General features: G+C 38.7%; 5 protein-coding genes across 5 annotated transcripts; 2 read left to right on the forward strand and 3 right to left on the reverse strand.

Annotated features, from left to right (window-relative positions):
* Positions 1-6,360: 6,360 nt before the first annotated feature.
* On the forward strand, positions 6,361-15,540 carry LOC139718487 (monocarboxylate transporter 5-like). Its single transcript, XM_071629960.1, has 5 exons — positions 6,361-6,583; positions 7,054-7,197; positions 12,004-13,073; positions 14,722-14,812; positions 15,374-15,540. Exons 1-5 carry the CDS (start codon positions 6,361-6,363, stop codon positions 15,538-15,540), a joined length of 1,695 nt encoding a protein of 564 aa, XP_071486061.1.
* A 4,581-nt stretch (positions 15,541-20,121) lies between these two features.
* On the reverse strand, positions 20,122-42,840 carry LOC139718462 (uncharacterized). The gene is made up of 16 exons (XM_071629934.1): positions 42,808-42,840; positions 32,994-33,121; positions 32,548-32,610; positions 31,219-31,274; positions 29,909-30,113; positions 28,407-28,601; positions 27,510-27,710; positions 26,949-27,155; positions 26,518-26,615; positions 25,907-25,931; positions 24,704-24,789; positions 24,043-24,210; positions 23,242-23,458; positions 22,343-22,528; positions 21,951-22,060; positions 20,122-21,398 (listed from the first exon to the last, which is right to left on the reverse strand). Exons 2-16 carry the CDS (start codon positions 33,046-33,048, stop codon positions 21,225-21,227), a joined length of 2,046 nt encoding a protein of 681 aa, XP_071486035.1. The 5' UTR covers positions 33,049-33,121; positions 42,808-42,840; the 3' UTR covers positions 20,122-21,224.
* A 14,305-nt stretch (positions 42,841-57,145) lies between these two features.
* Positions 57,146-91,033, reverse strand: LOC139718488 (cell division cycle protein 27 homolog). The gene is made up of 20 exons (XM_071629961.1): positions 90,865-91,033; positions 78,213-78,288; positions 76,273-76,420; positions 74,248-74,373; positions 73,568-73,665; positions 72,906-73,069; positions 72,199-72,410; positions 71,609-71,711; positions 70,567-70,685; positions 69,315-69,396; positions 68,750-68,987; positions 67,911-68,083; positions 66,635-66,787; positions 65,361-65,441; positions 64,316-64,443; positions 61,517-61,634; positions 60,448-60,576; positions 58,649-58,723; positions 58,029-58,203; positions 57,146-57,249 (listed from the first exon to the last, which is right to left on the reverse strand). Exons 1-20 carry the CDS (start codon positions 90,886-90,888, stop codon positions 57,146-57,148), a joined length of 2,526 nt encoding a protein of 841 aa, XP_071486062.1. The 5' UTR covers positions 90,889-91,033.
* Positions 91,034-96,679: 5,646 nt separating this feature from the next.
* Positions 96,680-101,071, forward strand: LOC139718489 (ribosome biogenesis protein SLX9 homolog). Its single transcript, XM_071629962.1, has 3 exons — positions 96,680-96,770; positions 97,561-97,723; positions 100,945-101,071. Exons 1-3 carry the CDS (start codon positions 96,680-96,682, stop codon positions 101,069-101,071), a joined length of 381 nt encoding a protein of 126 aa, XP_071486063.1.
* A 4,121-nt stretch (positions 101,072-105,192) lies between these two features.
* On the reverse strand, positions 105,193-121,624 carry LOC139718490 (NACHT domain- and WD repeat-containing protein 1-like). Its single transcript, XM_071629964.1, has 13 exons — positions 121,513-121,624; positions 120,218-120,420; positions 119,691-120,054; positions 118,901-119,048; positions 117,638-117,958; positions 116,682-116,919; positions 113,733-115,923; positions 112,596-112,858; positions 111,267-111,660; positions 109,702-109,875; positions 107,891-108,107; positions 106,218-106,487; positions 105,193-105,358 (listed from the first exon to the last, which is right to left on the reverse strand). The coding sequence occupies exons 1-13, from the start codon at positions 121,622-121,624 to the stop codon at positions 105,193-105,195; spliced, it is 5,061 nt and encodes a 1,686-aa protein (XP_071486065.1).
* Between the last annotated feature and the right edge of the window lie 4,486 nt (positions 121,625-126,110).

Raw genomic sequence — 126,110 nt, forward strand, 5'->3', positions numbered from 1 at the left:
TGCTTAATTATTCCACTTTTTCCTGCAATTCTGCCAAATTTAAGGAACATAATTATGTAGTTGCCTTGCGGTGATCACAAAAAAGGTCTATATAAGGGCGCAGTTTTAGCTGTGGCGTATCTAGGAAAAACGTGATTCACAACCAAATACATATACTGAAGAAAACTCCAGCGTTTCCTTTGCAATGATATACAAGAATTTTGACTCTCTACATCTTATATATACCTCTCTTCAACTTATATATGCCTTTTATCAACTAGTCACCATATCATTATTGAGAATTATACGATATAGCTATTTGCCAACCTACGTGAAAAATAAAAGGAGAGCTCACTCGCTGCGCTCGCTTGCACTAACTCTTATGCTTTGTGATTTTTTTTTCAGTTTGTCAGTATATATCACCGTTCATAAATCCAGCCGGACCAGCCATCGTATCATAATATTGATAATTACTTGAACTATCAACCATATATTGAACAGAATCCCGTACTTCCTATATACGAACATGTTCAGAAAGTGCTCACACTAATTTGTAAGTTTTAGCAAGCTTTTGGGATTCAATTGTCGCATGATCTATTATTTCACATACAGGGCAAGCCACCATATAACAGTGTGCCATGCAGCATTGTATGATTTACAAGTACAACGAACTATGAGATAAGAGCAATGTTTCCTACACAGAATTATACAAATTTCGGCTCACTCACTCGCACTAATTTAAAGTATTTTTTCAAGTCCTCAGTTTGTTGGTACAAATCGTTATCTATAAGGCCGTCACTATATCTTGATTAAAATTGTAATATTTAATATCCAGAAAATGACCAAAATTTCATGTTTTGTAAGCTGAAATACGAAATTTCGGTTCGCTCGCTGCGCTCGCTCGCCAAAAATTTCTCAAATTTATTACATTTAAATCACCTTCAAAAGACCCCTTTTGAGTGGTTGAAAAAGCATGTCAAGTGGACATTTTTTATAGTCCCTACCGGGATGGCGTTGGGTTTGAACACTTTTTTTCAGAAATTAGGGGCGCAATTTTCGCGCTTGCCCCGGGCGCTGTTTTCCCTAGATACGCCACTGCGAAATTACGATTCTTAGGAACTAGGAACTCCATATTTGATTTTCACATTTGCTAACAAACCTTAAGAAGAAAGAAGATCATGCGGGATTGTAAAACCGATGACCTCATGACTGCTTTAGCAGGCGCTATATTCACTCAACTTCCGAGATTCCGCCTACAAGCAAGATATGGTTCTTATTTCTCATACCATCTGGTATTTCTAATTACGCATATTTATGATTCTAGCGTCGAAATGTTTTCTTTTTTATTGATAAATTGCCCATCATCAGGGTAAGTCAATACTGATTATTCAGTGTTTGTATGAGCAAGAACCATGATTAAAAAGAATATGCACGTATAAACTCATGACTATGTTTCCTTAAATGTATTGAAGAGTAGATAAAAGTCACCGTTCATAGTGTAAAGCATTTGGTATCTTGAATCTTTGAAGCATTTCAGATAGCTTTGATATGGGATATCTTAACTTGCTTTATTACTGAATTAATTGCAGTTTTTACAAGCTTGAATGCATCACTAAAATCGTTATTGAGACATTCACCGATATACAAATGACATGAATAAGTCAAACCTACGTTACCGAGGATGAAACACACGTTACATATTAATATGGATGAATATAAAGTAGCTTATTGCTAAGAGGGTATCTGCTTCAGATGTTCACTTTTTATTGCAACATTATGCGATATAAAGAAAAAAAACAACAACTTGACAACTTGCTCAAAGATACAAATCTGTCATTATGTGACAATGAATGGAGCGAAATCATATCCCTGCGGGCCACCTGTTTTTACCCTGCCCGGCAGAAGTCATATCCGTTTGATATGTGAGTACTTACAGAAATTATCGAGATAGAAACAATATTTTCTTTGAAGAATTCGAGTCTCTTTTGCCCAGGTAATCTTCGGTTTGAACGCCAAACTCATCTAGACGGAGTATGATAAGGATGCGCGCGAGAGTGACTTCTACGCAAAGTAGTATGCAACACGGACGGAAGCTCGAAAAGGACCGTGCCTATTTGTTGGTATATTTGAGTTTAAAATATTTATAAATTCATATTACAATTCCATTTTACGTTAATTATATGTAAATAAGCTTGAATTACTTTGTTTGAAATAATAAAACGACATATTGTAACGTTTCATGATAATCATATAAGATAATTTTGAACACTTTAATTGGTTTTCTGAGGCACGGCTGTCAACTTCGTGAGTTGGGCATCACTGACGTTGCACCTTTTTGCAGGCTGTTGAGACACGATCGCTTGCAGGATTTTTTTTTCAAAAATCACGTACGGAGACAGTTTTTGTTGAGCCCACCGGAGGTGAGGGGAGACTAAGGAATCGCCTGCGGCGTCTGTCCGTCCGTCGTCCGTCCGTTCATCCGTCGTCTGTCCGTAACGCTATAAAAACTTGAATAACTCTGTACTCTGGGCTTCAATTTGTATCAAACTTGGAGGAAGAGTGGTCATACAAAGTTTAACCTTTTACCAAGTATGAAGGTCACCTCAAGGTTAAATGTCACAGGCAGGGGTCAATGAACTTTTAGGACCCAATGTTAAGTTTTTAGGGCGCGTTTCGATTGTGAGCCATAACTTTTGTTCCGTAAGTGTATTTGTGATCAAACTTGGATGGTAGATTAACCTTGGGGAGTTGATGGTCACCACAAGGTCAAAGGTCACAGGCAGGGGTCAATGAACTTTTAGGGCCAAATGTTAAGTTTTTAGGGCGCGTTTTGATTATGGGTCATAACTTTTGATCCGTAAATCTATTTGTGACCAAACTTGGATGGTAGTTGTACCTTGGAGAGTTGATGGTCACCACAAGGTCAAAGGTCACAGGCAGGGGTCAATGAACTTTTAGGGCCCAATGTACTGTGCATTTAATTATGACTCCTAACCTTTGATCCATAGGTCCATTTGTGAACAAATTTTTTTTTAAAAAGGTGTTGTACGTTTGTGGGCGAGACACATTACGGCACTTGCCTTGTTTATTTCCACGAGTATAAATTGATGAAAGGTCATATTCTTTACTCTTCTTAATTATCAGTACAGTAAAAATTCTCAGGACTGCCTCCCTTTAGATACTTAATTGGACGCCACGGCCCGAATTCACGAAGGTGGTACAAATGAAAGCATGGTTTAAACCATGGACAAAAACCATGGAGCGCCAAGTGTCACACGGAATATTTCGTTACGAAATTGGTCATTTCGTCGACAAAATGACCGTTTCGTTAACGAAATTGTAATTTCGTGGACGAAATGCTCATTTAGTTACAAAATGCTGTCATTTCGTTACGAAATGATAAATTCATCGACAAAAAGACTGATTTCGTTACGAAATATTCCGCGCGATACTTGGCGCTCCATGTTTTTTTTTGTTTTTTTTTTGTCCATGGTTTAAACCATGGTTTGATTTGTACCACCTTCGTGAATTCGGGCCCATATATGTCGTTACCGCGAGTATTACGCGTTAGCGGGTTAGCGTATAGCTCAGACGTAACAATATGACCCAGCCAAATAAAATGTAGTGAACAATGGGCACTGCATGGGTATGAGCGCACTTTGGAAACGACATGGCTCCACGAAGATCATGGGACCAGTTTTGACCAATCACAGGCTTCAAAACTCATGCGCCGTAAAGCAAGTTGACCAGACTGTCTATGTATACGACACTGAAAGTAGCCAGTTTTATACAATACCTAATTAGAATGTAGCTAGCCGATGGTCGATTGCCCATGGCGTGACATAAGGCGTTTTCACATCAGCCCGATGTTTCGAAATAGCGCGCTATTTTCTAACTTGGGAAATTAACCCGATCACGAAATAGCGCTCTATTTGATAATGTGAGTACAAATTAGCGCGCTAATTGATCGCGAAAATTTCTCAAGTCCAGCTCGGGAAATTTCCGAAATAGCAGGATAATCAATGCGAACTAGCACGCTATTTGATAATGTTCGGGCTGATGTGAATAAGAAATGAAATAGCGCGCTAATTTGCCATCGCGAAAAATATCTCGAGCTTGGATTTTTATCGGGCTTATGTGAAAACGCCTATAGTTAAAAGTTCCATCGCACGCTGTGGACACTCCTAGGAATGTCCGCAGTCAGTCCGCGGACATTCCGCGGACATTCCTAGGAATGTCCCATGACAAGCCGATTCGCACACTTTTTCCGCGTCCGACGCGGACAGGATGACGAAACGACAGAATTTGCTTCCGCAACCCTTCCTACGCTTGTCCGCGCCCTAGTGGACGTCCGCCCTAATGGGGAAAAAGTGAACGATTGCAGGAAAAATGAAATAACCAGGAAATCACAGCACAAAAGATATGAGATAAATTTGAAGGAGAATTATTAATTATTGTCAAAAGATGAGATTGCTTTGGCTGCTATGTTTGCAACGAGTGTGAAGGACGAATTTAAATTGTAAAAGACGGGAAATGGCTAAATTGAGTAAACTTTGCTCGAAAACGATCGAAAAAAGACGAATTTGAAGCTGGGATTGGCATATTCCAGATTTTTTGAGACGGCCTTGCACTATCTATAAATCTGTTAAAAACTTAAAATCCCTGATCTTCTAAAACAATATACCTTAGTTTCTTTTGTTTTTTTCACTGTTTATGTATATCAGTCTATCAATCACATAATTTGTCGAATGACGTCTAAGGGGAATGCCGCCTACAACACTGCTTTTTAGAATTCCTCCCCATTTCCAGCATTTCCGTATACTTACAATATTTTATAAACTTTTCCTTTATTATGTATTATGACCAAATTTATGTATTCAATTTCTGTAAAATAGTTATATGTTTCTGTTGGAAATGGGAAAATAAATGAAACAATGAATGAAATACCTGCTTGTCCAATCACCTCAATTACGGATCGAAATTATAAGGGCCATCAAAGTTATTGTCCGGTCTTGACAGATGTCAGATTTAGTCTTCATTTATTTTTATGTGTATTTTTTCTTTGTACGATACTGATAACGGTTAACCATATACAGCATATTCATGTCACGAGAAGTATAATAACCCCACGCAAAGTAATTTTTGATGCAAGTGTATTTGGATGATGAACCAACAATATTTTGATCAAGTTTTATTACCATTGACTGGTTTTCCCCCTTTTATCTACGTGTGTATACTGCATCGATGATATATTTTTGTATATATAATGATTTGGGGTTTATATTACATTTCATTTGTAGCTTTTGATTTGCAATGAGTAAATTTTTATATGCCGTTGCGTGTATGTTACAATCAATACTTCTATTTCCCCTTCTCTCTTTAACCTCTCTGGCTTCTCTCATATTCGGCTCACTCAGATTGTCATCATATAATTCCTTTCTCCTTTTTTTTTATCTTCCCCACGTTCCTTCGTTTATCCGGCTTTTGCTCTCTACCCAATGTCTATCATTTTTTTTTACATCTCAATTCATAATACCATTATGAGCAGTGTTTTTAGTACTGTATTACTGTAATATTTTTAATGCAATGATAATCACATTTAACTGTATATATATTTCACGAGAAGAACTAGTTTACCCAATATTATGATACTATATTACGTTACTTTGATCAACTCTTATATGTTCATTAATTTGATCCCTCTTATTCCTTCCTATTCACACCACAATGATGATATATTTTGTATAAAGAGGTATGATGTACGCGTGTAGAGTCTGTGGCTTACACTTATGAATTGAGTATTACATTGACGATTTCGTTAGTACTATACTGAACCAAGTGACTATAGTATATGGGATATGACACAAGGCCATTAAGACGTTAACTCCGATCCATTAGAAAAATCTTCCGAAGCATATCTGTATGTTTGAGAGTGGTCCGAGATTATTGAATGTTGATGACCTGTTAACGGAAGATTACACCATTCGTGTATTTATTCTTGTGTTTTGTCTTTTTCCCGTGGCTACAAAGGTCAGAAGATTTAAAAGTTCCAAAGGTTGTTAGAGATAATAGATTGATGTTGCACGTAGAATGCTGTCGTACTCAAAATGGGTTCATAATGTCCATACACTGACATAATGAAGTCCGTTTGCCTTCCCGTAAGTTCATGACAAATTATATCGACATAAAAGAGGCCATCTAGATAACATGAGTAGCTACTACGTTACTGTCTCTTGGACTGACTAGTCTTGTATAAAGACCGTTTCACTTTCTTGTATCTTTACTTTCTTCGATTACGTCAGATCCCACGGAGAGATAATTCTTCCTAAAAACGCCCACCTCGGAGAGAGTAATTTTGAGCTGTTGTCCAAGATTTCTATCATGGCGACAGAGCGCGCGTCCGAGGGCGCAACAGCGTCGATCACCAAGTTGGGAGGACGTGCCTGGGTGGTTATTGTCGCCTATTTCTTCCTCTGCCTGATCGAGATGGGCATCATCAAAAGCTTCGGCGTGCTCGTCGACGACATCACTCTACAGCTAGACAAGGATTCGGGCATGATCGGACTCAGCATAGGACTCTACCATGGCATCGCCTACGCACTTGGTATATAGACGTTTCATTATATAAGTGAAACATCATTTCAAAATTGTATTTAATTATGTAAATGTATTATCGGATAATTTTAATGAGGTTTTTCAAGATGGTTTTAGATGCTAGTCTCTCAAAATTGTGGATTGTAGTTTAGAATAAACAACCAGACATATAAAATGTGCTTGCTGCGAATAATACCAAAATAAACATAAAGTTTGTCAACTAGAAGTGAGTATCAAGTTACTTCCGTGAGAAGGTAAGAAATATTTCCCACAGGGTTCAGATTTAGCTTGTCTCATTGTGGTATTTGGTGTATGCCATTTGTCAGAGGTAACTTGAAAGACTTTGAGCCGATACTTCCACGAATCTCTTTGTAGTTGTCTCGTCTTTCTATATATCTATTATTTTTTCCGCTTTGCTTTACCTTCTTGTCACATTTTCATTATGAAATCCTGATACCTGCCCTCTCTGTTACGTAACAGCTCCTTTCATTGCACCTCTGGCAAAGAAAAAATCGCTCTCCCGTCCGATCATGCTATGTGGCAGCTTTGTCATGGGCGTTGGTATATCGACCGCGTCGGTATCGTCGTCATTCGCTGGTTTCACCATTGCCTTGATGATCGCGGGTGAGTCCACAGTACATTGTATATCTTTGCATCAGCCGGTTTTCTATTGTAATTCACAGATACATCTCTTTTCCCGAAAATTTGGCTAAAGAGCCATGCAACATTTCAACTCACAGCACATTCCAATCAAACACCCTTTAAAATCTGAAATCCAAATTTCTCTCATTAGTCATTAGTGTGCTGGACAATCCCATATCAAGCTTTTCTAATTGTCAATACATTGTAACAATTTGGTAATAAAGATATGAGTACAATTTTGAATGAGTTAATTATCACGGGTTAGACTACTGGCCAGAGAGAAATTGTTCAATATAACAAGCACTTCCATTAATAGGACCAGTAGATTAGGAAGACTTTCCTCCGAAAGATATCTATGGATGTTTAGCGTAAAGTGGATGCTACATGCATGAACTTATTATCATATACAAATGTAAGATTAATGATAATGATGAATAAAAAGTCCATCCCGCCAGGGAGCATGAGCGTAGAATCATTAGTATAGCAAGTTTATTTGTCTTACATTTTTACCCATGATGCCGCTCTTGACCAAATAAAGAGGTACCTGGGAACTCTTGGGTGATAACAATTGCAGGGTCCTCTGGTCATGTCTGAGGCATTATAGCCATCTGGTAGGCCTGTCTGCGTGGGGAAGCCCTTAGGTATCATCAAGATGAGTTTCAGAGACAAACACAATGTCAGCATCTTCAGATCTAATCAGAGATTGAAATTCTGCCTGTTTTGTGTCACTTCGCAGATTACGACAATTCACAATCGGAATTTTGAATTTTTTATTATCCTTTGTACGAGTTTGGGTTTTCTTCTTCTTTGTTGCTACAGAATGTGAATTACCACGAGGAGAATTATGTCCATGAATGCCTTGGGTATCATTTGAGCTTTCATCTGGAAAATCACGAAATAGAGAAAAAGAGTTGTTGTTCGAAACCGATCCAGAGTTGTTCAGCAAAGAGTCTGACAGATTAGGGAGATCACATGCTGAACAGATCCATGTTACACTGGCACCGTCATTTTGCATGTTTGCATATTGACTAAGTGGAATGTTACTGCAGCTGGAATGATACCATTTGGTTACAGTGATCACAACAGATGTCTGCATGGTTGTTCAAGACTAGTTGATCACACAGGAGGCATCCATTTTGAATGTTACAGTTATCACAATACCAAGGACTTTCATCAGGTTGGGCCTGTAAGATCTTGTATTGCTCGCCAGATATATTGGCACATTTGATATGATGCCATAGATTACAGAGTTCACTGAAGATTGCCCTATGAGATTTAGCAACAGCTTTCTTGCATTTGCCACATGGGTACATAACAGGTCCTGGGTTTGGTTGGCAGTCGCCTGATAGTAAAATGGCGAGAATTATGACCGAGTTTTCCTTCTTTTTTTTTCGTACATTGGTCTAAGTCTCTGTAGGCCAGCTCTATACTTTGACCATGTTGAGCACATGAAGATAGAATTGGGTCTGAAGTGTATATCTACATTGGTGATATAAGTAGGGCAATGCAGTACAGTAGTTTGCGTTTCATTGGTTCGATGGAGGCTGCTTATCATTCTCACAACAGATATCAATGTGAGGAGAATGATGAGTTTTCTCACTACAAACACGAAGAAGGGTGATTTAGCACCATTTGAAATAGAGTTTCTTCTTGGAATCATGTTTGCTGATGACCAATCCCAATCACAGAGACTCAATCACAATCTGATCAGGCACTCCTACTCCAAGCTGGTAGAAAGGAAATTGAACAGTTCTGTTTACAGTTTGACAGCACTTAAGGATCTGCTCTGATTAAAGGTTTCAGATTCGGTCTTGCGGGATGCTGCATATCTTCTGAAGGCTATAAGCAGTGCCAGTGACAAGATGTAAGATGTAAGAAGTCTGGCAAGATGTAAGATGTAAGAAGACTTCAAGGCACAAAAATATATATATATATATTTCCGCTTCAAAAAAGAAATAAATTTAAACAGAAACCACAATATAAGTCCTGTTTTAAAAGGATTTGATGATCGCTGGGTAAAAACATTAGAAATAAATCAGGTAGATCAGTAGTTAAAAAGCATTCCACGAGTAAATCCAAAATGGCGGCGGTGTGGCGGGAGAATCCAATTTTGTATATTCCAAGAAATGTTCCCACGCCGATAGATATGTCAAAACGTCGATAAAAGGTACATCATAAAAGAAATCCACCAGTTCTGATCAATAGGCCTATGTAAGAAAGCTGGTGTCCCGAGGCTTCCAATAAAACGGTGGATTAACTTCGACGCTGAATATTCGGTAAGACAAAATGGCGACCAGTGCTCGATTCGCCGCCGGGCCTTTGGCATAGAAATAGCATTATCCAGGGGGTAGGCGGGGTGCTCGTAGAATATCCGCCGGGCTGTAGGTCTAGATGTATGGAGGCTTCCGTGTGCTAGTTGCACTGGCTTGCATGAATGGGAAGCTATAATTTGACTCCGTTCAATTTTAGTCGAAAATACGTTAAAAATGTCCAAAAATATTTCTAAATATAATTTGATATAATATTGGTTGAGTTTCAACTTGTTGACGCAAGATTGAGGCAGGATGTCAAAGATAAAAGTCGATAAAAGTTGATTAAAAAACGCGAGTAAATAAAACACATCCGCACGGCAGCGCGCCATTAAACCAAATATTTATGTCAAATTCGAGCGTTTGAACAGTATGAACATATTAGTGAGGTTCACACCTAGATCCCTTTACCTTAAGGTTTTCAAAACCTCGAGGTTTTGTAAACTACGAGGCACTAAACTCAAAGTTAGCGTAGATGTAGACGCATGTAGTTTTGAAAACCACGACAAAACCTTAAGGCGAAGACACCACGACAACACCATAAGATTTCTTAGGGTGTTGTCGTGGTTTCGTCGTGGTTTTGGCAAGGCCCCTCACAGCGCGCTTTAACTATGACAGATGTGAACGGAGTTTTGTTAACCACGACGCTCAATTTTTTCCACAATAGCGCGCAACCCTATGTGCGAACTACGCGCCCTTTATTTTCTATCGTAGTTAGCTTTACCTCGAGGTTTTGCTAACTGCATGTAGGTGCGAACGGCATCGAAGTTTTGTCGTGGTTAGGGGAAGGAATTTTTGCGCTCGTAGTTAGTATAACTACAAGTTTTTGGATAGGTGTAGACATGGCTATTGTGTTCACATCGTGTATACACTGTTAAAACAGTGTGAAATTAATAATATATTTCCAGTGTGATTCACATTGTGATTCACCCTGTGTTCAACTATGACTCTCATGTAGATCCGTAAATCACAATGTAAATCAATAATTCACAAAGTACGGCTAAATCAAAATGTTTCACACTGTGAACACATTGTGAACGCAGTGTGATTCACTCTGTGTGCACGCTGTGATTCACACAGTGATTCACCGTGATGACACTGTGTTCTTTCAAGCAGTGTTGTAGAGGTGAAAATACAAATCTTCGGGTAATAACGAAGGATCGTCTCTGTCACTCTTGTACAAGTGGTAACCATGCAGAGCCAGTTGCGAGGACATATTTTGTATATCATATGAATCCAAAACTCTAAAACAAAAAAAGAAATTTTTAATATGAGCAACTTACCTATCATTCTGAATGTACTTCACTTGATACTACAGTAACTTGAAGCTTGATAAGTCCTCCAATTTCTATTTAAGAATCGCGACGCGTTTACGCGCGCTGGCGTACACACGCATACACGCACACATAGTCACTCAGACACGCAGGCGTTATGACCATGACTCCATTCTATGGTCGAGGTTTGGGAACGTGCTACTATGATTGAGGGTAACACCTATCGTCACCCTACGGATTTGCAACTGGTTTATTCCAAAAGCACAAAAACAAATTCGCCAAAGTTTATTTTTCCTCAAATATGCCATAAAACTGCAGTTTCAAATCTCGTGACCATCCTGTTGATTCTGAATCTTCGTTGTAATATAACGCAATTTTAGTGCATGCGATGCATTTTTTTCGATCGGCACCCCCTCCCTCCATAGGTAATCACGTAAATTTCGCAGTCATGCGTCGTTACTGAGTGGATGTAATTGAAACGTGTTCGATTTGTTTTGTTAGTTTATTTATGAGTTTGATTTTCATTTCTTCGTTTTTATTGTTTTCATAGCTAATGGCACTTAATCCCACGCGTACCTTTTCGTTCTTAACGCTAACAGCCATGATACGCAGGGTGCCAATGTCAAGGTACCCTGTCGATAGGTGATACCCTTACCATACATCTTGTGGAGGTAGAAGATGGAAGGCATCATGACTTCCTCAATGCTCCTGATAGCCCTATTTCCCATCTAAACAAATAGAGACGCATCTGAATCTGCTCTAAGAGATGACGGTTGTGTTGGGTTTTCTTTTCTTTTTGTACAAGTATTGTATTTTATGTTATTGTCTGATTTCCTGATGAGCAGATTTTCTTTGATAATTTGCTTACAGTCGTCCAAATAGTCGACGTAGGTATTGCTCCTTTTAAATTGGTACAACGTGCTTCGGAGCATCCTATCATCTAAGGATCGGTCATTTGGTTATGCAAGATTACGAGATAGTAATAACGTAAGAATACCCTGATCTGTTCATCAAAAGTATGCTGTGGAGCCAGCAGGTTTATGTTATGGCTATACGTATCTGATTTGGGATTCCCGTTTTAATGCCTCGAACGGTGCCGGAGTCCATTCGTTCGTCCGCCCGTCCGTCTTTCCGTCCACCCCGCATTTCGTTTTATTGTTATTAACTGTCATTGTCATGTCGTTTTTGTTTATTTTTCTCTGTAGGTGTCGGATTTTCGGTTGTCTCCTTGCTCAGTGTCGTTGCATTCAGCCAACACTTCGACAAGCACTTCGCGCTGGCATTTGGCATTGGTGACATGGGAAGTGCCATGAGCATGCTGTTGCCCCTGGTAACGGAGGTCCTCTTAGAGGCTTACGGCTGGAGAGGAGCTATCCTCCTTCTTGGGGGTATAGCCCTAAACACCGTCATGCTATGTGCCCTACTGAGGCATCCAAAAACTATACAGAAATTTAGGAGGGCAGCTACTGTCCTATACGCACCGATTGGCGACAAATGCGAAGTGGTTACAGCAAACTATTCGGAAGCTCCTCTGCGGAAAGAGAATGTCCTGCATTCGTCGACCATTGGAGTGGGATCAGATAACGTCGAGTATCTCGACGTCCAAAGACGCTTCGCATCTTGGCCTAATCTTCTCCTTGCAAGAGATGTAAGCGATCTCTCGGGCGGAGGCAGTGCCGCCAATATAGCGAGTCTTCAATTTCGTCAACCGAAAGACGAAAAAGTTTATCTACTTGAGGGAACAGAGAGTGAGGGAGATGGGAAAACGCAGGAACGTCCTGCTGCCAGTGATGACTATACTGAAGCGCCCTCTGTGGTTCATGGGAGCCGCAGCGATTTCACAAGGCGCAAATTGTTCTGTACTTTTCTGCGTCCACTCCGCTGGCTGTGGTCATCGCTGGACTTGTCGCTCTGTCGCGACGAACCGTACATGAACTTCATTTTCCTAATCACCTTTCTGTTCGGCATGATCTCTACGGCCTGGTTCGTCTTCCTCGTTCCGCACACGGTGGCCAAGGACATCGACCTCTCCCGTGCCGTTCTACTCTCGCTGTTCGCCGGCAGTGGCGACACCATCGGTCGCTTCGGCCAGGGACCGTTGGTACACCGCGGCTACGTAACCTCAATCGGTCTGTTCATGATTTTGGCTTTTCTCAACGGCGTGGTTTTGTTTGTGGATCCCCTTCTCTCAACATTCGAGATCCTAGCCGCAGCAGCTTTCGTGAATGGGATCTTTTTCGGTATGCAGACTGTTCTCACCACGGTAATGCTGAAAGTGAGTGGCTCCCTGAGGTTTTGCTTTCTCTGTGTGAAAGGAGTCCATTTATCAGAAATGCAGCAGACCAGATTCCCTTCGATATATCAGTGGAAGAATGTGTGTGTATGTATATATATATATACATATATATATATATATATATACATATATATATATATATATATATATATATATATATATATATATATATGTATATATAAATGGCGAAAACTTTGAGCAAAGAAAATGGGTTTTCATCGGGATTCGAACCCGAGACCTCCGGATTACTAGACCGGTGCTCTACCGACTGAGCTATTGAAAGCCCTAGATCGGTGTTCGTCCCAAACTCTTTACTCTCTTTGCTCGTGTGGTCAGAAGCTATAGTGTGTGTATGTGTGCCACACACACACACATTAACCTGACATAAACCCAAATGATGTAAATCAACTTTGGAATAAATGTTCGATTCCCGATGAAAACCCATTTTCTTTTGCTCAAAGTTTTCACCATTTATTATTACAATTGTTTCTGGTCAGTTTTTCCTTCCTTGTTTCAAAACATATTACAAAAAGTTGCATCGCTTCGGCGATCCCTCACATTTATTCCAAAGTTGATTTACATCATTTGGGTTTATGTCAGGTTAATGTGTGTGTGTGTGGCACACATACACACACTATAGCTTCTGACCACACGAGCAAAGAGAGTTAAGGGTTTGGGACGAACACCGATCTAGGGCTTTCAATAGCTCAGTCGGTAGAGCACCGGTCTAGTAATCCGGAGGTCTCGGGTTCGAATCCCGATGAAAACCCATTTTCTTTGCTCAAAGTTTTCACCATTTATTATTACAATTGTTTCTGGTCAGTTTTTCCTACCTTGTTTCAAAATATATATGTATATATATATATATATATATATATATATATATATATATAGAGAGAGAGAGAGAGAGAGAGAGAGAGATTTTATGTATATATACATATATACACATATTATATATATATATACATTACATATATAATTATATATGTATAGATGTCCCGTCCAGAGATTATAAAGGTCCCTATGTGAAGAAAATTATTCAAATCTTAATTGTCAATCAGTTACGACGGAAAGATATATGGTTTTCTATCAAAATACGTGTAGCACTAATTCTTACCCTGACAAGCTTACTGAATCCCCTCTGATTTCGGTGTGTGGATGTTTTACAGTAATGTTGCGAGATTAGCGAGAACAAAATTAATTTGTGTACACACTGTGAAAACGATATATCATACCCTCAAAGTTTCTTATTGAGACGAGCAAATATTAATCAGTTTGTAACAAAATCGATAAAATGCATGAGCTTCTCCAATCACAATGTATCGGATCATTTTGAGTCATTCCATATAAATATTATTTCACTCCCACACTGGTCATGTCATTATTTGTACGGTTCAATCTCTTCTTTTTTTTTCTTTAACACCGAAGAATCTCCAGCGACTTTGTGAACCTATAGGCTCCAAGCAATCTTTCAAATTATACGACGTAGTTTTCGGTAGATGTCAGTCATTTGTCTTCATGGACTAAAGCCATACGTCACTGTTTTGCCTCCAGTTTTTTTTTTTAACGTAAACCTGAAAGTTCTGATTTGAGTATATTTCTTCATCTGTTATCGCCTCTTCCACAGGACAACGTCCACCTCGCACGTTTTCCGACCGCCTACGGGCTAAGCAGCCTGGCCTACGGTTGCTCCGAACCCATTGGATGTTTCACCGCAGGTTAGCCAAGCGAAGTAGCAGCCAATGAAAGAAAATACTAGTACACAAACTTGAAGCATAAAGTATCAATTTTAACCTACGTAGAAAAGACAGTGATTTTTTTTTTTTTTTTTTGGGGGGGGGATTTGAGCTTCAGTTTGCTATACTGAATAATGTTTATGTTTCCTGTAATTTGAACACTCAAAAAGAAGAGTGGTGATCGGCTCTTTTTCAGAATTAGATATGACCGCCTTATTCATTGTGGAAATCATGGGTGTTACAAGATTTATTGTCTTCATTTTCGTCATTTTCATTGTCTTCATTATCATCAATACAAAACAAGCACTTTTGCTTTCGCGGTATTTCCAATGATATTATCTTTCAAGTAAAGTAGAGATATTTGCCGTTGAGATAAGACTCATTGATGTAGATGCCAGCCAAAGTACATGTGTAAATTAAGACTGAGACTATTTTCCTTTTATATATAAAAGAAGGGTGACTTCACATTCCCATTTGACTTCACAGAAACGCGCAGAAACGTCCTCATGATTGCACGCAAATACATCCATTTTCTTTGAATAGGATACATTGCGTCAAAGTTCGGGTACGACATCACGTTTGTGTTTCTCGGTGGACTGTCGGTCGCCACTTCGCTGCTGCTGGCTCCTTCCTACTGGCACGACTACAGAAGACGCAAAAATAATAAAGGGACAATCGAAGCAACTTCTCAAGCCCAGGACTCAAGTTGATTTTTCTCCACAGTTTGTAATTCATGTACATTTACCGCAAATCGGGGTTCTTGGAGAGTGGAATTGAGTATTTCCATAACAGTATAAGAATTTTTGTCCCCGCCGAACGAGTTCGAGCAGGGGACTATGAAACGGGCTCCGTACGTGTGTGTGTCCGTGTGTCCGTCCGTCCGTGAGTCCGTCCGTCCGTCCGTGTGTCCGTGTGTCCGTGTGTGCGTCCGTGTGTGATCAAAATCTTCAATTTGCTACTTCTCTGTCATTTATGAGCCAATTTTGATTCTGTTTGCTTTATATGATAGCACTACATGGGAGCTTTGAAACTTCTACACAGAATTTCAGTCGTGACCTTTGACCTTGACCTTTGACCTATATTGTACATTTTGCTACAAAATGCTACTCCTTCGCCATTTCTAACCCGATTTCGATTCCGTTTGCTTTATGTGATGGCACTAGGTGAGGGCTTCAAAACTTCTACACAGAATTTTGACCTTTGACTTCTTTGACCTTTGACCTTGATTTTTTGACCTATATTGTACATTTTGCTACAAAATGCTACTCCTTCGCCATTTCTAACCCGATTTCGATTCCGTTTGCTTTATGTGATGGCACTAGGTGAGGGCTTCAAAACTTCTACACAGAATTTTGACCTTTGACTTCTTTGACCTTTGACCTTGATTTTTGACCTATATTGTACATTTTGCTACGAAATGCTACTCCTTCGCCATTTTTAACCCGATTTCGATTCCATTTGCTTTATATGATGGCACTAGTTGAGGGCTTCAAAACTTCTACACAGAATTTTGACCTTTGACTTCTTTGACCTTTGACCTTGATTTTTGACCTATATTGTGCATTTTGCTACAGAATGCTACTCCTGCGCCATTTCTAACCCGATTTCGATTCCGTTTGCTTTATGTGATAGCACTAAGTGAGGGCTTCAAAACTTCTACACAGAATTTTGACCTTTGTCTTCTTTGACCTTTGACCTTGATTTTTGACCTATATTGTACATTGGCTACAAAATGCTACTCCTTCGCCATTTCTAACCCAATTTCGATTCCATTTGCTTTATGTGATGGCACTAGGTGAGGGCTTCAAAACTTCTACACAGAATTTTGACCTTTGACTTCTTTGACCTTTGACCTTGATTTTTTACCTATATTGCACATTTTGTTACAAAATGCTACTTCCGGCGGGGACATATGTTACGCACCGCGTAATTTCTACTTTTCCTTGTTTTTTTTTTTGCTTCAAAGTCAAGACGTGATACGTAAAATGATGTGACAACGCCATGTTTTCTGTAAAATGCGTAGCTCCGTGAACGAAGAAATAAAATGATGCTAGACGTATGTGTTTCGATTCTTGTTTAATATTCAGAAGAATATATTCGAACAGGGGCTTTTGCGGTCTGAAATATACGTTCGTGATAGGTCTGATTACGTTTTCTTGCCAAAAGTATAGTACTCTTTAATTTTTCTTTGTGATGCAACCGTAGCCTGCTTGTGACGTAATGACGCTACCGCTCCTCGACGGATTGGCAGTACTGTCTCTGCATGTTTCTACCATTGCTGGTGCTATTTTCGTAGTGGTTCTTTATCACAGAAGACTAAAGAAAAGAGTAGCAGGGAAAGAGATCATACCTTTACGCCTGTGCTAGACCTCGAGCGAATTATGTGATTTTTAAAGGTAATTTAAAGGTGGAGGTGTTAGGCCGAGTGGATAAGGGCGCACGTTTCTGAATCGCGTGAGCGTGATTTTGGTTCGTGGGTTCGAGCCCCACAAAGCCCGACACGTTTGTTCTTCAGCAAGGCACTTTATCCACATTGCTGCTCTCCACCCAGGAGTATAAATGGGTGTCCGGTAGGATGAGAATGTTTATGTTGGTTGATCAGCATGTGCGCATCTTTAAAATGGCGACTGGCTGGAATGCTCCCCAGAGAGTGGAGAGTGAGCACTGTCAGTGCTGGCGAGAAATAAGGAATAAGGTATCCAGACACCGGGGTAATAATAGTATGTATGCGCTTTGAGCACTCTACAGAGTGGATTTAGCGCAATGTAAATTCATATCATTATTATTATTATTATTATCATTATTATTATTATTATTATTATTATTCAAAAGTTGAATTATATCTTGTAATGTTATCGGAAACGAGGGAATAGAAACCATACTGAATTCAGGTGTGGTAACTGTCGCCCATACTCAAATGGTCGATTTGAAAACATACCCAGAGCAAACATACTCTACGACTACATTTTTTTTGTTGTTGTTGGTGGTGGTGGTGGTGGTGTTGTTGCCATTTCGGTGCTATTGTAGACAATTAAATGTATCGTTATATTGTTTGATGTCATGTTTTCTCACTGGAAAAGCTGAAATTAGTTTATCACAACAGCATGCGGTAGTACTTTGAAGATGTTATTGTAACCCTAACAGTACCCTGTCTACCCTTGCCAAGTTCTCCAAGATGATTTTGTCACAGTTTAAAACATTATCATTGACATCATTAAGCATGTTGTTTACCACCCTTTGGGTAGCCGCAGTATCCTACACAGTGCAGAATGTGCAGTGCACCGTATTACGAATTTTAATATCGTATTTCATTTATATCTTGTAGTTTTATACTCCTCTCGTATTTCGCATACTCCGTAAAGCATTTACAAAACTGGTTTACTTATATCTTATATATTTGATATGACGTTTTCTCATATCTTGTAGTTATTATACTCTCGCTGTATTGCAGCATCTTTCATATTAAACACAAATTAGATCAAAGTTAAGAAATTACAAAAATCAAAGACTTTTTTCTTTTTAGTATACAACATTCCGATTGAGAGGGCACATTCGTTACAATGGCGCATAAAATGGCAATTCTGAAATCCGCAATATATATGGATAAAAGAAGACAAATAAGATCCTACATGGTGTCCAGCGTAGTAACTCAAGTGAATTGTAAAAGCACCACATGTTCGTTAATTCGTGGATTCAGAGCACAACAAATATTAAATGAATGCGGGGATAGCGTAATTTTTCTCATTTCTCTTAGTTCCTGACCGTTTCGGGATAAGACAATGATAACAGGGAACCTCCACGAACCGAGAAGACCTTTTCATTTGTCACAGAAGTATTATACAAGATAAGTGTTCCATGTCATTGCTAAGGTCTTACATTAGAGGAAACGCATGTTTATGTTTATACTGCCAATAATGAAAATGCACGGTATCGTGTGACCAAGGCACAAGTAAAGTCGCATTATCGAATATCCACGTTTGCTGTGTAGTCTACGTTTGCCGCGAAAAAGAAATTAAAAATGGGCAGATGTGTGATACATTGATTCGTTCAATGTCGTTTTTAATTAAGGACACAAAACCCAACTATAGATGTGGATTGAGTGAAAGCAGCAATATTAGCTGAACACATCAGTGAAAGTTTCAGAAAAATGGGACAATCCTTTCAAAAGTTATGAATTTTTAAAATCTTCCGTCATTGCTGGATAAGGAGATTACTACACTTCATGACATCATTATGGACAATAATATAAAAAAAATAAAGGGTAATTCCACAAAATCTCATTTTTCATGCAAAGTACACAATCTATCGTCTTATTACTGACATATTAAGTAATGTTATTCCTCCTGCTTTTCGAAAGAGGTAAGTCAAGTGCTTTTTTACTACGCTAGAAAAGTTAAAATGATATTCATAACATTATACATTATAGGAGAAACGATGAAATATAACAAAAAATAACTAATTACTGTTACATGTATTTCTCCATTTATTACCAAGTGTTATTATCATGTTTGTTTGAAAAACAAGCAAAGGCACTTGACAAGGAGCTCAGCTGGTCTTGCGCATTTTAGATTCCCGTACATTGTTACGATTGACTTAGTGATAATTCTCCAAACACGGCAACATTAATTGGTGGCAACGCATACACATTAACAGTATGTATAAATTGAATTGTCATTAAGAATCAAAAGCATTAGGGCAAAAATCCCAAGACATTCATCCCAAATCAGTCAATGTACAGGACAGGTGACTGCCGTCGATTATTTACAATATTTTGGTAAAAACAGAAACCTTTAACCACCACCAACAGAACAGAGAAGAATTACTTTTACACCATTGCATACCAATTCCTTTAAAATGGTTTTCTTTCGTTTTGTTTGTAAGATGCAAATTATGAGTATAGAATATGCATCGAAAGTTACACTTTCGTAGACTTAAGACTTTTCTCAACAAGAAAGGCATGAAATAAACTCTTCTCTCATTATTCTTTCATATTCATAATGTTTCTCTTTATCAGTATCTCGTTCGTTCAACTTCCTGTTCTTAACATCACATTTCCAAACATACACGTATTTATGATAATAATGATATAGAATAATATAAAATCTACAGTACTGGTCTAAATTCATCTTTCCCCTCGTGATGTGTGATTTATGTGAACACTTCTTCACACACAAACATACATATGATGGAAGATATATATATTTTACAGGGCCTACATATACATATAATCGTATATATTCATATATTTAATATATATTTATGTAATTATATAGGCAGAAGCTTTGGGTTCTTCTAAACTGCTCACCATGAAACCGTTGAACGATTCCTTTTGAAATCTCTATTTTCTGCATATTTGCATATTTGGTAACTGTCAAGGTAAAGTGTAGGGAGAAGATTTTGTCACGGGAAATTGATGATGAATATATCTGGCTGACCTTAGTTTGACACAACCATTGTCAACAAAAGGATGTAAATCAGTTCGTCTTAAAATATTTGATATCGCATAACTAGATGCGCACCAAATACGAGAAAATATCGCTAAGACCAAGAACACTGAAGAATGAGATACAAGCTAGTAGTGACATATGCAGGAATTTCTTTCGTATCCCGTTCGGTTAGCTATTCACATGTATACCCTGGACCCATATTACGCACACTCACACTCACATACACATACACACAGGATACACAATAAACACACATACATACCCATGGCTACAACCAAAATACAGGCATATATATCCATGAACAGGAATCCTGAACCCAAGGATTTCCTAATAGGAGCACCCCATTCCTAGATAAAAGGGAAAAATATTAAAAAGTTCCATGAACTTGCCCTGTTAGGTGTCAATAGCACTTTGTTATATGTACTCACTCTCGCACAAGCAACATAACAGCTTAAGTTCCCAGAAAACTAAACTCATAGAATTGAAATTTCATTTATCAAAAATATCCTACATTTAAAAATTATTATTAAGCTAATCTTATACGAGTGCAAATAACTTTTTCATGACTTTTCTGTGTTCAAGGAAATATGAAAACATTTTTTTTCACCAGTTCCAGCTGAAATATGCTTTCACAGTGTTAAGCAATAGTACTCTTTTTCATTCTAATAAGTTAAGTTTGACTTTCTAACGTGACGTCTGCATGTAGAAAATCTGTTTGACTTCATTTACAAATTTCTAGTGAAGTGTACATCGACTTCAGTATCATCTCCTTCGAGATATTTGCCCCTCGAGTTTTAGAAATGCCATCGACCAGTATTCTTTTCCTGACCAAAATCCACTATTTTGGCCAGGAAATGCAGAAAGCTGTAGGTTATAACGAAGAATTGTTAGTGGTGAGGAAATGAGCTCGCAGCTCGAGGAGCTAGCTAGCCTCGCTTCAAGACGTCTCAAACTTGGATGAGTAACTCGTCATCATCTTCGCAAAGCTGAAGACTATCCTCGAGAGGGCGCTCTTCACATTTGGGCATGAAGTAGATGTGTCGGCAAATGCCCTGCTTGATGATCTGTGGCGGTTGTACAAAGTTGAGCGTGCGCACATCTTTGGCCACGCGCCTTGTAACCTGGAGGTCGGAAGGGAGGGAAAACGGGACTTTAAGAGAAGTTACGATACCAAAGTATTCAAATAATCTAATGTGTAAAGTACACCTTTCACTGTTATTGTCTTTCTTTTTGGTCATATTTTACACTAATTAATAAAAAAATACATAAATGCCATTGCATGAAGAAAGACAAAATAAACTTCTCAACAAGTCTTGTGATCGACAAATGATTTATTGATCTGAATTCTCAATGTCCCATCTATCGCACATGGTATCCTAGGATACTAGATATGAAATCAAAGGAAGCTACTTATTTCAATGAAAAGATGATACATGAGAAGGGCGTTAAGTTGCCGTGAACACTATTGGCAACTTAGTGACAACTAAACGCCCTTCTCATTATCATCAGACGATACGCTAATACTTGAATAATGATCACGAGAAAACTTAAGGGTATAATCTTTACAACAGACATCTTGAATCAGTCAATACATGCAATAATGTTTGTTGATTTTGCCAGCACTCGCCCAGTCAACTGATGAAATTAGTCACGATATATCATTACTCTCATACCCCAGTCATGATGGCGTCCAGGTCATCGGAGTGCGCCCTCAGGAGAATTTCCTCGGACAGGACTTGGACGAACCAAGAACCATTCACCCCAGGCCTCATCGAGAAATACTCTGTCATAGAGTGAGAATTAGCATCAAAGTAGGTCGAGAGGCAGAATTTCGAAATCAGAGCGGACAAATTTGAAATACCTATAGAATCTGGAACATGAACACTTAAATAGCTGATTATAGAGATTAATCCGAACGATATCATTAAATGATTTGTTTAGTCTAAGAGTTTTCTTTCAATTATCATTAGCGTTTTGTTTGTACATTGTGGTAATGACAGCTTGATATGCAACCGCTGAGAGAGACAGAAAAAAAAAAACGGTTTAAAAGTCACGTGGTACTCACTCTCCAGGTCGGCGTGCACGATGTAGTTGTCTCCACCCTCACGTAGGAACCCGTCCGTCTCGCACAGATTGCCGGCGGACTCGCGGAGAGCCAGGTCCTCTCCGGAGGGTTTTTCTCCCGAAGCAGCTGCCTGATTGAGCGAGTTCTGGAGCATAGCGCCGCCTACGATTTCTTGTTGGCTTATATCTGAAACAAAGAAATAATGAGATATTCGGTCAGCTACGGTAGGAATAAGTATTAATCATAGATTATCATTTTTTTTTTTTTCATTACTTATCGTTGTCTTACTTAGTATAATTATATCACCATCATTATTGTTACCATTACTGGGAAAATCGACGTCATGATCGCTTTGGCCCGAGGTTGGCCCTCCTAGTGCCCATCTCAATACATCTGAGCCCCAAAGCGATGAAGTATAACAGTAGCAATAATCATCTTCCCAAAACAGGTTCAGTGAGTGACTATAGGCCTACATGCAGAACTGGTAGTCAGACTGATATACAACTATAATATAACCGGCTGATCATAAATCAATCCACCTTAACCTGACGATCCAAAATTATTATGATCGACATTGATATAATTTCGACATTATCGAACATCAGTAACTTAATCTACTCTGGGTTTTCATGTCAGTTCGTTGAGCAAACAACAACAACAACAACAACAGAAAAAAAGACTGGTTGCATGATAATTATGTCGAATACCTTACTACTATCAATGTCTGGCTGTTAAGGCTTTCTAAATTACTTTTGATTAAAAGTTTTCAAATACCAAATTTTTCAATTACAAGTACCCTTACAAAGATCTTAACTTTTGTCTCTGTTTTGTTGTTTGATTGCGTGGCGTCTGCTGCTAGATTTTTTTTTTACTGCTTTTATTTGAATTTTCTTATTTACCCCAAGGGACTGTCTGGAGAAAGATGATTTTCGGTTTGTTCTGGAGTACGGCGCAGTTCTCCGCCGAGAAATTGTCCTTGATATCGTCGATGCTGACGAAGTTGCCGTCGGTTCCGACCACTCCCTGATCGTTGCCCGTCGTCATCAGGTACAGCACCAAGGAAGTGTGGCTCGCTTCGATACGGAGGATGAGTTCGCTTAACGCCGTTTTCAGTTGCTACACGTCAGGAAAAAGGGTTGATGTTTACTATCAGTTTTGAAATTGATGTTAACTGTGATCATTGTTCATCATGGCAAACACGCACCGTGTGGTTATTTTTCCCACGTTCGAAAAAAACCCAGCAAATTACAGAAACAAAAATCACAAAGTACCACATGAAAGCGTAAAAGCGTCTAGAATAATTAACAAATAGAAATCGTAAAAAGAACAAATTATTTATGTATGTGTGTTTACATTATTATGATGAATGTGGAAAACAGGTACATAGTATAGCAAAGTGAGCCTAGCAGACTCAAAAAGATAAACAAATTACACAACACATACAGACAAACAAACAAACCTGCGATGGACTTTATGAAATTACCGCAAGTTTGTACGGCGTATGCATTACGACACGAGTAACCTGGAAACTGTTTTGTTACTTATCGACTGTGGATTTGCATGAAACGAACTGTAAACAAGCGCTTTGAAGTACGAATCCCATCCAGAGCTCACTTACATGTTAGGAGACAGAGAAGGGATTGCAAGTTAATACAGAGGTTTTATGCCATATAGGACAGCCTATAGAGAACTTTACTTACTTCCGATGTTAGACTCTCGCAAACTTCAGGTTGGTAGCCCAGCTCCCGAAACACGTGACGCACGTTCGTGACGTCAATATAAGAGCCCGCCCTCAGATTCCCTCCGGGAAAGTTGTTATTGTTTAGGATGAACGCAATACCTTTCTTGGGATGGGACATGTCATAACTCTAAAAGGGGAGAATAGGGTGAAGAAATCAAATCGCTTTTCAGAATGCCATTTCAATTACTGTAAACGAGTTCAAAGGGAGGGGGTTAAATGTAACTTGCAAAACCTCATTGAAAACTTAGAAAAACAACATTTCAGTAAAACCAAGTTCTCTTTTCATCAGGTAAACGTGCAACATGTCAATTCCATATGCAAATAAGACGTTGCCCCGAGGCGAGTATCTCTTCGGGGAATAGACTGAGGCACAAGAGGCGCTGACGTCATCATCGCCACTAATTTGCATATGCAAATTGTACCTAATGAGAAGTTCGACGCTTCTACCACTACACCTGGGGGGGGGGGGGTTAATGATGTTACTCAGTTTATTCAAAGTTGTTGACTTGAGCAAGGAGAGGCCATTACTGAAGAGATTCTCGCAGCCTTTGCCTTTCTAAATTGGTATTTTACTTTATATCATAACTGAATAAAACGGATGGTGAGTTATATCTCTTTACCTCTAGTGTGTTCAGCTGCCCCGGGCATGGGTCCGTTTTTCGCACCTTGTGATGCATGTAGTAGCCGTCATTATCGGGACACACGCCTTGTGAAATGAAAAGAAAAATTGATGTAAGAAGAAGACAGTACGCTCGTAAATTTATCGATCTGTTAACAGGAATATTGCTCTTACAACTTTAGCACTTTCACAGGGAGTGTATAACAATAAAAGCATGTTACTTTTTGAGGAGTATCTTACGTACATTTAGATATGTAATGGAACATTTTTTTTAGTACTTTGCACGGCAGATCATTAGCATCCTAGACTAGAGTCTGTCAAAATGGTTTTATCAATACTTGAGCGAAGATGTCTTCTGAGAAATGAACACAGTCAAAACATCTAAATAAACATGATAACAGGGCAGTGAAATATACTCTCAAACGTGCTAAACAAAATGTATAATGACAACTGCATTGCGGAGTAATGGCAACATCGAAAATGGATGCATTCGTTGTTACGGAGATTCTTTTTTTTTTAAGATTTTACTTAAATATTCTCAATATTGTTGTTTTGCTAGCAACTTCACCTACACCTATATCAAAAAACAGAACCGGTCAAAGAGTTTTAACCAGGAAATGTGACTATATGGCAACTGTGTGGAAACCACTGATCGCTGGAGTACGAAAACAGAACTAAAACAGTCAGGACATTCACACCTTTTAGAGTCCATTTACATCTTCTCCAAAGTTGAGATTTTCCTTACAATGATGAGATAAATTACTGATATATCATGTTGCGTCTGCAAAGAAGAACACTTTTTTAAAGAGAAACTGGGGAAAAAAAAGGTGTGACATGTCGCTTCCGCTGCTCTTCCCAGATTAAAAGGGAACATTGTCTAATCGAGGAAGATTTGCGACTATGTTCCTCATGATAATGAAACAATGACATTTTTTCACTTTTTATCAGCAAAACATCGGTGTAACTACGTGACATAAATTTATTTGTCGTCATGGTCAAAGGATACCACGCTTTATGAACTTGCTAAATACTCCATCACAGCATTATCATATTTTGCGAGGAATCTACATATTCCATATTGCATTGATCTGGTTCTAGACATCACTTTAATTCAAACACTTTGTAACTACAATGTACTAAGGATTGGGTATTCTGTGACACATGACATTCTAAAGAGTTTTATATTTATGAACGTTGTTCTTACCTTTGTACATGTCTTTATTGCCACTCTGTTGAGTTGAATCAGAATGAGATGTTATGGAAATTAATTGCACTGTTTGCTATTTTCTGTTGTTCCTAAGAACTTCTTCGCATGCCTTTTGACATAAATTTGTTATCCAGCGCAAAAAAGGTGTTAATACATCTACACTTGGTGGTTTTTATTCGTCCTTATTTGCAGTGAAAGAGGATATTAGGCCCCACACAAACATGGTAGTAATAACATTGGCAACATGATTATCGAGATTCTTTTGCAGCATATATATAGATGTATATATATATATATATATATATATATATATATACTTTTCGCCCGAATTTAGGTAATATAACGTTTACCTAATCACAAGTTCGCTCTAAAGCGTGTAAGCGTTTAAATATAATGTTGTATTTGATGCAATATCAAAGCATATAAAGAAAAAGTAGTCAATTAGAATTGAGCTCTTGCTTCCATAACACCATACTTTCTACTGGTAAGACATAGAAGATGACATTACACGATGCCTCTTTTCACCGTAAGTAATCAGAAACTAAACAAATTAAACAAATAATCAGAAAGATAGGAAAGTTAAACTCCCTGCATCAAGGTCATCGTACCTTACTTTTCTTCCTCCAGTGTCTTCCGGCGACAAATAGAATAAATGAAAATACAACAGCGATGACTGGTGCAATGATGTACAATGGATGAATTTTGCCTGCAGAGGATGAAAATACGATAGTTAGGAAATAACATGCAATTAGGAGACTGCAACAGTGAGTGAGATGTCTATTTTCATAATACTAATTTCGAGAAGACCTCATGAAATAACAAGGACTAAATAATGAATGAGGCTTCCGCAGTTTGACATGTTTTCTCGTTTATATTGTTTCATTCGGATTTCAAGAGTCGACGTGAAAGATGTTTTCATTACACTTCTACTTTCTTTTAACCCTTACCGTTCCGCAAAGATTTGAAAACCTGCGAAACTTGTCATTGATGCGAAAATGCACATCACGCTTTGGATTGAGTTTACCATGAATGTACCGACCTTTTGCAGTATCTCCTTGAGAGTGGTGTTTTATCTCCGTCGCTCGTTTAGAGGATGCCTCAAGGGTCGTAACCATGACAACGGAGGAAGAAGGCGTTGGAGAAGGCGGGGAAGTGACTGCATCTGTGAATGGCTTTGATCCTGTGACGGGCTTCAGTTGCGTTGTTTTTCCCGCTGCTGCAGATGTTGGTGTGGTTGGAGCTTTGTCTAACATATGGATTATGGGAGAAAAATGGACAGTTGCTGTGTTCATCATGGAGGAAATATCTAGAGTTGCAACAATTCGCAACAAGTGAGTTTGATACCAGTTTCTTGACTCAACTTATTATTGATCTAGTGCTCTGCATGCATATTATCTTGTCTTTGCCTTTATTGTGTCTGCAACGCAGCTGTGACGGGAATTTTCGCAAAAGTGCAAAGTGGTCTCTCTCTAGAGCTACATTATGGGCAGCTATGCTTGAATGATGACATTTAATGATGTTATTACCATCGTTTACAGAAATTATTATCATAACAGTCATTTTATATTCACTATCGTTTATATAAGAAACTTTATCATACCTTGTCGTTGGCAGTAAGGCAGTTGCCACGAAAGGCGCCCGTCGCTGCGGCACGTGATCTGTGCTCGGCCAATCAGCGTGTAGCCGGGATCGCATTTGAAATTGCACGTGGCGCCCGCGTCGATCCAGTCATCTGGAAGACAGAGGCCGTCGGTGGTCCCGAGACCCTCTGTGAAATCCGGTGGGAGCTTGCATCGCCTCGCTGGGAGATTACCGAGAAAACAGTCAAAGTGAATTTCCTACGTAACTGCGAATATACTGCGGTAATATACTTCCTGGTAAGAAGTGCGAGTTTTTGTCAAACACAGGTTAGATTGAAGTTGATACTAATACTATATGAGCGATATTTCTGATATCATTCATTCCATTAGAACAAGAAAGCGTAAACATTTATTAAAATCAGTTACGAATTAAATGTCCTTTTGAGGCTTTTTATTTGAAAAAAAGATATCTTTCAAATGTCTTTAGGTTCATATACACAAAATCACAATGTCACACTTACGCACACAAAAAAAGAGAAATCTTGGTTTTCCTTGCAGTTGCCATAGACTCGGGTCTTCTTTTTTTTTCTGATCATGAACTTGTTCTACATGCTATGGGTAAAAGTCTACACACATAGATTTACCTGTACAGACACACACTCCTACGCCCAATATCAATTAGGCCTTGCGTTCCTCAGCGTTATTTACCAAGTTAAGAAATCTTACTTTCATGAAGCATACTTGTTTATCTTTTCAATCTAGAGGATTGCATTAGATTATGTTCGTTATTTTGGATAGCCTTTCATTTCATTACGTTTGCGAATATAAGCCATTTTTCTTCTTCCTTTTTTTTTAGGAGAGGGTGGTGTCTAAGTTGTTTGATTTCGTCATACATATAGACTAATCAGTCGCCATACCTTGGCAAGTTGGAATGCTTGAGACGAAAGTCTCGTTGTCACAGCACTTTACGGAAGACTCGCCCACTAGCTGATCGGAAGGACTAACGCAGGTGAAGTGACACGTGCTTCCACACGGTACGCTCCCGCCAGGCATGCAGCTTGGGTCCGTGGAAGAGATAGTGGATGGGAGGTGGTCGACGGAGCATGAAGTACCTTGCAGCGAGAAAAGTGCGAGATAGGTAGATGGGTAAAAGGGCTTTTGCTAAACAGTCGGGTCGCGGGCGCGGCAGAACTGAAAGAGTTTCGTTAAACTTGGAAATGTAGAAAATTACAGAATTTGAGGAAGTTTTTCTCAGAAGTTTCAAGCAAAATCCATATTTGTCGCAATCTCATTATGAAAATGACTTCAGGTTCTGATGACATCGCTGGAGAACTCTCTCAGAAGTTTGCAAAGAAAGCAAGCATTGTGAAAAAAAAAACACGAACTAGTCACTCAGATAAAATTCCCCTTTAAAGTTGTCATTAAATTGTTACCTTGTTACAACACGAAAATAAGTGAATACCATTGTCACTGCTTGTTTTGTTTCATTTCTCTGCAAAAGGGTAAATATTTGTTTACAGGGGATGTGAAAATTTACAAGCCGATTACTTCCTTACCTTCTCATGTTTGCATACGCGCGTATTAAAGGGACATGGACCCATGATCTCAAGAGGGCGTTGTTGAATGCCGTGATTTATTTATTTATCACAAAGATTGACGATGTTAATTCACAGTACATAACTTTCGGTTGAAATAAGCGTCCCGGAAGAGTACTGCGTGTGTTTTCATTCATACAGGTTCAATAGTCGTTCATGATTCGCTGTATATACGTACGCGTACGTGTTGGACTGGACCGATCATTTCGATATTTTGAAGATCCAGTCCAGATCTAGTCTCAAAGTTGACTACTATGCACCAATCATACACTACAAGCAAGTTTCTGTGGCTAGCTAGCAGGCAAACCTTGTCTCTCATGAATACATATCTAGTATAGGGGAACAAGCCAGCTAAAACCACAGCCAAATGAAGACAGTAATTGAGATTTGCATTTTTTAGACCATTTTCGACATACCGTACGAATCCGTTTTATTAGGACTTCACGAGCACGGCAGAATGGGACGCGTGGTTTATGCAACAGCGTCCTCTGGAGTTGTGGGTCTGTTTCACTTTAATCTTTTTATTCTCCCCCCCCCCCCAAAGGAAATGTATTTCCTCTCAGATGTTAATGACATTGCCATAATTCTGTGTTTGTTTCATTAACATTATCTTTTTTTAATCTGTCATTTAGACATTAAGTGGAGTTTTAATTTATCCGACCGGACAACATTATAGCAAACCTACAAACTGTTACATGACCATCCTACAGTAATCGGGGAAAGACGGCGATTTCACTAGTGAAATGAAGAAAAAATGTGAAGACGAAAAAAAAAAGGCAAAATAATGTGATCTCGCAGACGTCACTTCCGGCTGCCTGTCCTACCTTTGATGTATCCAAGGTCATTCAGATGCTCTACCAAATAGTCGGCGCCCTTCTCTGCCGCTTCATGGATACTATCGGCATGCCTAGCGACGCACGCTATCCTTGTCAGTGTGTCTGTCACCTTAGCGTCGTACACCCATGGATCTTTGAAGCTGTGAACTCGACCGTGCGCAATATACCTTATCCGTCGACAACATCTGTATACCTGGGGAAAGATCATCATTAGTCGGCAAAACATACCCTTGCATTTAAATTTGTAGTAATCCACTTACCAAAGGAATGGTAATAAGTTTAACTCATCCGTATTGATGGTGATTAAAAGGGCAACAATATTTCACATTGGCTTTTCATCAAAATACGTCAATATTTCCTCACAAGATTTAACAACCCTAAGCAGGTAAATTTAAAAAAAGAGCAAATCTGAATGTCAGAAATTACAGCATCTCAGAAATCACTTCTTAACTGATCAATAACGGAGGTGAAATTGACCGCAATCACATATTCAAAGTAAATGGGGTGATCTTTTTTCTTTCTTTTTTTTTGTGAGGCATAGTGAATAAGACTCCCGACTCCCAAACGGAGGACCCGAGTTCCATTCTTGCCCAGTGCCTTGGAAAAGATGTTTTAACCAACAGTGTCCCTCTCGACCCAGGTGTATAAATGGATACCTGGCATCCCTATAGGATAATGACAATGGCAGGGCCCAGTCTGGTAGAACAGTGGCAACACTGAAGAAGCCACCTTTGACTAAGAAGACATTATTATCATTATCATTACTACTATTATTATGTCCTCTTATTCTCACTTCTCTCAAAGAAACTGAAAATAGACAGTAATAAAACTAACTGCTTGCGACAATAAATTTGGCAAATTGCAGGCCCTCCTATAAAAAAGGAAATATTATAGCTAAATCATTGCAGCTTTGGAAGAAGGTGATGCTGCAGTCATATCACTATGTATAGATCACGTACATGTTGTATACGAGATGGTAATTTTCAAGATGAGGGTAGAATTTATTCTACCTGAAGTCATTTTGAAGAATTTAGTAAATTTTGGTATCAAAGCCAGTGTGAAGATTTGTGGCGCGAGGACGTCATCATCTTATTTGATTTGCAAGAGTAATTTTGACCAGTATCTCTTTTATGAAAATGAATTAAACTGCCTTACCGAATGTGTATTATCTTTTAATGTTTAGCCCGGATAGCGTTTTAATATTGCTCTGTTTATTTCTGATTTTATTCCAAAGACATAGAACATTGACACGAATTCATCCCAAGAGGAAAGAAAATTCCATTCTTGATTTCTCTTACCTCTCCAACATGTGCAACATCCAGATATGTGCTCTCGTCAAATCTGTCGATTTCGGCTGGATAACAAAATTAATTGAACACACAGAATTCTACTTCAAATCGGCAATATTGACGTGTATCTAAACAAAAACAAATGTCGCTCCTCCTTGAGTAAATGCCAGTTTGTTGGGAACTGCCTCGACTTCAGATATGATTGGAAATTACTTTCACAATAATCAAAACAAAATAAGTGTTACATTCGATCGCTACAATCTGGACGAAATGCAGCGTTACAAAAATAACGAGTAGGCTTACTAACCAGATTTAAAAAGGAACAATGACAATATTTTGACTATACCTCTGTCATTGTGGATAACGTCAAACTTTGTGTGTTTTTTTTACATTGAAAAAAAGCTGCCTCTAGATGAAACAATGTGGTTGATTATCAGCGATACAAAAATGAAGGAAAATAACAAGAACACCCACCATGCCCACTTGCCCCAACTAAAAATGACCATCACAGAGTTATCTCAAAATTGGGGGATTTGATTAGATTTGGTTTGATTTGATTCATTTTCTGTATGGCATATCATCTACAATTCTATCCTTGTTTTTTTTTTCCAGTAATGTCATCAAACATAATATATACATTTGCTTTTACGCTTTTACGCTTGCTTTTACGCAGGCCCCATCATATTTCTTTTTTCGCATTAAGACCTTATAGTTTAACTCGCATGTATATAGAGCTTGTGTTTATACCAAGACAAACTTTTGAACATTCCGGTGAAGCTCCGTTTAAATTATGTTCTGTGTAATTTTCGTATTTATAAACTTTGTTGTGATATATGTGAGAAATATGAAAATAAATTGAAATTAAATGTAATATACATATGGTACTACACGCTGTCTGGTTGCTACAATTTCACTAATTTTTGTTACACTGCATACATCTGTGACATCGTTACGGGCGATACAAATTACCATTCAGAATGTAATTTGTATTCATAATGTTTCTATCAATCGTTAAAATCGAATGTTTCGGTAATGAAAATGGCAGGGGAGCAGTCCCGACACTATAGAGGCTATTCTGTTATCTTTACTGAGGTGTGAAATACCAAATTTGAACTATCAACTTTATTGTTTAAAGTGCCGTTATCACTATCATCATTATTAGCATCAGTTGATATTAGGGTCAACGTTATCATTATCAATATTGTGTCAAAGATAGTGACGATTGTTATTATATTCATCAGTGACGTTATCATCAATATCGTCATCATACGCCGAAATCTACAATTATATGGTAACAGTTCTTGAAACTGCAGCTGGAAAACTTATCTTCCGACTTACCTTCAGTGCAACGGGATTTGGCAACGGCGGATGATACCTCGGGTGAAGCTTCCACAATATAACCTTTACATGAAGATTTAGATAAAAGATTTTTTAAAAAATCATAGACATGATTACGCACCTTTATGTACGTCTTAGTCAAATGAATGTACATTTATTCTGTATTACAAATGTTTATCAGACTATATAGAAATATGATAGATATATCATATTACTACGTAACGTGAATTTGGCTTGGCCACGTACGTGGGCGATACTACATTGAAAACAAGAAGTCATAACCAGTTAAAAAAAAAGGTCGAAAGCTCGGCATCACTAAAGGCAATAAGTGGACTCCTGCAATGTCCGTGACTGTGTATATGTGGCAGTTTTGACTGGTATTAATCAGCGTGAAAGAATTTAGATATCTAACACATCTAATCTTTAATGACAAAAAAAAAACTTACCATTGTAGACACATGTCCACACCGTGAACATGGTGACGAAGGAACGTATTCTCATCTTGAGTGGGTAAAATACTGTCTTGGGCACGTACAGAGTGGAAGTTAACGAACTATGAACGTCAGTGTTTGTTCTAAAAGAGAGGAAAACAGAGAGAAAAGGATTGTTATCCATTACATGATGACGCTATGCATCTAAAAGAAAAGAGTGGCAAAAAGTAATGTGTTTACAGTGACTAATTTCCTGCTCTAAAAAGATAATATGTAATCTTTGAAGCAAACGGTTTTATGAACGATATCTAATTGTGATTATGACTGATAATATTAAAAGTTTGTGAAGCGCCTTTTCCAAGAAAAAAAAGAAACCTCGAATGTTTGGAATTTGCTTTCTCAATATAGTACCTATGACTGCTATCACGAAGAAACGTCGAAGGTCTCACTGAAATGAATGAGATCTGTCACTGAAACTGGTCAAAGAAACCGACCGGCCCACCAGCGCGACTGTAGGTTTGTGTTTATGGCAGCCTGTCCGATAACTTAGTCACTCCCACAATGGATTTTACTAGGTCCATGCTCCCACAAAGGCCAACCCACACAACAGATATGGAAAGTTGGTGTGAACTCAATGTCACAGCAGCGCATTTTTTCTTGTGCCAACTGAAATGATGACAATCAACCTATTTGGGTGAGAGATCAGTTCCGTTTTTAAAGGTGAACGTATATGCGCGGTTATGGATGATATTGCGGAGGATTCCATGTGGCAATGCCACATATATGTCATGTTAACACTTTAGTTTCTGTGCCAGGGACTTTGGACAGTATGTGCGACGCTTTGGGGTTTTCTGTGCCAATCGTCACTCAGAGCACACACAGGATATTATGCTAGAAAGCCTGACCAGGGAGCTTTAATCCATAATACTCATGGACACTTGAGGAAAGGAAGTCGAATAGAGTTTTAACGAACTCCGTGGTTCTGATATTATCTAATGTTTATTTGTTATATGCGGGGAAAAGATCTGTGTTTTAAAAGTGCTGCATGACCGTACCGAACGTGTGAATGCAGGGCAAATCACGAGTTCTGCAAGGTCCATGCATTGTGAAATTTCCCTTGTTTCGTTCTCGTTGATAGAGGAAATACCCGCGCGTCTGAGTTGGGACACAAAAGCGAAATGCTTCGTTCGGAGTAAGACGCGAATACTAAGTCCCACGTAGCGGCGTCCTCCGCACAAATTGCGGAAGTAGGCTCAAAATAAATGACTGAAGTTCACTCGGCCAGTCAACAACACTCAACCTCGCCTAAATCGGCATTAGTTTGCACGAGTCAAAAACCTGGATATCTAAAGTCCAAGGAAAATACTACCTCAGATGGATATTAACATTATTTTCATCAGACAAACTACAGCTCAGAAAGCGTATTTCTTGTTAAATCCAGTCTCCATTCAGCTCTGTAAAGATATTATTTTCGCCGACATAAACAGGTTGTGTGATATCCAAATCATAAACTGAAGCTTCCTGAAAATTGTTGTCATTTATTATAGTTTCAATTTGTGCAATTTTGCAAGTGCTCTGAACTTAATGGGAATATCTTAGTGAATATTCATATATTGTAGGCCTGTTGTGTACGTTTTTATTTTCTTATTCACGTAAGACAAAGGCTCTTCTCTGGATTTCAAATTTAAATTCAAATTCAGATGATTTTATTTCCATAAACAGAGTAGTATACTAGAGAACAAAATATTTCAGAGAATTTCGAATCACGCAAGTTTCAACAAAATGTGGACACATCTATAGTGATATCAACTTTGTATTTCGATAAATAAACAAGTAAGCAAATACAATTTTATTTTTTTAACTGTATATTGAAAAGAGGAATTCACAAGAGAAGTAAAGCTTGTAATTTTTGTGAATTACTCTGGGAGATCAGGTCATCTCAAGATCCGTCATGGATTCCATGTATGAAAATTTTGATATCATGACGTCAGCGAAACAGACGGAAAGAAAGGACTATAACAAGGACAAGAACAAAGCAAGGACGGAACAGGCAGGAAAACAAACTAAAGATAGGCATAACAAAGGAAGAAAGGGAAGCAAAAACAAATACAGGTTTTTACGAAAAGTCGCCATGGCATGGGTAGAAACTTGAAATTCCAAAGAAAAAAGCCAAATAATGAAACACAAACTCTTCATATTTAAAAAATACTTATTATTTGATAATTTATTTGTTTGTTTTAGTGAGGAAGACAAAATATTTTTTCAGCTTTGATTTAAAAGAAGGAAAAGTCAGAGCATCTTTAAGAGTGTTGTCAATGCTGTTCCAGAATCTCGGGCCAATGAAAACGAATGTGTTTTGGGCAAGAATTGTTCTTAATAATGGTAAATGATATTTACTGGAACGTCGAGTGGGATAATATTGTGAACCGTATTGTTGCGACGAAAAATTTGATCAAATATTTGTTGTAGACTGATATTATTGTATTCAAACATAAATTGTCCCAGCTGAAATAAATATAATTCAAATCATTTACCTTTAACAATTTATTATATCAAAACAAATTCTCTTTATGAGCACGAGGATTTAAGTTGAAAATTATTCTCAATGACTTTTTTTGAAGTAATATTTTTTTCCTAAAAGAAATTGAAGTGTGTTGCTCCACAATAACATTCCATAATTCAAATACGGGAAAATCAAAATAGAGTAAAGCATAATTAATGTGGAAGATGGTAACATAATATTCAAGTCTATCGATTACACCTACACTACGTGAAATTGTTTTACAGATAACATTAACATGAGCTTTCCATGCAAGTTTGTTATCCACATAAATACCAAGAAATGCTATTCTATTAACTTGCTCAAGAGAAATATTATCAATAAACATATTACCAGGCAATATTTCTAATGCATTACTAAAATATTATAAATCTAGATTTAGCGGTATTAAGAGAAAGTCTATTGGCCTTAATCCAATGTGAAACTTCTATTAATTCTGAGTTCAGGGTACGGAGGAGAATATGAAGATTAGGGTGAGCGAAAAACAGATCAGAATCATCAATCAAAAGATCTGTGAAAATCGTTATTAATCGTATAAATTATAAAAAGTAGTGGGCCAAGCAGACTTCCTTGTGGAAGACCGCAATCTATATCTAACGTTGGAGAGTTTATGTTTTTAAAAGCCACAAATTGTTTTCTGTTAGATAGGTAGCTCCTTAACCACTCCAAGGCCTTCCCACGAATTCCACAATGAAATAATTTCCTGAGTAGTATTTCAGTGTTGATGGTGTCAAAGGCCTTGGAGAAGTCCAGGAAGATACCTACCATATGACAAAACCTATCTAACGCTGGTGTTGCTTTTTCTATAACAAACGAAAGTAGAGCATGTGATGTGCTATGGTTTTCACGAAAACAAAATTGTGAATCAGTAAATACCTGATTTGCTTGACAAAATCTAATACATATAATTCTTTCTAGAACCTTTGACATACTTGTGAGTAATGAAATGGGCCGATATTTGTTAACATCACTTTTATATCCCTTTTTAAACACTAGAACAACTTTAGCTTTTTTCATATTGTCAGGTACAACACCAGTAGAGATAGATAAGTTAAAGATATGAACAAGGGGATCGACAACATATGCAATAATACTTTTCAGTAAATAGTTATCCATGCCATCAAAACCAGAACTTTTCTTATCATGAAGATCACATACAATCTCAAACACTTCTTCTCTATGAGTTGATACAAAAAAAAAAGATATTGAATTGCGGTTAGGCACACCTAAGAAGTCACTAAATATTTTTCGCGTCGGTTGAACATTCCGCGCTAAATTTTTACCAATTGAAGAGAAATACACATGAAAAATTTCAGCTATCAATTGACTTCTCACTGAAAACATTACCCCATCTTATTTCTGAAATCTTAGAAATATTTTCAGGTATATTCAATGCGTCTTTAATAACTCTCCATGTATTTTTCATGTCATCAAGTTGATTTGTGTAATATCTCCTCTTTTTTTATTCGAAGAGCTTTTGTAAGAATGTTCTTATAATTGAAGTATGTATGATTTCGAAGTTGACTGAACTAAATTTTGTAAAACGAATCATTGAAACATCAATCTGTTTTTAGATTGCACATAACATGCACGATGCATACATGTAAGTGTAATCCTTATCATAATCATCATAAAATTATCATACATTACAGTCACTTAAAAAGTGCACTGTCGCATTCGAATTTACGTCTTCGTATCCATAGGAGAAACGCCCACTGCAGTTGAAAGTTAATCCGAAAAGAAGTTTTCTTAGCACAACAATGAAATGAAATAAAATGAAAAATATCTAAGTCAAGAACATTTTGAAGTTTCGCTATTTTTTTTTTTAAGGAAACAGTTCTTGAACAGTCAATATGAATATGCAAATAGTGAGGTGGTGATCAGAAAAGAAATTCAAAAGAACAATTTGAAATTTCAAGTTTTTCATTCAAAAGCAATTACGTCCCAGTCTCATATCCTGATATATCTATCTGATCCTTAATCTGAAGTTATTCAGCCAGGAATAGCACCATGTTTTACACTTTGACAACAGAAACAGTAATTTTTCGTCATTCTGTTGTACACAGTCAATGGAAAATTCCAAGGTGATGACATTAACAACTCACTCATTAGCATATTATATATATCAACTGTACGAGAAATGTTCTGCATAAATTTGGGAAACCGCATAATTTCATAACTTCCCTAATACTTGTCCTATTTTCATCAAACTGTCACTTGTTGTACTTGTAAAATTTTACTCTTTTTTATCGGACTAACTTATAACTGGACTGGAATTCCTCTTTAGGCAAGCGGTTAGGGGATTGATATAAGTTAACAAATGAATGAATCGAATTCGCTTCTTTTTCTTTAGCACAACAGTACATGAGGAGAAGCTCTATGCCATGTTCCGTATAATACCAAAGATAGAATACAATTCAATTTCGTTACACTCTGCCAACAATGAATGCATATGCAAATCAGATTAGCTTATGACGTCATCCCTTAAAGTTCTCCTTTCGGCATGCTCATGAATCTTGCGTTCTTTAGATAAATTCAAAAGGAGAAAATTCATATTTCTTTCAGGACCGAATCATCCTAGAGTAAGTAATGGTCCAGCAATTGTTTCTTCTTTAAGAAGGATGTTGTGTTTGCTTTTCTACCGGCTGTTGGTTTGATCCAGAGCTTTTATGCACAAAACGATAGGAAACTTGGAAAGCCATACCATTGCCTCAAAATATTTGCATATGCGATTAGCTTTGTTCTCATCATAAAGACGTCTAGAGGTTCTTAAGGCTTTCTCTGATTTGTTTGTGGGGCTTTATTCGTGTGTTTTTTTCCTTGTATGATAACCGTGGAAAGAACACAGTGTCCCACAGTGTGAAACGCAATGTGAAACAGTGTAAACACATTGTGAACACAGTGTGAAATCTCTTCACACTGTTAAATTCCAGCGTTTTAACAATGTGAACACAGTGGAATCATCAGTTCACCGTGTGGAACAGAACACTGCACTCTGTGAAAAACTACACCACAGTGTGAAATCATCTTCACACTGTTAAAGATGAGCGTTTTCACATTGTCAACTATGCTAACACGTTGTGAACACACTGTGAGACACTGTGTTTTTTCTAGTAGAGATGTTTATCGGGGAATGTGTGAAACTTATTAGGATGGTGGAGGAAACTAATCTCCACCACGCATATTCAGATAACATTGACAAAACCTAGTAACTTTCCATCAGTCCTGCAGTAATTGGTCTATTAGAGCGATGTTGAAACGGAATCATTCGAAACATGGTCTCTAAAGAGGCAAGATCTCTTTATGGACTCGTATATATACGTATATCCCATAACGTGTAATGTGGTTTCGCTTCCATCATGTCGCGTTGCGAAATTGAGAGTTCGGGTGCTCTGAAGAAAACCCCATCTGTTGTCCCGTTTTTAAAGCGGTAAAAAATTAAAGAGCAATACTTCGCCTTGTCCACGTTGACTTTCCTATATAGAATATAATTAAGATAATAGAAAGCTTTCTTAATTCAAGAAAATCGGACACGCAATTAAAAAAGTTGTAAGAATTCTAAAGCACACATTGTTCGCCGAATAGGAGTTTTCGTAGCAAGCACAAAATGCAAATGAGATGAGATGATGATGATGTCACCAACTCACAGCTTCCCCATTGGTTCGTGCGAACAGAAAAAAAAAACCAAACATTAAAATCTGTCGGTTGATATTACAGCAGCAACAACCCTTGTCCTCTAAAAGTCCATCATAGATGGATTGTGCAATATAACACTCGATGAAATCAAGTTTTCCTTTTTTGATTCTATTTCAAAAGGGCAAAATTAAGAGAAATAAGTGGGTATTAACTTCGGGATTTCGAGGCCATGGCATCATTACTTCATTTAAGTTTAATATAGCATTACTATTGATGTCACTTTCATTGTCAATGACAACAATCACGTGAGACTTCAACACTCCATATACCTTCCTTCTCTTAGGTTAGACTTTGATGAAGCTACTTCCTTATGTTTTCAAAGTTACTCTGTCTATTTCAGGCAACTCAAACGTGAATTGGGTTTTAGGAGCTGAAATAAGCCACTTTCATATTATATCACAATTCACGGCTGTTTCTCCCGTTTTCTCACCTGAACATAAACCCTACAGTGAACAATTTGCAACAGTACAAACAAAATGAAGGCAGCATCTGGCAATGTTGTTGTTATGTCGGGAAAGACTAGCAATTTTAGATTCATGTAGAAGGGGCTGTATAATAGTATGTCAATGTTACTTATTATGCTTGAAGAGTGACAGAAGGCTTAAAGATACCCCCAATTTGGCAAAGCATATAGCTGAATAAAATGATAACGATATTGAAAACAGCACTGATAATAGTAATAATAAAAGACGTAAATTTAAAACGTATATATGAATTAACGACATTAATGTTGGCGTTTCATTGTATTCAAATTGTAATTTCATACACTGTTCAGCCGAACGAAGATGTCAGGATGTATAGGGTTTCATCAGAACCTGAAGTTAAAAAGTGACGAAATTTTAAAGTTTGCCATGTTTTAATAATTTCGCAATAAAGCGCAAAATATAAATAGAGAGATATCACTATTTTTTTCGATAAACTATAACTGTAACGGTTTAGTATAAAAACAATTTTATCATAACTACTGTTCACATTTTGTATATTATAATACTTAATGTTGATTATAGTGAGTAACATTTTACATTGGTTGTGTCTATCCCTAACTCAAATTTCGGAACTATTTTGAAGCACTAAAGCTGGATTTTTGTTTTATCTGCAAATGGTAAATAATGCCTTTAATTAACGTTTCTAATTGTTTATGTCTACCATAATGTTTGAACATGGTACAAATGGCACTTTAAGTAGAGAAGAAGTATATACCTGGAATGATTTTGAATCACCCGTAATCATGTTTCTGCTTACCCGTAGGCCCCCTATAGACCTTACCAATAGCAAAACTCACTTGTTGTGTACTATCATTATTTTTCCCTTGTGTCATGAACCTGGAATTCATGGAATCGTCTTTATCGATTTCTGAATTTTGAAATGTGGATGATCATCAGGGGACCGTTTCATGAAACTTTTCGTCAGTGATTTACACTGACAACTGATAAAAGCTACTGAAATCCTTGCGTCTGATTGGCTGATAGCAAATTTGTCGGTGAAAACCTCCGACGAACTCGTTGATGAAACGCCCCCCAGAAGAAGGATGGGGCGAATATATAGGTAGATAGATAGATAGATAGATAAAAAATAGTGGATTGGGAGAATCTGTGGCCGTGGCCTTTGTCACACAACCACATGTGACCATTTTACCACGGCGGAGAATATTCCTAATTCATTTATTGCGCTTATAATTTGATCAGGGTTATTGTTTCTCTTCAAAGGAATATGTTTGTTTTTTTTTTTCCTACAGAAGGTTAATCTGATATCTGTGCAGTCGATCAGATAGCAAAGTCCTATATTATTTGGTGAAAAAAAACTATAAAAGATGTGGTTTTATGCAAAGTTGAACCTATATTTATTACAGTGTACAGGGAATAATTAATAAAGGACCTATGAGCTTGAGTGAATAGTATCATCACCTACTGTTGCAATACATGTATGATATACAATATATATAATACATGTGTGTGTGTGTGTGTGTGTGTGTGTGTGTGTGTGTGTTACTGGTAGCATTCTTTGAAGCTCCCCATCAAAATATGTAAATAGGAATTAAAAATATATATATAACAGGAAGGGTTTACAGCGTGATGCTTCAACGTCAATGAAACCGAAATATGAATTCCCGCTTGGTTATGCTTTTTAAAGGCCCCGAGTTGTTGCCTATTTCTAACCCACAAAGTTATTCATTTCCTTGACTGCTATTTCGTAATTCAGTTTTCTCGTTCGTATACAGTATGTCCCCAAAAAATTACAATCCACTTTTGATTGATAACATTTTGATTGATAACACCAATATGATTAACCGTCTAAATGCTACTTCAGGGTCTTAAAATAATAACATCTTAGCTCTATTTTGCAGAAAGCCCCATTCAGTTTGGTTAAGCGGTCACAGAGAAATGTGGATTGTTGTAAAGCATGTTGTGAGTCTGATTCTTCCAAGTTTAGCACTTGGATGCTCTTCGAAGTGCAAATTAATGTGTGAACACAATAGACAGAACTTGGAAGGAAGAGATTTTTGACATGCTCTACAAAATTCCTCCTTTCTCTTTGACCACTGAAGCAAATCGAATGGGGTTTTCTGTAAGATGTGGGCAATGAGTTGAAGTTTCATACCCTGAAATTGTATTTGGATTGATTCACTATTTTAAAGCTATCGTTGCGGAGGGTAACGTTGTATTTTTTTTTTTTACATACGGTATATAAGATGTTTGGTTCTTTGTACTACCGAGTCTGAGTATAAATCCTGGATGATTGCAAACAAACTACAATCTGCCATGACAAGCATTCCTATATCCCAAGGTCTATCATGAAAACTAAAAAACCTCTTATAGACATTTTCCAAATATGAAAATTCAAGGGTGGTCTATTCATCATGGGAAAAAAAAAGCTTCAAGTTTTATTAGCTGGAATATATGTATATGTATACATAGTCCAGCTAATATATTGAATAGCTTGTCCACGTGTTGGCGTGATAATAAGATAGATAACAAAACTGGAACAAAGTTCATGCTGTATTCACCAACAATTTATTCCCACACACAAATTTTCGAGCGATTCGCTCTTTTAACACTTGAGAAAGAGCGAATCGCTCGAAAATTTGTGTGCGGAAAATAAAGTGTTGGTGAATACAGCATAAACTTGGTTCCATCAGGTTTGTTCTTGATCTTTATATATATATATATATATATATATTGATATATTGATATATATATATATATATATATATATATATATATATATATTAATATATATATATATATATATATATATATATATATATATATATATATATTGATATATATATTGATATATAACACGTATATATGAGTCTTGTTTTCTGGGAAGTCAACAGAGTTGTTGATATTCCACAGTGGGAGAAGGACTCTCAAAAACGAATAGCTATACGACCATAATACAGTAATACAGTGCATCCAATTCTGGGGGTCGACAACAGTTCTTGCAGCTAGTTGTCTGAGTATAATAGGCCTTTAGCTATCACTCCGGGTATATCACGATGTACCAGAAGGCAGTGACAATGTGTGACATAAACGCACATTTCCACATGAAGAGGAAATGTCGTGGACTTACCCCAATCAACGTGCACCAACGGCCGATCCTTTCTGGAGATTGTGCGTGGAGAAATATCTGCAGCTTGCTTGTGGTGAACATCGGCACTGCTAGCTGCAATTTCAAAGGAGTTAGCGCAATATTGGTTTCACGCAACCGGGATGGGGAGGGGGGGGGGGAGGTGGAGTGCTCAACTAGGACATTTTGGCTGTTGAACTTCCTGAATTGTTTCTGTACACAGCCCGGTTGCGTTGGTCACACATACATCGAGACGAAAGCATCTGTTCTTTTCGCGTCACGGACCACAGCCCTCGTTCAGTGGAGCCTACACGTCTATTGTGGTGAAGCAATCGACACAGGGGGAAGGGACTTCCCCCTTACTTAATTCATTCATTTTCGTCATTCCACTCTATCGGTCACTTCGCATACGCCGAGCGAAAAATATTTTGTATCACAAACGCGGACTCGCCAGCATCATTATAGGCAGGGTGATATTTTTTGCAGTTTTTCTAGCAAATGAAGGGGATTTCTATTGACTATGTAAGAATAAAAAACAAACAAACAAGAATACCCCTCTTGATAAATTTGTTGTGTAACTGTCAGGCCAGTGTGAAAAGTAACAAATCAGCTCTTTAAAGGGCATGGCTAGTAACTGATCAGTGGGAATCAGTGGGAATGCTGGAGGATGATTGTTCCAGTCCTTGTGGGATTCATTTAAGAGTACATTATATAGGCCTATCTATTGTTGTGTGAACATCATTTGCTTCAGAATGGTCTCATATTCAAGTAATGTGCAGTTTAATGTTTCCAGGTTAGCGTGCCTGGTCAGTGACGGGGCATTAATCTGCACATTACTTGAATATGAGACCGTTCTGAAGCAAATGATTTTCACACAACAGTAGATATATAATGTACTCTTAAATGAATCCCACAAGGATTGGAACAATCATCCCTCAGCATTCCCACTGATTCCCACTGATCAGTTACTAGCCATCCCCTTTAATGGTTTTAAAAAAAACAGTCTTCACTCAAAGAAACGCTTACACATTCCTGTTTTGGACATATCTTAACTTCACTCCTCCCCCTCCCCCCCCCCCCCCCAAGATTTGTAAATTTGAATTTACCTTTTAAGTAAAGAAACGCAGTTTTAATCATGCATTGTTACAGATAGGTTGGACAAAACTTTTGAAGTCTTAAAGCCAGAAGACTCGAAGGGGATAAATGCAGTGGTAATCATGTAAATGTCACGGATATAGGTCCGTAAACACTTTCGAAGTCTTACCATGGAAAAAACAAAACAAAACACGTATTTCAAAGGGGGAAATACAGTGCTGTGATATCGTATAAATGTTATAGATGGGTTGGAAAAAGCTTTTGAAGTCTTACCAGAAACCCCATCTTAAAAGGAAAAAAATGCAGTGATAACCGTGTAAATGTTATACGGATATAAGGCTGGATAAAACTTTTGAAGTCTTATTTTGAAAAAAAAGCCCAACTATTTCTAAGGGAGAAAAGGGAGAGGGGGAGCAAGACTTCAAAAGTAGGAATTCCCTTGGTAATCCATGTCCACTAATAAACACGGAAACTTGTAGAGTTGTGATTCATACCACTGTAACTTGCAAACTGGTCAACGGCTAGTAGATATTTAACCAGGACTTGCAAACAGAAATGCTATGATCACACAACCAAAGTTAGATTGTTGACTTTTTGTTTCGTTTTCTTTCTTTCTTTCTTTTTTCATTTGTTCGCCCACGAGAGTTCATAACTGCAATCGACAAAACGGCTTCGTAACGGTTTATCTTTACCATCTTCATGAATCGATTAGACTCAGAGGATCTACTAGTTCGTCTGTTATTCTTATTTCTATCTTTCTTTGTGTGTGTGTGGTGGGGGGGGGGTAAACTACACATGAGAGGGATTTAATGTAAAGGCGTCTTTATTCATTCTGCGCTGGCCATGAGAAGCACTAACAATAACTATTGCCAGCAGACAATGTATTACGAATGTGGCAACAATACGACTTCGCCAGCTTTCTGCTCTCGCGATTTTGTATGAGGGTGTAAAGTCCAATGAATAATGGCGTTCTGAACTGATCAGACGTTGAATCAGTTACCTTTATACACAGTCCTGAATCTCTCTTCTCTATACACGGCCCCTACAAAAGGCTACAACATGTGATATTGAACACAGGAAACATAAGTAATGATCAATGATTATCCCGAAACATGCATACAGGATTAATTAGGTAAACACGTAGGATATTGCAATGCTTGTCATTGTGCTTGTGTATGTGTGCGTGTTTGTGTCTGTGTGTTTACTTTCAAAGCAAAGAAGTAATGTTTACAAAAAAACAAAAACACCAAAAAAAAAAACCGGAAACATCACACACATTCATCGATGTTAACATCAAATATACATTGTTATATGGCAAAGGCAAAATGAATAACTTATTTCAAAGTATTTGTGGTAGGACATTTAACGGAGGATAGACAATTACTTTGTAAATCAACTGGGATGAGAATTAAAACAGTGGTTTTTTTTCTCTCTCTCCCTTGAGAACATGGCAATTTGACTGTCTGGATTGTTGATTAACTGTTTATATCACTGCTTCATGATTAGGCTTATGTATAAAACTTTTAATTATTTTGAAATCCCTGTGTATACGTCAAAAAATTAGCATCTTTGGTATATGCATGACAGTTGTTCCTGTAATCGCAGATTATCACGAGTAGTTTCCTCGTACACGCTGCATAGTGAATATAATAAGGATACATAATGTTCATTTTTCATTTTCATGATGAAGAACCTGAAAAAAAGAAACAACTCGAGAATCAGTCTTTATTAATTGAAGCATTATATTTTGAAAGATACCAAACATGCCTTTCCCCTGTGTTCAACCGGAGCATTCTTTAAAGACATTGGAGAACAGGGAAGGAAATAAAAGTGCCTTCACCTTAAAAAAGAAAGAAGAAAAAAGTAGAAGTAAGTATACCGTTCATTGGTTGTTTGATTGAGAGTAATCTCAAGTCGCAGTAACTTCCTTGCCCACTAATAATCCCTGAGCTGCCAAGTTTGTGCTGAAATTCGACACATCCTATACATGCTGTAGGTTGCTGCTATTCTCTATTTTGAGAGCAAATATTTTGCAATCAGATCCGGTTGAAATTTCGTTCAAACTTTAACACATAGGTAGCAGTGGTTTAAACCGTTATGTCAATAATGATAAAAGTGCAATGTACACACACTCACACACACACACACAAACACACACACACACACACACAAGTGCACACACACGCACGCACACACACACATTATATATATATATATATATATATATATATATGTGTGTGTGTGTGTGTGTATATATATATATATATATATATATATATATATATATATATATATATGTATACTGTATCATAAAGCAATTGCTAATTTGAAAAGGTGTAGCTTACAGCGACTCCATTTTCAAATTTTCATGCATTTGATATTTTGTGATACTACTGACCTTGTGTTTTAGTAGACGGCGAGTTGTCACAATATTGGGGTGTTCTTAAAATTTTCTGTAGATTTTGAATTTTTGTGCTATTTCCCCTATTTTGGGGGTGCTGAACACGAATCCACTTGTTGCCATTTTTCTAACCGACGTCTTCACCCGTTGCCATGGCAACGCATTATTTTCCTTAAAAGAACATATATTCTTCAATAAAAATCATAAAAACATGATGTAAACACCAAAATATGTCATTATAAATCCTTTTTAATTAGACTTGAGAAAGAATACAATTTTCATGATGTCATGGTTACCTTATAGCAATGACGGTTACCATGGCAACAACTATTTATAAAGAAAAATCATATTTTTCATGAAAAGGCAAGAAAACATGACAAGATTGAGTGGAATATTCATCATAAATTACTATCTAGATTATCAGCTTATTTTTCCACCATGTTAATTTCACATCATTTTCGTTGCTATAGCAACAACATGACAAAAGCTGCCTTTTAAAGAAAAATTAAGCATTGCGATTGAAAGAAAAGCAAGAATACGTCCATAGATGATAAATTTCTGTATAGTGAGATTTTTTGGAGCTATTTCCTTTATTTTGTCGGTGCCAAACACGAATCGACCTGTTGCCATATTTCTAAATGACATCTGTAGCCGTTGCCATGGCAACAAAGTATTTTCTTTGATATGACATGTATTCTTCATTAAACATCACAAATGCATGCTAAAAACACCAAAATAAGTCAATATAAACGTATCACGCTTCAATCAAATTAAAACTCACAATTTCCGACTGTCACAGCAACCTCATAGCAATAACGGTTGCCATGGTAACAGCTATTTCTTAAAAGAAAATGATTTTTTCATCAAAAAGCATGAAAAGATGGAAAGTTTGAGTAGCATACTCATTACAAATTGCTATGATAATCATCAGCTTTTTTCACTACGTTCATGCCACATTATTATCGTTGCTATGGCAACAACTTTTTTCCCTAGAAAGGAGAAGTATCCCGTTAAAAGAAAAACTAGATAAATAAATGATCAATTTTTGTTTATTATATTATATTATATAATTTTTTTATCATTACCTTTAAAAGAACGTATATTCTTTATCAAAAACATCATAAAAACATGCAGTAAACACCAAAATAAATCAATCTAAACATCTCTTTAATCAAATTAAAAATCGCAATTCTTATAACGCCATGGTTACCTCATAGCAAAGATGGTTGCCATGGTAACAACTATTTTAAAGAAAGTTGTGATACTTTCATGAAAAAGCAAGAAAATGTGACAAGATCGGATGGAATATTGATTACTAACTACTATCATGACTATCACCTCTTTCCCATTATGTTCATTTCACTTCCTTTTCGTTGCTATAGCAACAAGATGACAAAAACTGCCTTTTATAGAAAAAATAGGTATTTCAATTAACAGGAAAGTAAGAATGAAGTAAATCCGTAGATAATACATTTCTGTACGAGTTCGATTTTTTTGTGTTCTTTCCTTTATTTTGGGAGTGCCGTACGCGAATCCACCTGTTGCCATATTTCTAATTGACATCTTTAACCGTTGCCATGGCTACAAATTATTTTCTTTAAAAGAACATGTATTCCTCATTAAACATTATAAAAACTTACTGTAATTTCCAACAGATGTCAATATGAACATATTTTTCTGATTGAATTAAAGGGATGGTATAGTTTTGGTTGAGGCCTAATTTCAGGTTTCTAACATTTTTTGGTGAGATAATGAGAAACCTCTTGTGAAATATTAAAGAGCATGTAATTCCATGTGGAATTCATCGTTTATTTGATGAAAATTGGTTTTGAAATGGCTGAGATATCCAAAACAGAGCGATTCTAATAAAGTGTGGGACCCACATTTTGTTACGATCACTTTGTTTTACTTTGTTTTTGGATGTTTCAGTCATTCAAAACCCAATTTTCATCAAATAAAGTTTGAATTCCTCTTAAAAGGGTATGCTCTGTACTATTTCATAAGTGTTTTCTTGGTAGCTTGCAAAAATCTAAAAGCCCAATTCTTATCTCCACCAATACTGTACTATCCCTTTAAATATCACAATTTCTGAATATCACAGCTACCTCATAATGATGACGGTCACCATGGTAACAGCTATTTTTTAAAGAAAATAATGTTTTTTTTAATCAAAAAGCATGAAATTATGAAAAGATTGATTGAAAAAGTTATTTCATTACCAGTTAGGGTCTAACTATGATTGTCAGCTTTTTTTTTCCTATGCTAATCTCACATTATTATCGTTGCTATAGCAAAAACATGAGGAAAACTTTCTTTCATAGAAAGAAGAACTGTTTCATTTAAAAGGAAAGAAAGAATAAAATAAACAAGTGATCAATTTCAGAAAAGTTTAAATCTTTTGTGCTTTTTCATCTCTTTTGGGGATGGTGAACAGGAATGCACCTGTACGTGGTCATTTTTTAAAATGATGTCTTCAGCCGTTGCCATGGCAACAAATTATTTTCTTTAAAAGAACATGTGTTCTTCTTTAAACATTATGAAAACATGCTGTTAACACCAAAATGTGTCAAAATAAACATGTCTCTTTAATTCAGTAAAACATCACGATTTTTCAATTTCATGGTTACCTCATAGCAATGACAGTTGTCATGGTAATAACAATTTATTATGAAAAACATAAAAAATGACAAGATTGAGTAATATATTTATAACAATTTACTGTCAGTTTTTTTTTTCACTATAGTCACCCCACTTCGTTCTTCATGCTATAGAATTAACATGAGAAAACTGCTTTTTAAAGAAAAAATTAACGTTATTTATGCAGGTAAGGAAGGAAAGAATACACTAAACAAAAAAAAAGTAAAAACAAATTTAGTCAGCTTCCTGAATTTCTGATCACATTGCACCTTTAAAACCTTAAATATCCATATCCGAACTAATGGTTAATATTTAACATGGTTGCCATGGAAATGCATCAATTTTTGTAGAAAAAAATCTTCAAGAAAAAAATGTGAAATTATGGCCTAACTTTTGAATACAAATGAGCAACACTACTAGCCATATATAATTCTGTTCACATCATTTTTGCTCCTATATCGCAACAACCATGTTAAGAAATAGATTTTTTAAACTATAGATATACCCAGGAAACATAAAATACAAATAATAAGCAACACAAATGTCTAAAAACCTCCCCAAAAGTTCCAATTTTCTCGTCATGATGTACTCTGTTTCAGCATAAATGTACGTCTTCAAGACAATTGATAACCTTAAATGACTATGCTACCTCCTCTATAGTAATTTCCAACAGATTGCTATAGAACTGTAATCCTAAAAAAAACCCCATTTTTTTCTCATGTTATTGCTATGGCAACAGAAATGATGTGGAATTAACGTTGTGAAAACAAAAGCTGATAGAAATTTGTAATGAATATGGTACTCAATCTCGTCATTTTTTCAATTTTTTTCATCAAAATATTAGCATTTTCTTTTTAGGAATTGTTACTATGGCAACTGTCATTGCTATGAGGTATCAATGTAATTGAAAAAAGGGATTGTTTTTATTAATTGAGGAAAAATGTATATGTGACACTGCACCTCAAAACAAACAAAATTCGCCAGACCATATTCTGAAAGAGCAGACTTTAGGCTTTAAAATGATGTATAACTCAAATCAAATGGACTCTCCTAACCTATCTAAATATTGGAAAGAAAGCACAAACTCAGGAAAAGTGTGAACTGAGAAAACAGGCTCTAAAGTACAGTGTCTTTTCAAGCGCTTAATCTTTACCAAACCATGCTGGCTGTGCGATGAATGGGACAAAAAACAGGAAGTAAACCACCAGAGTAACAACAATGAAGGGATAATCAAATTAAACTGAAATTAAACATGCCTCATCAACACATTCTGTCCATAATTAATGCCAACTTTCAAAGCAGTAGCATCATCCTTTCAAAAGTTATTAGAGTTGAAAGTGAAGAGTGTGGACAAGGTTTTTCAGAAATGAAAAAGGGATTCTAAAGACACACCTAATCACACTATTCTACCAAAAATGTTCAAGATAAACTTCTAAAAAAAAACACACTTTCCTGCCCGTTTTATGATACCAAATTTTAGCATAATGTAAAAGGAGACCCGCTCTTTCAGAAAGTATGAAAAAGTCAAGTTCGGCTAGGTTGACCAATTTCACTTATTTTCAGTCCTCACGCTAAATCAGTGTGTGCGACTTTATGTTCGTTTTGAGGTGCACGGTCACATATAATGACATATTTTGGCCTTAACAACATGTTTTTATGATGTTAATGAAAAACACATGTTCTTTTAAAGAAAATAATTTGTTGCCATGGTAACGGCTGAAGACATCATTTAGAAAAGTGGCCATGGGTGGATTCCTTTTCAGCATTCCCAAAGGAGTAAAAAAAAAAAAAGGGCTGAAAAATTAAACTCTACAAAAATTGATTATTTATTTCTCTAGTTTTTCTTTTACTGGGGTACTTCTCCTTTCTAGGGAAAAAAAGTTGTTGCCATAGCAACGATAATAATGTGGCGTGAACGTAGTGAAAAAAAGCTGATAATTATCATAGCAATTTGTAATGAGTATGCTACTCAAACTTTTCATCTTTTCATGCTTTTTGATGAAAAAAATCATTTTCTTTTAAAATTAGCTGTTACCATGGCAACCGTTATTGCTATGAGGTTGCTGTGACAGTCGGAAATTGTGTGTTTTAATTTGATTGAAGAGTTATATGTTTATATTGATTTATTTTGGTGTTTTTAGCATGCTTTAGTGATGTTTAATGAAGAATACATGTTATTTCAAAGAAAATAATTTGTTGCCATGGCAACGGCTAAAGATGTCATTTAGAAATATGGCAATAGTTCGATTCGTGTTTGGCACCGACAAAATAAAGGAAATAGCTAAAAAAATCTCACTATACAGAAATTTATCATCTATGGACGTATTCTTGCTTTTCTTTCAATCGCAATGCTTAATTTTTCTTTAAAAGGCAGCTTTTGTCATGTTGTTGCTATAGCAACGAAAATGATATGAAATTAACATAGTGGAAAAATAAGCTGATAATCTAGATAGTAATTTATTATAAATATTCCACTCAATCTTGTCATGTTTTCTTGCCTTTTCATGAAAAATATGATTTTTCTTTATAAATAGTTGTTGCCATGGTAACCGTCATTGCTATAAGGTAACCATGACATCATGAAAATTGTATTCTTTCTCAAGTCTAATTAAAAAGGATTTATAATGACATATTTTGGTGTTTACATCATGTTTTTATGATTTTTATTGAAGAATACATGTTCTTTTAAGGAAAATAATGTGTTGCCATGGCAACGGGTGAAGACGTCGGTTAGAAAAATGGCAACAAGTGGATTCGTGTTCAGCACCCCCAAAATAGGGGAAATAGCACAAAAAATCAAAATCTACAGAAAATTTTAAGAACATTACAACTCGCCGTCTACTATTTATTGTGATTTGCTGTGCGACCATGTGACCTTTGACGTAGATCCCTTCTCTGTCGTAAGGTATTTTCCCGTAGTGACCACGTGACCCCTGAATAGGCTCCGACATTGATCCATTGCCCGATCTATAGTAATTTCCCACGTAATTAAAACATGTCACTTCCCAGTTCTCGTACGAAATGGTTTAGATGACTTTCGCCAAACAATCTTTCTTTCATTAAAAAAAAAAAAAAAAAAAAAAATCTAAGACCATTTCAGGTTGTCTTTTCTTCTTTTTTAAACGAGAGCATCCTATACTGGTATACTCCAAAGTTCACATCCAGTCCTTAGCAAACACTACGTCATAAATCATGTAACTAAGACAGATCACATCCTGTTGATCAGTAATTCAAGTGAGTTACGGGGACCGCTTGCTTTTATGACGACCATTTTAGTTTTTTTTTTGTGTGTGTGCAATTTCGTCTAAAGGACTATCGCTAGCAGCAAAGCTATTCATAATACGATTATAGCTGTGTTCGGATCCCACAAACGTATGGTTTATATCCAAGCAGTTTTGATGCATGTAGCCTATACTACCCTCATGAATTCAATCTCTCCCCCCCCCCTCCCCTTTCATTTTCTTTACACACACACACACACACACACACACACACACACACACATATATATATATATGCGTGTATCACAAATATATAAATTATTTTTAATCTTACCTGTGTTATTACTGTCCGTTAGGCCCTACCTCTATTTCGTTAATGCTATACAACACTGTGTGTCAGCGGTTAAGAAACACAATATTCAAGGGAAATTTCATCCTGATATTACATTGCTTTGTAAGAAAACAAAAATATAAACAAAATCAGGGAAGTAGATCAATGAAAATTTTGGGGAAAAAATTCAGACACATGAAAAAAAAAAGTTATGAACTGTAAACGTTTACAGAGTGAGACAAAGTGGCAGCTCTGTGTAATGTTGTTGTTGTTGAGCAGCTCTCCATTTGGTCTGTACAAAAAAAACAAAACAAAAAACAAAAAACAAAAACAAAAATAACCCAATTCTCATTTTTCACCCAGGAAAATTTTCCTTCAGGCCTTTTCATGGTGTATGATGAAAGTGGAACTTTTGAGTGACTGCCTCAGTGGAAAGATTATCTGCCATCAAATACTTCATAAAAATTGAAATTAGTGCTCAATACAAATTGAGAGCCGCTCAACACCTAGATCCCCTAGAGTGGCCAGTTTGTCTTACTCTCCAAACTGTTACAATTCGTAACTTTTTTGTGTCCGATTTCCCCCCCCCCCCACAAAAAAAAAAAAAATTCACGGATTGTGTCTCTGAGTTATCTGTTTTCGTACAAAGCATCACAGCTTCAGGATGGAATTTTCAGTTGAGTGGTATAGAAATGCACACGTACCAACCACATTATCACAAACTAACTGCTATTAGCTAATGAATCAACCCCTTCTAGAAAACTAGGACAAAATGTCATCGCACATAGCGCACAAACGGGTTACCTATACATGTATACACGTAGAAGTATGGGATTTGAACTCCGAGCTGCATCTCATTATGAAAATGGACTCTCATAACAAAGAACTCTGATATTACAAACTTCATTGTAGGATAGTGTTTTCTTGCCCTATAGTTACAAAGTTTCTTTGCACATGTACATGTATTTTAATCATTTTAAACCCTGAATAAAGAAATTTGAAAGCAAAAAGTGATTTCACTGGTGCCAATGATTTTGTTATAGCAAGAGTCCACTGAATTCATAAATTCATAGTGTATGCGCCTTTTCAAGGGTAGCCTCAACCCTTGTTTCATCAAAATTGCGATGACACAGGCTTTCCATCAATGCCAGGAAGACAGTGTAAGCTTGGCAGAATGGATTCGATTAATCTAAAAAAAAAAAAAAAAATGCCCAAAACGTCTGATAGCAAGAAAAACATCAACCAATACACAAGACATTAGAAGTTGTACATTGTAGCAAGTTCAATTTCTGGTTCCATTTTGTTTATTCATTTCGCATGTACATAATAATGCATATATACTCCATGGCAGTTTCAACACTGCCACTCTTTTAACGCAGCTACAATATTATTAGTCTCTTGTCAAACACGACATGATAATTATGAAATATGTTTCTTAGACATTTTATCAATCGCATACCATACCATACTATATATGCACCATCAATCCGCATTCATACACACAAACGAATATAGAATTGTATTCTCCTAGCCTTCATCACTGTTTTCGGTTCCACTTCCAAATTATCATTCAGACATGGTCTTCCTCGAGTTATGTAATCTAAAATTCATCAATGCACTTCAATATTGCCAATGTCAGAGGCATGTCAAAATTGACTTCGGAAAAAAAGAAAATAAGAAAGAAATAAACCATAAACAAATAAACACCTCTGGAAGTATTTCTCTATCATTTTGAGGAATACCAGATAAGTGGTACGGCATATGCTTTAGGTGCAGGATTTAACTGGTGATGATACTCCGGGCTCTATTTCAGCCATAACAAACTCTGCTTCACAATACAATTATGGACGGGCATAAACGGTGCTCTTGTTTGGTTGCACAACAGAGTAGTGACAGATATCATTAACTTTATGTTGTATTGTGACATATTGCTATTAAGAGCAAAACTTTTGAGGATATCGGTGGCAACATAATTGCAACTGCTTCTCTGCTTTGCATCAGCATAACATACATGTAGACTTCCTCCAACCCAACTTTGCTTTTAATCTAATCTATTCACGGAGCACTCCACAACTCAGCTCATCACTAGATTCCTTAAACCTGCTTTACATGCCAATAAAGATGATTTTGTCTGCCAAACGTCAATATCTGTATTAGTAATGTACTTGTCTTTCACATGGTTTTGTCAAACAAGTATGAACTGGTATTGTTACAAGTTCATCTATCATTTCAACTGCAACTAAATAATCTATTCATTTAGTCAAAGCCTGCTGATATGAAATAAAGAGTTCTTTTTTTTTCTGAGTAGAAGGCAAGGAAAATATCACATACTTGATTAGGCCTAACTGAATTCAAATAGACAAACATGATGCAAATGGTGCCAAAACAAACCCAAACAAAACAAAAATCATGGCATTGTGTTGAGAATCCATGTGTAATGAAATTTGCAGCAATTTAATCCCATGTAAAGTCAATGCTATGCCTACATGTTACACAAGCACACAAATCCATGTTTATTGTAAGTTCATGAAGAATGCAATAATATCAAACCAAGTGTGAACTCATAAATAAACTATGTCACAGATATTTGCATGGTCTATGAAGAGTCATGAAACATCTTTGTTTGTTAGACTGTAATGTGTTTGCTTTGCAGATTGATAATTTCTAAACAGCTGCAGAATGTCATTTGGCTTGGTAAGGTCGATTTTTCAGGTAAGGGCATTCTCCGAGTGAGTAAATCTACTACTACTGTTGTACCTGTAAAAGTTTGTGGGTCAGAGGTGAGCTGCATAGTTTGTTCTGTCTTGTTTTGATTTGCTGTGGGGGCTTTTTTCAACATATTCAAGTAAAAGTTGCATTACATATTACCCCTACAAGGATAAATGGAAGGAAAGCACTGATGTTATATCTCTGTTCTCAAACGGGCTCATACAAATGTGTGTCTTTTTGAAGGAGACGGGCATTCAAATTATGCACAATGAAATGACAATGGAGTTGTCTATTCCCCCTTTGATGCAATGCACACAACGGTCACACAGATCATTGTTCTGGTACACATGCTTCGATGGTCATAAACAGGCTTTTCCACTTCTTGTAATAAGCAGCATCTGTACAAGCCCAAACTTTTGAGAGATGTTTCAATAGGTTTGGCTTGTGAACACTAAGCGAGTTGCACACGATTTGTAAGGCTTTGGACTTTACACTTACAAGGCCATGTGAAGAACAAGATTTTGATATAACTGATCTTATTGGGTATAACTGTTACCTTCACAGGGCTATCAACGTTCCCACAGCAATATTAGGTAAGAATCCAAACAGCAAATCAGGAAGATGCTTGCACAAAACATGCAACTCAACAGGCATGAAATAATAAAATCTGAATGCAAGAGGTTTTTGTTGTCTACTGCTGAGGCACAAAGAGGAAGTTCAGTTTTTTAGGAAGTCTTCTGCAGAATTGGGGAGACCGAGCAGCATTACATTCACAGCATGCAGCCATCTTTATCCCCACTCCCAAACGACCCCCGTCCCACCCCCATCCCCCAAGCCCATTGCGAAAGCCACATTATACATAATATATAAGTGACTCAGTGTACTGGATTCTGACAACAACAGAGAAAGGTCCCTGCAGGGTAGGTGTGTTGTGGCTGTGACGATGCCCCTTATGTCCACTGCAGTTACTTTTGTAAGGCACTAACTCTTTTGTGCCATGGTGTAAACCCCCTGTGTGCCACATTATTCTAAGACCTTAATGCATGAGCACTTTTGCAAAACATTCTGGGTGTTGATGTTGTTTTGGGTTGTTTGTTTGTTTGTTTGTTTGCTTGTTTTTACACCATGTAACTTTTTACAGAAGCATTTATGCCAGAAATGCAGTACAGACAAAAAGTAGAGAAAATTGCAAGCTTTGCTGCGATAAAAATCTAATAACAAAGCTACGGCTGTGATGCTGTCAGTGTAGGGTGGCATGGTGGAATTTATCAAGCAGGTTGTGCGTGCTTGTGCATTTGAGCAAAATAGACTAAAGTTGACAAGCTGTCAACCGAGTCGGGCATGCCAACATGGCAGACAAAGAGTCAACAAATGCACAAAGACACACACACACACGCACCACAGACACATGAACTGAAAGTGGACCAACACATAACATGAATGAATGAGGACTTAAAACTGAGATATCCTTGCCCCTCGGGTCCAAAGCACAACACAATCTTCTTTTTGGCAAAGTCTTTCAAGCTGACAAAATAACCATGGACCTGACTTTAGTAAGTAAAGTAATTCATTCTGCAGTATAGTCTACATCAAGACCTGGTTGAAACATTGGCTTACAAGGTAGAGTATGTTATTTCTTTCACATCACATTTAAAGAAATGCCATATTTTTTTTCTTCTCTAGATATCACTACAAGGATAGTTGGTTTCCATGATCACTTCTTGGTGAGAATTACAGGTTAGAACTCTAATGACGTCAATGAGATTTCGTAACAGTCCCACATAGGGAATACTATGTTGGGAAACCACTCAGAGTCAGTTTCCCCATACGCAGGTGCAACAACAGCTATGACAGTCCAATCTCACTGGAGATCTGTGCAGGCCACTTTGTCAGTAATTACTTTGGCTCACAATAGTCCCATGCTATGAGAAACGTGCTGGGCGGGGATCATAAGCTCTCGTCACTCTCGTTAGCCTGCAGCTGCATGTCCTCTCCCTCCAGAAGACTGTCCCTGGATACATCACCCGGCATGTCGGAGTCATCCGCAGGGCCTGAGCAAGGGGAAGAGCCAACAACACGATGGAAGATGGGGTTAGGAAGAAAATAGATTCTCTCCGAAGCATTCCATTTATCCACCAACAACAAATAAAAAAATTTCTTTCAAATACAGTCTGACCTCAATTATCAGGCCCTCTCTTATCTGGACTTCTCTATTCTGAATCATGGGCTAATCATAATTACCACCATCGCAACCATAATCATCATCATTACCAGCCCTATCACCAACACCACCTAACACTATTACAATCAAGATCACTAGTCACCGGCATCACTACCACAATATTCCTCACTATTGCTAATCATCATTATCACAACAATCACCACCACTACCAGCATTATCACTAGCATTATGATCAACTTCATCACCATCATCATTCTAATATCTGTATATCATCATCACCCATCATACCCATAAAATTTATCAAGACCATTAGCATCACACATAAAACATCTGATCATCATCATCATCATCATTACAATCATCATAATCATCATCACACCCATAACGTCTGATCATCATCATTTCAGCTATAAGCAACATCATCATCGTCGTCATCACCACCATCACCACACTCATAACATCTATCGTCATTATTACCTTCATCACCACCATAATCACCATGATATTCACCATCAATACAATAACTGCCTATCATCATCATCATCTTCGCCATCACCACAATAACTATCCACGATCATCATCATCGTCGTCGTCGTCATCATCATCATCATCATCAGCCCCATCATCATCCTCACTGCCAGTCCTCACCCTGACTGGTAGAGTCCACCTGAGCCAATGCAGTCACTGCTGGCTCATCGTCCTCCGGCAGGTAGTGTTTGTCCAGGGCCTCCTTGATCTGACTATTGGCCCCCTTGGGGTCCAGGTCCAGGGCCCAGGAGAAGTTGGCCAGTGCCTGGTGGGTCTGGCCCAACTTCTTGTAGACCTAGGATGGGGGGGGGGGGGGGGGGGGGGGGATGAGAAGATATGTTGCAATCAAGTCAAACATAGCAAAGGTATCCCATCTTCTGAAACTGGGGAGTGGGTGTCTCAAGTGATTTGTAAGTTTCCCATTCCCACGTGCATGTCCTGTAGTATCGGTTCTTCTCATTAAGCATAACCATGCCCTGAAACTAATAACACTTTAAAATGTATTTGAAGGATGTCAATAAGAAAGACAAATTCTACTGCAGTGCAGCGTCAACTGAGAAAGGCGTGGCAATGCAGTCAAGTGGATCAGCACATATGATGAAATAATGTTAGTTAGTACCAGCACCAACTTTATTACAGAAACAAACTCACACATACACACACACACACATGAACACCAATAATAAATATACATCATAAATATACATCAACATTCGATATTCACAAAGTAAACTGCTCACCTTTCCTATAAGGAAGTAGACAAGGGATTCTGATGGTGTCATCTGCTTCAACTCCTCCAGCTCTTTCAAGGCATCCTGGAAGTATGGCAGAGCGATTCCATAAAATTTTCTCCTGCGACAATCGCTCACATGAAATATCTGCATGCTAAGTCAAATATAGATTCTACCCACAAAAATAACCCTATCCTTAATCCTAACATCAAACTCACACTAAACATAAAACCCTATCACAACCCTAACCCTAATCCTAAGTCTACAGACAAAATAAGACCAGAGTAAATTGTGGCAAGAGCAAATGTCGTGCCACCGACAGTAGCAGGGTGATGCCCATGATGTCCATAGATTCCCACGACAGCTGTGGCCAGTGCCACAAGACCCTAGGTGGTTTCAACTACATGCGACTTATACCCCTTTCCCGCTGAAGAAAATCTTCCCCGGGGGCACCTGGGGGCACCCGGGGAACCCCGCAGTGTGAAAGGTCTCTCGGTTGAAACCTAGGGGAAGCCTAGGTGAAACACCGATGAAATTTTGGGCAATTTTTACCCAAGAAGCGTCCTGGGTAAACACCGATAGTTCAACGGGAAATCACCCGGTGGTTTACCGAGAGCGCCCAGCGTGAAAGGTTGTCTCGGTGAAACACCGGGGAAAATATGCAGATTATGTCAAAGGTCATGTTTTGTTTCTGGTCATGCACACGTTTTCAGCTAGCTAGCGCGCACTCGACCTCCCAAGTACAGGGTACTAGTAATTCGTGTTTGTAAACATACACACGACACTACATAGTATGTCGTTTCGTGTGCAATGTGGCGTTCACAGTGCGACGGCATTGTTTTGCATCGTGCTGTGCATTGTATTGTTTAATTAGCACGCCGTGTATACAAAGCTGATATAGGTTTACAGTGTACTTGATCGATTTGATACTTCCTCCTTCTTCGTCTTCCTCTAGTGTCTAGCTCTTAACTCTTCCAGTAAAGTCTGATACAGTCCGCCTCTTGCTTGATTTTTTCGTATTTTGTGCTTTTCTCGTCAAGTGCTGGGTTTACAGTGTGCAGGAGAAATCCGTTGACGTTTTGTGCTGTTGAAATTTGAGGGAATTTTGCAAATGGCTGGAGCGTGGACCAAAGACGAAGAGAGACTGTTACTTCCATTACGTAGCGAGGCAGCAGTGAACGAAGAACTGAGCGGGACGTCGGCTGACGCTGCCGCGTACAAGTCCCTCCTCCGAAAACTTGCCGAACATGGGATCGAAAAAACCAAATCGCAGATGCACAACAAACTCAAGTACATAAGATCACCCACGTTGCGAGCAGAAAACCCGTCTAGGGGAAAGTTTCACCGAGAGCAGTGTGAAACGACAGCACTGAAACTTTCATCGAGAGGTTCACCGAGACGGCCAGCGGGAAAGGGGTATTAGGGAATCATTGACTAAGGGATGCAACGGGTGCACCGTACATGGTCATAAAGATGTGATAGCAATGCCATACCGACACAATGTTTAACCTTCAACAATGGAAGTGATGTTTTTCCAAGCACTTTCTCTTTCTTCAAAGCACTAGGAGAGACTTGACAGTTAATTGAATTATTGAAATTCTGACAACTTCTTGTTGTTTTGTTTTGTTTTTTGTTTATGCTGTCATCTTTTTCTCACTCATTAATGTTTAGCTGACAAAATGAATTTGACATGACAAAGGGTACTTCAATCAATCTGCTTGAAAACAATTCTTCCCCCCCCCCCAAAAAAAGAGGGAATTAAAAATTAAGATCCTACCAACCACTCTTGGCAAATATTAACAGCATACCTGGTATTTCTCTGTTGCAAAGAGTATTGAGGCCCGGTGGAATCTGCAAAGAGGATTGCTGGCATCCAGTCGGATGGCCTTGGCCAGGGTCGCTAGCGCCTGCTCGGATTTGTGCATGGCATGCTGGACCTGGATAGGGTCAGGGGTCAGGGCAGGGGAAGGACAAGGGTTGGGGCAGGACAAGGTATGAGGAGGTTTGAAGAATATGAGGGTGGTTAGCGTGAGAGTTTGGTGGAGGAAGGATGAGGATGAGGGTCAGTGGACAGGAGTAGGGAGAGGATGAGTGTTGGAGGAAGATGAAGATAGGGGGTCGGGATAGGGGTAGGGGAGGATGAGGGTAGGGGGTAGGGGGTAGGGGAGGATGACAGTAGGGGGTTGGGAGTAGGGGAGGATGAGGGTCAGGGGTGGGGGTAGGGGGATGGGGGTCAGGTTGAAGGGAGGACGAGGGTATGGTGTTGGGGTAGGGGGAGGATGAGGGTCAGGGGTGGGGTAGGGGAGGATGAAAGTTGGTTGTCGAGGAAGGGGGAAGATGAGTCAGGGGAAGGGAGAGGATCACGGTCAGCAGTTCGGGGTAGGAGAGGAAGAGGGTCAGGGTGGAGGTAGGGGGAGGATGAGGATTAGATAAAAGATTAGGAATGGGGAGGGATAAGAGCCACAGTAGGTAAGTTGAGTTGAGTTGAGTTGAGTCACATCATAGTCAGGGATGGTACTCCTTTCTTTCTGGTGATGACTACAAAACTAATCAGTGCATGATGCAAGACAAATACATGTTAACAAACCATTCAGATACTACTTAGTATGTGGAGTCATAAGTTCATTTTGATTTTTCAGCCATTAATCTTTTCCTACTTGTGTGTTTTATGGTCAAACTCATTGCAAAACCTGTTTATTACATTTGCGTGCTGTGTCCTTTTTCTTCCCGAATCTCATTTCATGTTCAACTTCTGGGTTAATTTGAGCTATCAAAATAAACATGACATTATTCCATACTTTTTAAATAGCCATACAACTGGTCTGTGCTTGTGAGGGTTGCTTTTTTTTTTCAGCGTGAAGTGGGCTTGTTACTCACCACGCTGATGTGAACAAGTAGTACAGAGCTCTGTGGGTTGATGGCCAGGGCTTTACTGTAGTGCATCTCGGCCAGGGCAAACTTCTCCTGCTTGTAGTAGATCATACCAGTCCCGTACCTAAGGTGTAGTCACAGAGAGGGATTGACACACGACGTCAGGATTAAGTTATCATGACCCATGCAGTTTAAAAATTTATTGACCCGGTGGGATTCATGACTGACCCAATTCATTTGCTGCCCAGTGGGATACATTTGAAAACCACAAAAAGCTCCGGTCAGCAAATATGTGCATTGCAGCATACGCTCATCGGTAGTGGTTGATTTCAATCAAGATTCTTCGGCTGTGTGTGTGTGAATTTACATAGAGATCAATGATAAAGCTGTACACAATTTGTGGCTCGCTGCAACAAAAGGATCCGAAAGTTGGGGGAGGACAAGTTTCTAAAAATAACATGACATTATTCCCTTACTCTTCCACTTTAATGTCATATATAACATGACTCATGAAAGTACTTGGTTGCGGATATATCGATGATTTTTATTAGCGCATGTCAAGTGGTTTAAGAAATCAGCGTTTCGAGAAAACCTCCTTCAAAGTTTTCCTGCCAATGCTATCATTATCAAGGGGAAGCAAGACAGTTTTCACCATTGGACAATAGAAGGTACGCTCCTAGCAACCTCCGCGATGTTCACTCAAGCTTAGTTCACTCAAGCTCAAACCAACTCTTAATGAGGCACAGCAGGTGAAATCTCTCCTCCATCGTTTGAAGACTGTGTGTACAATCATGGGATAGCCGCAAAGTTTTGGTTTCAAGTCTTGTGATAATAAAAACTGAAATATCACAGTATGTAAACAAACCCAATCACATGATGCATTGTCTTTGTTGTGTGTGTGTGTGGGGGGGGGGGGGGGGGGGGTCAACTCAAGGTGTTCTAGGTTGCTGACCAGTAGTTTTGGAATCAACTCAAAAAATGTATTCGTCTGTCCCACACTATTGTTAACTTTGCACACACTAATACTTTAGACCTTCGCTGCACTGACACAAGGTTGCTATATATTGTACTGCTAGCTGCATGTAGTTTTGGAATCAACTCAAAAAATATATTTGCCTGTCCCACACTACTGCCAACTTTGCACACACTAATACTTTAGACCTTTGCTGCACACAGAATTGACACAGGCTGCTATGAATTTCACTGCTACCTGCTGCATTGCATCAATATAATTTTTCATTCATTTTCTCGATTCGCAACACACTGAGTAAATAAGACAGTGTCAACACACAGATATTTGGATATTGGGATCTCTCCATAAATATGAAACTTATATCTTTTGTGTAAAACCCACGATATTCTAAATACAGTTATAATGTCACCGAATTGTGCTAGGTTTGTAATATGGAAGTGAGGAATTGGGGATGGAAATTCTATTCATCTGAGAAACAGATTTCCCTCTAGTTGAATGTATCAACGACATCACAGGGCTGCCAACATTCCCCACATCAACCTTGGGGAGATTCCTGAGCACAATCAGGAAGTTGTACCCAAAATCAGGGAGGCTTCTGTGTTCTATTGTCAGGGCGTGAGGAAAATCTCCCGCTTTTCTGGCAGTTTCCTGCAGAATCGGCGAGACTTGGTTGCTCTCACTTCACAACAAATGGGTATCCAAACTGCAGTTTGTCCTTTTCAAATACGGGAAATAGCGAGAAAGCCACACAGTATTTAGTACTCGAACACATTATTCTTTACATGCCATATACTTTGCAGGGTTTTAATTTTTCAAGATTGCAAGTCACACACTACTATATAAGTGGTTTCTTTCGCGTACAGATACTTTTGCGGCTTCCATCGGTGTGGACTTTTTTGCGTGTGTTTAAATTTGCAGTCAGCAAAATCTGTGAATTCACAGTCGGCAAAAACTGTTTTATTTTGCACATGAAAACCCAAACTATAGTCCAATTATTCTTTTATTTATTACATAGAAATTAAAATTAAATGCAGGCTTACCTGAAATCCCGTCTCTCGAGTACTTTGTAACATGCCTGTACCTACTAGTACATTGCGCGGTATCGCTGTGTGTGTGTTGACCATCAATACACTCAATGCGCGGAATCTTCGTGTGTGCATGTGCGCAATACTACAGCGTTGTAACAAGCAACGAGATCAAAACATTTCCTTGCGTGGTTAATTTCGCGCGACTTTTCAAAACATTATCGCGTGATGTTAACTTCGCCATTCAACCTCAAAGCGCAAAAATAAAACCACTGCGAAAGAAACCACTTTTACAGTATTTGCGAATTAAACAAAACATGAAAACATAAGATATCAACTCTGATCTCGACATGAATGCAACATGCATGTGTACATGTACAGGTATGCAGTACATCATATATGTACAAGGTGCATGAAAATATAGTTTAGAAGGCCAAAGTCGTGGCATGCCCACTGTGTGAAGTTATGCATGCACTTCTTCCTGGACATGAATGAATGAGACCAATTTCTCCGACCACAGCTGTACAATATAACCATGAATTTAAGCACTCAAGAAAATGTCCGGAAGTCCCAATTTGTGAAAAATCAGACTCACTAAATATATGGCAAATGCAAAAAAAAAAAGTCGACATTTTCAGTATTGTTCCAATTCAATTCACTTTTCACTGCTCATATAAAGTCTTTTAATGACTGCTCAATTCAGCACTGAGGCTTCCTGTGGAAAATTCTTTCACAAATATCCATGATGATACTTTTTAGACTTTGCGAGGAAATGAGATGGCTCTGAAAAACCCGAAAGAAACTCACCATGCATTGTAATGCCTTGGGCTGATCCTGATTGCATTCCTAAAGCATGCCATCGCCCTGTCCAGCTCCTCCGTCGCCACATACTCATGGCCAAGTAATGTGTAGGCATAGGCAAATTTGGGGTTGACCTGACGACAAGACATTTACACCATGAAATCATCACAGATTTTATCGGCTCACCATAATCCATTCTTGGAAGTTTACAGGACTATCTTACACGTCAAGAACCTAAACTGCCTTTCAGTCATTCATTTTGAACAGAAACTTTCATAAATATTGAACAACAAAGAATTTCTTCTCTCAATGTAGCAATGAAGTACAAACAAAGTTTAAATTGTAGTGATGGTTTCTGTGCAAGTCAATCATACACACATATGTGAAAGCAAGTAATATCACTTTTCACGATGGCATGTAAAACTTTTGTTTCTCATATTCTATTTCATGTTTCACATTTACTGAATCCTATACATTATTCTGTTTGTTTGCTTTGATTCTGTTCATTCAAGTTGAACACTGATAAATATTGCACTGTGATAGAGGAATTCAAGAATGATTTCACATATGAAATGATAATGAAAGGAGACTGAATCCAGAACACATCTATGGCCCTGGGGTAGCAGGTTCAAGTTCAAGTTCAAGTTGATTTATTTCACCTCCAACAAAAAAATAATTAGAAAGACAAAGAAAGGCTCATATACACAGACGTCATGAAATCAGTACCACAATGCGATGAACAGAATAACATTGTAAAAGAGATACAGGTAAATTATCAACAGAGATACAAATAACTGTTACGTCACTGTGGTAAATGCATTAACAATATTGCTGGAAATGGAGGGGACTGCTAAAAAGCAGAGCTTGTAGAATGCAGTCCCCTCATAGAGAAAAACATATATAATTGCAACAAAAAAAAAAAACAACAACAAATTTCCCTAAGCGGTAGCAAAAAAAAAAAAAAATTAAAGACAGACAGAGTAATACACACATACATGCACACATACGGACGCACATTAACAAACACATGGCGGCTCTCTTGTAAGGTTACCTGTATTGCTCTCTGGAAAAACTTGATGGCAGTCTCGTGTTCCTTCTGCAAGCTGAAGCAGTTTCCTGCAGTACACCAGGCCTGGGGAATGGACAAGCACACACAGTGATCACATATCTATATCATCCACTACAAGCTTCATCCCAATCGCCACGAACAAAAACTGTTATAAATACTCGTTTGTTCCAAGAACAATCACAGACTGGAACTCACTCCCATCAACAGTTTCTAACATCGCAAGCAAGGACTCTTTTAAAGCAGCAACCCTACAATACATCCAGGAGCAAAGGAACTAAACCCCACACTTCTCTCTCCGCGCAACTTTAACACCAGCGCACCCCCTGTCCGGTTGGCCCCTACTAAGGGGTGTTGGACGGTATATACGAAGAAGAAGAAGAAAGGACTGGCCTCGACTAGCCTGCACGCTATTGCCAGTTCTTTTTTGCCAAACTATATCTTAACTATTAATTGTTGTGACTTTGTTGACGATGTTTGTTTGTTTGTTTGTTTGTTTGTTTGTTTGGTAAATAAATCTCATTTCATTTCATATCTAAGCTATACTGTGCTGAGAGGCAAATCTACTTATACAACCACTGCTACAGATCTTTGTTTTTGTCTTATTTTGTTTTGATTTTTCCCTGCGCACCTTGAAATGGTTTCTGCCTAAGTTAAAGCAATAAATGCTCTTTTGTGTGACTTTTTTTTTTAAATAACTACTACAAATAATAACAATTTCTCTTTCTCTCTCTCCTGGTAGTCTACTATTTAAGATGATTTTTTTTTTACTGCTATTACTCATAAATTTTGTAGAAAATCACAGTAGGGTTTCAGCAAAATACAAGCAATACCAAAATTTTGTCAAAAAAAGAAAAAGAAAAAGAAAAAAGAGCTGGAGTAAAGAAATGGAGATTTGCACAGGCACAATGTCCTGTGATTGAAGTGCAAATCCAGCACACAACGATGCACAGAACGTTCATAAATTGAACAAAATATTTATGCGTGTGTATTTCCATCCACTTGTACATGGTGTGCAAAAAATGTATGGCAATGTGAAATTCCCCTCGTTTACAGTAGTAATTATCATCACCATAAGGGCACTGCAAAAGCTGTCTCTTCTGTTTGACCAAAAGGGTATGTGGGAAAAGGTGGCTCAACTTTTGAACAAGCAAGTACACAGTCACGGTACTATGCACTACAGTGAGCTTATAGTTTTCTCAGGGCAAGTGAATAAGTGGATTTAAAGCGCCCTGGTGATAGGTTGGCCCGTTAGGTACCTGGGAAGACTCTGGGTTGAAGTCGGTCAGCTCCTGGGCCAGGGCCGACAGTGCCGTCTCCTTCTGTAGGTGCCACAGAGCGGTGGAGTAGATCTCCATGCTGCCCAGATGGTGGGGCTCTAACCGACGCACTTCGGAAAATATCGTCTCCGCCTTTACATCGCGCACATTTTTCATGTGCAAAGAAGGAAACACAAAGATGATTCCTGTACATCCTCTGACGGACGTGGTACATGCATTCCCAAATAGTCATTTTGTTCTTAACATTGGAAAGAATTACAACATAATAGGTAAAATATACTTGAGATGTGACCCCATCCCTACAAAAAGAATTCTTCCAAGGCCATAATGTTTTGCAACTCTCATCAAATGACATCAAATTTCATGTTCAAAGTGTTTAACACGTCCTTCTTAACATAGCGATCATGATGACTCTGTAAGTCTTACACCTACTAGGCTATAGGTACAACTTTGAATTAGACGCTAAGGTGTACATGTACATCAAAGACTTGAAGGAGTACAGCACAGTGCACAGTATGGACACAAAAATAGAAAAGATTAGACAGCAGGGAACAAATCCAACAGACATGAAAAGAAAGCAATGCATTTCTCTACGGTGGAGAATTCCCTTACAGTGATATGAGAAAGAACAGAAGGGGGATACTCTTGGATACTTGTGTACAAATGAATCCCTTTCCTCTGTTTTCTTATTCAGCACTGGCTTACTGTCACATGACTATAAGAAAATGAATACTGTAAAACATGATATAGTCGCGGCACAACATTTTCGCGAATTGGAGCCGACAGCCTTTTTTGTGGCATGAAATTTTCAAGAATTGCCACTGGTGTTCAATGCATATGGTGTAGACAAGAAATTTCGCGTGAATTTTAATTTCGCGAATCTTGGCGCTCGCGAAATTCGCGAAATTAAAATGCACGCGAACATTCCTTGTTTTATAGTACTGTATTAAACTGTTACTTTTGTGAGGATTTTATACTTTTCGCGAATTTCGCGAATCACTGTTGGACCACGAAATTAACAACACGTGAAAATGTCGCCATATGCTAGGGTAATAGGGCACTTATGATAGCTTTGGTGTAACATTGCAAAAATAACATCTCGTGAAAATGTCTGTGACCTTCTCATTCACGAAAATATCTGTACATGAGAATTAACAGCTTATACAGTTGCTACTAAACCTACACAGGAATAGGCAATTTAACACTAGAAGGCATACTCTGCTCTTACTATGAAACCTCAAATCTGTCTACACACCTTGTGGTACTGAGCTAACTCAAAGAACGCTTTGCCGACCTGGCACAGCACCCAGGCAGTGTTATAGTGCTGGGGAGGCAGGGCTTTGAAGAGGTCAATGGCCTTCTTGAGGTCGTAACGACTCAGGGCCAGGTACGCCTTTCCGATGTCGCGCAGGAGACGAAGGAGGCCCTCTGTAGGGATAAGACAATTACGACCTTGGTAATGCTTACTGTGACATTCTCATTTTGCATTGCTATCTGAAACTGAATTGCACAACAGTTTCTGACCACAAAGATTATAATCCAAAATGTGACATAGTAATCGATACGGATTTTCATAACAATCAGTGCTATCTTGCAAAAGAAGATTGATGACAATAGCATTACTAGTTGGATATAATATAGTGTTGGAGGATTGGTTATATCAAAGGAAGATTGATAAAAGCACAGTAAAATGGTGCTCCTGCAGCATTAAGAACAGAATGCAGCCAGTTTACTTTCAACAAGAACGAGGGAAAGTTTTAAGAACCATCTATCAATCCATTTAGAGAAATCTGTACCCGACTTTAAGAGCATTTTCTTGCAGAAAACGAAATGTAAAAATTACGTTGACACAAAGACAAAGATATGCACAAGATGTAACTAATAGTCGGGTGAGAACGATACGGGCGTTAAGTTGCCACTAAACCCATAGTGTTCGAGACAACTTAATGCCCTTCTCATTCTCAACCGACAACTAGAAATATGCACCATTTTCTTTTTACAGCCCATCACATAAACTTGGTCGTAAAGAAATCGCAAGATGGCTGGGACACTCGCAACTCGATATAATTTTACTTTCATATCAAGTGTACATACCTGCTGAGGATTTCTGTAGATCCGCTATCTGCTGCAGCTGCAAATTGGCAGCAGCACTGTTTGCCTTGTTCAGCTCATTGGATTTCTGGTTGTCCATCTTGGTGATGTCGTCGGAGTCTGGAGGCTTGGTGATCGTCGAGCTCCTGGTCGTCCGCGCCCGCGCCTTTCCCTTCTGCACTTTGGAGACGCCGGTCTTCGTTCGATTTGAGGTGGTCTTTGTGGTGGCACTGGTATTTTCCTGATGGATAAAATTTTGTTTTGGTTTAAAATCTGGAACTGGAAACTGGTGGGAATTACCAATCATTACCCGACATTCACTTTGAGTTGATATCGACTGCAGCTTTGATACTGATACAAAATCAATTATGACACTCGATTTCATCAAGTACAACTGCTAAAATGGACTCCTGTTATAACAATGTCCTCGAGAGCAGCAGTTTTCTTTCGTTATATCGAAATTTCGTTATAACCGAACAATGTGTAACTGTGTTCGTTAACATAAAAGGTCAACTTAGGTTAGTAGGAGTAAAGGGTGCTTAGTTTACAGTTGGAACGAGGTACTCACTTTCACAGAGTTAGCATTGCTGTATAGCCTGGAGCTCCTCCGCACCCCATGGGCCGACGGAAAGAGGAGTTGAACTGGGGCGCTGGTGAGAGAAACATGAACGATGCAACAACATCAATTTTCCTGCACATGTTCGGCTGCCAAAACATTCACAGAATTTAACAGTGGTGTACAAATGTCTCTCTAGTTGATCTAAGCTTGTCTGCTACAATGTTAAAACCACAATAACAACCACGCAAGGACTGAGTAAATATCTGATTATGCAAGTCAAGGCTCATGTTTCAGAAAGGAGGAGTCCATAGCCAGACATCAGACTGCAGACTCTGTTATTGTAAATGCAGAAATTTTCATGAGTATGTTTTTTGTTTTTTTGGGTTGTTTTTTTTTTTTTGCGCTCTGCAGGGAAAGATGAGTTTCGCATGTTTTTAATTTTGTGGACAGTCAACACCATTGAGCGAGCACTTTAAACAGCTCACAGCTGCCACAGCGGTTAGTAGTGACGGCTTTGGCAGCACATACTATTAGTATTGTAAGAGGTTATTTGTCCACATTACAACAGCAAGTCACCAATGCTATCGGACTATCGAAAGTGAAGAAAACTACAAACAACATAAAAGCTATACCCCTGCAATATACCTACCGTGAGATCAAATATATAAAATAATATTACACACAACGAACAAAAAGCTTCACATATGATTCCTGTTGTGCAAAATGTGTACAAATCTCCACTTTTACAGTAACCTCTCTGGACTTCAATTTTGTTAACTACTATTAACATCTCAAGTAGCACAGGAGCAAATGGCAGTGACAGGGTTAAGCATGTTTTGCTTATTTTCTAAAGACCAAGTACCATGGAGATACATTGGCATGGGAAAGCTGGCCCGGCTGGGATATATTTGAGAATACCTGTAATAAATAATGTACAGCTTTGTCACTGATCCCTATGTAAGTATACACACAGCTAAAGAATCTCAACTGTAGTCGACCATTAACAATGAGAGTACGCTTCAATGCACATATTTGCTGACAGGCGCTATTCATGGTTTTCAATGTACACTGGTGGGCAGTAAATGAAAATTTGTTCAATCGGGCCATCCACGTCTCCCCATACTATTTGTATCTTTGAGGATAGTTATGGGAGTGATTAGTCTAAAAAATTTGATCATTTTACTTCCAACCACTGGAAACTAGATTATATTGAGATATGTATCAACACTCTGTTTCCATAAGTTTCAGAAACCAAACTCACCCGGAGGGGACGGGACTCTGCTGTATTGACATGAGGGCGGGGTCTTTGGTATTACTACTGTTTCCTGATTGGCTGAATACAGGCGGCTTGGTGCTCTGGGGACCTCTCCTCGCCACGCCCTTTTCAGAAACAAACACATCAACGACAACAAAGTCAAAACACGGACGATGACAGTTGGAACCAGAGAAAGAAATGATGGAGTTTTGCACACTATGTTAGACAGGAGATGCTAACAAAGATGTCAAGCGCTTTAACCAGGAAGATCTTTTCACATGACTGTACCACAATACCTTAAAAAAAGAGCAAATATTAACAGCTGAGAAAAACATGAAGCAAGGTGATTTGGCAGCAAAACAAAAAATATCATATTTGCTGATACATTAATGGTTTGGTATCTTTAACTACAATCGTACCTATCATCGAAATTCCATGGTCTTGAACTGTAAGGAAAATTTTGGGGGGATATTTCTGATTTTACGAAAAAAATCCTACAAGGCATCTTGACTCAACCCATTGTGCGTGGATTGCCTATCTCCAGTAGACTTTATGGCATTCATTATTCAAAGCTAACTGTCTCAAAACAGTGTGTATGGTTGTCTACTTTCATATTATAGTTTATGGTTAGCTTTATGGCCATAATGGGAAAGAAAAAAGTTATGCATCACTATGGTAGATTGTTAAAAAAAGTGAGGAAATTTTGAAATCTGCAAAATAATGTTAGCCATGTTTATCTGGCTTTTGTGGAGATGGGTCATGTATGCTAAGTACTAGTAAGTCATTGTAAGAGTGACCACTAGGTCCCCCTTGAGACTCCTGGTGGGGTATGGTGCAAACCCTTGCTGACGTTACTGGAGTACACTATTTGAAAGCCAAAATTGCTGAAAAAGTGTTCTGTATAGTCGTACAAATTTGGATACTGATTTTTCGTTGGACAATGGATATCACAAAAAAATATCAATATAGCGAGCTGAGGGGAGGGGAAATCATTGTTACCGAGCATTCAAATAAACAAAAGGTGATGACCTTCTATACATGTACTCACCCTTCTCATGGGAGCTTTAGGATCTGATAAGGTGTTTTCTCCAGCAAAAGATGGTGTACTCCCCTGGGTAGGACTCGGTGTATCTAGTGGTAATATCCCAAAGCTGCATAAAATGCAAAAGGCAAGAAATGGTGAAAATACTGAGTTAATGCCATGCTCTTTTAACTTGCATGTACAACAGATAGGGGGGTTACACCCAGTTCCATGCAAATGCTTCAAGGAAATCATTTATAAAAGCCAAATTCGTAAGTCAAAACCTGAAGAAATCTGACACTGTAGAGTGATTTCAAAACAAAACAGATTATGTGAGTGACGCTTCAATGCATCAGTTTGTGTAACTACAAATGTTAGACTTGTTCAAGATTTACGGAGTTGCATTTCAAGGATATCATAACAATACTGGCATTCTTCCATGAGTATTGTATGCTTTCCTTTTTACTCTCTTTTTGTTGTTGTTTTTTTTTTTTGGGGGGGGGGTAGGGTTGAGAAGGGAAAGGAGAAAAAAATTGCCAAAGTGCAGCTCATGGAGAATTTTTTTTTTATTTTTTTTTTTCAGAGGGGAATTTACGAGATGGAAGCTTATGACATACCTCGGTGAGAGTGGGCTGTAGGGAGAAGAGGTTGAGTTGAGGTGAAGTCTGCTGACCCGTGACTGGGCCTGGGATTGCCTGGAAGACAGGGGTGCAGCCGGCACCGTGAAGGGGCTCATCCCCGAGTCTGGGGTGCTGCCCAGGTCACCCCCAAAGTCGGGCGTGGTCAGCGGGAGGGGTCTTATACCAGACAGCTGCGTGATCAGTTGGTCCTAAAGATGGATAGGTTAACAACATTAAATATAGATTTGTACAATACGTACATAACCAAATCACATCTACCTCACATTTCTCCTTTACCTGTTCTCCATGCATACCCTTTGCACCTCCACCAAGCTGAATGAAAACTTATATTTCTATGTATCTACAACTATATCCGCTCTCTGAGCACTGAACATGACCTCTACAAGAACTGAGGACATTGACAAAGAATATGATGTTTGCACTCCACATTAAATATTTCATCAGCATCACAAAGAGTGATTTTATATGGACATTCAATCAGTCACAATGTCCTTGATTTTGCCTGATATCAAAGAGAGTCGCAATGCCTTTCAGTATTGATACAAAAGTATTAATGCAATCACACTCACAGAATCACACAAACATCCTCCCCCCTCCCTACAAAAAAAAGGAAACTTTCTTTTTGCAGTGAATTCCCCTCACAAGCTTTACACAATGTACTGCTTCTGCAGATAAGTGAGTACCTGCGGCGTTTCTGCCTGTATAGGGGTGACATCAGGTGCTGTGTTGAGGTGCCCGGTGCCCATGTTCTCTGTATCTAGGATGGGATAGGACTCCTGCTGGCTCACTGACGTGTTGGTTGGTGTCGAGGCCAGGTGGAAGATCTTCTCTGGTTCCACTTTTTCACCTGTTGAAGCACATTAAGGTCATCATCACAAAAATAAAAATCACATTTGAGAACTGTTTTAGACTCCTTTACCATATTAGCCCTGTTAATGACCGCATTGTTTTTATTTATTTTTTTGCTCACTTTTCATTGTTATCACGGTTCTGCCCCAGACTACAATACCTTTCTAATTCAGTCACATCCCCCACAAGATTGTTACCATCATTTGCTTGGTAATATCAGAGTCGATCAATTTCACAAGGCATCTTTTATGCAATCGTGAAGGTTTAATTTCTATCATATTGAATTGAAAAATAAAACAAATGGGGAAGACACATTTACTTGAAGCTAATGCGTGCCACTTTAGGCTATGTTCTGTCAAAAACCATTTAACTAATGGCAAATATTTGCAGCAAAATGATGCTTCTAATCCAAATTACAAGGTTTCTGAAAGACCAGATACTTTAGCGTATTATCCACAGGAATCGGTTAGACAAGTGCATAAAATGCACTACCTACCCAGATCACACAGAGCCTCAAATGATGACCATAGGAAGGGGTTGTGTTTCAACGCTAGCTTGTGGGCCTCCGCTGATCTAGATAACCTTTCAGTGTTGCTGTCAGAGAGAGAGAGTGTGAAAGTCAGATAGACAGAGGGAGACAGCAGATAACATCAAGACATCTACAAACACAAGATCTTATTTTTAATCATGGCTACCGGATGCTGAAATGAATTTTCACATCACCCACTTTTGATATAATCCCTTTTCTAAACTAAAAGCTAAGACATGTTTTACACTGAGTTATAATACATGCACAGTCATCCATCTTAAACATGTAAACAAACAGAGTTAGCCATCAACCTCCTTGAAGGTGTGTGTAATATAAACTGGTCTTATCTGATTCCAATTTATCCCTTTTTTGGAGGGGTAGCCCAAGTGAGGCTCTTATTAATAAAGCTCAAGCCACTCCCTATCTATTCTAGGGGTGAAAAATAAAGAACAATACAGTGTACATGCTGCATCAACTTGACTTATGAATATTCGTAAGTATTGCTAGAGTAATATTATGAAACATTTATATTTCAAACGTACCTGGCATTTAGTGGTATCTAAATGATTAAAATTCAACATTTCTGAAAAAGCAGGCATACAGATGAAGTGTACAGGATGAATGTGCAGCACGAGCTAGAGCTTTACCTGCATACTTTGCCGAGTACTGATAAGGCGAAGGGTGCCGACTCCTTAAAGTCACTGACGATGTCTTCACACGAATGAGGTTTGAGAATGGACGATCCTGTTAGAGCTGTCTCGCAATCTGCCAGCCTGGCGACAACAGGAAAAGAGACAATCAAGTTGATGCTCAGTCTTGACCTTTGAACTCTAGTCTAGCTTTTCCTTTTTCTTTTTTTTTCAAATGGCCATGTAAAATCACCCTAGCCCACTTCACACTAGTGAAGTAAGGATGGCTTGGTCACAAAGTCAGCAAGAGGCCACTCTGTGACACCACCTAATCTTCTTGGTAGGCCCAACATGACTTCCCCTGGGCCTCTACCCAACACACCAGTATCTTTGCACCCATAGCATCCATCCTTTAAGATACCACTGCCCTATGTCAACAGTGTTCATGGGATTGCAGCTTTCCTGTCTTCAAGTAACACTAAGCTACTAGTATTGTCTCAAATAGATTGCTGATTTATCCATGACTGCCCGGTAACAAAACACCATGTATGCAACACTCATGATTGTATGTGTTTACCAATTCTTGTACATATTCATTACGATATGCACAGCACTCTCCACACTTTTGCGAGTATTTTGCAAATTAAAACCTTAGGCTTAGTCTTTAACTTGAGGAGAAGTTCAAAAGTTTACTTTCTTGGGGCATTGTCTTAACCTGATTGGGTTGTCTCTTACGCCCGCCGCACACTATAGGACTCACGACCATACGACTGACAGACTTTGGATCCAAAATAAATCACAATAGCCTCAGAATAAAGAAGGTTGTTTATTTCAGATCCAAAGTCTGTCAGTCACATAGTCGTGAGTCGTATAGTGTGCAGCGGGCTTTAGATATATCATGGATAAAATTGCTTCCCTAAAATTAACTTTTTGTGTGTGTGTGTCTGTCCCATCACATTAAGACAATGAATAATACTCAAAGAATTCAATGCAAAAGAGCTTTGCAGTACTGAGTCACAAAATACCCTGAGGTAAAAGAAAAAAAAATCAAAGCACACATTCTATTTGCCACTATATCACTTTTTGTTTACAAAACATGTATTTCACAAAACTTTTAAAGTTTATTGATAAAGACCACTCATGTATATTATACATCCATTCCACCGACCTTTCTTTCAAAAAAAACATCTATTCTCCAAACATTGTTCGAAGGTAATCATTGCAGTAACTACACTATGCTTTCAATGTACACATGTATGAAAATTCTTTTTCTATACTGAACAATGCTTACAGTAAGGCACCATGAGTGCTGCTTGTCCTGTACAGTACAAACTTTGCAAAGGCTAAATAGGCATGTCCATTGTGCACACAAAGTGGGAAAGTTGTATAATGTGTGTTGGGATTGTACATTTTGATGTATTATTTGTGCATCAAAACATGCTTTATATCAAAGCTGACACAGTACAGTGTACATTAATGGGTAAGTCATACTCTGCAAGACCTTGATGTATCCATTGTACATTGTGATATAGAGAATGCCATACAGTGTAGCTTAACGCTATGGCCAAAGCCATCCTGATTAAAACAAAACAAAAAAAACAAAAAAACAAAAAAAAACATACCAGCAATCTCATGAGATTAAGCACACAATCATAACAGTACCAAGCAGAACAAGAGTACCAGTTATATCACATTATATTCCTCTGAATGCAGGCAAGATTTAACTTCCAACCTACACTAAGTAAATCGATCGATCGATCGATCGATCGATTGATTGATTGATTGATTGATTTCATTTCTGAATTTCTTTTCATACATAAATGTTGTGCAAAGTAAATTGAACAAACTAATTGAGTACAATATTATTTGAATCTAACAGTTGAAACAGTTAAATGATTCATCAAATATCGAACATTATTCCATTAAAATGTAAAATGAAAATGGGATTCTACAAGAAAACATGCAGCGCATTCAGTTCCTCAAAGCTCTATCTCGAGCATCACATAGGAGGCAGCATCACATAGGAGGCGCCATCATACTCACTTCTCCATATCGAGGCAGCAGCGGGCCATGAGGAACCGGCACTGGGGGGTGGGGCAGCCCTTAGTGCGCAGCAGCGTGTAGGCACTCATCGGCTGGCCTGATCGGTAGTAGCACGTCGCTAGGAGAAAGAGGCCCTCGTCTGAGCCAACTGGTGGGACACACACAAGCCAAACCACAACACAAGTGTCAACACTGGTAGCAGGCACAGACACGGAACATGAATAAGGGGGGGGGCATTTCAGCAAAAGCTTGCATTTCCATAATATAGCGACTTCCTGTCCATAGCATGAATACGAACATGACCCCAAGACATGTCTTAAGGTTTTGCATATTTCTGACAAGATTATGTGCAATAGACAACACACAAGAACAAGTTTCAAAACACAGCATTTCATATTTTCAGGTTTTCTCTTTGATAAAGAGTTATTGAGAATATTATATGTATTTCAATACTATGGGAACAGATTCTCTCTAAGAATCTGTCAATCATTTCATTTCATACTGTGTAATTGTTGGGAGTGTCTCAGTACTAAAGTGATACAAATCACAATTAACAAGCAAGATGAATGAACATTCATGTAGACGCAAGCAAATAGTGAATTTTCAACATGTCAAGATTTGCCCCTCTTTTTTGCCAGAAAAGAAGAGTACGAACAAATTATGTCCAAAAATAAATATTTCCCATGGCATGATTTCTAATGAGAGAAGCTGACCCTAACCTACTGATGCTTGAGCTAGTTTCCATGTTCAACTTTACAATCTGATGGCATGAAGTATACGACAAAATCTCGAACCATAATAGCTTCCTCACCAAAACTCCATTTCCATCTGAGGAAAACCACAGAATTCAATGGAGGAACATAAAAAGGTTCACCTCCTGTCTCTAATGATTGGCATGCTGCTAAAACAGACCTGGCCCGGCAGGCTCACAGCACCAGATAACCAACTCATGTCATTAGTCACTTTTGACTCACCACTCCCGATGCAAAGGGAATTGGAAAACGTGTGCGTGAAATCATAATGAAGCATTTAAAGAGAAAGTCACCTCAGATCGTGAATTCAGTGAATGCAGACATATTAGACAAATATAATTCTACAGCATTGTATATCAGTGAAGTTTGAGGAAAATCACAGAATCTATTTAAAATGTATCATTTTTTGCAGTTTTGGTCATATCAATGATAAGAACGCTACTTCACAATTTGTGATAAGTACAATGTATATTACAGTTGTGCAATGATAATGCAATATGGAAGAGAACTGATACACGTACCACAGCATTTTCATTTTTACAGCCGAACAAAGGAGAGATATAGCTCTCTACTTGCTTCAGACTTCAAAAGGCAGGGGGAATAATGTTACCTTTACTACCACTCTTACTTACAGGATGCATCCGAGATCGAGTACACAATGCCTTGCAAAATATCTCTGTCAATCATCAGTGTTTGCATGTCAACTGATTCATACCCAAAATCTTGTGCAATGCAATCAATTTCCTAGAAGTTCAGAGGACTTCTTCCTCTGTATGGGCAGCGAAGTCTCCAGGGAATTACATCAGATAAGATTTATTCCTTGGCATGGAAACAGTGACCAGGAAGTGTTTTATGACAGGCTATTACAACAGAAGAAATGTTACCCTTAAAGGGAACATTCATAGAAAATTACCATTTGGCACAAACTTAAATGCTGTGTTTCTGCTAGAATCTTGGAAAGGAAAAAAATGTCAGACTTTTGCTCATTCTACAACGGGGAATGCAACAAGAGCAAAGAGAAAATTCATATTCAATGTCTGCAGCAGTGAGGCTCAAATGTGTATCACTGATATTTGACCAGGGAGTTGGCTTATAAAGAGAAAGTAAAATAAAAAATGATAATAGGCATTACAGATTGAGAGTTGATATACATGTACAGTAAATGTGGTGGAAGTACTGCGCTCTTACCTTCTGCATACAGTCTCTCAGCAAGAAATATAGCATCCTGGTAAGCATAGTGGTTTAAACTCTGCCAGATGGCAGCCTGAAAGAAAAAAAAAAGAAGAAAAGTAAACCATCAAACTTTCACTACAGGTACCTTCGTCTTCTTCCCAGGTCTTTGACATTCTGCTTATTACACTATTACAATCAAACTTCATTCAAGGTGACAAACTAAAAATTGCAATTGTAGGATATACTTCGCACAACATAATTTAAACCTTTCTTCATTAGTGTGTTTCTTCTGTTTGTGACCAGATTTGCAAGTGTAAGGTGTTATGATTGCTTTAATGTTTTGAGTATTGCCTTTCTAGAAAAATGCAAAATGCAAAATTCTTTCGTACAATGGTTTACATTACTGACAGGATTAAAGGTGATGACATCATTGCCACATCTAACTGATTGTGATTAAAGGCATAATTTACCATTTGCAGATGAAACAAAAACCCAGCTTTAGCGCTTCAAAATAGTTTTAAAATGTGAGTTAGGGATAGAAACAACCAGTGTAAAAAAGTTAATCAGTATAATCAAACTTAAGTATTGTTAAATATACAAACTGTGAACAATAGCTAGATTGTCTCTAGACTAACCGTCTACAGTTATGGTTTAATGAGAAAAATAGCGATATCTCCTTATATCTTTAATAGGCTTTATTGCAAAATTTTCATATGGCAGGATGTTTTGTGATACAACTGACCTACACATATTGTATGCATCAAATGTGACAACTCGAACATTCTTAAAATTACTGTTCCCAAAAGTAAACAGTACCTTTAACCCAATTGTGATTAATACCAAGTGCTGTCTCCAAATGATTTGTCTCATTCCAATGATACCTCTGCTGCTCTGTTTATCAAAATTGAGCCTCCCTGTATTTGTACAGTACATGTACATGTTTGCACACTGTATACAGTAACTCCTTATTTTCTCCATCTACCGGTACTACTTTTTGTCTTGTTGCTGAATTTTAAACACATTGGCATACGGTGCAGGAATGGTACAATGACCTTTGCTGTATAAAAACAAACAAACAACATACAATTTTGTACATTAACCCATTGAAGACTATTCCCACGTATACTCAGGCAGGTGTCTATGGGAAATGCACGTCCTCGCAAAATCAGGTCGTCCTCAATGAGTTAACATGTCACACTGAAAGTTGATCAACTGTGCATTTGCCTTACATCCGAATGGTATCACTAGACATTAAGTTTCATGTGAAATGTCTGATATCAAATTCACCTAGGCCATATATTCTGTCTATGATCTATTGATCCTACACTTGATACCTAATGACAAATTGAAGATTTCAATCCTTACGCTCAAGGGAATAATTTTCCAACTCAAATTTGATTAGCAATTTCAGCTGATGAATAATATTTTAAATAGTATTCTATACACTTCTATGGAAGAAAACTGCTACACAAAAGTTAGTTTGTGTAGCAGTAGTATAAAAATGCATAGCGAATTGCGATGCGATACCAGGAAAATCATTCCCTGATGCTCAGTAACCAGTGTACTGACGGATGTAACATTGACAAAAATGGAGAGTTCAACATTTGCTCATTTAATATTTCACAGTTTCTATGGCTGACTAGGGCTACATTGTAGCTGCCTTTGTTTAAATACAAATTTGTAAGCAATATCATTTTGATGGAAAAATGCAGCATACAATGTACTGTACATTACATCCCCAGGGTGGTCCACAACTTGAAATTTTAGCATGTTGCAAGCTCAGAATCTGAGAATATTGCAGAAATGGAATATGCGCGGAGCGCACACGATGAGTACGTACAGTACGCGCAATAAGAAACGCCTCCGTCAATTTCGTTTTCCAACGAAAGTTCGTTATCGATCGAGTAGCAACGAAATTTGGACGAAATTTGGACGAAATTTCGTTATCGATCCAGTAGCAACGATTCTGACGCTTTGTGGACGCATTTCACGCACGACCGCCCGCTCAATTTCGTTCGGCAAATGCGTTGCTCGTTCGGAAAATGCGTGTTCGGAGCTCGGCAGTTTCGTCCAAATTTCGTTAAAGGTAGGGAATCCCATTTGCATGCCTTAAATGAAGAGTTGTATAAATACAGTGGTATGTTGAAGAGAGTATCATTTTAGAAACTCCCATAAAGTATTGAAAGTGGAAGGTAACATTTAGTACACTTTTTTTGACCGTTAGATTTTGAATTGAATTTTTTTCGGGGCTCGCCGTAAATTCCAGTACATTACTAGGCTACCTTTGCAGACCCATGTACTGCATGTGTGTCCATCATGTATATTTTGTGAAGAAAGTTCATCAAAACTTACAAACATTTCTATATACATTCTTGCCACACACTCTATATGTTATTACATCAGCTCTTATACTTTTAGATTTGTGTTTATAGATAAAAAAATACAGAAGACTGCAACAAAAAGGCTTAAGTGTGGCTGACACACAGAACTACTGAGTAGTTGAGTTTTGTGCATTATTCAAATTGTAGATAACTGTTGACTTCCAAATTTCTCAGCAGTGGCCTAAACAAGTCCACCGAGGTTCATATTTAATGTTTTGCTGCATTTTGGGAGGTCTGTAAAAGGTATCCCCTACCTTTAAAAGCGTCCGTGATCCAAGGCGCACATGGAATACAGTACACACGTGTGTGTGTAGTGGCCACATCCACAGCCGCTAGCCGGCAAGAATCACTGCAAGATTAGACTCAACAAGTACTAGTAGTAGCACAGCGGTCGGGAATGAGAACAGTAGACAGGCGTGGAATTCACCTGATTCACATAATACTATTAAGAATGGTAACATGTATACATACATCGATGCCGTTTTCATTGAAGCAATTTGTAAAAGTTTTAGTGTCCCTTACCCTAGCTGTAAGTACGGCACCGTTAGCAGATTTTCACTGCATTTGTAAGTCACCTGATACATCACATGTTGGTATGCGGGCTGCATGTAACCAGGGAATGTGCACGTGTGGGAAAGGCGAGTGCGCCGTATGTGCGTCGCAATTGCCATGGCATGGCTCGCTCGGCTGAACGAAACAGAGATGTACGATACATGACAAGACCCAGTATAAGGCCTACTAATTGTTCACGTGTTGTTTTTTTTTTTTTACAAGCAGAAAATAAACAACTGTTGATCATGAAATAGACTAAATTACCAATCAGAGATCATTCGGGTTCATAGTATTTAAGAGAAATCACGCAATTTTGGCGAGGGTGAACCCACAGGAACCCACAGGAACCTTATCGTAGAATGCCGACCAAAAAGAAAATGGTTTCACTAAAATTGCGTGTACGTAAAATCCATTTGAGTATAGAAAGAAAATTAACCCCCAAAAAGAGGAAAAAAGAAATTAGAAGGATTTGTTCGCCGTTATTTGGTCATTAAATATATTTTCTTTCTTCAGCAATTGCGCGTTACATTGCCCGTTTTTTTATTGAATCAGGGCCCTGTTGCATAAAACCCTTACCGCTGGACTTACCGCTCCTTTCTATGCGGTAAGTCTTAAATCAGCGGTAAATTTTATAATCATTGATGCTGACGGTAGTTACTATTGAAATTCAATGGTAAGTTTTATGCAACGGGCCCCAGAAAAGCAAAAAAAAAAAATAATATTCAAAACAAGACAATAAGTTTAAAGGACAAGTTCACCTTCATAAACATAAGGATTGAGAAAATGCAACAATATTAGTAGAGCACATCAGTGAAAGTTTGAGGAAAATTGGACAATCGATGCAAAAGTTATGAATTTTTTAAATTTTTGTGTTGGAACCGCTGGATGAGGAGACTACTACAGCTTGTGAGTCATATGCGTACAACAGTATAAAGAAAATGTAAAAGAAAATTCAACATATTTTCACTTTTTTCGCATAATAAAAGAGCACTTGACTTGCCTCTTTTTAAAGGCAGGGGGAATAATATTACCCATAACATTTGTCGGTAACGAGGCAGGGGAATGTGTACTTTTTTCAAAAGATGGAATTTTGTGAAATTCTCTTTATATTTTCCTTATATTGTTGTACGCATGTGACATCTAAGTTATTCATACACTGCAGTAGTCTTCTCATCCAGCGGGTACTGCACAAAAACTTCAAAAATTCATAACTTTTGAACGGATTGTCTGATTTTCCTCAAAATTTCAGTGATGTGTTCTACTAATATTGCTACATTCTCTTAATCCTTATGTTTACGAAGGTGAACTTGTCCTTTAATTCTTAGTTTGATATCGTTTATTTCTTTATTGGACAGAGAGATAATTCAGACGGTACGTGGAATGTTCAAAGCGACTAATTCAGACTGATTCTTAGTTTGACTTGACTCTTTCTTTCTTTCTTTTTTTATTTTTATTTTTTTTTGGGGGGGGGGGGGTTTGAGGTTCATGTTCGTTGTACCCATGCACCCATAAGGTTCATTAGGACGAAAATGAAACATTCAGATACACGCGACTTCCCTACACGAAAAATAGATGTTCGTAAATGTGATAGTCAAATTATGATTCATAATTCGAAAATGCACGAATGTTTGTGATTGGATAGGTGCGTTATTGTCGGATTAGCAAACCTTCGGAGTACTGTATAAAAATCGAGCCTGTTGTATTCAAGGATAAACGAACTTTTGAAATAATGAATTTTATATTCAGAGTAAGACAATAAGTTTAATTCTTATATACCTGTAGTTTGACATCGTTTATTTCCTAGTTGTGAAGCGGGAAGCGAGAGATAATTCTGAAAAGAAGTATATATACAGTCATGCAGACGGAACGTGAAATATTCAAAGCAGCTATGAGATTAAATTTTAAGTTGTTTATTTGTTTGTTTGATTGCTTGTTTGTTGTTATGCTCAAGCGTTGGTGTAATTATATATACATTTTTTTTTTGGGGGGGAGGCATTTTTGTAGTACCCAATGCACGTAAAGTTCGCTGATGCGAAAGTGATAAAATGTTCCGTGGGACACGCAAATTCCCTACACCTTGTAGATGTTCGTACCTAGTGTGAAAATAAAATGTATTACTATTATTTTGTTTCCCCCATTGTTCGATGGGTATAGCAAACCTTCGGAGTGTCAATCCTTTCGTTTTTGGATAAACGAACTTCCTTAACTCACAACACCATGTTTCAGAGTAACAAACTATTAAGTCATTATTTTATTCGGGCATTGGGAATAGTTCAGGAATAAAATATAGAAGGGAGGAAAATCTTTAAGGCAAGAATTACGATGGATTCTTAGTTTGAAATCATTTATTCATTTCCGTGGTGTTCATTATTCCGAAAAAAAGAAAACGGGTGCGCTATTCCGATGGTTACGGCGTTATTTCGAATCCGAAACACGCATATTCCTTGTGCCTATCCATGTTTGTTGATTCGAAAATGTAATCATGCTGCGGGTAACTGCTATAGGGGGCCATATATTGTTTTATTTCTGTCTATTGTTATATTATTATTATTATTATTATTATTATTATTATTATTATTATTATTATCATTATTTTTATTATTATTATTATTATCGTCTTTAACATTATTAACCAATGTTTTGATTAACGAGCATTTTGTGGGCTGTTTTTTTTTTGTTTTGTTTTGTTTGTTTTGTTTTTTTTTGGGGGGGGGCATTGCCCGATTAGCAAACCTTCGGAGTGTCAATCCTTTTGTTTTCGGACGAACGAACTTCCTTACCTCAGAAGAAGAAATCAGTGTAACAAACTAGTCATTATTTTATTCGGGCATTGGGAATAGTTCAGGAAAGAAATATAGAAGGGAGGAATCCGAAACACGCATATTCCGTGTGCTTATACGTCATGTTTATTAATATGCTGCGGCTAAGGGCCTATTGGAGGTCGTTATACCTTTCGTTTGGTGTACGATTTCTTTCGTTTCATATCACTTTATTTGTTCCTTTCATATTCTGAAATATTTAAAGGTAATCTTTCAATTGCCTCGCACTGTGTATATATACATGCATTTTCGTAACGGCGATTTCGCGCTTTGCTGCAGTATTTCGAAGGGTGTTTGATGCCAGCCGCTTCGGTGTGCTCTGTGGTAATGTTTATGTGGTTGTCAGGGAGGTTGTTGATACTTTGTCTGTTGACATTTATTTTCGTACAGGCATGGGCGGATCCAGGAATTCTGTACAGGAGGGGGGAGGGGCGCAACTAATATTTCTGGTGCCACTTCCGGGTTTCACTTCTATTTTTTTTTTTCCACGATAAATAAAGGGGGCGTGCGCCTCATGCGCCCCCTCTGGATCTGCCACTGTTACGTGTTTATCTCGAGTGATGGTGATCGTGTTTCTAAATGTTTATAAAAAAAAGGACAAAATTATCCGAGTGATGCCTGATGATAGTGCAAGTGATGATAATCAACGATGCTGATGTAAAAGACGGCTTGCTGTGGATGCTGAGCGTACGTGCCCTTCGTTTATTTAAATAAGTTTTCCCTCTTTTACTCTTCTTTCCCCTCCCAAGAATGATAAAAAAAGAAAATACCTACACCTCACAACAAAAGGAACCACGTGTGAACAACCATCGTTAAGTTCAATCGAAATGTTCATTATTAGCAAAGAATAAGGGGAAAACACGAGTGACGGAAAATGATAGAAGCGACGAGATTGTCTTCTTGTGTATAATGCGGTCTCTTGGGATTGGAAAAACCCCACCCTCTCCCTTTGTGGAAATTTCCACAAAACCAGGTGCGTGCCAGACCCCAGGTGCCAGACGAAAGAATGCGCGCATTTGGTGTAGTATATCGATCGAAGATGTTCTGATGTTCTGGTTCCCGAACTGTAAAAAGGAATTGATTAATCACTCAAAAATGCAATCACAGATTTATATGAAAAGTCTCATATGCCTAGACAAATTCACTGAGATGTCCTATGTGATGCAGCCACCACCCGATTAAACGGCAAAATCATGACAATAAAATTTCACGCTCATCAAAACTGCCTATTACTTTTCATATGAATTTTGGTTATCAACACTCGTTCGTGGATTTGTTTGTTTGCATGTTTTGTGTGTATTATTCCTCGATCCTGAAAGACGTAATAATTATTCGCATCGAACGTAAACTGTTTACCGTAACTAAGCCTATGGCGCATTCGATCCATTCAACTTGCAGTAACCTTTAAGGCAGTACAACTGTAAGTAGCACATGGTGCATTCTTTTGAACCACGTGTTTCGCATATCGGCACATCCAAACACATTAGCGATCGTCCTTATGGCAAACTTTCCGATTACAGTCAGGGGAGAAGAAATCGTAATACTGTACATGTACTTACGAAAGTGATTATGCTTAAGATCAAATAAAATGAAGAAGTTTGAAAACAACTTGGCAACACTCAATCAAGTTTTGCATTCTCTCACACAAAAGCTCTCTTGAGAAAATGAAAGCATTCCCTCTCCTCTGCTAGATAATGGAAGTTTTCATTACTAGCCCAGCAAGTTTTGGGAGTGTACATGAATGTTTTTAGGATAGAGTCAAAAGGGACCTAAGTTTTCGATCATAGCAGAATCTTCGTCAGAAGCAAAATGGCAAATAGGCAGAAAAAGCAACCACACACATGTAAAGCGACTTCACACAACAAGAACAGTCAGGAACAGGCAAGGGACAAGGAACAAAGAAAACAAAAGGAGAGGGTAGGATGTCATGGGCAAGGAGCCCAACAGGTAAAGGGAGGGGATTAGAGCAGGAGGATGGACAGACAAAAGGCAGGGGAAGGTTAGTAATGGTCGTGAGGGCCAGGGGGCAACCATTGAAGGAAAAGGATGAATATGGAGGCAACATCAAACAAGATAAGGAACAACAGAGAGACAAAGAAAGGTAAAGAGTGAAATAGCAACAGCAAAGGGGGGGGGGGGGGGTGAGCAAACAGCAAGCCCTAGAAAGGATCTGTACAAGTACCAAGAGGAGGCAACAAAATGAAAGTTAGAGTCAATCAACAAATGCAATTAACCATATCAAAGTATGGTAATATTAATACAGCAATAATGATGATATTGACAAAACAAATTAGAATAATCATTAAAGCACATAAAAAAAGGGGGGACACAAAGTCCATGGGAGAGAAAATGTATACTTGCAAAGCAAGTATCAATAGGCAAATTAAATACGTTTCAAAGAGCTGGTTCATATGAAATCACCTTTGATTTATGATTTTACAAACAAGAATTTTCATCGCTTACTTATTTCTTTTATTACTTTAGTAATGTCATGATATTTCATGATGGTATGTGTTCTGTCTTTACATGGCAAGATAGGGGTTTTTTTCCATCCAGGGTCAAAAGAAGAAAGTGATAGAAAGATAACTGAAAGGATAGAATGGAACACCTACTCAGCAGGCAACACTAAAACAGCCCCCAGGGCCAGGCCATGTCGTCAGTGTCACTCTCGTCTTAGATCATTACAGGCCTACATTGTACATGTATAGGCTACTCGTTTCGTACGCGTCATCGCCAACGTCATGATGGTCGGTCACACGAAATAAATTGCATCATCATAAGAGCTCTTATATCAACACCACTAGATAGTGTAGATTCATTATCATTATCACTATCATTCCAGTCGATCTCATCCACCGCGAAACCCTCAAAATCCTCAAAATCATCGTGGTTAATACTCTCACAAAACACATCTGTAAACGATTCAGACATCGCAGACCTAGCTACACATCTTGCACACAAAAATGAAATGGAGGTGGAAAACTACGATGAATACACAAAATGATGGCATTTTACCGTAGCAGAAAATACACAGAGTATCTTGCACCGGAAAAAAAAAATGGATGTGGAAAACTACGATGAGGAAAACTAGGGTGAAACCCGATGCGTGAAGACGAACGATGAAGACACTTTACGGTAAAAATACTTACACGGAAACAAACGAGTGGGTACGATATTCTCGCACACACGAAGATAATCGACACATCGTTCAATCGAAAAACTCAACAAACACTCGAACAAAAACTCACCCCAAATTGTGGCAAACACGGTAATCACTTAATAAAAATGAGAAAAAATACTCTCTAAAGTATGATTGTACTCTGAAAAGAAAGGGATACAATGATACGAAAGCAAAAGAGAGAAAATGAGAGAAATGGACGGGAAACCTAGAGAACTTCGACGAAAGAAGAGCTAGCAATTCGCGATTAGAGCTAACTTTCCTGTGTGTGTGTGATCGCGTGTAAAGGGTTGAAAGCGTTGAAAGCGCTGAAAGCGTTGAATGCGTCCACAGCTTCGGAAAAGCGTTCGGGGATTTCGTTGAATTCGTTGAATTCGTCCAAAATCCGTCCATGAAGTCTGGACGCAAAAAGCGTTGAAAACGTCCCCGACGAAATCAACAACGAAAAAGCGTTGGGACGAAATTTGGACGCACTTTCGTCGGGCGTTTTCTATTGCGCGTACTGTAGTACGCAATATTTTGCTGCTTACATTCAATGTTCTCTCTCATGTTTTGCACACAAATATCTAAAGTACCTGGTAGTTTGATGTTTCTTATGTTATGCACATGTTTTGCACATTTTTGAATACTTTTACTTTGAGCTTGTTGCAAATTCTTGAGGATGTTGCAGAGCATGTTGCTGGCTTTTTAGGATGTTGCACACGAATTTTAGCATGTTGCAGCGACATGCTAAAACCCCTCGTGGACCACCCTGCATCCCTAACACGTAGTGTTTATACTCTGCCATCCAGACTTCTTTTCTTTTGTTTATGAATGTACAATGTATGTACTGAACATCTAAACTGATGTACAATTGCAGCATACATTGTACATGCATCATCTACTGAAATTGGCCAGCCACTAGCCACTGTGCTGAATTGTCAGGATAACAATTTTCCCTTGGTAGGTTGCTACTGCTATTAATTTTTGTTTTCTCCTTCATTCTCACAGCCGGAGTGACTAGAGAGGGACAGAGAAAGAGAGAGAGAGAGAGCAAGAGAGGAATAAAAAAAAATGACAACCACGCAATAACTAACATTATAAGACTACAGTTTGCAAAGCCTAACAAGGAAAACAGTCCAGACGCATTACAGCAGCCAGCATACCCTGACAATCATTGCTGAACATTAAAAAAAAAAGGAAGTTATCTTTGCATTATATACACTTGGCAATGTACATGTTACAGTGTATTTCAGTACGCTAAAATTGTATTGGAAGTCTGTAGGGACACCACAGAGAGCTGAAGCTGAATACATTATGTACCAGTTTTTAGTCTGTAACCTAAAAATACAAAATATCAAAAACAGCCGTTGTGAGGTTAAAACTGGGAGCTTATGAATGCAGCTCTACACGTATCCAAGCAAATTAAGAAATATAATTGAATGGGGGGGGGATAAACTGCATCAAATTTGTACAATAACAATATATTTTTTCACAATCAATAAACATTGTACAATGTACATTGTAGATTTGTATAACAACATATCGGATCTTTTCCTAAGGTGAATATCATAATACAGTACATTGTCACATACAACAGGAATATTGATTTCAATAAAGTACCAAGTACATAGCCAAAAATTTTATGCATATTTACAATTGTACTCTTGTTAAAAGTTGTGTAGTATTTCATCTGCGACTAAAATGTACAGTAGTTGTAGCTTCTTAAATGTGAATTTATTTTGAATATTGTCAATTACAAAGCAACGACACTGAATTTTGATGATAAAAAAAATAGGCATTTCCCATGCCATGAATTGTGCTGTTGTTCGAATCTGCATGAACATTGTAGAATTTGACGTTTGATGACTAATATTTCGTGCATGTTTGATGCAATTGGTGGCCTTGGTTCAGCTGTTCTTTCCCACTTGTTGATAGATTCTACACTGTAACTGTAGTGTAAAGTAATATATCTGTTAGATAGAGTTCTACATTCTTTCAAAACTGCATTGACTGGCGGCCAGAACTGTGTGTGTGTTGCTGCCCTGTCCCTTGCTTAATCTGTGGATTCCCACTGTCATGAATTTACTGAGTAAACATTACATTGCAGTAACACAACGCCGCAACGCAACGGTGCTGGTGGGTGGGGTTAACGAAAATTGCATGGACATGGTCATGGATGGTGTCTGTCAGTCATGGAGCCATGGAAATTGTTAGCCTGACCAGACCGCTGTGTGAAGCACAGCGGTCTGACATGTATTAGTGTTCAAACGTTGTAAACGACCGTCACTATTGACGGCAAAATCACATAAAATGCCTTTTATTTTGTTTGATTTTAAGAGTAAGATCATTTTTACCACTTACCTACGGCATATTTTCCTGATGGTTGAGTTGAATTCGGCGTTTTGTTGGTATCCAGACCTTACTGTTGGATTTTTTGGAGTAGATTGTGCGGTAGCATCTTTTCCTTCGAGAGCTTCACAAAATCAACAATCTACCACGCATGCGCAACCTGAAGTGGTTGCGTTTTACGTACGCCCGTGTGCCCGTGCGTTTTAGGCGTTACGTACGTAAAGCTACAGCACTCGTATCCGCGCGTAATGATTTGACCTTTTTATAGGTCGCCCGACTAGCTCATCACTTCCGCCCCGACTACCTACATTGTAGTATACGAGAGTGAATGCCATTCAAATAACACGCAGATGAGGAGTGAAGCAATACGGACGTTCACAGACCTGACTTTAGCCACGGATTTCGGTGAGTTTTAGATGTAAACAAAAAATTGCATACCGATTATCAATTGAATGATTATCATAGATTACGGTGATTCCTTATATTTTAGTTTTCCACGATTAATAAAGATATTCATGAAGGAAACGTACAGTGTACACCCACCGCTGAAAAATAACAATGTCTGCGAAGGAATAGACGTGCAGCCGCTGTCGCTTCACGACAGTGGCTGCGTGTAGTTAGGAAATTGTGTAAAATTTGAAGTCAAATGCACCCAGACATTCACGTTTGTCTGCCTCTGTTCTCGCTATTCTTGCTGGTATTTGTATTGTTGATAATGTATGATATTGCTATTGTCATAATGATCACTGCTGCTTGGCCATGTTGGCTGGATGTCTGGAAAATCACTACATTTCTACAACTGCAACCGTCCTCCTTCAAGAACATTTCATTTATTCAAGTCACAGAACACCGCACCATCTCTATTCTCTACATCTTTTGAACAAATCAGGCCTCAAGTCTTGGCTGGTTAAATTCACTCCATCATTGACATTGGTCATTTGACATTGGCATCAACAATGTCAATGACAACAACTTTACCCAACATTCAACAACTTATTCCTCCTACGACCCCTATCATTCCAATGTAAATTTAATGCTAGAATCCCTTTTAGGCTCAGACTTGTAGACGAGAGGCTCTATTCTTCAGCATTGCCGAGTTAAAATTTACTATCTTCTCGACCAACTTCTCAACATTGCCATGATTGAGTCATAGCTTAGATAGAGAAACTTTTCTTTTACTGTCCTGAGCACTACCCACTGATATATTTCGCTACCTACCGGGAGTTACCGGGCTAGCTACACGCTACCCATACCGTACGTTACGGCCATTCACTGTGCATCTATAGCATAGATGTGGCACACGGGTATTATCCGGTGCCTCTGCACTGCACTGCTCTGTTCGCGTTCGACTGAAAATATTACGATTGGTCCATGACCATGGATTTAAGATCTACTGTTGTACATACCTGAACAGGTTCTTGAATAACCATCGCGTTGACTCTTGGTAGCAATGCAAAGATGAAATACTAATCACACATTAAAAATTTGAGCATTCCACAGAGTGAGTTACTGTCTATCTCTTCAAAACACTGGCTGGGGTAAAAGCGCAATGTATTCCGCCATTTTGAACCCTATGATATCGTCAATTGCAAGATGTAAGGAGAGACCTCATTGGTCGAATACTTCAGGGCGGAAGCTATTTTCTTATCGTGCACTGTGATTGGTCATTCCACATGAGATTGCCGTATCCGTAGGGGTTAGAGCAGGTGCATAAAATAATATGTAACGGATACTGAGTCAGAAACAACGGTGGTAAACAGACTGGGTCTATCTATTCAGGGAGGTGAGAGGTCCCACCTCCCTGATCTATTCTAGTTCTTGATTCTAGTTCTTACAATTTGATGCAATCCCAATTCCGTAAAAGGGAGTCGAAGTACCGGTACCGGTGTGAACCGTGTGTGTGACATAAAAAATGTACACATGTACCTCTAGTCTCATGGTGTGTGTCTTTTGCACAAAAAAAAAAAAATAAATAAAAAATAAAAAATGTTTAAACTACATTTAGAAATGAGTTAATATCATTCCATAGCATGGATCAAATCATCTCCTCAAGATGTTGGTTAGTGGAAGTTTTCGAATTGCAAGTATGTTTATGAATCTGTGCATTTGCGGCTGCGCATAATGAATAATCATGAGATAATCTCTCGCTTGATCACGGAAAAAAAAAAGGCGCTAGCAGGACTTAATATTATCGTGGAATTTCATACGTGGTGATCTATTTCTTTTTCATACATTATCGTACCATGTTGAAAAAAAGTGTACAACTCGTTTGAGAAATGGGTATTCGTGTGATTCAAATATTTTACGAGCATATGAAGAGTTTGTTAGCAAAAACCGCGATAAGTCCATATTTGCCAAATGGAGATATTTGCAATTAAAGGTCAAGAAAAATAAAGAGAATAATAAGAAAATTTTTTGCTTCTTTGGCCCATAACTTCGAAAATGTACCTTTATGGATTATAGTGACCAATATATCATTTAAAAGGTATTATTTTGTATTTCATGACAGAGACCATACTTCAAAATCTTCAAAAATAGAATTACCAGTTTTTGCGGACAAACTCTTCACATTCTGCTAAATAATTTGAATTAAGCAGTAGATTACTAGGTCCATTATAAACCTGCAATGATGCTGTTTTACCTGCAGATGCTCTACCAACAGATAATGTGTTAAATATGATTTATACAGGCCTACGTATACAAACACAAGTTTTGATCAATCAATGGACAGGCATTTTTCTTTTAATCATCATGGAATCAGGGAGGTGATGTTTTTCTCTCATCTGAACTCCCTGGTGAAATTAAAGTAAAGTAAGTAAATTAAAGGAAAGCAGAGGAAAACCAAGTAAAGTAAAGTAAAGTAAGATAAAGTAAAGTAAAGCAAATTAAAGTGAAGAAAAGTAAGATAAAGTAAAGCAAAGTAAAGTAACACATGAGTATAGACACAAAAGAGATTGCACAGGGGTGTTCTGTCTTCGGTAACATCACACAGTCAGACAGTAAAGAAGCAAGCTCGAATTTCTCGCAGTAGAAGAGCGCCATCTTTTGACAATTTGCAGCAAAACAAGTGGGAGGCATGTGTGTTTACAAACGGCATCCATTCACTCTACACATTACACACCTACACGTGTGTGTACTGGTAGTGAATTATTTAGTGAATCACGGATAGACTCGGAACAAGTGCGTGCATGCTCGCGAGTGGGACATCGCTGGTACAAAATCTGTTAAAGTTCAATATGGGTAAAATAAAGCGACAGAGAAAGAAACTTCACCCGCCGGCTGTGAGAACTGAGGAAAACGCCACTGGACATCATCATGCGGACAGTATGGATACGGTAAGTCAGCAATACATTTGATCAAAGCGAGGACGTTTTATGTGTGGTAAATCAGTTCGGGAAACCCACTCACAAGGGGGGCCCCTCCTTATAAGTAACCCGTCCCCCTTATAAGTAACCCCGTCCCCCTTATAAGTAACCCCCGGGGCACCCCTTATAAGGAGTCTCCACGCTTTTTTGCAATGCAACGCGAAAATGAAAGGACTGCGGCAATTCGCTTGATTATGTCCATAAAAGCTTCACAAGTTTCCTAGTTACTCACGAAATTTGAGCAAAATCGGTTTGAGGCATCATATCTAAAATCATGGATTTAAATGCGATGTCAAACGACCCATGCGAATGCTGAAATGCGAGCGATTACTGGCGTGAGTGTCGCCAGGCGCGGCGGCGCGGCAATGCTTGAGTGCAGACGTGGCGACTGAGTACGGAGAGAGAACGAATTTTGTTAAGGCGTTTGCACATGAGAAATAGGGGAGACCGATTTGAAGTGCTTAGGAGAGAAGCATTGTTAGTTCTCCGTGAAGACTGTATGCTTGAGGGAGATGGGCTGAAAACTGGGAGTGCTGATACTGGAACACAAGGAGTGTTCACTGACCCGGTTGCTCAGCAGCTAGATCTTTCCTCAGACATGTCAGATACAGCTGGACAGGAGAAGGAGGATGTCATATCTACTCTTTTGGATGGGGGATCGCAGATTCTGGGTTGCGTTGATGTAGATGAGGGTGGTGCAGAAATTGATGCTGGGGGACATGGACGTGAGTCATGTGATGAACAGGTTGATGCAAAGGATTTAGATGCTGGGGTGCTTCTAATTGCAAAACCTGTGGGAGAGGGTACCGAGAGGGGTCCCGAATTATCACATGAAGGTCAGGATGTTCAAAAGCATGCAAAAGTGCAGCCACTGAGTACTCACTTAGCGCCAAAGGAGCGGTCAATTCCAAAAGGGGAGAATATTTCTCATGGTGACATTGTTGTCAATAATGTAACAACAAGGGAGGCATGCATATCTAACTGTAACATGTGGAAGCATGGATGTCATGTTCAAGGAACAGTATGGGGGCCCTGGGAGTCCAATTGGAGACCGAATTTTCATGAAAGCTTGGTTGCTGCAGGTTAGAAATTCGTCCGTTCATGGAATTTGTTGTGAGTTGATTCGCTCACAGTGTATACGTTTATGACTGCAGCTGAAACTTGTGTACCATCTCAAGTAGCAATGGACTTAGGAACTATGCGCATTTAAGAGATGCAATATCAATGCGAGAAATGATTATCAATATAATATGGTAGTTTTAATTGATATGTGATCGATAAGAAGTTTTTAATGAGATATTGGAATAGTGATATGAAAGTATTTGAAATCACTATTACGTGGAAAAACGAAGGAACTATAATAGCTATTGTTTTAATTGTTTTGTTGGCAGCTGAACAATATGGCATTCTGACAATATTAGTGGTTGTTCAGTGAGTCAGAAACTTTTGATAATGAGAATAACAGGTCAAAAATTCATGCTTTGAATGATCCCTTAATTTGTGTGAAGTTTTGTCAATGAGCAAATTGTCGACTGTGACGATATGACACATAAAGCGGGGAAGTTATCTTTATCATTCGCTTGCTAAAGCGGGGAAGCTCATATTTGTTATTAGTGAATTCTAACATTCCGTGACTTCACTTTGTTTTAACTGTTGCATTTCCTGATATGTGTTATATTGAGTAATTGAGAAATATTACTCTTAGAAAATAGATTATCATCATACGGGTCGTATGATATAATCGCGGGGAAGTTGTCGTGTTGTATGTACAATTTGCATAGTGTATTAAGAGACCTGTCTATGTTGTGCCTCGATATAAATCTTAATTGATACAGACATTAATGTATGGTTTTATATACGACGCAGAACATGTTCTGTTGCGGCACGTTTGACGTTATTCTGGGCTTATATAGACCATTTTTCTCGGAGAATCTGTACATAACTGACAATGTGGAACAACTGAGCTTTACATTGAAGCGGAACTGAAGATGACGTATTGATGTGTTATTCTCTTGGCCCGAACCTTTATGCCATGTATCTGAATTTGTATGATTTACTGTAAATTTGGAAGGTTCAAGAGTTTCAGCTTTTGGCAGATTTCAAAAATAATGTTCGATTTTGTAGTATTTCCGCGTTTGTATAGTTGACTGGAAAAGCGGGGAACACACGCTTTCCTGAAACATATTTTTGTAATTATCTACTGTTAATCCGCTCTGTGTGGAATTGCTGTAAAGTGTAATGATTTGATGTGAAGAGCGGGGAATTTTTCGTTATGTATTATTGTGTGTAATGGTATGAAAATAATATGATGTAATTGGGATTATATAACACATGGTTGTGTTATATAATCGCGGGGAAGTTTGTGGTAAATGGAAATATGCGGTATGTTATTGTTGCGTCAATGCGTTGAGGCGCGTTGTGTCCATGCCAATGGCGCAGTGTGCGTGTGGTTGGCATGGGCACAACGCAACTTTTATTTTTCATGTGAATATAATGACGCAGATTTGATTGATTCTTGATTCTTCACTTTCACTTAGGAGAGAATGGACATACAAATGTATTCTCTACGAGCTCTGCTATGTTGAATAGTTAATAGGCCTGTATCTGTTATTCACTCTGTATTCGACATGTAGCTGAGGATAATGCGGAGTTTATACATGTATCGGCAGACTGAGACTGTTTGATTTGCTCAATAAATCATTGCAATTTCAACTCATGGAGACTGGCATCGTCAGCGTCATCATTAACCCGGTTTACAACATATGCATCTAGGCAGCGCCAGCGCGCAGCGGATGGCCATGCCCATGGCCATGGCATGGGACGGGTAATGGCATGGCCCATGCCCATGGGCATGGCATGATGCTAGTCCTGAATGCTGCATAGTCTACAAATATTTGTTTTCTTTGAATGTGTGTCAGTACATGCACGATTTTCACAATCATTTCATTTCATTTTCATTCTGTATAAGGCAGTCAGTAGGCAGAAAAAGAGAAAACCCCATGCCAGGTAAAGCAGTCCCGGTTGCTCCTCCTGTGTACTGTTGGACTTAAAAGTGAGTGACCAGATTTCATTAATTGAAGAGCAGAGCTGGTATGAATAACACTTAACGTGTCTTTAGTTCTACTAGCTGTAGATCTACATCTAGTTTTAGTAGGAGTGCAGTCTATATCTACGCTGACTCTTGGTATTGTTCTAAGGCTGCGCATTTATCAACTTTTCCATGTTTGAAACATTTTTCAATACCCACTTGACCAAGTAGCTATCAAAACATGCCTGTCGCGTCGAATTGCGTCGAATTGCATTTCTCGAGTTGTTGCATTTTAATATCAACATGATCAACTCTGTCATTAGTCGATTGGGAGGCAGGCCTTGTCACTGCGCAGTTTGACCCAAGGAACGGAGATGTGAAGTTGGCAGTGGTTGGAGTGGGTGGGCAGGTCTGAGCTATAAATGTGTTTCAAAATTACTTTTTGTTGATAAACACACCATAGGAAAGACAAGTCAGAAGTACTAGAGCACAAATTAGTTAATATAGAGGTAAGTTTTGAGTGAAGAAATTTGATTTTTTCCTGTTAGTGTTGTAAACTGTGGACAAACTGAATCTTGTGTTTTTTGCATGCTTTATCAACAAGCAGATGACAGAATAGTGAAATTGAGTATTGAAAGGGAAGCCATGTACATAATACACTTCAATGAATGGCATTCAGCTTTTATTTTTTTTTTTCCATTCATTTTAATGCAGGGGTCGCTTCAACCGGCTGTGTTGTTTCCTACCAAGGGACTTTTCAATGATTCTGGTAGTGAGCCACAAACCCTCCAACAGAACTTTGCTCAGCATGATGACGATGAGGATCATATGACGTTTGTCTCCAAAAAGAGTATTAAGTCAGGCAAACAGATGACCAAAGTAGAGAAGAGGAGAATGAGACATGACAGATGGCTGGAAAGTGAGTGATAGGAATCCCAATTTTCTCTTGGCACAGTTGTATTATGCATCTTCTGATGTGTGGGTATCTTATTCATTGCACGGGTTTTCATGTTAAGAAAAAAAGATACTGTTTTGTTTTTCCATCTCTCTCTCTCTCTCTCTCTCTCTCTCTTTGTGTAGATATCATATGGGCATATATATTTCTCTTTGTAATGAATGGGTATGGTTCAGCTTTCTGTACCTGTATTAATATTGACTAGCCATTTCAAATGCTCTTGAAATCTATCTACCGTCTGTAACTTCAGCCATATGCAGTTGCTGGATTTTGTAACAATGGGCTTAACAGGAATTAAACATTATGTCAGTGTATTATTTCTGCAGAGTCTTTGAAAATGTGTGAGCTGTACATAGGGCTGCCTTTGATGAGGGAAGAAAAAGCTGACAGATCCATGTACATGTACATTTTGTCAGATTGGTATGGAGAGATTGTACAACTACAATATATTATATGTGTATGTTTCCGTTTGAAGATGTTTTTGTGTGATTTGCAAATGAGACCTGCTAGAGAGTGCTATGTCACTTTACTTTAAAATTTATTAAAGTCAATCTTGCATATTACCAAGTTGAATCTGTTTGGACTGAAGTAATTGCTTCATCTTAGGGGAAATTTGACCTAGGAGGGATTAAAATGAATAGAATATAAAGAGAAAAAGACTTTAAAAGACCTTTGACTCTTTAGGTGATTATTTGACTTATGCGAGGTCGACTTTTAAAAGCAAGTTTGACTGTATTTGATTTACTCCCTGCAGAAATTGACACAATAAAGACCGCCCAGCGAAGAGAGAAGGACGCAAAGCGCCGCGCTGGCGCGCCTGTGGTCGGGGACTTGCACCCTTTGCAAGATGCTCTTCCGGAACTGTCGGAGATCCTGAGGATAGGGCCAGACTACACCCAACAGAGAGTTCAGTCAAAGTAAGCATTAGACATGATGCTCAGTACAAACAGGCGTGGTCTTCATATCAAGGATGGAATTAGTTTCCTTAACATAATTCACCATGCTGACTTGGACGAAAGTTTATGAAGTTGAGAATGCATATGATCAAGTAAGGAGATCCCTTTTGTGATATACCAAGAAAACTGATGTGGCTGAACCATAGAGATGTATACTAATAATATACTAGAGCGCGGACTGCGTGTGGCGCGTACGCAGTGCTCGTGTGCCGAGTAGAAGGGGCCGCGCGCCATCTTTGTCCGGGCAAAAAGTATCGCGTCCGGGCAGTGCAGTAGTGGTGGACACGTACATAGTGTAATTCATATAGGCCCTACTTGTCTTTCAGCAAGATGTATGAGGGGGTCGGAGATGAGAGAAGGAAACAACTAAAAAATTTAAGTTGCTAGCAATCTCTTATTATGAGTGGTAAAGAAAATGAAAATTAAACAAATTTTTACCTCATTCTCCACGAGGTAATATATACTTTCAAGCCGACCAACACGACCATGGTCCATGCAATACAAAGGGTTTTCTTGGTCTCCAGACAGCAGGGTGCCCCTTGTGATTTTTTTTTTTGCAATTATATTTTTTCTGTATGAGGGGACTGCATTCTATAGTCCTGACATCTGTGTATAATACGAGTGTTTCATTGTATTTCCGATTTTTTTTTTTTTTATTTTTTTTTTTTGGTGGAAATGAAATGAATCATTTTTATAAGTAAGTGTAGGCATATTGGTTCCATGACATAGAATGTTCAAGCTCAAAATGCTAATGTTGAAGCTTACATAAACCAGGGAGGTGCATAAACCCTAACCCAAATCATAACACCTAACCCTAATCCTAATCCTCGCCCTGCCTTGAACCAAAAGCCCAATCGACCCATGATGCTAACTCTATTTTCAGAAAGATATCAATGCCGGAGGATAATATGTCACCTGTCACCAGGCATATATTACGTATTCTAGCTTTTCTCACATTATCACCATAGTAAAATTAACTGCTGGTAGGCCTATAGCAAAGGGTGGAGGAACAATTTTTTTTTTTTTTTTTTTGGGGGGGGGAGCTCAAGGACCAAATAGGGCACTTTAATAGAAAAGAGCACTTTTTAAACTTAAAAAGTGGAGTTTGTTTGTTTGTTTTTTGGGGAAAGAGGGCAAATGCCCCCTCCCCTTCCGCCGACCTTGCATATAGTTATGTATTGTATTAGCTATCTAATAGCACTAGATCGAGAATGGCTGAGGGAGGGCGGAGTGCCCCCTGAGGAATTTTGCAAGACCTTTTCTTTTCTTTTCTTTTTTTTTTTTGGTCTTGAATCAATCTGTTTAACACACACTATGAATGTCATTTTAGTTACTTGTGAAAGGAAACTCTGCTCCCCTTCTTTTCTCCTGTTTCTACATCCAAAAGCAGCACATGATTCAGGCATTTTGCAGCATAGATCTATGCTACTTTAAGTAGAATTTACGAATTTAAGAACACTTTCAATTTCCAAACTCCGATGGAGACCTTGGCATAGTCTAGATGCTAGCCTACTGCCGTTGCATCCCGTCGTCGATCTCCCTGCGCTCCGCTAGCGCTGTACGTTATCGGTACGGTCGCTAGTCGAAATTTGCCCGGACCAAAATGGCGAACGCCTCCTATCGGTCACAGGGATTTTACGGAGTCCGCCCTCTAGTGTTCTTAGTATATATCTCTATGGGCTGAACAGTGTGTGAATGTGTGTATGGATGTGGATGTGTCTGTCTGTCTGTATCTGACATATGTGTAGTCTGTTTTGGGATGGGGAAAAGAGAAAGTGAGCGGAAACACATCCATGTTTTTAGAAGTGGGATGGGGGGCTGTTTATATTTGTGATGCCACATCTGGGTTTTACCAGCTAACAAGCAAGAAAAGAGAAAAAAGGCCTTCAGCGCAACTTCCTAGTGCCACTTCCATGTTTCTTCAGCGGACAAGGGGGTGGAATTGGTGTTGCTGCAGGATGGTAGATTAGAGGGTAGACTGTAGAGTGAAATGTGAAGTCCGATCAAGTTCCCTGGTGTGGTATCAGAGAAACTTGTGGATGTCCACCGTGTATGTGTGTTTGTGTGTGTGTGAGAGAGAGAAAGAGCTAGCATGACTACACTTGTACCTCCTCCAAAGATTCCAGAATTGCAGCAACATATTGAATTAGGTGAAGTCAAAGCTGAATAAATTAAAACAAAATTCATGAAAATACAAGTGTACTGTAAAACAAGGAATATTCACATGCATTTTAATTTCACGAATTTCGTGAGTGCTAAGATTCGCGAAATTTCTTATTTACACTATATGCATTGAAGGCCAGTGGCAATTCACAAAAATTTCATGCCATGAAAAAGGCCGTCGGCTCCAATTCGCGAAAATTTTGTGCCACGAATGTATCATGTTTTGCAGTATGAAAACCATCCTACTTCCACATAAAACATATACTGTATTATGTTAGGATTTCCAAATCATGCTGTTCATGTTTACTTTTTCAGGGATAACCAACCTCAGAAGAAACCTAGGTCTACGCTGAAAGTAAAACACAAGCAAAATCTCATGTAAGTCATTAAATTGTCAAATAACAGTCATTTTTTTTTTTTTTTTTTAGTGTACACTTTGATTCAAAGCTGTAGCTTATTTCATTAGTGTTCCTTTTTTTTCCCTTTGTCTGTTCTCTCTCCCTGTCCTGTTATACTTGCAGTGCTGTGCTCTTGAAAGTTAAGTGTTTAAAAAAAGACAACAACCAGAAATATAAAGAGGGCCATGCAGGTACTTATGCTGTCATAGTCATCACTGCCAGAACCATCGTTTTATTCTGATAGAGTCTGTCATGTCAACTGGAGTAGGTTCTTCCCAAATATGCAGTCTAGTTCAAAATGTCGAACTTCAATAGTCTAGTTTGTTTAAAAAAAAAAAAAAAACATCCAGCAAAAAATGAAAATTATAAAATCTTCTGAAGACTGCATTATCTACATACAGGTACATTTCTTTCACTGGGATCCCTAACTGTAGTATGTTTTAATCTGCAAGGTTACAGGCAAAAATGTAACGTCAGTGCTTGATAAGTTGCAAAGAAAAAATGGCTAGTATCAGTGAGAATCTATAATGCATAAATTTTTCATGTTTTGGCCATGTGACCTCCATGAATTGATAGTACAGTCCGAGAACTAAAATGTCAGCATTTTCATTTCCTGCTTAGGATGGAAGAGACAGCCCGATTCCAGGAGGTCCTGAAACACTCCGCATTCAAGGCGAATCCTTTCGCAACCATCAACGAACATCTCAGGAATAAGTTAAAACAGGAGCAGGAGGCAGATGAAACGTGACACACTCCTAAAAGGAAAAAGTACAAAAATGTGAAACATAAAATTTTACCCTATGTAATGGTGAGAGCGTAATGCTAAGCATCTTTTTAATGTTTTACAACATGAATTACCTCTTCAGACCTCCCCTTCTCTTCTCTTTCATATTTTGAGATGACAGTTGGTATGAGAGCAATATTTCTCCAGTGGAAATTCTAATGTAGTCCACCATTAAAAACGGTAATGCTGTTTAATATAAGATTTTTAATCAAATTGCTCTTTCTGAATCATGTCAAGATACAATGGCACATGAATTCTTGATTTCTATTGAGGATTTTTTTCTTTCTTTTTGATGGATCAGGTGCTACATCCTTGGGTTTTTGATGATTGCTAGATGGAAAAATATATATTTTTGTAAGGGTAATACAACGTGTATGTATTTTTTTTTTAATACAATTCTCTTTTTTTATAGACATACCAAATTATCCAGAGACTCAAAAGTGAAATATACTAGGAGATAATAATGGATTTTTTTAGCCCAAATGTAGTGATGTCAGTAATATCCATCTGCATTGTACCGGTTCATGAAATAAGTTTGTTTAAGAATTGGTTCTTGTACAATATTTTAGTTTTTAAATTGATATCTAATGTTGGTGGTATCTCATGCTGCCGTTATGATATGGAAACTTTACCAAAGTTAGATCAATTAAAATGGAACAATTGAATGGTATACATAAACAAGGACTTCCAATCTACGTGTATTTCTTAGTGCTTTTCACTTGGCTTTGTTAAATAGTTTGAATGTCCATTTGCATGTTACTGAGTTGCCTGCCATGAGCCATTGCAAAGCATACATTGTTTTCTTGTGAGACAAAGTTCGGAGTCAGCCTCTGAGTATGTTTAGAGTGTGTAGTTGGATAATGGTCATTCGGACCTTTTCTTTTCCTAAACCAGCGCTGTATTGGAATCCAACAGAACAATGACAACAACGAAAACACTAAACATGTTTACAAGTAGTTAATCTATACTTTAATAGAGATTTTTTCTCATGCAAAATGTACAAACAATTCACATCAAAATGTTAATATCACACAGATATGAAATTGATACCGTATGCGCACATTTTGTAATCGTAAAATCCTGGCAGCTTTCAAAAAAAATTGCATACAATGGATGGAATGAATTTTTTTACTTCAAGAAAGACCTTGGGTATTAAGAAAAAGGTTGAAAAAAATACATGTCCTCAATGTGGTGCTTGATATGAAAGGATTTGATGTACACATAATGCAATACATACAAAAGATCAAGATGTTTTTGCCCATGAAATAGCTTTACTTAAATTCTTCCCTTCCACCATTGGAATGTCGACAGTATGCATATTTCAAAAATCCTGAATGATTTTGAACATGCATGGTCTGGAAAAGCTGTGTCGTAAATATCTTTGCACTAACTCTCTGCCTTGTACCTTTTTTCAAGTAAAAAATGCTGATTTCACAAATGGACACTTAAAGTTTCACAAACTCAACAAAGTACGACACATACATATTTTACAATGTATGTCTACAGTTGTCATGTATGTCATATATACACTTACTAGTCCAGAAGTACATCAACAAATGCTACATTTTAAAAAAAAATGGTCATGGTGATATTGACTAGTAAAGTGATTGCAAGGTAACAAGTAGAAGGCATCTCTTCGAGTTATCTACATAAGTGACTTTGAACGACTTGTGATCAATGCTTTTGCTCATGCAGTATACCAGGTACACTGTAAAGTTTTGTATTTTGATTGCGTACATTGCATAGTGTGTGTCTTGTGTATTCTATGAAATACAGTATTCTCCTTTTCTCCTTTGGTGAGAAGTAATACATGTACAGTACATGTAGTATGAGAAGTGTCCAAAATCTTAAGCACTTGTCAGTGAGCGAAAAGTTTGAGTAAAAAAAAAAAAAAAAAAAAAAAAAAAAAAATCTCATCTTGTAACAACAAAGTTGTAATATTCAAAGATAATGTGTAGATATTCATTTTATGGTTGAAACAACCAAGTCATACCATTGATTATATACACATACATGTATCTACAACTTGATGTCAAAATCCTTTGTCAAGATAAATTCTGTACATTTGATTTCTTCTGCTACCAAGAATCCAGCTTGTCTACACTTCATGGTTCTGAAAACCTAATGAATATTTTTTCCCTTATCTCTTCCGACTTTATCATATTAGTAGAACTGATGAAATTAAAGGAAGAAACCAGATTACTTTAAAAGTTTTAACTCTGGCATAATTCACATCCCCCAAATCTAGCACCTGGTTATTGAGCTTTGCTATCAATTGTCTCATCCGTAATCTAACATAACCAGCTCACTGGTGATTGATTCCATTTTTTTGACGGGCTCTGTACACTACATGCAAAGTCTTCACTTGTACAGTGCGCTTGGAATTTGCATTTTCTAATCTACTCCCCTCCCCCCTTACACACAACGACATACATACACTTGATAATAAGTATACTTAAGTCATTATAACATTTTGTGTTACAAATATATGCAAATTCTTAATAACTCTTTCTCTTTCCATTTTTTTTTAAACAGAATGTCTCATCCAAAATATTGCACAATGCCTAGATTTGATTTGGTTCTTTATACATATCAACAACAGTATGTCTCACATTTTACACAGCCTGCCTCTTGACAACAGTACATTGAAAGACAAACCAATATTCACATTATAAATTTTGTTACATAATTGTGTATAAACATTGATTGTTCTAAAGCCTTGGCAATATTTTTACGAGAAAGCATACAGCATTGAAAGACTGCAAACTCTTATTTTACTATTTACTTTTAAAGTAAACAAATATCACACACTAGACAATCACTGAATAAACTTTACACAAGTAATCAGCACTGTTCAGTATCAACTTGCAAACTGGAAGTTTGTGGTTTCTGGGTGTATCTGTACAACCTGTGTAACACAACAGTGCATCAACACAAATGACATATCCATTAACTGTGGTGAGAGCTACTATTGTAATTCAGACCATCGAAGTATGAGACAAGTTCCTATGCTCAGATTCACAACATTTCATATCGTTTCTAAGTTAGTAAGGAACGCTTTGTATCTTTAATGATGTGTAGAACTATAACCTGTCATTCGACAACTACAATTGTATAAAAGTAAGATCAGAGACATTGTACAGAAGGATTTTAGACAGAACTGTTGTCAGCCTTGACAAAGTCAAATTCTTTGGAACCACAAAAGTTGACTTATACCACGTTTATCTCTTGTACAGAGTACCAACAAAATACTAAATTTGTGCGGAATAAAAAGTGCCTGTGGAAGTACATGTATACACAATGTACCATGTATGTGTAATCCATAAATTCATGTCAAATCATGATGGACATCGGTCAGCACAGTCAATATATTTTTCAGCTGGCCATTATCAGCTGGCCTTTACCATGTGAAAGTTATTCAGCCAAATCTATGAGCTGACTAGCACATCCACTGAAATTGTAGTTGTCATGACAATAAATCCAGTGAAACAGCATTAACTAGAGAAGCACTCTGAGAGCGCAGACCTCTGCCAAGCATGCAGCTCATTTCCACCACTGATCTTGTTCTTCCATAGAGATATCAGTGATTTCCACCCATTACTGGTAGTATAGCATTGTGTGCTGAAAGTCACCCGATTTCCCAATATAGAAGCCTTTGTTACATCATAAACCCTCAGCTGCACGGCGCGCCTCGCCCTAGCAGAAACTAGAGCACGCACTTTAGTGCGCGCATGCAAAACTCAAATACGTGCAGCCTGAACTCCCAAGTTCATTGACCCTACATGTCAAAATATCAAAAAACTTTCATAAATTCCCCCAAAATTCTTGGATCACTACCAAAAGTTAATCATGTGTTACTTGTGTCATTCTCAACCTTTCCTGCAAGTTTCATCCCAATCCGTTCACTACTTTTTGAGTTATTTGCACACAGACAAACTAACCAACTAACTAACTAACAAACGAACAAACGGTAACGAAAACATAACCTCCTCCCTTGGCGGAGGTAATAAGTTCATGGGACTATGTAATGTTAGTTTGTTGGTTTGTGCATTACACAATTGCCAAAATCACTCTTGTGCTTTGGCTCAGTATACTAAGCACAGAGCAGACTTCTTTCTCTTGGATTTCTGAGTCTCCCCCTGGTCTCCACTCGACTCACCACTAGGTCCAGCTTTGTCCATTCGAGTTTTACTCCCCTCAGATTTGCCCTTTCCATTGCGCAGAGCTGTACCATTGTTGCTATCCCCGGCACTAGAATCCAACAAAATCAGATGAACAGAGCAGGGCATAGCATTAAAGTCTTGAGTAATACACTAAAAAAAAAAAAAAAAAAAAAAAAGAAAGACCAACAGACAATAATACATGTATAGATTGATGGTACATTGTACATGAATTGTCACCTGACTACCACCCCCAATAACAGGGCCCATGTATTTGCCAGTACATATTGTGAGTAATGCAGAGCACAAATAATTTACTTTGCCAATACTATTGTTCTTCTGTTTTGGATTGTTTTGAATTTGTTGGGTTTTTTTCCTCTTAGGCCTTACACCATGAGTTTATGAGCCAAAATCCATCATGTACACTTTGGAAGTCTCTTGGCTGTTACACAGATTACAGACATGCTGTACTGTACAAGCTGTTATTTTCGTGAGGGTTTAATTTTCGCGAATCACAGTTGGATCACAAATTTAACAACAAGCGAAAATGTCTCCATACACTTTGTTAATAGAGCATTAACGCAAGTGTCAGCGTCGATTTGCGAAAAACAACATCCCGCTAAAATGTCTATGACCTCGAAAATATCTGTACGCAAAAATAACAGCGTATACAGTATTCCTTTTACAAAAAAGGGGCATCTCTGGTACTGGTATGTGGAAGTTGTTGAAATTATAGGGGACTGACAAATAAAAGATAGAAAGAAAAAAGAGAGAGGGATATTGAAATAAGAAAAGAAGAGGTAGGAAGCACACACTCACACAACATAACATCATGATGGTGTTCCAGAGATAGGATGAACTATGGCAGGTTAGCTATTCGTGGTGCTAATATTACTAGGGTTTATTTCAAATACTTGTGATTAGAGTGGATAGAAATAACTTCTTATTACCTCTCATCAGACCTGTTGGCATCCTGCAGAAGCAGATCGAGGAGCAGGATTGTCCCCGATTTGTTTTCGGCCGCGATCCGGTAGTGATCGTTGGCAGCCAGAGCCATGTCGAATTTCTTGATTTGGGACTTGCTGTCAAAGGAGGCCACCAGCTCTTCGGTGGGCAGGTGCCACGCCTTTAGGGTGCAGTCTCGGGAGGCGGTCAGTAGGTATTGGTCATCGTCCGAGATATGTAGGTCCATGATTGCGTGGTTGTGTCCCTCTAGAAAGCTATTGCATTAAAACAAAGAAGCACATACCGATATATACAGTATTCCACTGGAATAATGGGCAGACCACACTTTTAACTGCACCCATACAGAGACTGGTCATATCTTTTCAAGAGTTGCACTCATAACTTTACAAATGGGTAACTCGCAAATGCCTTTAACCCTAACTTACCGGGGGGGGGGGGGGGGGGGGCCATAATGGGCGACCATTCCGGCGCGCAAAATTTCTTGACCGCGCTGCTCGCTGACTTTTTACTTTCAAGTCTCGCGCAACTTTTGAGACCAAATTTGTCGCGCCCGGCCACGCCCCTTCATACCGTTCCAAAGCCACGCCCCTTCAAAAAATTTGTCGTCAACCCCAAAATTGCTCAAAAAACGTGATCTCCTTTGTCCCAGCGAGCCACGAGAGCTTGTACAAAGTCATGCGCATGAAGAGAGGCCAAAAGAGCCACAATCACCGCAGCTTGACAATATTTGTGTATGATTACACACACACGCACACATACACACACACACAATCCAATCACCGCATTCATATGCGTACACACAAGACTTGTCTCATGCATTTTGCATGCACAAAATTGTAATGGCTGAAATCAATTTAATTTTAGTATAATTATGCTTCGAAAAATGTGTATGACAAATTCCATTGAAAAAAACAACAAAAACAAAAGTTTGAAAAAACAAAGAAATACATAAAAAATTGATAAAACAATAAAAAACATAAGAAATTAATTTTGATACTGATTTTTTTTTTACATACAAATGTTTGGAATGTCACTAGGAATATTTACACCAAAAATCAGCATTCCACAAGCTTTTATAAGCCAATTACAGACGAAAATGAGGTTTTTTGCATATATTTGCATAATTAATTGATTTAAAATAGAAAATGCAAATTTTTTGAAAATTTAACTTAGCAGTCTTGTAGATTACATCCGGCTTTATGTTCATGCACAATTTTGCGGCGATCGCGCGATCAACGCCCGAGATCTGAAGGGGGGGCCATAATGGCCCCCCCCCCCCCAGGAATTCAAGCTCGCTAAATAGCCCAGGTAAGTTAGGGTTAAGAGGACTTGTAATTATAGCTCTGTCAGAAACTGAACTGATACACCATCTCCAGTGTGACTTCATCTTTTCTGTCGTCAACCATCTCATTTGTTACAATTCGTCCACACATTGCTTCTCTTTGAGCAATTTCATGCTGTTTTAAACAGCTGGGTCATATTTTCAATAAATTTGGCTAGTTAAATTGCTGGTATTTCAACCATCTCTTCCCAACATCTTACAAGTACTGTATGACAAGTTTTATCATACATGTATTGTCTTTGGGTACTGTTTTGGGGTATAGAACACAAGATCCCTTGTGTCTGTGTTCTATCATCTCTGTATGATCCCACTCACTGGTCTTTGGAATCGTCATCTTCCAGAAAGTTCCACACGTGTAGCTGGTTCTGTCCGGTGTGTGACCCCGACACGATCCTCTTTCCATCATTTGTAAAGGCGACACAGATGACCTCTGCTGTGTGAACGGTCAGTCTCTTGACCACCTTGCCCATGGAGTCGCCTTGCAGTGACCAGAGGAGACATGTGTTCCCAATGCCAGTGGCAGCATAGCAACCTATCAGAGGAAGCAGAAAAGAATCCTGTGTGGTTACTCTTTGATTTAAGAAGATTTTATATACAGTCAAACCTGCCTTAGCGGCCACCTGTCTATAGCGGCCACCTGTCTACAGCGGCCACTGAAAAATCCCCCCGAGAGAAAAGCCCTGTTAAAGACCCTGTGTATAGCGGCCACCTGTCTAACGCGGCCAGCGGCCACAAATTTTGTTTCCCGCGGTAGATTTTAACCTGTCTATAGCGGCCACAGAGCCGGTAATTCAGCATGTTTTTCTGATTTGTGGCCGTGCCAGACATTCATGGCAATGTTCAGTGATCGCCACCGCTGCATTCATCACTCATTCAGTCATAATAATGCACTAGTGTAAAGCTTTCTTCACGACTGTACACATGCTACTGTGCAACAATTTCATAAACACTGGCATTGTTCAATGCATGAAATACACGTGTGTATACTTACGCATAGTACATTATGTACAATAAATACTTTAATATCGACGTATCCAACGATGGTACATGTATAGGCAATGCACATTAAGTTGGATTACCTGTCTATAGCGGCCACCTGTCTATAACGGCCACTTTTCTCGTTTCCCTTGGGTGGCCGCTATAGACAGGTTTGACTGTATATATATATATATATATATATATATATATATATATTAATATATATATATATATATATATATATATATATACATATATATACATGTATCACATAACCGGCATCTAACATAAATTCAGTGTCTCTGATCACAAAATTTGCCTAAAATGGCTGCAGCATTTGTTACAATGGCATGTGTTATGCCATTCAGTTCTTTCATAAACTCAATCACGTCAACATTTTTCCTCATAATCTGTAGTCCATGATTCTGTTTATATGCACCAATTTAACCCTTTCTGTGCCAGGGACCATGGAGAGTGTCTACAACTGCAATGTACATGTAGGGCTTTATGTGCCGATTAGCCCCTAAAGGACTTAACAAGAAGTTGGAACGCTGCAAGTCAACTTTTTTAGAGGTGAGAAAAAAGACATAATGACAAGTTGGAAATTGTCGGCTTGTTTGCGACAAGAAGAGGAGAAGATCAGTTTCTTGAATGAGGCAATTCCATTTGTGTAGACTAAAGGCCATCACACACTACATGCAACTTTCGGTCACACGACTGACAAGACTTTGGATCCGAAATAATCACAATAGCCTCAGAATAAGCACGCTTGTTTATTTCTGATCCAAAGTTGCTTAGTCGTGCGACCAAAAGTCGTACAGTGTGCAGTGGCCTCAAGGAAGACAAGAGGGCAGTTCATGGAACTAAACAAACTTCTTCTGAACAGTATGAAGACAAATTGTTGGAGCTAAGCAGAAGATGAAAGCACGACTTGTTGAAATTTGGAAGTTGACTTCTTTAGGACCAGGAGACATGTTATGAATTCAATCCATCTTCTTATCTTCCAGCTCCCAGTCCTGAACAAGTTAACTTGATGAATTCCAACGACACATCTCCATCTCTGATCATCTTTACATTTAAGCAGCAAGAGATTTAAAGTATTAAGATTAAGGCCTGGATATTTTTGTTTTATTCTTTTCAATACTGACCAGCGTTACATACAGCCAGACATCTCACTGCAATCTCCTGCTCCTTTGCAGAGAGCAGACATTCTCCCGTATCATAGTTCCAGATCCTAAGCATGCCTGTGCTGTCCCCTGACACAATGAAGATGTCTTCCCCTTGCATTGCTGTCTGCACAAGCTCCACCGAACCCTCATGCCCTGTAAAAAAAAAAATGATACAACAAAATGTTTTGAACTACACACAAAAAACACACACATACAGTATGAACAGGAATGCTTTGCACTTTCACCAAGGTATTACCTATCTGACAGCTGAGATACTCTCATCGCCTCATTAACCTTTTATGATGCACCATTTGAGTTAATGTATGAATGCTTGCGAAGCCCAAGATAGAGTTGGCCCACTGGACTTAAGTGCTCAACAAAGCACTTTTAATGACAAACTCTCACTTAAGGATATTATTTTACCAGTTAAGTAGAGTTGAACTGCTGTTAGCAAACCTTAGTGACATACAACTCTTTCCCTCTTTATGAAATATATATTTCTCTCTTTATGGAATATATATTTCTGTGTACAATATGCTTATTCACAGTTAGAAAACTAGAAACACTACCACATACATAACTGAAACACTTACTCTGTTCATTTAAGTGGAGGTTGGTCAAATGCTCTACAAGCGTAACTGAAAAAGGTAAAGACAGACCGCAAATCAATTTTAGTAAAGGGGAAACCCCATTGTATGAATGTGGATGGACTGATTGCAGCAATATAAGTTGAACACATCAGACAATTCGATGAAAATCAGACAATCCGCTGAAAAGTTTTGAATTTTTAAAGTTTTGGTGCGGTCATTGATGGATGAGAAGACTACTATTGTTTGTGAAGTCACGTACGAGGGGTGACGGAAAAGTTTTGAGCCTTCAAGAGATGGTAAGAGGCAGAAGTACTTTATTGCTCTATTTTTCTACATAGTCCCCTTGTGAGTCCACACACTTCCTCCATCGGTGACGTAGTGCCTCTATGCCACTGCAGTAGAAGTTCTTTGGTTGGTCCTCCAGGTAGGAGTCAACAGAATCAATGACCTCCTCATCAGTGGTGAAGCGTTGTCCAGCCAAATCTTTTTTGAGGTTTGGAAAGAGGTGGAAGTCCGATGGGGCTAGATATGGAGAATACGGTGGGTGCGGAACTAGTTGGAACCCACAGTCATGAATGGTTGCCATTGCAACCGCTGATGAATGCGCTAGAGCATTGTCCTGGTGAAACAAGACCCCTTTTGTGATCATTTTGTCCATTTTTTATGAATCACCTGATACAGAAAGTTCAAGAACCTGTAAAATAGGGATAAAAATTGTTGCGACCAAGAAATTTGGTTGGTAGGATTAAGATATAATGAAGACTTTATGGACCAAATTTGGCCTTCATATCTTAATCCTTTCTATGTTAGGCTCAAAACTTTTCAGTCGCCCCTCGTATGTACAGATTGTCTTATTTTCTTCAAACTTTGCTGATGTGCAATAATATTGCTGCACTCCCTCATCACGTGTATATATATGGGTATTGAGGATTAATTCTCCTTTAAATTGCATACCTTCCAACGTAAGCCTGCAAGACTTGTCACCGAGTTTCAAGACTTTCACCATCATATCCTTGGACCCAGTCACCACTTCATCGTCACGCCCCAGCGCCATGCACAGGATGCCCTTCTTGTGCTCCTGGAGGTCAAAGGGTAGATCTGATTGGCCAGTTTGGTCCAAGTCCCACACCCTGACCACACCCTCTTCCTTCAGTCCACCAATCAGCTTCCTCCCGTCCCGACTGATGAGGAACGTGTAGACAAACCCCACCTCTTGTCTGAAAACTTCGCAGCTGGAGAAGTTCCAGAATTTGACGCTGTCCTCCTTGCCGCTTGTCACTGCCGTCGATTTGTCCGGTGCTAGGTTCAGACCGTAGGCGTGTCCATTGTGCCTTTCTCGCTTCATCACCTTAAGTTTGTTAACAGAGAGTAAGGGATAGAGTGTAGGAGAGAGAGATGCATGATTGGGGAGAAGAGCAAGAGAGAGGATGACGTTCACAGTAGACACTACAGTGTGATTGGGATCTGGACTAAAAATAAATCAATAAGATATGCTGAGGTGAGTCTTGCACGTCTGTATGATCATCCTTGGACAAGATGTTCTGCCTTGGTCACACCCAAATCTTTGTAATTTTGATGTCTGCTAATTTTTCAGCAACACACATGAATGATTTTTGATAAACCTTAAAGGGGATGGATAGTAACCGACCAGTGGGAATCAGTGGGAATGCCGAGGGATGATTGTTCCAATCCTTGTGGGATTTATTTAAGAGTACATTATATATCTACTGTTGTGTGAAAATTATGTGCTTCAGAACGGTCTCATATTCAAGTAATGTGCAGATTAATGACCCGTCACTGACCAGGGACGCTTACCTGGAAACATTAAACTGCACATTACTTGAATATGGGACCATTCTGAAGCAAATAATTTTCACACAAGCATAGATATATAATGTACTCTTAAATGAATCCAACAAGGATTGGAACAATCATCCCTCAGCAATCCCACTGATTCCCACTCATCAGTTACTAGCCATCCCCTTTAAGGTATTCAACGAAAATATAATAATGCTAAAGAGGTGATTATTTAGTTAAGCTTGAAAGAGGAATGGAAAGGCAATAAAACAATGAAAACAAGACAGGAAAACATTATCCCCATCATTCTATTATTCCATTTCTCAGTCTTCCTTTGTGATGACTGCATTGTTCAAACTCGGCGGGCCAACTGATAATTTGAGATGTATTTCACAAACGGAACGCCCAAGCCTAACAGTCAGTACTTTTATCAGTGCTTCATTCTATTGCAGTAGATTTTCATTCATGAAATGATGTGCCACTCACGATTTTCCTTCTGTAGTCCCACACTTTGGCACTCTTGTCGTTGGATGCGGTGTAGATAGTCTGCTTGGATGACCCTGTGACGTCAGAGATCCAGGAAGAGTGACCCTCCAAGGTGGAGATGAGAGGACACTTGGCATCGCTTCGGTTCAGATCCCACACCTTGAGACAGTCATCCTTGGATCCCGACACCAGTATGTCTCTCCCCGTTGGATCATCGGGGTCACGTGGTCCATACCACAGACAGGTTATGTTTCCTTCATGACCTTTGCATCAGAATAACAACCAAGGTCACTAATATCATTATGGTGATTAGCTGAGAATCAAAGGCAATTACCGGTTATGGGACCCATTGCGTAAAAGATACTATTATGGTAACTTTGCCGTCAAATGGTAACTACCATGGCAACAATACTCAACAGCCAATCAAAATCAAGAATTCCATGGAAGTTACTGTTGGATGGCAAAGTTACCATAATAGTAACTTTTATGCAACGGGCCCCAGGTATACAGTGAGACAGTAAGTGGTCTTCAAGTCAACTCTTACTCCCAGTTTTTACGTCATGGATATGTACGCAGTCAAACTCCATAAAATTTCTGATAATTTTGGGAGTGGTTCAAAGCGGGGTTCAAAACTTTTAGTAGAAGAAAACAGCACTGCCAAATCTGGAAAATATGGCACGTCCAATATGCAGTATGGTATGTATATAGTATGCTTGGATTTGTCACACAGCGAAATACCAAAATTTCGGTAGCTATGAATCGCCAAGAGATAAGTGGACGCCATCATTACAACACGGAACATCGGTCAGAAATGTTAGCTGAATAAATCTTTGGTAACCAAAAGAAAGTGAACAAAGGGGTTAAATTAATAAACTGAAGAGTAGTGTACTACATCAATTTTGATTGATTAGTGATCAAGTGGAAATACAAAATCAAGACATATAATGCAGTATAAAGCATGTATTACACTTCCGAGTGCGTGACTGAGGGTGTTCATGTAAAGTGTATCAGATTAATAAACGTGTAAATAAACTAGCAACACATGCAGTGAATGAAAAACTTACGCTTGATAAGAATATTAACGTCTGAAAACAACTAAACTACTATAAAGTATAGAACACTTGTGTAAATACGTACCATGGCATACTATCACAGCTGTGTGTTGTTCAATGTCCCAAACACGCACTGAAAAATCCTCCGAACCTGACGCAATCAGCTTGTCAGTCAGCGCAAGCAGACAAGAAATTCCTTTCCGATGTCCTTCCAGGAGTCCTTGAGGCGCAGCCGGCTTCTCTGTGTACTTGCAGACCTTGATAATGCCATCTTTTCCTCCTGTAACTATGGAGTTTGCGGACTTGATATGAGCGAACGCCTTCACCTCACCTGCTCCGTGAGCTTCGATGCTATGCAGGCACTCCTTGGATTCAACGGACCAGTGCCTGATGAAACCATCCTGGCAGACCGAAAGAAGTTCCGTTGCTGCTTCGAAGCAGACAAATCTGACATTCTCTGGATGTTCCAGAGCTGTTAGCTTTCCGTCATTTAGATCCCACACGTACACATTCGTTCCTTTCTCAGATCCAGCTGTCGCCACACTGTCATCACTGCTGATTTGAAGAGCACTAACAGCAAAGTCATCGCCCGTCTCTAGTCGCAACAAGCACTCTCCGCTTGTGAGTTCAAAGAAGCCCAACGTCTGACAACCAAATATGACATGCTTATTGCTATGACTCAAAGAAAGAGAAATTTTCCCCGAAGCTTTAGCTGACCCTCCGACTTGAAGCGTGTGGACTAACTCTGCTGTTGCCACGTCCCAGACATTCGCCATAGGTTTTCCTGAACCATCTTTGCACACGGTCACCAGAGTATCGGCAGAAGTTGTGCATGCGATGGCTTCCACCCTGGATGGGTGACCAGCAAGCGATGTCTTCAGCTGCCCTCCTGGTGGGATGAGGCATGCTCCGCGAGGAATGATCAAAGGTTTGTCGGTCTGTTGTACCCACGATTTGGCTCCGTGAATGAGTCGAGCAAGATTTGGGTACATTTCTACAAAGTCTGCAATGCGCCCAATCAATTGCCCTGCCAGGGAGAATGGGTCTTCCTTTAGGTTACTTCCACAAAGGTACATAGCATCGATCAGGAGAGCACTTTCTTCATTATATTCCTTGAAATCATGGATGACGTTAATGAAAGTCAGGGCTCTCAACTTCGTCAAAATCCATTCAAAGTTGTACATGATGTGCTCTACCAATCCTTCAGGAACATTGCCATTCTGCTTAGAATAAGTCAGATGGTACGGCAGCTCTTGGAGCTTCCTGATATTGAAGACATCGTCACCATACATGAGGGGTTGCGGCGCTACTTGGCGATCGGCGTCCGGGAAATCCTTGTGACGCCTTTCTAGCCTTATTGGTTTGATGGCTCCATTACTGTACTCCCCAAGAAACATGTCTGCAAGCAGGCCATGCCGCGACTCTTTGGTTTCTGCATCACCTAGATACCGTCTGTTGGCAGTTTCAATGAACTGACGATGATACCACGCAAGAACAGTCTTCCCACCAGCTTGCCGCTCCACAACAAACTCGGAAATGTCGTATCGCAACCGTTTCCAAACGGAGGAAGGAATGCGGACGACACCCGTAACTGGTGGATCCCAGTATTGGTACACATCGTTAAGGACCTCGTCATCACAAGAGAGAACGTCCTCCATTTCTGTTTCAGTGAGTCCACTCTTTCCTGCAGTCAGGTATCCAAGAGCATGGGAGACAAAAATTTCTCCGTGGCGATCTTCAAGGTCTTTATAAAGATATGTGATTGCCTCGACAACGTCTCCCGGAAGCTCGATGTCCCCTATTTTCTTGTACGATGGCCATGTCGCAAACTCCTCGAAAAGCAACTTGAGGAACAGAGGTCGCGGACACTTGTTGAAAACTGCCGAAACCGCATCGATCTGCTCCTGGGAGAGTTTCCTCTTTCTGCTCTCGAGCCAGCCACCAATGATCGTGATGGCAGTGTCATTGGGGATAGCTTCGACTGCAACGTACGCCATCGGGTCCGTGAGAGTCATCCGAATATTACCCAGGCAATTGTGTTCTTTCGGCAGCATGGAGACCACGATGAAAGTGTTTTCCGGGAGGCTCTTGAGCAACCAGTTCATCTTATGTGCGTTGTTGTTGTCGTTAAGTTGATCTATGCTGTCGAAAAGCAGCAGCAAGGGTTTGTCCTTTGACGGAAGACGTCTTATCAGTGCGTTGAAGACCTGTACCAGTTCGGAGAAGTCTCGCAGGTTATTACCATGAGGAGGTTTCTCTCCATATGCAAAGCAGATCTAAATGGGTGGAACCGATAAGACAAGATACATATTTAAGGGAGAAAATGTCGATCAAAATGCATGTATTGCGAGTATTGCGGGAATCTCAGACAGAAGTGAATTTATAGACACTATTACTCAGCTTTCACGCAGAATTTTATATTCACGACGCCATCGGTATCGCGCGCCATGCTCAACTATAAGACATTTTATTATGACAATTTTACAGAACAGGATCGCTTTTAAGGGCATTATTTATATATTGCCACGAGGGATCTCAGCTCCTGCAAAGATCCAAGGAGCTTCCTCAGGGGGTCATAACGTAGTCAAAGCGTGGGTTTGAGATCTCGAGAGACAACAATTTCAACGGTGTCTCGAATGAAACTAGTCCGCATATGTTTTATACAACGAATGAAAATAAATCATATTGGTTGATCGAGATCGCGCCGGCCAATTCACACATCAGACGCTGCCATACAGAGACGTTCCAAGCATTGCGATGCACACGTACCTCATAAGTACCTAACAGAAAGCAGTTTAGTACAATTGGGCTGCGAGCAATTATTGACTTCATGCCGCCGGTTTCAACTTATCAGAATCTAGAATTTATATATATATACAGGTGTATAGGTATATATATATATATATATATGTACACATATCATATATATATATACATATATATATATATATATGTATCGACCAATCGACCAAATTTGCGATATATGAAAAACAAACTAAGACACATTTATATTATGTCACTGCAGAAAACAAACCTGTGCAAACATGCTCTGGATGGTGGTAAGTATCGAGGAACTCCTCGCCGATGTGCCAAGGAATCGCAGCACCACCACGCAGTTCTTCCCAAGCCACTGTTTGGCGAGCTTGGCGACCATGGCCATAACCGACGTCTTGCCGGATCCTGAGACACCATGCACCACGAGGGGCTTACAAGAGCTGCCCTGGCAGTAGGACCGGATGGAAGACAGGACCTTTTCTCTGCCGTGAAAGTCCCTGCAGAAGCGAGAATTGACCGTGAGAGTTTGCCAGCCAAAACGGATATAGAGTCTCATGAAAGTGCACTCCTGTTATAACGAAGTCCTACGGACAGGCGGTGTTCTTCCGTTAAATCAAAATCTCGTTGATAGCCGAACAGTACAGTATGTAAATATTTATAATTATGTAGACTTTAGAGACCTGAATTCTTACTCCGTTGTAACAGGAATTTCGTTCGTTATAACGGCCCGAGTGCACTGTACTATAGTTCACGTCAAGTGATAATGACGCAAAATAGATCAAAGCAAAACATTGAGAGGTAAAGAGAAGCATTTTGAGGTTTGTTTTTTAATTCAAATTGCCGACATATCCCTTGAGACACAATACTCGCCAGTACATTAACACACATGATTATCATCACAAGCCAAGTGCACACAACGATAGAAAAAGCGTGTAAGTTTACCGCATTATTTCACGATTTCGCGTCGTGGACACCAGGTTACACGTCAACGGGTCTAGGGCAATTAACCCCTGGGCAATTACCCCGGACCCTTCCCCTGACCCTAACCATAATCCTGAACCTAATCCTAACCCTAACAAAAACTCTAACCCTAAACCTAACCCTAGTATCTTCTCTCTTACTTTATCACTAACCAGTATTTTGACAGGGGGGGGGGGTAATTGCCCTGATACGCGCTTCAACATGATGAGAAAGTTTATGATCACTTTAACTCACTTGCACTTCGTTTTTGAAAACGATGCATGATGCAGTAGTTCCTGGTAGAGCGTCGATATCATGGGGAGAACGCACCCCCTTGACTTTCGACCTTCCAGTTTCTTCTCTATCATGGCCTTTATCCTGCCCTCAAAGACGCTGCTCATCTCTGTCAGGTATGTGGCATGCTCTGGACAGTTAGTAGGGTCCAAGCCGTTGGCGCTCCACGGCACGTTGTACCTGTGCAGAGCCTCGGGAGGTACTGCGCCCTGTATGAAATCAGTCTTCAGTTTCGCCATTAGTTCTCGATTTAACTCGTTGTACCTTGTGGTCCCAGCTTCCCTGAGAGAGGGAAAAGATATACGGAAATACAAAATTTGATGCAAAAAATCGTTACATAAGATGTAAGTCGCAAAATTTCAATGACGCGAAGACGTTACACCTCACATATGGGAAAAACCTTAACTTGAGTTGGGTCAAAATTTCAGCTCCTGCTGTTTGGACGTTGCGTGTTTTTTTTCGCAAAAAAAAAATAAACAAAACAAAAAACTGCATGTAACTATAATGTAAAATGTGTCGGTCACCGTACATCAAGTATCAAAAATTATCGTGCAAGTCAAATACAACATGACTTATCGTAATATAGCGAATATCAATCGACAACAACACAATACAATTGGCCGGTACAAAGTGATTGTAATGAGGATAGGCATTTCGTGAGAAATTTTCTGAAACGCACTTGAGTATACTGCACTAAAAAAAGTATTCTTACGACAAAATTTGCGCGGTTAGACTAAGATGGAATTACACCTACGGACACGGACATACAATGTATTGATAAGAAATATAAAGGGTATACGGCTTATACCTTCTTTCCGCTGCCTATGGCAGAAAACTGTACATCACTTAATTCCAATACCAGGGGGGTGTTTCGCAAAGTTGTTCGTAAAGTTACGAACGACTTACAAGCGACTGGTGATCAGTTCTGATGTGCTATACTTCAGTAATTTCAGTAATTCAGCACAAGAACTGATCACCAGTCGCTCGTAAGTCATTTGTAACTTTACGAACAGCTTTATGAAACAGGGCCCAGTACTTATATTTTGGTGATAACTACAGTTTTCCGTCGAAACAATACCGCCACAGAAATGGCACGTATCTTCTTTAAACGATTCTCTAAGGCGATCATGGAATAACATTCACGTTACCGTGGATATAATTTCGCATTAAGAAAAAAAATGAAAAAACGCCGTTTGCGATTGAAGATGATACAGGAATACGTACTCATCCGTCACCAGGTCAACGAACTTTGATATGGTGCCTCTTTGCTCAAAGGATGGTTCCAATCCCGTGAATTCCCGGATGAAGAAAAGACTTGATTCGGAAATGTTGCCATTGCCCTCGATCCCATGCCGTATTTCTTCCTCGGTCACTTGAAAAGCAAGACGATACAAAACATTTGTTTTTTTGGTTGTTTGTTTGTTTGCTCGTTTATTTGTTTGTTTGTTTTTTGTATGTGTGTTTGTTTCTTGTTTGTTTTTGAATGTGTGTTTGTTTTTTGTTTGTTTTTGAATGTGTGTTTGTTTTTTGTTTGTTTTTGAATGTGTGTTTGTTTTTATTCTTCTGAACCTCTCCTGGTCGTCAAAATAATGTTATACGTCTCCTTCCGCAACGGCCACTCATATTCTTTAACTTCGTTGGGTCAGTCACTGACCAATCAATTTCAGCATAATAGAATACTTGCTATTGCTTTTGCCTAATATTCGATCAACATAAAAAAGGCACATGAAAAATAAATATACTGTATATGCCAAGCAGCTCAGCAAAATTAAAGATTCATTACACCATGTTTTTTGCACTTCTCGTCCCTCATTCCATATCTAAGCCGCGCATCTGCCGATCGTCGAGGCAGGCGTTTATTTCTCATTCTTCAAAATCGCGTTGATATTATTCCCAGTACTATGTTCCTCAGGTATGAAATACATGAAGCTGAGAGCTCCAAGAAGTACAGGAGCAAGGTAACGCGTACGCTATACAACACATACTACAAAATCCCCGTGCCCGTGTTTCTAACCTGACATGATGAATGGGTGCATTTCTTCAGCGCTGTAGATGCCGGCCTCGGTGGCGAGACGCGCCGCCTCGTCGAAGGCCTTCCGCATCTTGTCGAACATCGCCCACCACGTATTCCTCGCCGCCTCCTGTTTCTCTGGGTCTGTGGAGTCATAGTACTCGATCAGGTGCTTCGTGATCGGCTGGAGGGTGTAGACGGGCGGCACGGCATTCGTGTCCTTCAGGTACCACTTCTTGACGAGGTCAACCACCTCTGCATCGACGACGTCGGCATGCTCTAACATGATCTCCAAGAGCTTTTCGAAAGTTGTGGATTCGACGTTGGCATTAAGAGGACGGTAACCGTATTTGTCGCCGAGGAAACCCTTTCAAAGAAATAAAAAATCACATGATTTATATTTGATTTATTTCATCGGCTAATCTACTGGCAGTTATAACAAGGGGGTAATTTCAGTGGAACATTTTGCTTTTGAACTGGGCGCATTCCAGTAAAGTTTACGTTTGAAAGCTTCTTCTACGAATACTCACCACGAGATAGGGACCCTGCGACATGCGTTTACATCGGTCTATTTCGGCCAGGCAGAGCGCGGAGGTCAAGTGGTCGGCCGTGGCGCTGTCCCGCACGCCCCACCTCATGTCCACCACCTCGAATTCGAGTCCCCGCGTCTGACAGAAGCGCCGAAGCTCAGGGAACACCTCTCGGATGAGCTTGTTTCGCTCCTCTTTCATATCTGCGACAAATCGTGAGATGATACAAAGACTAATTCCATGATGTGATGGTATTAACAGGTCAGGTGAATTTATTCAATTCAGGTCTTGATATCGCGCTCTTCTTGTATCTGGCCAGGTGGTCATCCACCATTACAAAGTTGTATCAGTGAGTATTTTGTTGCTCATTACTTTTGTGGCAGCATTTCAGGCCAATGCATAATAAAGTTGGTCTTGTCACCCAAGCTTGCTATACTTCAGTATTTCCATTGCTCCACGAGAGGGCCCTGTAGTTATCAATCACCATCACGGCATCGCCAGGTATAGTTTTAATTTATACACCTTCGTCAAGAAGGGAATTGTTGGTAACTATTAAAAGTAACTTCTTGTCCAATGACGTAAGCATTACGAATTACTAGTAATAGATTGATGCTGGATATTAGGTTGTGACGCGAACGGTCCTCTAGTAATCATCCAACAAATGAATATCTTTCACACTAACTTGTCCCACAAATCCACAATTTTGTATAACTAAATGAACGTCAGCGTTTTCAAAAGAGTATAGAAAAAAACAGCAAAAACCCGAAAACATATACTCACGAAATGGAGCACAATAGATATGTTGAATCATAAAATAGTGCACTACAACACAAAACGTATATATAAAAATCAGAGAAAAATCGAGGGTGTTGTACATGTACTTTATCTCGGTATTAGGTTCTACATGGCCTCCCTGTGAGAAAAACCAACAAATTAAATTTTTAAAAAAAAATATAACACTGCAAAAAAAAGAGCCAAATTCGCCTTAAGAAATATCTCCCTCACAATACATGATTTTGAAATTATTAAATTCTTGTGACAATATGGAAGGGATGCATGCATGACTACAACGCATCTCTTTCAACATCGATGTAAATATTCCATACCTAATCAGCTATAAAAATGAACGAAACCAAATGAAATGTAACAATCTTAACAAGTAAACTAAATGGCATCATGACTGTAATACTAGCATCACAAGCGATGAAATACTATACTGCCAAGTTCAACCACGCTTGCGGATGTCATGATCATTTTTCAACCAAGGACTAATTAGATTGTGCCGTCTAAATTACCAGTAAAAGTAGAGCTCATGAAAATCCGCACGATGTTGGATTCCTGTTCTGGCAAATCCTCGGTCTCTCCCTGGACCAGCGCGCTGAACCCGGGCAGGCTTTCGTCTGCCATTGTCGCTGTCTAAGGTCGTCCGTTGCTGATGAATAGAGTGTGGATTTACTTCCCTGTATAGAACAGATCAAATATATAACTGAATTCGTTATGATATACTGTATAGACTTTTTACGCGCACCACAAACACACTGCTTGTCATTCACGAGTATAGAAACTACAATATTAATTTGTCTGCAAAGTGAAAACTGATGCATGCAAATTGGGTTTCGGTAGTACTCCCACTTTTGTTGTACTAAGCGAAACAACTTAATGTTTTGTTACCAGAGAACAAATCCTATAAATATTTTATACAGAGAAGTTTAGTAATAGGAGGAACCTTTGCAATATAATGTGACGCATTTGCAAATACTGAGCTCCCATTATTCGCAGCTAAAATGCGGATATTAATGATTACGATTCCTGGTTGGCTTGGAAAGCCTCCAACTGCCATCCAGTATCTCCACGGGTAGAAAAATGAATCATCGGTGAATAATCGGGGTCACTCAATAAAGAATCGACACATCCAGGGTATAAGCAAGCTCAACCATGCAGCGAACAGGAAATTAGAAGATAACAATAATTGTAAGAGATTGATATCCTACTCCAACTTACTCTCTAAAAAAAAAATCGAGTGAAAATATTCACTCTTAAAGGAGTGAATACAAAAAAAGAGTGAATTTAGAGCGAAATTGGAGTGAATTTTGAGTGAAAATGTTCATTTTCACTCGTTTTGGAGTGACGTCAGGGATCACTCCTAAATCTTCGAGTGATCCCTGAGGTCACTCCAAAATGAGTGAAAATGCACATTTTCACTCAAAATTCACTCCAATTTCACTCTAAATTCACTCTTTTTTTGAATTCACTCCTTTAAGAGTTAATATTTTCACTCGATTTTTTTTTAGAGAGTATATGCAAAAGGCAAATCAGAGAGCACACAGAATAACCATACTGTTGACACACAATTACATATACACACACACTAAGTAGTCATAAAAAACATACACGAGACTGCATAGATTATATACACATAGTAAACTTCAAACACAAACATTGTCTGCGCTTTGTTTTGTTTTGTTTTGTGGGTGTATTTTTTTTTTCTTCTTCACACCTTTGACTTTCGGCAAAAGGAAAGCTCAATCCCGAGGCGTTTCCCGCTAGAAATAGACCAAGTCTTAGCTCTAAACAGTTCCATTCGGATGCAGCATACACATCCCACTGCGTTTGACTATAGAAAAGCAACACAATACAAGGCACACTATAGCTCCTTTTCTATTTCATACCAATTCCCATCAAATTACAGATACATCCACTTTAATTTTAGTATTGTCAGAAATATTCTTCATAAAATCGTCATTCGTTTTCAGGTGACTCATGAACAAAATCTGCAGCACTTGGAGAAGGGGACTGTTATGTACTCGCTCTAATTGTTCCTAAATAAACATAATCAAGTATATAGTTCAGCCTTGCGGTTCAAGCAGTGGCCATCAGTGTACATATCCCTGTAATCATTTCTATCATTTTGAAAATTAGGGGGGAAATCGAGAATTTGAAGATTCTATTCTCATGACATGAGAAGCATAAAATGAGAAGCATATCATGAAATGAGAAGCATATATCATAACCTTATCAAAGACTGAATGAATCTCTCTCCTAAAAACTCTCTCTTCATCTCCAGGCTATATACCTCTACCTCTGGAGGCTCTATTGTGCCCGTATTATATCTATAAAAAAAGTAATTATACCATTCGGGTGCCAGTGTATACGTCTACGTCTTCATGTATGTTAGTTGCTTGCTCCTCCCTCTTCGGATCATGGGCATCTCGATTGTCTTGACATAACAGGACACAGCATTCTCGACTCTCGACATATTTTAAAGTCTATAACGATGTACGAGTACTAGAAATAATAACATGGCATAGGAAGTATACCAACGGCATATTTTCGCATTATCACGGAACTACAGAAAACCAACTACCAATATAGGCCTACCACATAAAACTCACCTACAAATGTCGATGCAGGGAGGTGGGAAGAGCGACCTGGTCGATGTTACCCTACGCACACCTGTACCGCAGATATATACGCTTGTATAACAGGTGGGCTCCCATCTGTAATGGTGAACGATCGATAATGAAACGCTACGACCGTCGGAATTACAAGGTGCCAAAAAATGGCCCTTCGAAAGCGAAGAAATACTGTGACTGTCTTCTACCTGAATATCTGACGGTTTCGATTTCTCCACCTGTCAATACTTCAATACAGTAAACTTATCAAGTCAACTGCAGCATGCAGAGCAGAGCTGTATTAAATGGCTGAGCTGCTATGCGGAGCCCGAGGGGTATACTGGCTCGAAACGGAGTAGAGCGCTGTACATATGTACGTGCACCTTATTTAGCTCAGCTATCCCTATAACTCGACGAGTGTGGACGACGCTCACAATGCGTGTGCAGTCCTATTGTTTACGCCGTCGTTACGTAAAGGCGCCCTCGCAGCTGCTGCTGTCGCGGCTTATTGCTGGAAGCATATTCCTGGGCGAGCTTTGCTTTTTCTTATCCACAGGACATGTGTAATATATATATATATATATATATATATATATATATATATATATATATATATATATATATATATGTATATATGTATATATATATATATATATATATATATATGTACAAAAAAATGGAAGCCTGAAGTGCCATGTGAACCTAAACTATACCATCCCTTTCAATTCTAATCTTTTTAGAATTGACCAATCAGACTAAAGAAGAATTTGCTTCTCTCACATCATCTTTGTCTGAAGATTCAATGTTTTAGCAATAGTAACTAAATTGTTGCCAAAACAAAATATTTTTATGTGTTTGGGTGTTTTATTTCTTTATCTTTCAACAAACCTTATGGGAAGGTGAAGATTTATCTACATTTTATATTTTTTCTTCTTTTTAAATATCGAACATAATTTCATTCCATGCGTTAGATAACTCTGCTAATTGCCCATGTTATCTTCGAATGAACTGTAGATTACAGTCGTATATAAGGCCCCATTTCGTTACAATTAAATGCTGCATTTTACCTGCTGCATTGAAGCCATGATCTTGCAGGACTGGGGTCCCTGCTGGGACTGCGGAACGGAGGGGGGGGGGGAGGGGGGGGGGGGGGGGGCCTCTGGAGGTCGTCGCCCCCTTCCATCCAGGGACTTAAAAGTTCTCTTATTGATCAAGGATGGTCGACCCCGCCGGAGGCCTCTCCTCCCCCTCCCCCCCCCCCCCCCCCCCCCCCCCGCCACATGCACACACACATAACTTGATAAAAAGAAATTAAGACTGTATTGCATCATGGATTAAAATTTTCGAATAGAATAAGATCTTATCTTCTTGCACTATCTAACCTGCTCTCGCTCTTAATCTGTTCTGCTGGAGATTCAGAAAATTTGTTTAAAAAAAAGTTCTGCTAGCATTTTCTTTTCTCTATAATGATATAGAAAAGGGTGATTTCGTTGTTCCGAAGGTTCGTTATTCCCCGAAACACACAGACTCCCTAGTATTATACCTTCAAGTACTTGTTCGTTACCCAGAATATCAAAAAGGGTTAGTCAATCCGAACGTTATGTGCATGGCGTTATTCCGAAGGTTCATTGATCCGAAAATGGATCGAGAGAAGGGTTTATACGAACGGAATTACGGAATTACGAACCGTATTCTTATTTTTTCCCCTCGGATTAACGAACCTTCGGAATTACGAACTTTATTTCATTTTTTTTTTTCGGATTAATGATCCTTCGGAGAAACGAACATTATTTTTACTTTCAGAATTGCGAACCTTACTTCAGTTTTGTTTTTGGATTAACGAACTTTCGAATCAAAGAACTGTAAACCAAAAAGAAACAGAAATCACAAAACAAATAACATAATTAGCCCCTCGGATTTGTGCACCCGCATGTCTATAGGAGCCTATCTTTCTCTCTAGCCCCAACCCCATATATTCCCCTTTCTCTCCCTTTCCTTTCTCTGTTAAGAATTATTTCCGTGTTCATTTGTTTTAAAGCATAAATGTATATATTGATACTGCACTCCCGTCATACTATAGTAATGATGTAGACTAGCACAAAATGCAGACACTGCGTGGTCGAGTGCACTGATTCACTGGATTCGACTTGACAATATTGACTCATATATATACCAATAGTTGTCATTTTCACATCGCAAGATACAAAATGCATGACGTCTTATCATGTATCCATGCCCAAAGTCAACTTTGTTTCGAATATTGAAGGACTTTCAGCCAACATATCTGGAAACGTAATCTGTGGTAACCCCGGCACATTTGCAATATCATACTGCGTGTTGTTGATAGTCGAATTGTCGTTGCCATGTGCCATAAATCACAAAATCGAGTAGTGTCATCATTTTTTATTTCATTCAGGGACGGATGCGGGAAGAAACATCCAAAACTGAACAGAAAAAAGTGGTAGAAATGAAGGATTGGGGACAAGGCCGTTCGCTCAGTA

This window comes from Diadema antillarum, unplaced genomic scaffold (genome assembly GCF_040938485.1).
Source record: "Diadema antillarum isolate AM-2024a unplaced genomic scaffold, OU_Dant_1.0 scf00000095, whole genome shotgun sequence".
Taxonomy (NCBI): domain Eukaryota; kingdom Metazoa; phylum Echinodermata; class Echinoidea; order Diadematoida; family Diadematidae; genus Diadema; species Diadema antillarum.

Excerpts from the sequence above, each read along its gene's own strand:
- LOC139718487 (XM_071629960.1), top strand. The coding sequence starts at position 6,361 with ATGGCGACAGAGCGCGCGTCCGAGGGCGCAACAGCGTCGATCACCAAG. Across the intron at positions 6,584-7,053 it reads TGGCATCGCCTACGCACTTG|CTCCTTTCATTGCACCTCTG; the intron begins GTATATAGACGT and ends GTTACGTAACAG. Across the intron at positions 7,198-12,003 it reads CATTGCCTTGATGATCGCGG|GTGTCGGATTTTCGGTTGTC; the intron begins GTGAGTCCACAG and ends TTTTCTCTGTAG.
- LOC139718462 (XM_071629934.1), bottom strand. The coding sequence starts at position 33,048 with ATGAGAATACGTTCCTTCGTCACCATGTTCACGGTGTGGACATGTGTC. Across the intron at positions 32,611-32,993 it reads GTGGACATGTGTCTACAATG|GTTATATTGTGGAAGCTTCA; the intron begins GTAAGTTTTTTT and ends CTTCATGTAAAG. Across the intron at positions 23,459-24,042 it reads GCGAGAGTCTAACATCGGAA|CAACTGAAAACGGCGTTAAG; the intron begins GTAAGTAAAGTT and ends CCTGACGTGTAG.
- LOC139718488 (XM_071629961.1), bottom strand. The coding sequence starts at position 90,888 with ATGGTTATTCAAGAACCTGTTCAG. Across the intron at positions 71,712-72,198 it reads TACAGCCCACTCTCACCGAG|CTTTGGGATATTACCACTAG; the intron begins GTATGTCATAAG and ends CATTTTATGCAG. Across the intron at positions 58,724-60,447 it reads TTGCAACAGAGAAATACCAG|GATGCCTTGAAAGAGCTGGA; the intron begins GTATGCTGTTAA and ends CCATACTTCCAG.
- LOC139718489 (XM_071629962.1), top strand. The coding sequence starts at position 96,680 with ATGACGTTTGTCTCCAAAAAGAGTATTAAGTCAGGCAAACAGATGACC. Across the intron at positions 96,771-97,560 it reads ACATGACAGATGGCTGGAAA|AAATTGACACAATAAAGACC; the intron begins GTGAGTGATAGG and ends TACTCCCTGCAG. Across the intron at positions 97,724-100,944 it reads CAACAGAGAGTTCAGTCAAA|GATGGAAGAGACAGCCCGAT; the intron begins GTAAGCATTAGA and ends TTTCCTGCTTAG.
- LOC139718490 (XM_071629964.1), bottom strand. The coding sequence starts at position 121,624 with ATGGCAGACGAAAGCCTGCCCGGGTTCAGCGCGCTGGTCCAGGGAGAG. Across the intron at positions 120,421-121,512 it reads CATGAGCTCTACTTTTACTG|ATATGAAAGAGGAGCGAAAC; the intron begins GTAATTTAGACG and ends GATTTGTCGCAG. Across the intron at positions 111,661-112,595 it reads GGGACTACAGAAGGAAAATC|GTGATGAAGCGAGAAAGGCA; the intron begins GTGAGTGGCACA and ends AACAAACTTAAG.